General features: G+C 37.7%; 2 protein-coding genes and 1 pseudogene across 2 annotated transcripts; all 3 read right to left on the bottom strand.

Annotated features, from left to right (window-relative positions):
• Window positions 1–19,850: 19,850 nt before the first annotated feature.
• Window positions 19,851–20,954, bottom strand: LOC103935724 (transcription factor IBH1-like 1). The gene is made up of 2 exons (XM_009345532.3): window positions 20,762–20,954; window positions 19,851–20,683 (listed from the first exon to the last, which is right to left on the bottom strand). Exon 2 carries the CDS (start codon window positions 20,680–20,682, stop codon window positions 20,080–20,082), a length of 603 nt encoding a protein of 200 aa, XP_009343807.1. The 5' UTR covers window position 20,683; window positions 20,762–20,954; the 3' UTR covers window positions 19,851–20,079.
• Window positions 20,955–53,293: 32,339 nt separating this feature from the next.
• On the bottom strand, window positions 53,294–62,012 carry LOC103935726. Its single transcript, XM_018644619.2, has 4 exons — window positions 61,623–62,012; window positions 61,348–61,494; window positions 54,020–54,256; window positions 53,294–53,519 (listed from the first exon to the last, which is right to left on the bottom strand). Exons 1-4 carry the CDS (start codon window positions 61,825–61,827, stop codon window positions 53,476–53,478), a joined length of 633 nt encoding a protein of 210 aa, XP_018500135.2. The 5' UTR covers window positions 61,828–62,012; the 3' UTR covers window positions 53,294–53,475.
• Window positions 62,013–84,505: 22,493 nt separating this feature from the next.
• LOC103935723 lies at window positions 84,506–119,581 on the bottom strand (annotated as a pseudogene).
• Window positions 119,582–144,179: the final 24,598 nt, after the last annotated feature.

Raw genomic sequence — 144,179 nt, 5'->3', positions numbered from 1 at the left:
TAGGGTGAGAATTCATGGGGGGGGGGGGGGCCACGGGCAGCATGTTATTAGAAAAATAATGGGATTTGCGGCTGCTGGGTTTAGGGAAGTCACGGCTGAAAAATATATGGGATGTCAAGGTGGCTGCGTGAGATGGATGAAAAGGTGGAAGTCGGCTTGGTTGTAATTTAGGGTAAATGATGAATGGCATTTGCGGGATGGAATGTTTTTTTAGATGTATTAGGTTGAATGGATGCTACGGATGTGGGGGGAATTGAGGGAATAAAAGAAAATGGCTGAATTAGAATGGGGGAATAGAGAATAATGTGCGGCTAGGTTGTAAAAATGTGTAGGGTTTTAGAAAATAAACCCTAGCTTATTGATGCGAGATTTATACGCACACAAATTAAACCCTCTTTTTGTCAATTGTAGTATAAGTATAAGTAGGGATCGTTCTGGACCGGGGATTAGGAGGGATTGTTAACCACTTGGATTTTTGACTTAAAAACGTAAAAACAATATAAAACACTAAACTAAATTGATTTCTAACTAATTTGACAATAAAGTAAAGGGGGGATTGTGTTTGGACAATATTAAATTAAATGGAAAAATTGTAATTAAAGGCAAAACGTAAATATGAATGAGATGAAAATATGGATGATGGAATAGCCAAGGGGTTCATCTCCACACATGTTATACTTGCATACAAAATTGATTCTCAGTTGGTCTTTCGATAAATTATGGAACTCGACACTCCAAGTTAATTAGGTCCGCTTAAATTAACCTTCAAATTTCCCTAGAATCATTGAATTGGATGAATATGCATCGCAAACAAATTATTTCTAACAAGTTCTCTATATGAACAGCATGATAAAGATACAAGTTAGAATCATTACGTTCTTTGGAAATTATAAGCATCGACAAGGCATTTGTAACTATGAAAAGCATGATACTCTTGCCAGGAATTCAATTAACGCGATTGTTTATAAGCAACCTCCACTACTTGTGAATATAAGTTCATAACTATTAGGTGAAACTCACTTATATTCTAGCGTCAAATTTATGCATGAACATTAAGCGTGCACTCTCAATAAACATACACAAACAAGTTATCAATTAAACAGTTAAATGAATTGAATCCAACATTCATGAAATTCCAACCAAAAGTAATCAATTCATATTGCAAGTATAACCATGGTTTCGAATCACCCCCTAGCTAACTAGGGGGATTTAGCCTCTCATGTTCACAAAAAGAGAATTACAAATGAATTTAAACATAAAGCACAAAGGATTGATTACACCTAGAACGCCCAACGAATCCACGTGAATTGGTGCGCGTCGAAGCTCCTCTTTCCTCTTCTCCTTCTGCGGCAGATTGGTTAAATGGATGATTTGGATGTTATTTTGGGTTGGGGATGGATTTAGGGAGGATTGGTGGTATGGTATGGTGGCTGGAATAATGGAGAGAATATGGTGTGTGGAGATGTGTGGTGGTGTGGAATGGAAGAAAAAATGGAAAATGGGAAGCTACGGCCGAGAGATTTTTTTGGGAAATGGTTGATTAGTGTTAGGTATTTGGAATGCACGGTTGAAATGGATTAATAGGATAGAATATGGGAAGAATGGCTGAATAATAGGGTTAGTGGAATGGTTAAAAATGGGATATAGTGGACTAGTGCGGATGGTGGAATGGTGTGGGAAAAGGCACGGCTTAAGGACTAAAAAAAAATGGGAAAAGTGGCTGAAATTGTTTATGAATGGGAGTATTATAATGGAGTGAATGGCTTAATGGTTGAATAATGGGATAATTATGGAGTTATATGGGAAGTGACGGTTTGAATGGGAAGTGGATGGTTTGAATGGGATATAGTGGGAGATAATGGTAAGGTGGATGGAATATTAGGTTAGAAAAATGGCATGGTGGAGGTAATGCACGGATTGGAATAGGATAATGGGAAGTGGTGGTTAGGTGATAATGGGTGGAAGGTTTAAAGTGGATGTAGTTTAAATGGGAAATGGTTTGCACGGGTTTTGGGATTTAAATTAGGTTATGGTGGTGGTAAATGTATGAATGAATCAGAGGAATATATGTATGTAGGGCTACGGTTTGTGAATAAATAATTGGAGAGAAAGATCCACCAGTTTTAAGAATGAATGGGGAATAAAGAAAATGGTAGATGGTGACTGAAAAATAATGGAATGAATGGTGGGATGCACGGCTTAGGAGGAAGATTGTGTGATGCATTGTTTTGGACGTCCATTCCTCGTGCTCTATTTGCATACACCACATTCCAGCTCAGTTTTGCTCCAAAAGCTCCAAATTGCATCATTTTATGTAATATGTCCTTTAAACCTGAAAACACATGAAAGTAGCTTAAAATACTACTTTAACGAAGAAAACATAACAAAAAATGCATAAGAACTAGCTAACTAAGGCGCATAAATATGCTCCTATCAAATTCCCCCACACTTAGCTTTTGCTAGTCCTCGAGCAAAACAAACAAAAGAAAGAAAAACAAAACAAAACAAACTAATCAAAACCAAAAACTAAACCTTCCAATGTTCGCCTCAGGGATTTCCAATGCACATGACATGTCAAAGATCATTACTCACATAGCTTTTAGTCCTACTTCCCCTTAAGCACATACTTTAATCATAGTCACCATTCACTAGTTCGCATTTAATCAATTAAAACATATTTTGAATGTAGTAACATGCCTTAGAGAATTCCCTCAATTCCTCACTCGTTATGCACTCAATTTTCACTCAAATTTTCTGACTACACACCCTATACTAGTTATATGTGAGAAGATTGATGTAAACATGAAAGACTAGTACTCACATACGTTATACAAAGAAAGCAATTTCGGGAGTAATTAAACGTGTATGGATATGATCTCATGAATGGGATGCTACTACTTAGATGCGAGAACCAATGACACCATATGCTCATACCAAATTCAAACTCCACATTTGAAATGCACAACACTCAAGATAGAAGTCAAGGGTTGTAACGGGGCTTGGGGTATTGGCTAACAACGAAAAGTAGGGATAAACAAAAGTTCTTTAAGCAATAGCAAGCAAAGTATTGAAATTAAGTCCTAGAATTCCCTTAGAATGCAAAAATCAACTTTTAAACAAATAGGGAAGATTCAAACAACTCTTAGGGCCTAATTCATTGTTTTGGGCCCTTACTTCAACAACCAATACTTTGGAACTCTTTTTCATTTTTTTCTTTTCTTTTTTTTTTTTTTTTATTTTTTTATTTTTTTCCCGTGCCTATGGCACAAAAACTCACATCCATAATCCTTCCCCCACACTTATTTTCTGCAACACATTAATCAAAAGGAATTCATTGCTTACTATGCTTCAAGAACAAGGGTACGGAAGGTCCTAATCTAGGCTAGGTAAGGATAATGTGGGTTAACAAAGAACATGGGCTAACATGGCTCAATGGGGTTAAACGTAAACACAAAATGAGTTAAGGACACATGGCTATTTGGCTTTTGGTGGTGGTCACTACACAACTTCTTCTTGAATATGTGGTATGCAAATCAATGACATGCTTTGAATGAAATGGGCATGAGTTCTAGCATTTGGAACTAAGTGATAAAACGCCTTCTAAGTAGCAACCAAGCAAAGAATAATGAGATCATGCAAAGACTTTAGAAAACAAAGAATGCACAGATTTTAACTCTCCAAATAAACGTTTAAGCTCAAGTCTCACAGGGATGTAGTGTTAGTTTGAGCTCATTCCTTCAAGCATGTTACAAAAACTAATTTTTATCATTTGTGATTACATGTGAATTCGTAAACTATAACGACAACCAAGCATAAACCAAAGAGTATATCAAACGTCCATCCATGTTTGTAACTTTCTTTAACCGTCATGCAATTAAAAACCAAATCCTCATCATTGTGTTGGAAGGTAACCTACGACACAAACACACAAAAACAACTCTTTTTGGGTTTTTCAAAACAATTTTTCAAATTTTTATGGGATTTTCGAATTTTTAAGTCAAAACACATTAAAACAGTTTAAAAACATTTTAAAACAGCAAGGAACTACATTTGAAGTTATGGGTGATAAAATCCAACAAATTTGCATCAACATACTTAGTTACCCCCCCACACTTAAATCAAATATTGTCCTCAATGTTTTAAGCTTAAAACACACCAAACAAAAGAAAACATATAAAACAGCAACTAAACATACTAAACATGGCAGAATGTATCTATCAAAGAGAAGAGTTTTAGAGATGCAAATCTGGTTATGGAGTGTAAATTCCATCTTCTCCTTGGTGATTGCAGTGAGGCTTCATCTTTCTGCCATTTTTTTTTTTTTTTTTTTTTTTTTAAACACTCGGAAATTAATAAACAAGCTTTATTCACTGTATTGGGTTGCCTCCCAAGTAGCGCTTTCTTTTACGTCTTGCAGCCGGACGATGAACCTAATCACTCCAGGATATGTTCACGAATCGGATGAGAACTCCGAGTCATGAACTAGTACCTAAAACAAGAAACAAAACAAATTTAAGAATCTAGAAAAATAAAAACAAACGAAAATAAAACAATCCAAGGGATTAGCAAAGTTGCTAATCCCCGGCAACGGCGCCAAAATTTGATGCGAGATTTATACGCACACAAATTAAACCCTCTTTTTGTCAATTGTAGTATAAGTATAAGTAGGGATCGTTCTGGACCGGGGATTAGGAGGGATTGTTAACCACTTGGATTTTTGACTTAAAAACGTAAAAACAATATAAAACACTAAACTAAATTGATTTCTAACTAATTTGACAATAAAGTAAAGGGGGGATTGTGTTTGGACAATATTAAATTAAATGGAAAAATTGTAATTAAAGGCAAAACGTAAATATGAATGAGATGAAAATATGGATGATGGAATAGCCAAGGGGTTCATCTCCACACATGTTATACTTGCATACAAAATTGATTCTCAGTTGGTCTTTCGATAAATTATGGAACTCGACACTCCAAGTTAATTAGGTCCGCTTAAATTAACCTTCAAATTTCCCTAGAATCATTGAATTGGATGAATATGCATCGCAAACAAATTATTTCTAACAAGTTCTCTATATGAACAGCATGATAAAGATACAAGTTAGAATCATTACGTTCTTTGGAAATTATAAGCATCGACAAGGCATTTGTAACTATGAAAAGCATGATACTCTTGCCAGGAATTCAATTAACGCGATTGTTTATAAGCAACCTCCACTACTTGTGAATATAAGTTCATAACTATTAGGTGAAACTCACTTATATTCTAGCGTCAAATTTATGCATGAACATTAAGCGTGCACTCTCAATAAACATACACAAACAAGTTATCAATTAAACAGTTAAATGAATTGAATCCAACATTCATGAAATTCCAACCAAAAGTAATCAATTCATATTGCAAGTATAACCATGGTTTCGAATCACCCCCTAGCTAACTAGGGGGATTTAGCCTCTCATGTTCACAAAAAGAGAATTACAAATGAATTTAAACATAAAGCACAAAGGATTGATTACACCTAGAACGCCCAACGAATCCACGTGAATTGGTGCGCGTCGAAGCTCCTCTTTCCTCTTCTCCTTCTGCGGCAGATTGGTTAAATGGATGATTTGGATGTTATTTTGGGTTGGGGATGGATTTAGGGAGGATTGGTGGTATGGTATGGTGGCTGGAATAATGGAGAGAATATGGTGTGTGGAGATGTGTGGTGGTGTGGAATGGAAGAAAAAATGGAAAATGGGAAGCTACGGCCGAGAGATTTTTTTGGGAAATGGTTGATTAGTGTTAGGTATTTGGAATGCACGGTTGAAATGGATTAATAGGATAGAATATGGGAAGAATGGCTGAATAATAGGGTTAGTGGAATGGTTAAAAATGGGATATAGTGGACTAGTGCGGATGGTGGAATGGTGTGGGAAAAGGCACGGCTTAAGGACTAAAAAAAAATGGGAAAAGTGGCTGAAATTGTTTATGAATGGGAGTATTATAATGGAGTGAATGGCTTAATGGTTGAATAATGGGATAATTATGGAGTTATATGGGAAGTGACGGTTTGAATGGGAAGTGGATGGTTTGAATGGGATATAGTGGGAGATAATGGTAAGGTGGATGGAATATTAGGTTAGAAAAATGGCATGGTGGAGGTAATGCACGGATTGGAATAGGATAATGGGAAGTGGTGGTTAGGTGATAATGGGTGGAAGGTTTAAAGTGGATGTAGTTTAAATGGGAAATGGTTTGCACGGGTTTTGGGATTTAAATTAGGTTATGGTGGTGGTAAATGTATGAATGAATCAGAGGAATATATGTATGTAGGGCTACGGTTTGTGAATAAATAATTGGAGAGAAAGATCCACCAGTTTTAAGAATGAATGGGGAATAAAGAAAATGGTAGATGGTGACTGAAAAATAATGGAATGAATGGTGGGATGCACGGCTTAGGAGGAAGATTGTGTGATGCATTGTTTTGGACGTCCATTCCTCGTGCTCTATTTGCATACACCACATTCCAGCTCAGTTTTGCTCCAAAAGCTCCAAATTGCATCATTTTATGTAATATGTCCTTTAAACCTGAAAACACATGAAAGTAGCTTAAAATACTACTTTAACGAAGAAAACATAACAAAAAATGCATAAGAACTAGCTAACTAAGGCGCATAAATATGCTCCTATCACTTATTTAAAATTAAATCAAAGGCTTACGAAAATAGGAAATTAAAACATAAATATAAAGGTGCGGCTAGGAAGGGAAATAGGGCTAAGGCCTTGGTTTTGTGTCCTAAAGTGCATACGAGGCCTATAAAGTGGCTAGAAAATATGGACGTTTAGAATTAGGAAAGGTTACCAAAACGGGAAACTTAGGGTCAACTTTCCTAAAATAGGAAGCCTTGTTTGAGTAGGATTCTTCGTTTTGGTAAGAATTCATCGTTGGCGTAGGAATTCGTCATTTCTTCAAGTCTTCAACTCATTCATTCCTCTTTCGCTCCAAAAGACTCCAATTTGCATCTTCTTGCACACTTTGGCCTTATAATCTGAAAATACACAAAAGTGGCCTTAAACACTAAAACAACTAAGTAAACACAACATAAATGCACGAGAACAAGCTAATTAAGTCGCATGAATATGCTCCTATCACTGCAGTTTGATAAGTTCGTAGTAGAAGAATGGCCATGCCATGCGATTAGGGTATAACACATTTGTGCAATTTATAGGCAACGTTTGCTTGAAATTCAAGTAATCAATCAACCAAAGTTGCCCAATATGATGAAGGAAAATTAGCAAGTCAAACATCGTCCTATAACATATAGGAAATCCTAACCAAATCCTTCCAAATTGGGGAAAAAAAATCAAGGATGAAAGAGGTGTGATTTGGCTAAATCAAGAACGAAAAAGGAAAATTTGTTTAGACATTGATCAGGAAAAAATGGAAAGAAAAAAAAAACTAAAAAAGAAAATTGAAAAAAAAAACATAAATTTAATTTGCCGATTTGTTGTCCAAACTCCGTTTTGGACCCACAAATCTTTCCAAAAAGAGCACAATGCCCCTGTTCAAAATCACTGTTGTGGCGTGATATAAGATGGATTTCAGCCATCCGAGGTTGTTTAGACTCCCAAAACTGCATTTTAAAGTGTGCAAAAATTTTCTAACTTTTCGTTTTACGTCCGATTCATTTTCCTTACATTCCCTAAGGCTCTCCTACTGGGGTAGTGTTAAGCCATTACACAATCTATAACTCACCACATTCACGAGGGATGATCTAAGTCTACTAAAGCTTTATGGTGCCGAATGTGTAAAGTAAATGTGCATCTTGGCCAAAAGAAAAAGGGAGGCTTTGAATCAAATTATAAATCCATCTCAATTGGCCCTTCTATGCTTCCCCATTCATGTCATATTAATGGTGGTACCCAAAGTAACCACGAAATTGCTCGCTAAGATTGCTCAGGGGGTGGCTTCAAATCACAAGGTTGTGAATCATGTTTCAAGACTTATAAAGTCAAAGGACACTATGACAATACCCAAACACTTGTGCTCTTCATCAAACTCATCAAAAATCAACAAGCATAACAAACACGTGCCGATTCACCGCCATCAAAGTTGAAGACCACCCACCATGTGAAACTCCTAGTGGTCTCGTTCGTTCAAGATCAAGCCTCGATGGCCTTTGAAGAAACTTTTAGCTGATTCAAGATCAAGTGTTCATCACCCTCGAATCAAGTTCTATGTTGAAGGACTTCAAAACACACCTTCTACACGTAACAAGCACATATATACACCGTGCCTTGAAGTGGGGCATTTGTAGACATGTAAATTTTGAACAAATAAATATTCACCAACACATTAAAGTTTTGACATGCCAGGGCTTACTTGGCATGCACCATGTGTCTCACAAATCATACACATGACATGTGACTCGTTAAAACCGAACGGGTCACCAAAGGTGTCATGCGTCAACATTTGGCAAAGTGTAATTAAGGAATTATCATTATTAATTCTTTAATTAGTTTTAATTTAAATCAAACAAATTAATTGATTTAAATTAAAACAACGAAATGCTAAATCGTGGGAGGTTGGCCGAATTAAGAACAAAATGTGATTGATTATTTGATTATTTGATGAAGTCCAAATCAAGTCTTGGTTCTTTCGTCAATTAATCATGTCCATAGACCAAATGAAACCTCAATCAAGACTTGGAGAGTCTATAAATACATGGCTCCAAGACAAAGAAAGGGCCTTAGAAACACATGCTCACACCTAGATGCTCAAACTCCCAAACTCTCAAGCACTCAGAAGATTAAGGAAGCTCTCTGCATTCTTCGCGACACCCAAAAAGAACAAGCAAGCACCACTTCACGTGCTGGTTCCTCTATCACCACAAGCCAAATCTTTGCAGCATTCATAAGATCAAAGGATTCAAACTTATACAAAGATTGTAACCCTAAACCTTTACATTAATACAAACATTATTTTGTACACATGTTCTTCTATTCTTTGTCACATGAAATTCACGTTTACAGCAAGCATTCGTTACATATATAAGGAATAATACTTTTTTTCCCTACATTGGGGAATGCACATATCCCATATTTTGGGAATAATGTATCTTTCTTGTATAACTTCATAAATCAAAATTGTTCAATTTCTTAATCTTCATTTGAATAAATCAAAGTTCATTTAGTCATCAATCCAAATGTATCAAACAAATGGATAGTTTCATCATGAATATGTTACTTGGTAGTCACACCATCAATTTGTTCCATACATTTGGATAACTAAACGATCTCCGATTTGAGTGATTTTTTATAGGGATGATAATCAAATGAAGATTAAGAAGTTAAACGATTCTGATTATGAAATTTGTACCACAAACATCACTCCACGGTGGAACATAGGTATTATCTATACATAAGGATCATTTTTTTTTTAAGAAAGGAGGACAACTGGTGACAAGCCATGGTTATCCATCCCCTTCGGGCCAGGAGAGGCCATAAGGAATCTCACTCTACCCGTGGCCACAGTCAAGCAGACTTACCAACTCGAAACATCGAACCTAGGACCTCCCACACTTTCTTTGTCTTTTTGGGTAGCTACAGTTTGCGCTCTTACTGTTGGGCCACTTGTTGTGGCTCTATATATAAGGATCTAAAGAGCGCTTAAATTAGTGCATACGTATGCACTTTAACGGCTACACACACACACCCACATAAATAGGGGATGTTATTGACATTTTAAAAATTCATTTTACACTCCAAATATGTGTATTTTTGAGTCTAAATATTGAAAGTTTGAACTATCAAATGAATCTTTTGCAATGTCAATAACTGCACCTATATCTATACGTATAAATAAGAAGTTCTTCTCTTACCCAGAATTAAGTTTATAAATTTTATCGGTATATTTTTTAGCTTCTAAGAGAAAGTTAATTTGGATTTATTAGTATTGTCACTTCTAAACACACTTCCTGTAGTACTTTGGGTTATATAAAACATAAGCGAGAATCTTAGTCCAACCGATTGGAAACTTGTTATATAGAGTGAATAAAATTACACTGGTGCTCAACCGGTATTCATTTCGAGGATCCTAATTCGACCGATAGTTTTTTTTATGTTGTGGTTAACCCTATGTTTTAAAATTCTCGTGTCGATGCGTGCCTAGACGGCCTCAGAGGCTGGGTGGGTGGCTTGCCACCTCTGTTTTGTGGCAATGGGCTAAAAACTCGCCTAGGCTTGACGGGGAACATCTAGGCGACTAAAATCTTGCCTGAAATTTACTGGGGACCCGAAGTCGAAGGCTGGGCTCTGTTGCAACGCCAGCCCTCTGATTTTTCTTTAGTTGCAGTGGCAGCGTCTTCACGAAGAAGATGATTGCGTAGAAAAGAAAGGGATTTTCTATTTTTCTTAAGACTTCACTCAACAACGTCATTTTGACCAAGTCTAATTTTATTTAAAAAAAAAAATATTACAACCCCCAGCCCCCTTCTTCCCCATCCCAACACCCGATTCCCATCTTCTCATTCATAGTTCACTCAATCCCTCATTCCCAATTCCATAATTCCCCAATTCCTCAAACCCTAAATTCCCAATTCTTCAAGAGGTAACTTGAAATAGGACCAATTTTATAGCCTAACATTAAGATTAGTCCAATTTTTAGTTATTTTCTATTTAGGTCCAATGACTAGGACTCTATGTCGGCATTTTTTTCTTAATAAGTTGATTTGTTTGTGTTGTGATTACTATTTGACCCTCTTATTTTTCTATGTTCTTTATTTGTATCATCATTCAAATTCTATATATATTCATCTTTAATAATCCATAAAAAAAATTCATTCTTCAATTTCGATCATCTTCTACTGTAGGATACCTTGATAATAATTTTTGAATTTGGATTACTGATATCCTTTCTGTTTTATGTTCTTCAAGCTCATGTTGTCTTCTCTGATAATCAATGAGATACAAGGGGCTAATATTGCTTTTAATCACCAATGCACTACAACAAAAAATTGTAATTTTCTAGGCGCCTGAAATTTTCCTTTTTTATTTTCTGTTTTCATTCCACCCATGTAGGTTGACAACAACAAATCAGTTATAAAAACTCAATTCCTAGATCAAAGAAAAAACACAATAACTTTCCACCCAATCAGGTACGTAAATAGATACAAAAAATTCAATTCACACAGGTAGTTTACTTTCATTCCACCCTATAGGTAGACAACAACAACAACTAAGACACAACAAACAAAAGGTGCTATTAAGTTACCTGTTCTACAAAACCCACCAACCCAACTAACGTGTATTTAAAAACTCAAGGCTCAAACTTCTATTGATCCTGGTTTAAAAATCTTTGGCCCGAATCAGTATTATAAACCCAATTTCACCTAAAAAAATGTCTCAAATCAAGTGCAAATATAATCTATACCTCCACCCTAATAGGAAAATTATGGTTTCCTTCCACTCATATAGGTAGACAACAAAAGCAACCAACAACAAAAGATGAAAAGATAAAACAGGTGCATATTACCATAACAGTTCGCCAGGTATGAATATCCTTCAAAACCCAAACTCCTGCCTGCATTGATTGTTCGCAGGAATCATATTTATCCATCTCATAATTCGAATTTGAATTATACAAGCAGGAATCGGGAAGATTTTTTTTTCAAAATCATTGGAATCGACGAGATAAACTCAACGCCCCCAAAATCGTCGGAATCTGGCAAATTCATTTCAAAAAATACACAGTGGCAAGTGTTGTAATTCGTTTGAAAATTATGGACATCTAGATAACTGACGTGGAGGTATATTATACTTGCTATGCCCCACCTTGGACGATGTAATACTAGTGGACTCCTTTCAAAACAGCCTTATAAAATTGGACCCATATTAAAAGACCCCATTCTCCAAATCCTATATATATATACACACACCAAATGGGGCGGAACTGAACTATATTAGGCGGTAAAACCGTCCATAGAATCAAGAGTGCGGAAGTAGAATACATATAAAGAAGCTAACAATTCAATATATTGAATGATAAAGAAATGAGGCTGATTGAAGCGGAATATCCATGGATGGCAAATTATAACATGAAAACATAAAATTAAATTGAATATAGGTGATATTTCCATGAAAATAATGAATTAAAATTAATGATGCAGCTTAGTTATGAAAATAAGTTTTTATTAAAACTTACTGTAAGTTACAAACTGTTTTGCCTAATGGCAGATGAAGAATTTAAACAACATGGAGCTCGCAGGCATCCTTGATAATATAAATTATAAGTGTATGTTTTTCTACTGAGAATTTTTCTCTGTTCTTTCGAATACGCAGAGAATTTTCTTCGACTAAAAGTCCCCTTCTTCTGAGAGTAATCTCCTCTTTTATCCTACTGAGAGGAATGATTAAGGCTGAGAGAAAAGAGCCGGGAATCCCACTTGCATGTGATGCTAGCTGTTAAAGGCTGGCGAATGATGAAGTTCCACTGTGGATTCACGTTCAGCTTTTTCAGAAAAGTTGGATGAACAGTAAGCTGTCTGGAACTGTAGATGAATAGTATCTTGTTAGGAATCTGAAATGATGACTGCTACTGCTTATGGCTCTTTTCTGGATATGATCACATGGGAAATTATTACAATTTCGAAATTCAGAATTCAAATGGATCTTGGGCATCTGGTAGATCTGCCCACTTGGCGGGAAGCTGAGATGAAGCGTCCGAAGCATCTGAGTCTGAGTCTGAACTTCCTATTTTGTGGAGCATTGCTGCTTCTGCCATAAGCTGTTGGGCCAAATCCAGGAGTTGGGAAGATTTTGAGGATTTCTCTTTCTTCTTCGAACTGGAGGATTTGGAGGACTTAGGTTTTCCCTTAAGAGAGGATGAAGGACTGATATCTGAGAGTGATGGAACTTGTTCCTGAGCTTCTGGTAGTTCAAGAAATTGCTGGTTTTCTGACAAAGCCTGTGTTGACGGTGCAGAAATTAGTGGAGTTGGAACCTGAGGAAATTCTGATTTTACTAAATCGATAATTTTCTGATGGTTGAATTTGTCCCACCATTTCACCCATCGAGTCCTGTAAATGCCGCCATTGTCTGCTTCAAAATTCCATTTCAGTATCCATGGGATTTTGTACTTGGCCATGAACAATGAGAAGAGAGAAACCCTGCTGTCAAAACGGCTGCGATTGAATTTGTTCTGGAAGCCAGTGATGAGTGCTTGACGAAGGTCATCTGGGATGAGATTGACATTTGGGCCATGAGAAGCCCACCAATCTGGAAACCATGCTGGAAACTTTAACTTGAAATTTTTGTCAAAGGTTAGGAACCATAAGTGACTCAAATCAGCTGTCTGATGGAGAAAAATATTAGTCCATGCTTGGATGTAATCATAATAATTGTAATGATTATTTGGGATGAGAACATGTTGTGTATGAAGTGGTTTGGTATGATAGAGGGGAATTCCCCATTCTTGTTCAGTAAGAAATTTTCCGATGTGGAGGGAATGGTACAATATTTTATTTTCGTGGGTGGTGCTGAAAATGGGTTTGATAGCAATGCTTTCGGTCTTAGAGAGAATGGCTTGGTAATATTTAAGACTTTTGAAAGATTCGGTTGGAAGAAAATGGTAATTTGGGGGAAGGAGAATTTTCGCAATGCGTTCTGGTGGTTGATTTTTATCAATATGATGTGGGATGCTAAAAAGCCTTTCAGAATTTGGATTTTTAAGATAGGGTGATGTTTTAGCAAAGCTAGTTGTTTTTGGGATTGAAGAAGATGGAGATCATACTGAAGAATAAGGATTATAAGGGGTGGCTAATGCTGTTTGGTAGTTTGGACGGATATTTCCTAAGGGAGTAAATCTGTTTGTGATGGCTAAGGCCGATGAGGAATCGGGAATAGATTCCTATTTTACTGGTGCTGGGGTTGGGGTAAGAGTGGCTGGAAGCCTTCTTTGATTAGTACCCATTCTTCCCCTGCAAAAATTCTCTGGTTAGAAAATCAGGGATGCAATTCTGGCTGCCTTTAATGTATTCAATATCAAAATCAAAAATACTTAATATGGCTTGCCAGCGTGCAAAAATCTGTTTTGATGCAATGTTTTGAACATCTTTTTGTAAAACATGTTTTGCAGATTTGCAATCAACACGAACCAAAAATTTTTGATTTAATAAATCATCTTGAAATTTGGTAATGCATAATACAATAGATAATATCTCTTTCTTAATAGTACTATAATTATGTTGAGTAGGATTCCAAACTCCTGAATGGAAACAAACAATTTGTTCAGGAGCTTCGGAAGAAGTTTTCTGTTTGAGGATACCACCATAACCAATTTCAGATGCATCGGTTTCAACTATCTTAAATGAGTTGGGAGTTGGAATGCCAAGGCAAGGCAAAGTCTTGACATGATTTTTCATCTGTTTGATGATAGAAGTATGCATAGGAGACCATGATGGAGGATTATCTTTAAGACGGTCAAACAAAGGTTTGCATTGCTGTCGAAGATGAGGATAGAATTCAGAAATATAATTGAGTGAGCCAAGAAAACGCTGAAGTTGAGTTTTGTCAGTAATCTGGTCTGGAAATTTTTCAGCAAACTAGATGGCTTAATCTATTGGTTGGATGATAGACTTATGCATATGATATCCTAAAAATCTAACTTTGGTTTGAAATAACTTAATTTTAGCGGCTGAAACAACTAATCCATTGGCCTTAATGATTCTAGGAAACATATGCAAATGTTTCCAATGTTCATCTATTGATTTTGAGAAAATGAGATCATCAATATAAACGATTGAAAAATGACTATATAGATTAAAAATTTCATTCATAATATTTTGAAATTCACTTGGTGCATTTTTCAAGCCGAAAGGCATTACATTCCATTCATAATGTCCGAAAGGACTAACAAAAGCAGTTTTATACTTATCAGTTTCATGAATTTGGATTTGCCAAAAACCTGATTTCATATCAAATTTAGAAAAAATAGTTGCTTGAGAAAGTTTCTTGATCAAATCTCTTTTATTGGGAATTGGATACCGAATCCATTCCAAAACATCATTCAAAGGTTTATAGTTAATGACTAATCGTGGAGTGCCTCCTTCTAATTCGGCATTCTTCTGAACATAAAATGCTAGGCATGACCATGGAGATTTACTTTTTCGAATAATTCATTTTTCCAGAAGCTGGTTAATTTCTGTTTTACAAAACTCTAAGACTTCTTGATTCATTTGAATAGGTCGTGCTTTTGTTGGGATTTTTGACTCATTGAAATCCTTAACATAAGGGAGTCTAACAATATGTTGTTTTCTATGCCAAAAGGCATTGGGGATATCCGAACAGATTTCCTTAACAAGTTTATCAATAAACTGGCTAATGGATTCTAACAAAGACTTATTTGTTAGATGTTCTTCAATTCGTCTGTGTTTAATTTCTTCTTGCAAGAAATTAATTTGTTGAGATTTTATATTGATTTGATTAATGGATTTAGAGACACTGTCCTTCTGGAGTTGTTTTAATTTTTTGAGATCTGTTTCCATGCAGAACTCAAGGGTAATTTTTTGACCTAATATACTAGAAGTCATTTGATTATGATGAACCTTAAAAGGATAAATTAAAGCAATGAAAGGGAGTCATAATATAACCGGATCAGAAATATTTTTGATGAGAACAAATGGAGTTTTAAAACAAATATTGTTTTGGCAATCATGGGCTTTAGGAATTTCATATTTTAATTTCATCGGGGATTGATTTGCAGCACTAAGTATTTTAGTGGACTTATGATAATACTTAGTAGGAATTAATCCTTCTTGAATACAATTCAAGTCTGCACCTGAATCGATTAGAGCTATGGTTTCTAACTGAAAATCTTCGATTATTATCTTGATTTTAGAATACCATTTTCTGATTATGATTTTGTCTAAAAGACCTAAGACTAGATTTTTTTGAAGAAGCTTTGCTCGAGTGAGCATTAGAATTATGGTCTGAAGAAGAACTACCTTGTTCTTCGATGAAAGTTTGAGTACTGACTCTACTAAGATGTGAACGGATTTCTGTGTTTACGGACTTTAGAAAGCTAATTTCCGATTTGATTTGATTAACTTCTTTTTGCAAATCTTTAATGGTAATTTCTTTTTTAGGCTTATTGAACCTTTCTAACGTGGTGCTGAGTGAAATCTTTTGAGGTGGTGGTCGGCTAGTGCCTGGTTCTTCTTGTGAAATTAACTTCTTTAATTTCTTTAAATAAAAAGATTTCAATTCTGGGTCATTGACTTTACTTATTAATTCAACTAAAAACTCTTCTTGTTGTTCTTGCTTATTAAGCACTGATATTTTGTTACAACAAGTGTCGGTACATCGTAACTTGATGTTTGACGAAGAAACTTCACTGGAACTGCTATGATCAGAAGAGGATAATTCCAAATCTCCTTCTAACTGACTATAGTCGGTATCTTTAAGTTCTAAAACTTGGATAAGTTGTACTTTCTCTTCGTCAGAGATTTTCAACTGGTTAATGGTTTTCTTAACCTTGCATTCATTGGCATAATGGCCAAATTTGCCACACTTGTAGCATTTTCCCTTTTTATCTTGACAAATTTTTCCAGTTTTTCCAAAAGATTTCTTTTTAGATTTTTCATAAAATTTATTAAACTGAAAAGGTTTGGTGAACAACTTCGGCTTATACTTATGATATCTGGAATTTGGTTTAGAATACTTGCTCATGTGTTGAGCTTTCTTCTTCTTATGGGAAGGAGCTATAGGTGGTAAACCATATTGTTCACAGAACGTTCCAAGCTCATATTTGGCAATTGATTTTCCTTTATTGACTTGTTGAGAAATCTTCATATCGATACACATTTTCAATCTTTCCTTCTGGATAACATTAACTATGTTCCCATAAGTAAGGGTATGATAAGGTATGATACCTTCTTCATTTATTAAAACATTTCTTATTTTATGAGCAAAAAGGTTTGGTAATCCATTAATAAATTTTTCTTTCCAAAATTGTTGATAACTATCTTCTGGAAGCATGACTCTAGACATGAAAATATCTTTATACCATCTGAAATTACTTAAGGTAGGGCATCTTAAATTACTCAGTTGGTCATGAATTCTAGTAGTGACATTACTAGGTGTTCCTATAAAGTGTTCTATGATAGTGTAAAGTAAAGTATTTACTCCATCAGGTATTCCTTGTCCTATAGTTTCGTCAAAGATGGGGAGTCCTTCCTCATCTTTTTTTATGGCATGGCGTATTTCATCTCTGGATTGAGAGGTCAAGTGTTTTTCCCACCAGGAATGAAGCATTCCTGTAAAACCAATGACCAAGAGGTCGACAATTTGTGTTTGTGTGAGATTATGATTGGTAATATAACTATTAGTAACTATAGACATGTGTTGAAGTTTGTTAAGAAGTTCTTGTTCTGACAATCCATCTATATTCCATTCATAGAGTTTGTCAGCAGAAACTGAGAATTGATTTTGGATATTTCTTTCTTCAAATTGAAGATCTGGAGGTGTGGGTCTGGGATACCAGTTTTTTGTGAGACTAGTAGGGTTGACAGGAGTAGTGCGAATACGCTTAAGATCAAAAGTTGGTTGAATATCAATGTTTTGAAAAGCATGTTCAATCTTCTGAATAGAAGCATCAGTGTCTGTTTCTTGAGAAAAATCTGAAGTAAGTGCATTTTCTTCTTTGATAGAAATATAATGATTTTGTAAAACATTAACAACTTTCTCTTTTTTGAGCTCATTGAGCATTTGATCAATTTTTTGCATGGTAGTCATTGTTTTTAAAGTAGTAGAACATGAAGAAGTATCAGCAAAATTTACTAATGGTTTTTCCTTTTGAAAAGATTTTGGCTGAGACAATTTGTTTATTTTGGTTTCAATTTTATCCAACTGTTTTTCAATAGTATGAAGACTCTAGTTTGTAAAATTGTTCTGTTCAATGACAGATTTGAAACCTGCATCTTCTTTTGGAATTTTAAAAGGAGTGGCTAAAATCTGGGTATTGCCAGTGGAAATCAAAATAGTTTATTTAGAAGGATGACTAGAAGAAATCAAAGTTTTGTCTTCCTTAACCCAATTTTCTTTGGTAACAACCATAAGTTTGTTTTTTGTTTCATAATGTTTTTCAATGAAATCAAAGAAAGATATTTCAAATTGATACTGCTCTACAAAAGCTTTCCATTTACTATAAATAGTTAATTTTTCTTCATCAGAATACTTTTTTCTCAAAACATTTCTTCTAGGTATATTTTCAACAGATTCGATGTCAGCTTTGAGCTTCCTCCACCGTATTTTGTGTGGTTTGTTTAAAACAAGTAATTGGTGACTCACCGATGTTGCTTCAAAATCAGAGGCTGTAGGTGACGTTTGTTCTTCCTAGTTTTGAGATTGATAAACAGGATGTGTTACTTGTGATGAAGTGTCTACAGACTTTAGCTTAATCAAATCATTGATTAATTCTTGCTGGGCAGTGGCAGAATTAGTCTCCTGCTCTTTTAACTTTTTATTTACTAAAGATTTTATCAAATCTTGATCTCGACCCAATCTATCAGTTGATGTGGATCCAGAAAAAGAGTTTCTGCTAGAAGCAAATGATTTATGCGAATGTACTGATTTACAAGATCTCCTTGCTGGTAGATCGAAATTAATCTTTACTGTACCATCAAAATATTGTTCAACATTGTCAAGATTGGCAAGGCTGTTTTGGATAGCTACTGGCTTACTCTCATTGACTAAACACCAATCTGAAGGTAGACTAATGTCTGACCACCTAATGGTTCTAGGGACCTTTATGTTCGCATTTTCTTGGGCTGTTTGGATTAAAAGTGTATGGTCATGAGGACTTTTGGTTAAAGCTTGAAAATTCATATTTGTGCTAGTGACTTTGTAATAAACTCTGTAAATAAGTGCCAAGAGCTGTGTTCCTTCTAGGACTTGGTATCCTGAAGTTTTAATATTAAGCGTGAGTGCTTTCAGCATGTGTGGATCTGAAAGACTTATGGTGAGATCTGGGAAACAATCAAAATGGATAGGTCCATTATAAAGATTGGATTCAATCATTCCAAGTATACTATCACTGAAGTCAGTGAATCTAGCATCTCGGAGACACAAAAGAATAGAGGTATTAAGACCTTTTCTTGTTAATGGTTTAACGGCTATTTGAACTAAACCAATATGAATATAGTTATGACCATCTTTCCTATGGGATTTAATTTGTTCAGAAGAAAATAATTGACAAGTCTCATGTTCTTTACTAAGAGCATAAGCCTTTTCAACTGTTTTAACATGATGTTCAGATTTAAAAGAGGTCAAAGACCATTTTTTCTTGTAAATATTTTTGCTTGAAACTTTTGGAATATTCCAATCACCAAAATCAATACTTTCATCAGTTTGAAAATCAAGTTTTTGTTCTTCATTTATAATATCTGGTATAGTTCCTAAGTTGGATCTGGAGCTAGTGCTGGCCATTGAATTAGATCTAAACAATCTACTCATGATAAACACAAAGCAAATATTCTATATGCAAAACTTAAATGATTCACCTTCCTCGTGTATTGTCTAAACTCTTTTCCCGCTCATGCGCTCCACTCATGCCTCTCCTCGGGCCTTACTGTTTGGACCACGCCTTACTATTTGGTTGAGAGTGTCAACAAATGAGGACTGACAATATCGATATTGCAAACATACGGTTGTTAATATGTGAATAATGTGATTGATATAGTTTTCGATATCTTGGTCACACACTGCAAGCATAAAGCTCGATCAATTGAAAATTTAAACTGTAACCGAGTGTTATTTAGCTAGTAAAAAAAAAAAAAAATCTTGTGTATCAAGATAACTGACAAGTTAATTAAACATTAAAATTCCAAGCTTCGATTACTGATATGCATTCTTCGATCTGTACAATACTGGGCACCTTAAAGTTACAGCTACATATCGAAATAACTAGCTATCACTAAACTATTGAATAAAGTGACAAAAAGGAAAAAAAGGAAAATGAAGAGAAATTAAAAAAACGTAATATATAATTAATAAGATGGATCAAGTAATTAATTAATTTAGTACCATCGATATTATTCTTATGTACCATTTATTAACTCCGCGGTGGTGGCAAGACACCGCATTACCTCAACCTGAGTTCGCAGAGACACGATATAATCTAGGGTTTCCACAACCAAAGAGAGCTCATCCATGGATTCTCCTCCAGGAACAAGACTCTTGAGCACTTGTGTTTTTTTCCGGACCAATTTCTTTGCAATGGAATGGGTTTTTGCTAGGTTATGTTTCCTCCCCAGCACAGTTCTACTACATACCCTCCGGCTCTTCTTCAAGATCTTCTTGTGCATCACTGATGACACTGATCTCGAAGCTTTCGTTCTCCCACAGTGCTCGGGACAATGACGACCACCACCATCACCACCACCCAGTATACGCTCAAAGAAGATTCTGTTATTGTCACCGTTGCTGTGGGTAGCATTGGCTATGACGGCGTGGCTCCAACGTGTAGTACCATTTCTTGTAGAAGCCATGGCTATATCTGCTGATAACTTGATAGCCTTCTTTCTGTCTAAGTTGGTCATCTTCTTTTTTGAACAGGTGGTGCTGCTATTGCATACTTGGAGACCCTTTATCCATTTCTTCAGAAATTCTTGCTTGATACAACAAGAACTAAAATTGCGCATTCTGCAAAATGTACGGAATCATGAATTAGGTTTTTGTAAGAACAATATATGATGCGGTAATATTTAGAAACACAAATACCTTGGTTATGAAAAGGAAAAAAAAATGTATGCTAGATTTCTCTTCTATTGGACAGGGATAGGAGAGAAATTCATGGGAGGTCTATATGAATATGACAGACAAATTTTGCAGAGCGATGCAGTTCTTCTATAGATCCAAGAAAGTTTGAGAGAGAGTAAGAGAAAGAGAGAGAGAGAGAGAGGGAATGAGAAGGAGAAGAATGCGCAGAAACCCCTAATTTATGTGGTGAAAGGACGGGAGGTGTGGGACTTTGAGAGTAAGACACAGCACATGGAAGCACATGGTGGGAATGACCCACCACTCAAACCCTAGCTAGAGAATATGAAAGAAATTGGGTCTCGGAATAAATTTTATTAAAATATTAGTTATTTATCTACTCTACATCTATTAAGCATGCACTTGTTGAGCCTCAAAATAAATTTAAGATGAAAAGTAAAATTTCAAAAGTTTGTCAAAGAATGGGTTTGAGCGATAAATTTTTAGAGTTTGATGAGTTTGGTTATGATTATTTAGTATATTGAATGTATTTTGAAAAAATAAAAATAAAAATTGAGAATTTCTATATCTTGTCCAAGTTGAAGAAATGTAGTAAGACTAAGGAATGATTTGGGAATGTGATCCTTTTAAAAAAAGAGTAACTTATTAAAAAATCTGAAACATCAAATCTTCAAAAAATAGTAACGTATTACAATCTTTGCCCTACATTATTCTTGGCAATTATTATATCACATTAAATACCATATTCTTCTTAGTCATTTAACATATTCACAACAATTTATATAAAAGATTATATACCAAATACTCAGATACTGTTTTTTTTTTTTTTTTTTTTCTGTAAAAGCACTTTTACAAAAAAAAAAATTAAAAAAACACTCAACAATTTTATTTTATAGTTGTATAATCTCACAGCAATATTAAACTAGTCCTAAAGTTGAGATAACTGTTCTTCATTAGAAATCATCGACTTAGAAAAAATAAAGACACTGTCATTCAAGTCAGTTCTCTCTAACAAATGAGGAATTAAGGATTGCCGCATAAATTAGAACTGCCACTTTTAAAAATGAAATTTGCTAACTCGCTCATAGATCTGTAAGTATGTAAAATAAAGGTCGCTTATTAAGTGTAATGCAAGCCTAATTTTTCGTAACCTGTTGTGAATGCGGACATAAGCTCACTAAATGGTTCCTCATGAATGAGCTTGCGGTCCCCTTTGGAAGTTGATTTGAGGTAGTACTACTACTATGGTGGAAAATAAGAAAGAAAAAACAAATTGAAAAATCTGATTTTGTAAAACCCCACCACCCACACTGAAAGAAGAAGAAGAAAAGAAAAACAAGAGGGAATTGTCAAACGTTAAGTTATATGTCAACATATTAGCTTATGCTCACTTTAATTGGGAGGTGATTTGCACATTTTTTTTGATTTTTGGCTATCAAACTGAATAAATCAAACGAAAAATAAAACAAAAGTGTAAAAAAAAAAAAAAAAAATGTGTGTATCATTTATTTTAAGTTTTCATCCCAACATAACTTGCGAATTTGACAATACTTTTAAAAAATATAGAATTTTGACTAATGCAGCACCATGGTTTTCCCTTTTAGAAAATGATTTTCGCATTTTCTTTTCTTCACATGCACATTTCTTATAAGCACTCACTAGCAAGTTCTGTTACTTAAAATTAGACCTGGCACTCGTATTGGTTTTTTTGGTGTTTACGCTCCATTCTTCTTACTGAATTTCGTTTTTTTTAGATTTTATTTTTTGAAAACATGATCTTTCAGCCGATGTAGAAAGATGAACAGTTCGGATCGTTTATATATATCATATTCATAGTTTTACAAAGTCTTTAGAAACTATATTACATCAACTCATTGTAAGTGAGAGGTCTTAGTTTCAATACTTGCTAAAGGCAAATTTGAACCACATTATTGCTAGTCCATTGTGAGGCTAAGCCCACCCACCCTCTTTCCCCCTTAGTTAGGTAATATCATTTGTTACAAAAAAAAATATATAACATTGACTCATATTTAAGTTAACTCTAAACATCAGAATGTGATATCAATGATCTTAACTGTTCATTTGTTTGCATATGCTAAAAGATCATGTTTTTCAAAAACATAAAATTATGCGGTGAGAAGAATAGAGCGTAAACAACAATTGATTGTTAAATATAACTGTAAGGTTTATCGATTATGGTGGGAGTTGACCCATTCAAGAAAGTTGTAAAGTTGGTCATTACGAGTGATTGTATACTTTTTTTTACATTTTTCAGAATCATACATTAGCTATTATTAATTTTGCACTTAAAAAATCACTATCCATGAGCGTTTGGAGGGTTTTAAAAATCTAAAGGATGACATAACCATCGTTTAAGTGTAGAGGAAGCAATCAAAGCATTTGATACTGTTTCCATATTTTTTTGTGATAGCCCGTTCCGGAAATTTTAAAAACGTACGCGTGAAAAGACGATTTTGCCCCTAGTGCGATTTCTTTACATTGTGTGGTTGTTTTGAGTTGGTGTGGCTGGTTGTGGACCACACACACACTCCCATAATCTTCCTCAGCCTTTCCCCCTATCCCTGCACCTGTCCCGAGCTCCCTCTCCCTTCCCATTTTCCATACAACATACGGACACACACACAAACCCATCAAATCTTCACAGATCGAAGAAAAAAAATACATATCCATGCTCGTGAGGCTCGTAGGAGTCCAACCATACCCATTTCAAGTAAGGTTACCTTCGTTTTCACGTCGAACTCGAGATACCCGATTTTGGTACTGTTCATGCACACGTAATTTCTCATGTTTTTTGGAATTTCAAGCTTGTAGGAAGCTTGGTGAGGTCCCTAGGAGGCTTGGGGTGGTTCGTTTGAAGGTTTTGGACGTCGGGATCGTGAGTTTCGAGGTTGGCCGGAGTTGGGGGTATTTTTCAGGCGAGATTTTGTGGATTTTAGCACTTGAAAGTGGTATGATCTTGTTCCTCTCGTTGTAAGCTTCATTTTGGTACCAATTTTGTGAAATTTGGTTGAAAAACGAAGAAGATATCACGATTTGAAAATTTCACGATTTTCCGACGGCGACGGCGCCGGAGCCTCGCCGAAGAAGACGACAGAATATTCCGTCAAAACTGACAGAATATTCCTAACGCCGTTGACGAAAACCGTTAAAGATAACGGAATATTCCTGACGGTGTCAACTGACGCCGTCAGCGTGCCAAGCACGTGCCTGTGCGTGGCTGGCGCGTGTGGCCGTGCCTTGGCCGGCGCGTGGGGGCGCGTGCGGCGGTGGAAATTTTTTCTAAAAATATGGGGATGTTCCTGAGGTTGAGTAGATCACGTTGGTGTATTCATACACCCCATTTGAGCATTGTATGAGAAGTTATTTCTAAAAGTTGGCTATGTGTTTTAAAATTAACGTTTTTATAGTTGTTTCGCATATAGGTGAAACCTATCCCGAGGACGAGCGTGGTCACTCGAGGCAAGGGGGTTACGACCCTTCTACTTACCAGTGAGTGGGCTTTTGGTTTTCCGTATATACCTATATACTTATACGTTTCCCAGAAAATGAATTAAAATATTTTTACATTATTATGCCGTGTTTATTGGTTGTCGTACGTTTATGCATTCTTAGTTATATATATATATACATGTGTATTGGTGCCGTGGACGCACAGGTAAGTGCCAGGTGAGTATGATTTTACATTTACGTTCAGTAGTGTTTCTAGTTACATAGAGAGCTCATAACCTGCACCCCCGGTGTTAGTGCTCCCGCCCAGAGTAGGGCACAGTCCTTCACGTGATGTTCACCTCCCGCACAACACGCACATCTTGGATCCAAGTTAGGTGCACAGGCTTGTCGTACAGACCACTTTAGGTGGTTCCGACTCGTAGGTGACCCGCGATTATTCACCCAGCCTTCACGTGATCATAGCACTAGAGCGTACTTATATTACACCCAGGCCTGTCGTACAGACCACTTTAGGTGGTTCCGATTCGTGTGCAGGTATAGTTAGTGAGATGGAGATTCGAGCTCTACATTCAGCCGTACAAGTCACGTTAGGTGACTCCGGCTAACAGATTTTATGATATTGATATGACTTTACCTGAGCACTTGCATTTTACTTTGAGGTTTTGGCATAGCATATTCTTGAGCGTGACTTATATATATATATATATGTTCTATTTTCTGGGAAGTATACAGGTTTTACGGCCAAGGGTTAGAACTTATTTATAAAATCGTTTTCGAAAAGCTTTGTTTTTGCCCACTCACGCTTTTGTTTTGTGCCCCTCCAGGTTCTAGTTGGCTAGCAACGTTTGGTGGCTTCCCTGAGGATTTCCCCGACATATCTGACAGACCACCACCACCACTGTAGGACCACCTTCGGGTGTACTTTTGTTGTGTCGTTTCCTTTTGGACTGCATTAGGCTTTATACTCTGAACTTAGTGTCGCACTTTCGCTTGCACTTGTTTTTATTACTTGGTGTAGAGTTAATTTTTATTTATTCGTACCATTTATATTACTATTTTTTTTTAGCTTCCACACTGTGCACATGGTTACGTCACCTTCACGTGACAGCCAGCATGCCCTGATCTCGATCGGGGTGTGTCATTTTTCACACTTGTACAATAATTTTTATGAATTTTTAATTAATTTGCACTCCCCCTTAAAAATAGTGTTCATGAGGGTTTGTAGGATGATCAATACCATGGAACTATTCCACTGCTGAATGACGGAAAGCTCTAACTCCGTACGTTCTTGAAACCAAAGCTTTATTCAAGCCAAGCTAACTAAAGCTAAGAGGGTCTAAAAATCCAAATGACGATGTACCCATCATCAAACCGTAGAGGTTGCGATCACGAGTTTTTGCATATTTGTTCACTTTTTTCATACTTAAAAATTATTTATTATGAATTTTAAAATGCTTTGGTATTTTTAATGTGCTTGGAATTTTTTAATCTCACTTATGTGCTATCACATACTGCGGCTATTGTAGTAAGTTTTAACTTTTAGTTTAAAATTATGAAACCAACTTTTTCCTTATTGGGTTGAAATGGATTACCTGGTGATAAACTTGTTAAGAACTGTTAAGGATGTTAAGAACTTGATTAGTTAATGTATTGACTCGAAACTTGTATTTTCGTATCGTTCCAGATCTGGTTAACTAGTTGTGTAAAAAATTACCAGATGTGCTTAAAACTTTGATTGGAACCACTTATTTCAATTGGGGAGTCATTCTTGAATGAGTCACTAGACAGAATTGAGAAAAAAAGAAGGTTACCAATGCAGGATTGGCTGCACTTCTGACGCACTAAATAATAGTCTCATGTGAGCGATCGTATTGAGGAATTTTAAAATCCCATATTGAAAATTTAACGAATTAAATTGCTATTCACAAATGAATAATTCTACAACTAATAATACAAAGAGCTTTTATGATAAAGCCCTATGGCTACTGGACTTGCAAGTGGTGTAGTTGGAAATGAATCAAGATAGGACCAAGTAACAACTAAACCGCCTATTTGATACCTTGACAAAATATATGAAACACCAGGCCATTGTACAAACTCCGACAACCGAGCAGCCGAACTAACTCAACATCGATCGGATATTGTGAATATTTTGTACAAACTCCGACAACCGAGCAGCCGAACTAACTCAAAATCGATCGGATATTGTGAATATTTAGATCAGCTTGAGATATTAATCAAGTCCCTTGCCACCCTACCTTATATAAGTGGGTTGATTGGCATGGAGGAAAAGAAAGGTGGGAATTGGCAGGATCCGGTAAATATGGCGGGGTGGTGGTGCTGGAAAACAAATGGGTCCTATAACAAGACAAATTTGAGGCCATGGTCTTTGGCTTTGCCTAATAGAATGAAGAAAAGCTACTCCGCCTCATGGGGACTTTAAAGGTATGGCCATTTAAAGTCCCTCTCAAAATTCATCCGTGAATCTTGCTGATCTAGAGAGAGAGACTACACATTTCATCTTGAGTCTCTACATTCTTATGGTTATTTAAATAAAAAAAAATCTACAATACGATCTATATATGTTATACCTAATTGAATTTAACCCCAAAATATTTTCATTATTGCAACCAATGAGTTCTTACATAATATGTATGTTAGAAGATTCATAACTCTCTATTGATCGTTGTTCAGTGCACTCAACACCCTTTGGAGCACCTATATGTTTGCCTTAGTGTCTAGCACTAATGACTTTGTGACTAGTCATACTTCCGATTGAGTTGACATAACATTACAAGCCTTATCTTATGGTTAGGAATATTTTAGGAATGAACATAAGAGAAGGGTTTTGCTGATCTAACTTAGATCACTTATCTCTTAGGTAGATTACATTTCTTGGATTATGTTATTGATTAATCACATAATACATTAAATTGTGATCAACAATAAACAATGTCCTTCCATTAAACTAAATAAGAGCTTAACAAAATAAGTATTCCAAAAGCTATTACATCAAATGAGTGGATTTAAGGGCATACTTCTAACAATCTCTCACTTGCACTCAAAGTCATCTCCCAATGTATCTAATACCATTTTCCATGTGACGGCCAAGCTAGACTTGAGACATTGGCTTGGTTAGTGGATCTTCTATGTTCTGTGCTTAAGGATGTTGACTTTCCCCTGGGCAACATATTGTATAATGATATTGAAGTGTTTGTCGAAATGTTTGTTCTTTTGATGAGCCTTGGGTTCCCTAGCTTGAGCTATCACCTCACTGTTGTCACAGTTACTGCTGATTCGATGGTGGGAGTCACTCCAAGTACAGTAATGAACTTCTTCATCCAGAATACCTCTTTGCCGGCTTGTAGTGAAATATTCTGACTTAGTTGATGTGGTAGAAACTAACACACAAATTAAACCCTATAATTTAGACTATTGTAGTATGAGTAAGTAGGGATCGTTCTATTCCGGGGATTAGAAGGGATGCTAATCAACACAAATTAAACTTAAAAACTAAAACCTAAGCTAAACTAACAACAAAACAATGAGGGGGAAGATTTTGGACGAATTTAACTAAAAGAAAATTAAATGGCAGCAAGTAAATTAAGCTGTGAATGAAATATGGATGAAAGGATAGCTAGAGGATTCTTCTCCACACATGAAACATATGCATACAAATCGATTTCCAATTATTCTTCCTATAAACCATGAATGACAATACCCCAAATTAATTGTGAACAACACTAATTAACTCTCAGATTTTCCTAAGTTCATTGAATTGGACTCAGCGACACAACCAAATTATTCTTCTCAAGTTCCCTAACTATGAAAAACATAATAGAGATACATCTCAAAGATCATTAAGTTTTGTGAAAATCATAAGCATTGACAAAGTATTCGTAACTATGAAATACATGATACTCCTACCAAGAATTTACTTAACTCAATCATGACTAGTGACTTTTACTACTTGCAAATATAAGTTCATAACGATTAGGTGAAATTCCCTTATATTCTAGCATCAAATCCTTGCATGCAAACTAAGTGTGCACCCTTAATAAACATACAAGAATAATTTCTCTATAAAGCAGATAAGTAAATCGCATTCATGTTTTATGAAACAATAACTGGATGTAATCAATTTATATAAAACATATGATCATGGCTTCGAATTCACCTTTAGCTAAAAAGAAACTTAGTTACACATGTTCATCATAACTGAAAAGCAACCTAAATAAACATTGAAACTTAAAACAAAGATAGAATGAACTCTGAAAATTCCAGCAACTTCAATGGATGAATGGTAGGCATGGCACCCTCTAAATCACTGCAGGAATTTCATATATATAGGGGGAAATGGTTGAATCCAAGGAGGAAAGGGTTTTGGCGTTTTTGAGTTATTTTAGGACTCTAAAAATCCGGTAGAAAGTGTTGGAATATGATTAGGATTCCTCCTTGTTGCTAGACATAAGATAAAATAGGATAAGGTTTGGATAAGATAGGATAAGGATAAGATGAATCTGGATAAAATAAGGTAAGATTGGATAAGATAGGATAAGATAATGCTCCTCCCACTAGGATTCCTTTTTCTTGTGTAATTCCTTGTCTTCCAAGCCTCAACTTTAATTTCTCCAGAGTTTAGCACATGTCTAACACCATTTAAACACCAAAAACGTCCAACCCAAATGCTATCCACGCATGCTATCCAATCCAAGTCCAAAACTGCTCCAAATTGCTCCATTTGACTATTTATTGTCATCTTTACCAGCTAGACATACAATAATACGAAACTAACATAAATTACCACAAATAATGGAAATTAACGAAGTAAATGCAAAGAAATAAGATAACAAAGTCGCATAAATATGCGCCTATCAGTGTCATCAACAATGCATTATGTTTCTTGCTCTTCCAACTGACAGCTCCACCATTCAAAGCAAACACAAATTCGGAGTTGGAACTTCTACAATCAACGTCAAATTGGAAATTAGCATGTGTATAGGCTTCCACTCGCAAATCCAAATCACCTCCATAAACGAGGAATATATCCTTAGTTCTTTCAGATACTTTAGGACATTCTTGACAGTTGTCCAATGTTCTAATCGAGAGTTAGATTGATATCGACTAGTAATGCTCACAACATATGAGATATCTAGCCTTGTGCATATCATAGTGTATATGAAACTTCCTATTGCAGAAGCATAACAGCATAACGAATCTTATTCATTTGATGCACCTCTTTAGGATTCTTAGATCTCATGAACTTAGAAAGGTTAATTTCATTTCTCACATGAAGATAACATTTCTTAGATTTTTCCATTTTGAACCTACTTAACACCTTATCTATGTATATATATTGGAATAATCGATTAATTTTCTAGATCTATTATGATAAAGTTATATCCCAAGTACATAAGATGCGCATCCTAAATCTTTCATGTGGAAGGTTTTTGGACAACCACACTTCTACAGAAGAAAGCACTGTAGTATCTATCCCAAATAGTAGTATGTCATCTCAATACAATACAAGGAACATTACTGCACTCCTGTCAACCTTTTGATAAATACAATTGTCGTCTTCAATTTGTGTGAAACCAAACAATTTGATTATGTGTCAAAACAAATATTCTAGCTCCTAGAAGCCTGCTTGAGTCCACAAATTTTAAATTTACGCGAAAATGATTTTTCCCTGCCTTTTTTTCTGGTTGTTGTTCCTGCCAATTTTTTTTTTTCAATAAGATGAGGTTAATATGGTAATTACCGAACCACTTCTAAATCACCAACTTTCATCTTACCTAACCTTCTCCATCACGTATTTGAGAGAAAACCGTTATCTTTCTTCACATGAAAATCACGTAAGGAGAGAAATAAAATAAAAATAAAAAATGTCCTGGGCCTAAATATCAGAAATGTATCTGTAAGGCGACATATCTGAAACTAATTGCCATGGCCTAAATATCAGAAATGTATAGTTATATGTTATCAACATGGGTTAAAAACCCACAAGTATATATTGTGGAAAAAAAAAAAAAAAAAAACAAAAAGCAAGCGGCCTTCTGCCAGTGGTGGATTTGTGCTACGTAATTAAGGGGTTAGAAACGGATTCATTCATTGGTATTTCATTTTCTGTCCCTTTACATCCATTGCGGTAAATTATCATCTGCAAGAGTACTATTTGATAGGATGGAAGATAAACGTAAGTGTCTTGGAATGCAATGATCACCGGTTACACTCATACTGTACTTCCCGATGAAGCCCTTGATATACTGTCTGACAAAATCCTACCATGTGAAATTTCTACAAGGAGCATGTTTGGGGCTTGTTCGCAACTGTCAGCTTTGCGCTTAGGAAAAGAACTTCGTTGTTTTTCTCTGAAAGATATATCGCCTTACAGAAGGCTTGTTTGTTGGTTGTTCTCTCATAGATAGTATGCAAAAAGTGGCTGCATAAAACTATCTCATAGGGTTTTTGATCGGTTAAGTAAGAAGGATGTGCCTTCATGGAACGTGATAATTGCAGGATACGGAATTCATGGACATGGAAACAAGGCTTTAGAGCCCTTCGGAAAAATGCTAAGTTTTGGGCGGAAGCCTGATGGCTTTAGAGCTCTTCGGAAAAACGCTAATTTAAAATTAATAATTTTTGTTTTGGTTATTAATTTGAATATTAGTAATTTTAGGATTTAGTTAAAGTTTATTTATTTATTTATTTATTATTATTATTTTTTTTTTTTGAACAAATAATAATATCTACACTAAAGGGTGAGAGAGTAAGCCAAGCCTTACAATGAACTTGCCATAATAATCTAGTTCAACTTCTGCCCTTGGTAAAAATCGAACCTAAAACCTCTCACTTACAAGTGAAGAGGAATACCAATAGACCGTAGTACTAAATGGTTGGATTTAGTTAAAGTTTTAAATTAATGTTTAGACTTAAGATTTTGGTTGAAATTATACTAATTTTAGGATTTTTGATCTAATTACAATTGTTGTCAAAATTAATATTATAATTCATAGTTGAAAGTAGTAATTTTAGGATTTAGTTCTGTTTATATTTGGAATTATATCAAAGAACGGAGGAGAGTTGCAAGATCTTGAAATACGATCACGATCCATGGTGAGATTCCACTCAATACCAGTAGCTCCCAGAAATCATTATATATATATATATATATATATATATATATATCTAGAGCAAAGCTTTAATACCAATTGAAATTGGTACCAAGTGGAATAGCCTGCAATTTAAAAATGTAGCTGACTAAATATCCGAGCAGTTAACTACAATGTTCCGAGCAAACTAAATATCTGATATTTAGTTAACTACAATATTCCACCTGGTATCAGATATTCAGTATACTACAATGTTACGAGCAGTTAACTAAGATCCATTTTAGTGCACATTTTAACTCTGACAGTCTTAGTTCATGGACTTATCTCTTTGCAAATAATGATGAACATATATTACAAGCAAATGGTAAGATAAGTAAACTAGAAAAGCAATAAATTGCACGGGATGTTTTTGGTCTGAAAAATTTGCCTCTAGGTTAAAAAACCCGAGACTCTCCACCGAGTCCAATCCATTAGTGAAAACAAGATTCTTACAAAGTAACCACACAAGCTTAATTCTTAGATCCTAATATACGGAGCAACTTATACCTTTGTGCAACCTTGCCTTTCATGAGATGGACTCCTTTGATCTTCATGAAGTGGCAGCTCCTCCTGATCTCTTCAGTTTGTGGCACCAAAATCAAATCAACTTATGCAAATGATGATATGATGAAGTTGATGCAAATCAGGATTCGATGTCTAGTCAACTCCACCAGTCAAATACTTGAAAGATGAAACTGACGTGAATCCAAAAAGAGGTCAGTTCAAAGATTTGAAACTTAGAAATACTTGACTTGAAACAAAGATCAAAATCACAAAAGCAATGCTACCCAAATACACAATGATGTAGGTGTTTAGTGCATGCATGTGATTTTGTGGCTAGGGTTTTCAAGTAAGAACCTAGGGGTAGCTCACAGTTGAAAACAACCCTTATCAGAAAGTAAAAATCTCCTAGCCAAGTGAAAATGAAACCCTGGATGAAGCTTTTATAGTGGGCTTTGTTTCAGACAAGAAATGGGACAAGAAAAGACATGTGTCATGTGCAAACACAATCTAAAAAGATCTAGGTTTGAAAAACACTGTCGAAAAAAAGCTGTCAAAAAGCCAATGTGGGTTGTCTTAAAGTGTGTGCCCAGCTCGCTGGAAAGCAGCGAGAAGTTCTGACAAGACAGAACCACTAGACATAATGAACTTGAAATAATGGCATGAAATGCATATGAATGAAAAAATCTTTGATGTGAGAAGTTAAGCTCTTGATATAAATATTTCCAGCAGCATGATCCCACAAAAGCATTTAAACCCTAAATCTTACTAGAGTATGTGTGGTACAATTTACAACATTTGACAAGGGAAGCCAAACAATAAAACTAGACCTCATAGACAAAGAGATTTCAAATGACAGAATTTGAAATAATAAAATTCTATTTGTTAGAATTTTGTGGATTTTCTTCTTTGACTAACTTAAAAGATCAATAAAATTTAAATATAGAATATAATGTATATATAGTCATTAATATATAAATGAGAGATATTTGTTAAAAAATGTGTTAGTAGTAACGGTGGCAATGGAGGTGATGATGGTGCAACAGTGGCGACTGGGTTTATGGTATGTGGTGGTAGCCAGCAACGACAAAAGTATGTAGTCGTGGCAGTGGTCATGGTGATGATATTGTGTCGTGGTTGTGGTGATGATGATGATTTTGGTCGGTGGTGGATGCGACAGTGGTGGGTGTGACAATTGTATGTGGTGGTAACATGTGGTGACTATGGTCACTCATTGTTGAGTTTCTTGTATTTTTTGTTCTTAAACTCACTCCTAGAAATTGAAAGGTTTTTTATATTAGCAACAAAATGTTGAATGCTCCCTACATTAAATTTTAATACTAAATGATTTATGTATCCTACTATGCAATGACAATTTTCACCTTGTTAGTTTTAAAAAAATAAAAATTTTCTAAATACACCACAAATCACTTTTATTATTTATCTTCTTCTACTATCAAAACTCCTCCCACCCTCCATTTTTTTATGGTTATTTTCAACTAGGTTTATCTTGCAGAATAGAAAGTAGATAGCATCTAGGAAGCATGAATACTAAAAATTGGATGAACACAGATATCCGAAAGCTATAAAATTTGTTAGCAAACCATAATTTTTCATATGAAAAATGCCTACAAATTCGTAAGAGCTTTTGGATTCATTACACGGGTTAGATATTGCTTCTTAAGACACTACATCAAAGCACAACTTAAAAGTTCACATGTATCAAAATCACCATCGAAAATTAATAGACTACACAGGCAAGCCCTTGCCTGAACAACAGAGTAGAACAAATAAACAAAATAATAAGGTGTTTAATTTCCAAGATGTTAGAGCGCGATTCGGATGGTGAAGTTGTAAACTTGAGTCACAGTTCAATGAGCCAACTAAGCCGTTTAAAAATGAACAAAAAATAATAGAGTAGAACGAAAAACAAAATCCTAAGACGTTTAAAAATGACTGTTATAAGATTTGAAAAATGTGGGGTGTAAAGAAAAGGTGAGGTGTATGGAGAAAATGTGAGGTGTATGTTGAGAATGTGGGTGGGTTATGAGGGTATTATGGGAAAGTATGTGGGGTTTGTTAAGATAATTTTTAATTAAAAAAAATGTGGAATGTATTAAGTATGTGGGGTTTATTCAACAATATGTGGGTGTTAATATAATAATTGAAAATGACAATTAATTATATGGAACTTAATCTAGGGAATTGGAGATCCCACACAGAAATTTTAAATTCTAACTTTTTTCCAAATTCTAAATTTATTTTCCTTAATCAAATATAGTGGAATTTTTAAATGTGATATTTTTTATTTATTTAGAGAATCCGTCAATATGTTCTACTATCAAACCAGTTTTTTAGAGTGAAGATTTGTAGTAGAAAACTATGATTTCAAAAAGAATCATACTTTTCTAGTTCAATTTTTAAGAATACCAAACGGGTCAAGTAAGTAAGAATCATTAAGACTAATGTCTTAAAGCGAACAGGCTTAAATTTACTCATACTTCTTCTACAAATATATGCATGTAAGTTAAATAGAATACATGATGGTAAGTATTACACAGAATTGCATCTTTCTATCGTCTCTTTCACAAGCCTGTCCCTGACTCCGTTGCTCTTTGCAGAAAGAGGGGGTGACAACGATTTCTTCTTAGACACCAAATGAAGAGGCCAGAATTCTGAGAATATCCACTTTAGCTTCAAGGAGACAAATGTAATTAAAAATCTCTTGGAACATGATTTCTGGTTTCCTGTTAATAGCACTGCACCCGGGGATGATCGTTTGGAGCTCCAAAAGACTCCTTTCTACAGAAGATTTGGCGGCCTTGGAGCTTCTAACCAAGGAAAGCCTTAGCTTTCTCTTCTTAGACCCAACTCTCCATGTAATTCTTGAGCTCCTTGTTCTCATTTTTGAGAGAGAGAGAGAGAGAGAGAGAGAGAGAGAGAGAGAGAGGATGCGTTCGTGAGGGGTTAAAGTGGATGTTTATATAGGCCAATATCAGAGAGTCGAGACTTTACATCAGTCATCGTGCAAGTATCATTCTAAATCTTTCTTAAGTTGTGGTCATTTCAGCACCACAAGAAAAAGGAATAACAGCTACAGAGAAAACGCACTAGGAACTGTTTGTCATGCTTTTAACAGTAGCTACGCCAACAATAGTTAACTAAATAAAATTAAGAATGCATGTAATTTATTAGAGAAAGATGTACCAATCCGCATTTTCCTAAATTCCCTAACATCTTAACCTCCTAAATGTTTTTATAACTTGTTTTACCCTAGCTAGGATATCCCGAATTCGTATTGGTGATATGATCAACATATTGTTGCATGCATATATAGGTGGAAGAGCTCATCCTGATATCTTATATAAAAGTACTGGCCATTTCATACTTAATTCAGTAGCCCCTAACTTAATTATTTTGAAGACTACAAGACCAAATATTTTTCACACTGAAAGGGAACACGTATTTATTCATAACAAGACAATCTCAACAGTTGGGACAAATGTTGGAGAAAAACAACCGATCAAAGTATAATCCATCAACCATCCATTCAGTCAAAGCAAGACACAATGGAAATTATTGGGTAAAATGTAAAAAATCTGAATGATTGTCCGAGCATAAAACCAAACGCTACGTCAATGACTATTACATATATGTGAAATATCAGCCACATTGCGCACCGTGGACTCATGAAGACTATTTGGCAATAAAAAATTTCAACTTCATCACCACGAATAATGAGAAGTCAGCTTGTGGTAACAAAAAATAAATAAAAATAATACCTGATTAAGTACGTACACAAGAGAACCAGACGGACACGGGAAGCCCAGCTCACGTCTGCAAGAGACCGGTGCGGCCACGATAAATTTGCCGAGACGCCTCATTCAACAGGTTGGCCATTTAACTAATACCTAGCAAGGCTTGATGAAAGGGTAAGCTCAACAAGGGTAGATAAAAATTGATCATGTAGGATCAATGATGAGATAACAATTCCTATAATCAAATGGCTAATTGACTTGATGGAAGAGATAAGGGGTCTCAAACTAATCAATCATGGGACGCCACATGTTCCCTAATGATTCACCTTTAACCAGGTAACTGTTTCTTTACCAAAAAGCTCAAGTTGTTCACTCATTCTCTAGGCCTAACTTAGACAATAAAAAGTCCTTGGCTCGCAACACAACCATGTGACAAGGACTAATTAACCTTAAGTACATAGTTGTTTTTTCTACCGAATGATTTCTTAAGTTGGGAAGAAAGTTCAATTATTGGGTCTAATTATCCATATAACCAAGTGAGAAGTGACCAAGTTAAAACGCCTGATCAATCATTCATCCATGATGTTGTGGATGTATTATACACCATGGACACAATTCACTTGACTTTCTTGCTCTCTTATTAGAGTGTCAGCTTCCAAAGTGCCGTGCATATTTGTATATCGACATTAAGGGTCTTTTCCTAACGTGGGGATTCTTGATAGAAACCAACAAACCAGCCAAGCCCAGATAAGGATTGATGGCTTTATATAGCATTATTATTGTCATCCATATGCATGTGGGGAGAATGGTTCCAAGTTTAAACTGTTTAATGCCACACACGTGCAGAGTTGATAGGCGACTCTGGTGGGTACTCCCCTAATCTCCTTCGGCAAATATATGTTTTCATTTGGATTCATAGACTTCTCTTTGTCCTTGTTTGGAAATATGTGGTCACTATATTTCTCCCTTTTAGGTTCAATTGCTTCTCCTCCTTTACCCTTCAGTTAGCATTATTGTAGGTGCATGGTTGTGGAGCATGCAGTTTGATATATTCATGCCACAACTACCATCCACCCTCTTTCTACAATAATGCATACAGATAACGAGAGTTTAATCCTAGATAACCATTTTTTATTAGAACCAAGTATAAAATTAAATATTGAATGTCATCCTTTGATTTTATAAGCAACTTAGCAATTTTTTATATATTACACAAATCGGCTAATTTCAACCCTAATTTTGTTCAGTTCTAATTTCAAGCCTAGTTTTAATTTGAATTTCTAAAATCTAATTTTTAGTTGGAGTCATTTATGTACATAAAGAAAAGCATTTATTGCATGTGTACATACATACTCATGAATATGTTTAGGATCATGATGATGTAGTAAAGTTTTCAGATCTGTATAATTGCATTTTGTACCTGTGGCTTATACTTAATGTATAGATAACAACGTCTCTGCATGTTGATATGTCTAGAGAGCCAGATTTATGTACCTATACAATTACATATATATTTGTCTGCTTACAAACTTACGCACGTATGTATATATTTGTATAAAAGTACATTTGTCGCGTATCTTGGTTTGTTTGCGTGAGTTTTGGTTGTATGTGTATGATTACAAAACTTTTTCCTTTTGAAATTTATATTTAGTGTATACTCATACACGTGCTACGTTAACATTATGACCCTTGTGTATATCTTCTAACCCACATATTTGCATCAACTATGCGGAGCCAGTATGGGGTTATTAGTTGTCCTTGACCTCATGTATATTTGTTTATTTATTGTATTTGACTCCTATAAAATCTCCTCCTCTTACTTCTATTTTCTTTTATCATATTTGCTTGCCTTTTCTCTTTTCTTGTGTGCACCATGTACTCGATGAAATACCTTAGTTGAAGAGCCTTGGTAGTCTTCCACATTACTTCACAGTGTCCTGCATCCATCCGCAACAAGCCTCTACAAATAATAGTAGTTTTCGACATATGTTGGCATAAATTTTTGGCATATGTTGATAGATGCCTACTAGTTGTTCTACAAAATTGTCCAATGAAGCTTTTTTGGTTGATATTGTGACCTCATCATTTAAAAATTCTGACTATACCACTGGATAAATTGTTTTTTATTTATTTATTTTCTTTCTAACGTGTACATTTTGAAAATTAACATATTCTACTATTACTATGATATTCTACTATTACTATAATACTTTGTATCATAGAATTCCCATTAAGAGAAACTAAGTCAAAAAATAGTTTTTGTAACACACCTCTGAGTAGAGAGTACTGAGTAATAACCTTATCATAAGTCGACCATGGGATATGGCTATAGGGCTTATGAGATGGCTCCTGCCGATGGATGAAGATTCTCTTTCGATCTTCTTTGTAAGAATTTTAGAGCTCATTTTATCATGTTCATTTATCGTACATTTTGCTATTAGTTTTCTTAGATACTGTTTTTATTTAATTTTAAATAAAAATTCAAAATAATTTATAATCACAGAATATAGATAAACAAATACGATAAAATGATGCCCGAAAGTATCATGATGAAGATCAGGATATGGATCCTATTGCCCTGCGGAATCAACATCAGCATTAGCTGGTATTACATGTCAGATTAAACATCACACGTGAATGGTTGATGTGACACCACGTTAGTGTGGGAATGCTTAAGCCCATACTTCCACGCGGGGGAAGGTACTAGGTATCCATCTACAAACTAATGGGGAATTGGATCATCTATAACGCAAAGCCTTGGGATCCTTCTGATTGAATAATACGGATTATTAGATTTTGATCAAATAGTTATAATTATTATAATTTAAAAAAAAAATTTCTATTTGTAACCATTGGATCAAAATTCAATAGTCCATATTGTTCAATCAGAAGGATCTTGAAACTTTACCTCGAAGAGGATCCAATTCCAACTAATGGACATTAGTCTCTGCTGCCGTACTAAATTGACCAAAACATAATTGGGGAAAAACGTACATTCAGGGTCACCTACTGATTTGATTTGATAATACATTGTTTCAATTCAATAATTGTGACATCCCACATCGCCCAGGGGAGTGATCCTTAAATGTATATTCACATCTCTACCTAGCACTAGGCCTTTTGGGAGCTCACTGGCTTCGGGTTCCGTAGGAACTCCGAAGTTAAGCGAGAAGGAGGCTAGAGCAATCCTATGATGGGTGACCCACTGGGAAGTTGCTCGTGAGTTCCCAAAAACAAAACCGTGAGGGAATGGTAAGCCCAAAGCGGACAATATCGTGCTACGGTGGTGGAGCGGGCCCGTGAAGTGGTTCCCCCCGGGCGGGGATGTGACAATAATACATTATTTTTTAAATTTGTATATATGATAATATTATATGAGAAATAATATATCTAATTTTTAGCTTCTCACCAACTCTTATTTGATTCTTACAGTTGTTTTTGTTTAAGTTAATTAATTTGATGGCAAAAACAAAAGAATGTGTGAAAAACTAAAAATTGTGTCTTAAAATCATTACTTTCTTCGTGTAAATTGCTCTCTAATAAATTTTATAGGCTTAGTTTTAAGAATAATCTACCCTAAAATATTGTAAAATTCCAAGGTTCATACCTAAATTTTTTTTCGTCCCACTTTCATACTTAAAGTTTCAACTTGGCGACGCTTTCATAATTTTGTTAGCTTTTCTGTCAGGGACTCAGTTAACTAAAGACGTGGCACACTATTGGACGATGACTGTGCACAAATGTGACATTGTGGGCTCCACGTGGTCATATGAAACAATTAAAAAAATTAAATGGTTTTTTGCCCACTCCTTTCTCCAAACATTCTCTATCCAAAGTCGGGTTCTTCCTCTGTACTGGCGACTCCTGGATCCACGTCTTCCGGCAGCTCGAGAAGGGTAAATCTGTTGCACCCTCAATTAGAGGGCTAGTAGCCCTCGGAAATCCGATGCACCCTCAATTAGAGGGCTAGTAGCCCTTCGAAATCCATTGCGCCCTTCCGCCAATTTGTTTTCTTCTTCTTCGTCTTCTCGTTTAAAGGGTCGGTAGCTGTTCGAAATCTCCAATTTCTCACTTGATGTTTCGGGGCTTTTTTGAAATCAACAATGGTGGTGATGGAGAAGACTTGTGAAAGGACCCCATTATGCTTTCATTTTCGTACTAGGCTTAGCGCCTGTTCAAGGTTTTTCGTCAACATTGATGTCATTAATGTCAGGCGACGACAATGGAGTCAATTGTAGTGGCACGAAAGGAGAAGAAGGAATTATGAGTCTGCCAAAGCGTTAAACGAATATGAAAGGAGGGAAATATATGATAAGGATACCTGAAAAGCCGAATCAGCAATAAGTTGCGATGATTTGTCGGGGAGGGCATTGGCGGAGAGGAAGAGGGTGCGGAGGTGCTTAATTGGATTAGGAGGAAAGCGAGAAGCAAAGGCGAGGCGAGTTCGATGAACCTCACCATTGGTAGATGAAGAGAAAGTAGAGGAGGTTGCGATTCGAAGTGTTTGTTTCCCCCAAAAATGTTGATCTGATGGGAAAGTGAGAAGAGAAGAATTTGAGATTTTGGGAAGCTGTTTTGAAATGGCAAAGGAGAAATGAATTTGAAAGGAGGAGACTTCAGGAAAGGAAAAGAGATGATGGTCGAGAGTGAAGGGGAAGGGAAGAGGCGGATTCAAATCTAGACATGTAGGAGAAGTAAAGAAGCGGGGAGTGGAGCGATACACATAGGCGGAAGCCGTTGCGTGCCATCACACACCAGAAGCCGTCATGCCTCGACTAGACCAGTCGTGCACCCAAACGTTGACGAGAATTTCCGTTAAAGTTGGCAAAAAATTTAACATTGACAGAATATTCTGTCCCCTTCAACCTCTCGCTTGTCATTGCGCCTGGTTCACCGTAATTTGGGTAATTCGGCCAAAAATTTCCAAAAATGGTCAAGTGTTCTAAACTTAACCAAAATTCACAATCTAGCCTAACTTGGGGGCGTACAATTTGAAAATCACCTTGTTAGCCAAAAGATGGCTAGAAAGGATCGAACTTGGTCTGAAAAGTCTTGCCTCGAATTTTGAAACTTAGAAACAAAATGATTTCGAGCACTGGTTGCTTGAAACTGAGCTTTAGGAAGCTAAGGAGTTGAATGGTGGCTGCCAACTCCAAAACGCGAAAAATTCTTGTCGAAGCTATGCAAAATTCATCGAAAAATAGATCTGTAAAGGTTTTGTTCAAAACACTCGATTGTATAACCAATCGTCACAAACAAAGGGTCCAGGAGTTACCTACAGCTAAGCCTGGCAAATGGGTTGTGTCTATCGTGTTCGTGTAATTTTCATGTAATACTTGTTATCTTAACAGGTCGTGTCGTGTCATACCCGTTATCTTAACGAGTCCTTAACAGGTCGGGTCACTATACCCAATGGATAAAGTGACCTGACATGTTATGACCCATTAAGAAAAATATATTTTTTTTCTTAAATTTGCGCATACCACACATTGTCACATAAATATTACTTCAAAACATTAAAACACATTTGTCGTTGAAGTACTACATCTACAATCGAAAATAAGAGCCTAATAAAAAAAACATCCATACACTACTAGTCTATTACAAAATATTAAATGTGCAAGGATATGCAAAATGAAAGAGTTTTGTTTTCAAGGTTGTGAAGCCTTTATCAAAAGTTTAAACCTTGCCAATGGAACCCAAAGCTTGCATGTTATTTCTTTTACAAAATACTTAATTTTCATCGATCATCATGGGGAAATTGTATTGGAACTTTGGCTTGATCTATTGACATCAAGAGTTATGTTGATGATATTTTCAATAAGGTTTTCCACGTCAGAACTCTCTTCCGCATAAATTAAGTATAGAAAAACCAAACATTAAAAACCATTCAAATTATGAGAAGTTTACCAAAATAATTATGAAAAGAAATAAAATAATAGTTGTGACAACCCGTTCCAAATTTTACGTTTTTATTTTATTTTAAAAGCGTGAATTTACGAAATTGCCCTAGAGGCAAGGACTTTGACTTTTGTTGACCATCGTCTAGAGAGACGTATGACTTATTTTTTTAACATATTCTCGTAATACTCGTGGATGTGAACGCATAGGCGAAAGTCGTTTGCGAGTCCGGATTATAACGGTATAGTTACGGACGTTCGAAATTGGTTATTCAAGGTTTAGTGTTAATTAAATTAAATCCCCAATCAGAAATTGGTTATTTAAGGTGAAGCCCAATCAGAAAAAGGAAAGAAAGAAAAAAAAAAAAAAAAATCCCAGCTTTTCCTGTGGGTTTTCCCACTCGCGACCACCCATTTTCAAAGGCCGATTCCGGCCAACTCCGGTGGAGTTTTTCGATGCCAACACCACCATCTTGAAGCTCTCATTCCCCTCTACAAAACCCACCCAAGAACCACCTTGATTAACCATGGGATGTGGAGGTTTGAGGCCACGAAAGTTGACGAAAATCAATGGTGCTCCGGCCACCCTTTTCGATTTTCCGGCAAATCGGCAAAGCAATGGCCGATGCCACCACTTGGGCTTTGTAGCCCATCATCCCAGGAGCAAAACCCAACCAACCTTGACCCCGTTGGACCACCGTAGACGACGAATCGACGTCGGGAAGTTTTAGGCACCCGCCGGCTTCGGGGGCAAGATTGACCATCTTCCGTCCACTTTTGGACTTCGTAGCAGGTATGAAAGTTACTCCACTCACTGAGATCTTCATTTCTGTGAAGTTTGAGAATTTTTGGAAATAGTTGGATTTTTCGATAAGTCGGGGCGGCCGACCGCCACCCGCGGCGGCGCGTGGCCAGTGGGCCACCAATGCTATTTTTAGGCTATGTCGAATGTCTTGAATTCAGTTTTGTTATTTGAATGACATAGGTTGATCGTTGGAACCTAAATTCGTTACGATACATTGCTTGATGAAAATGTGAATCGACGATCCGACCGTTGGATCGTCACCAAACTTGGGTACATTATAATACGTAATATTTAAAGATCATAGGAATTTATGGATCGGGAATCCGATGTACGGATCTTCCCAAATTGGATTTGTAAGTTAGTAAAATAAATGTTCACGGCCACTTGTTTTAGGCAATTGGCGGAGATCTGACCGTTGGATCGTAATGAAATTTTAATATGTTATTCTAGAAACATATTGTGGATCGTTTGAAGTTGCGGATTGGAAATCTGATTTGCGGATCTTCCGGGTCAGGTTATACAGGGTTGTACACCCTACCGTCGATCTTTGATCGACGGTTGACTTGTGGTCAATGGGTCTCAAACTATTTTAGAATGTCGTTGAGGTTGTGTTTTATGTGAATTACATATTCTACAGATAAGAGTTCTGAGATGTGATTTGATAATTGGTCACAGGGACCAATCATTCAGGACGCCTCGATGCGTGCGCTAGAGAATCATAGCGTGGACTCCAGGTGAGTGCATCTTTTCCTTTTTATCGTACATATTATTGAGAGTTCTATCGACACCTTTAAATTGATTAGGCATATTACTTTCATATATAATTATTGTGAATGCTTGAAGTACTATGTGAACTACGAATGGCTTGATCCCTGTTTAGGGTACGTAGGCAGTCTAACGAGACGTTAGATGCAGCCATAAAATATTTGAGACAAAAGCCTTGCTTGGGAAATTGAGTAATGCGAAGGAAATTGGTTAAGGCAAGTTTTAGTTTTATGAATTAGTTAGTTAAATTAGTGTTAATTGGGTTGTCATGAATAATTATCCTTGAAAATAAGTAGTTTGGGAGTAGGGCGTTATTGATTGTACACTTCACACTATATTGTTTATAATTGAAAATGCTACGACATGGTTGAGTAGTAGATTGCATCATGATATATCCATATGTATATTACTTGCATATAATTATTGGGAATGCTTTCAAGTGCAAAGGTGAACTCAGGACACCTAAGTAAGTTCAAGTGAGTTTATGGTACTAGTTGAATCGATTGCGTTATAGCATGACTACAGTTATGAGTTAGGCAACTTCGATACGGTCGTACTGGTTGCCATGAGTTGCACATGTTATATTGAGATGTATTGAGAGCTCATAAACCTACACCTCGGTGTTAGTGCTCCCACCCATGGCCAGGGCACAGTCCTTCACGTGATGTTCACCTCCCGCACCTTACGCTCACCTTGGATCCAAGGTAGGTGCACAGTCCTGTCGTACAGAGCACTTTAGGTGGTTCCGACTCGTTGGTGACCCGCGATTATTCGCACAGCCTTCACGTGATCGTAGCACTAGAGCGTTTATATGTATTACACCCAGGCCTGTCGTACAGACCACTTTAGGTGGTTCCGACTCGTGTGCAGGTATACTTATTGAGCTATTGGCTAGCCAGGATTGACGAGATATGGATAAGTCGTACAGGTCACTATAGGTGACTCCGACTTATATGCTAGCCAGGATTGACGAGATATGGATAAGTCGTACAAGTCACTATAGGTGACTCCGACTTATATGCTAGCCATGATTGATGAGATACGGATAAGTTGTACATGTCATTTTAGCTGACTCTGACTGATATATCACTTTGTATTGATTTAGTTCATTTGGCCTACTTATTAATGTATGGTGGATGTGATGGCAAACCGTGGTTTTGGTCATTTCCGAGTATGGTTTGGATATATGTATATATGTTGTACTGTCTTATGGAAAACGATACGGGTTTTACATTTAGGGGCATTACTTTTTGAGAGGTAGTAACTTTGGGAAGCTTGGTTTTATTTCTTACTCACACCTTCTGTTTGGTGCCCTCCAGGTTTTAGCTGCTGAGTTTGTATCGACAAGAATCTATGGTGAATCTTAGTATTGATGGATATTTTTGAGGGTATGATTCTTACCCACATTACTGCACCTTACTTATGCTCTGACATCGCGTGTGAAATGGGTTCGCTCCCACTCGTAGCGCACTCTGGTACTTAGACACTTTTAGTTTCAAATTTATTCACTTTTTATGCACTATCACATTTTATGGCTTCGTCACCTTCCAGGTGTCGGCCAGCACAGCTCGATTCAGGGTCCAAGTGGACTTTATGGGTCGGGGTGTGTCAGTTTGGTATCAGAGCATATGTTGGGCAGTATTGTGTTCATCACACGTGTGATGTGAGCACTCTTGGTTTTTGTGTTTGACGTTCGAATGATGCCACCTCGTCGAATATGGAAAAATATGTTAACTTTTCTTCAGTTTTGGACAATTTTGTGGTTTTGACGACATTTTATAAAATCATTTTGGCGGTTGTCCTTAGAATTAAAATGAAGATTTTCCTTGTGGAGGAAAGGTATAAAAGTGAGGCGAGTTGATGGCCTAAGTAAATGTTTTGATAATCATGTATCGCCAGAGATATTACCAAATAATTCTATCATTGTCCTACCGCCGTTAGTATTGATTCTTTAAAGATTGGAAATCTTAGTTAGTCTTGATTTCTTAGTAACATTTCGCGGAAGATCATCTGAGGGATAATTATTGTTCGGTCCCTATTAGCACTAATATCTTCAAGCCTACTTGTGTTCATGTTGAATCTTTAGGAGGAAGATCGATTGTCGATGAAGTCTTTTTGAAAGTAGATCTTAAGCAAGGTCTTTTTCTAGCATTGGGATTTTTCAATCAACGCTATTCCCAGATTTTTGCTTTCGTAGTTGTACTTATTAAATGGGTGAGATTAGGCTTGCGAATGTAAGTTGTCATATCCTGGGAGTTGTAGGAATCCAAAAAGCAATCATCAAATCCTCCTAGGATCAATGAACTACTTCGCTTGAGCTGAATAAATTAGGATTGTGGAAGCTTAGGAATAAGCTTTGCAATAGGACGGTAAACTTATGATTGTTGTTTTTACCCTATCACTTATCTAGGTAAACGAAAACCCTTTGACTAACCACCTCTCGATCACTTCCATAGGTAGACATTAGAATCGAAATGCGGGATGATATCTCACTGTTAGATTGTTATGAGTGTCGAGGAAACTGTGAAGACCTTTTAGTTCGTGTCGTAGAGTTGGTTAGTAGTACTGTAAATTCGAGGACGTATACTTTTGGCGTCATATCCCAAAAATCTTACCGCGGATACCACCACATTGTTAAGTTGGTATGGCAACATGACGGAGTATTGCTTTTATTTTTCACGATTAGAATCGTTTGAAACGAACCATCTTATTCATTGACCTAAAGTCAATAGTCATCACCTTATTTCGAAGGCTAGATGACACTTCTCGGTGGAGATTTTGATGATGCATAGTGATTGTCGATTGATGTGACAAGTCAATTCGGATTCAGACTTTCTTAGTATGTTAACGCTTATGTTTCTCGGTGGTAGAACCGCTAAAGATGAACCATCATACTTATGACCTAGAATTAACAATTTCTAATTTCATTGGAATATTGATTGGGACTCTTATGTAAAAAAAAGTGTGTCCAAATCTTCATTGATCTTCGAACTTTTTATTACATTTACTTTTTGGAACAAGCTAAGTTTTGTCAGAGGCAATAATAGAATTAAATTGGCATCTATGAGTGCACTATGGTGTATCTACTCTCGCACACTTCCAGCCTGTCCTTTTCTATTTAATTGGGAAGTATGAGTATCGATATAGAGTTACCTTTAATCTACCCAGAAATGGTTCAAATGATTTTAATCATTTTGTATGAATGGAGTTAGGAAGTATCTTTTTATATGCTCAGTTCGAGATATGTTGTATATGTAAAGAATGTGAAATTCATTAATCGTGATGCTAAACCAATGATACGCTTATATGATGTTCCAATTGGTGGTTGTTTACTTAAGTAGAAAACAATATTCTTCTTGCTCTAAAAATTGAAGTATTGGCAATAGTTATTTCCTGAAAATGGGTGTTGAAATTTCAACAACAAGACACTAGTGAAGACCACTAAGATAGAATTGGGATGTAGTCAACCTCTTCGGGGGATGTGATCTAGAAATTCTCTTTGTGACGTGATCAAATGTGGAAGTAGGAAAGAGATAAAATCGAGGCTCCCGTTGATGTGTTCTAAATGAATCCTCACTCTAGATGCACCCTGCTTTTGATTAATGTTGTGGGGATATTGAGGATATAGAGTTCAAACTTCCTTGGGCAACTACAATTTTCTAATTGCGTCCAGAGGACGATGACTTTTTGAGAAAACTACTCCTAGACTTCTATACAAATTCAACAAATAGAAACCTGACAAGATTATCATCTTGGTGTATTTATATTTCATCGTGTTACATGTTTCACTTCCAAGCCTTTGGAAGTCGTTATGAAGGTTTTGAGTATTAGAAGTTGTTCATTATTGCATTTCTATCCCTAGATTAACGATTAGTTTGAAATGAGTTACTCAGACCTTTGTGGACGAGTTACATCTTGTTTGTCCCACCAGTAGCATGGTTGCAGTATATCCTTATCTCCATTCTAGTCACTTGTAACCACAGTTACAATTTCGGGTTAACTATGGTATCATTGGAGTTGATGTATGAAGATTTTACGCACAACGCATATTTAATGGACGCATACTTTTGTTAGAATTATGGGTAATTACGGTTACATTCCTGTTTAGGACTATGGTATCCTTCAAAATATAATACAAATATTGTATGTGCAGCTTGTGATTTACAGCAACTTATTGCGAACAAATATTTGATTGAGATTGTGATGTAGAAAATTTATGTTATTGACGATGTTGCCTCAGAAGGTAGTGAATGAGTACGATCGAGGCTGGTATGTGTATTTCCCATTAAGGGGCAAGATGGTAATATTGCACCCTCGGGAATTGTTACTTGCTTATCAAGACAACAGTGAATTGTCGGTTTTGTGGGGTGCAGACCGTAATATTAATAACTTATTCGTTGGATTGTTAAGCAAGTAAACAAGTAGATTATTCTATGTTAATATTTGTATTTACTTATTTAATTCGTTAATTGTTATTTGGGCTTGACCCAAAAATATTACTTGCTTAATTTCGAAGTGCATTACGCTTTGAACACGTTTATGAGAGGATAGTAGGAATTTGGAGGCATGAAAGAAGAGTCACTACACTCCGATCATGACGAAATGTCATCCTCTTTTATGTAGTCGCTATCACTTTGTGTCTTCCTCGTGTATGTATTTACATACATATATCTCTTTAATTTTGAGTATTCTACTTTGGACTTATGATTTTAAATTTCGAGGATGAAATTTTCTTAAGGTGGGTAGATTGTGACAACCCGTTCCAAATTTTACGTTTTTATTTTATTTTAAAAGCGTGAATTTACGAAATTGCCCTAGAGGCAAGGACTTTGACTTCTGTTGACCATCGTCTAGAGAGACGTATGACTTATTCTTTTAACATATTCTCGTAATACTCGTGGATGTGAACGCATAGGTGAAAGTCGTTTGTGAGTCCGGATTATAACGGTATAGTTACGGACGTTCGAAATTGGTTATTCAAGGTTTAGTGTTAATTAAATTAAATCCCCAATCAGAAATTGGTTATTTAAGGTGAAGCTCAATCAGAAAAAGGAAAGAAAGAAAGAAAGAAAAAAAAAAAAAAAAAAAAATCCCAGCTTTTCCCGTGGGTTTTCCCATTCGCGACCACCCATTTTCAAAGGCCGATTCCGGCCAACTCCGGTGGAGTTTTTCGATGCCACCACCACCATCTTGAAGCTCTCATTCCCCTCTACAAAACCCACCCAAGAACCACCTTGATTAACCATGGGATGTGGAGGTTTGAGGCCACGAAAGTTGACGAAAATCAATGGTGCTCCGGCCACCCTTTTCGATTTTCCGGCAAATCGGCAAAGCAATGGCCGATGCCACCACTTGGGCTTTGTAGCCCATCATCCCAGGAGCAAAACCCAACCAACCTTGACCCCGTTGGACCACCGTAGGCGACGAATCGACGTCGGGAAGTTTTAGGCACCCGCCGGCTTCGGGGGCCAAATTGACCATCTTCCGTCCACTTTTGGACTTCGTGGCAGGTATGAAAGTTGCTCCACTCACGGAGATCTTCATTTCTGTGAAGTTTGAGAATTTTTGGAAATAGTTGGATTTTCCGACGAGTCGGGGCGGCCGACCGCCACCCGCGGCGGCGCGTGCGGCGGCGCGTGGCCAGTGGGCCGCCAATGATATTTTTAGGCTATGTCGAATGTCTTGAATTCAGTTTTGTTATTTGAATGACATAGGTTGATCGTTGGAACCTAAATTCGTTACGATACATTGCTTGATGAAAATGTGAATCGACGATCCGACCGTTGGATCGTCACCAAACTTGGGTACATTATAATACGTAATATTTAAAGATCATAGGAATTTATGGATCGGGAATCCGATGTACGGATCTTTCCGAATTGGATTTGTAAGTTAGTAAAATAAATGTTCACGGCCACTTGTTTTAGGCAATTGGCGGAGATTTGACCGTTGGATCGTAATGAAATTTTAATATGTTATTCTAGAAACATATTGTGGATCGTTGGAAGTTGCAGATTGGAAATCTAATATGCGGATCTTCCGGGTTAGGTTATACAAGGTTGTACACCCTACCGTTGATCTTTGATCGACGGTTGACTTGTGGTCAATGGGTCTCAAACTATTTTAGAATGTCATTGAGGTTGTGTTTTATGTGAATTACATATTCTACGGATAAGAGTTCTGAGATGTGATTTGATAATTGGTCACAGGGACCAATCATTCAGGACGCCTCGATGCGTGCGCTAGAGAATCATAGCGTGGACTCCAGGTGAGTGCATCTTTTCCTTTTTATCGTACATATTATTGGGAGTTCTATCGACACCTTTAAATTGATTAGGCATATTACTTTCATATATAATTATTGTGAATGCTTGAAGTACTATGTGAACTACGAATGGCTTGATCCCTGTTTAGGGTACGTAGGCAGTCTAACGAGACGTTAGATGCAGCCATAAAATATTTGAGACAAAAGCCTTGCTTGGGAAATTGAGTAATGCGAAGGAAATTGGTTAAGGCAAGTTTTAGTTTTATGAATTAGTTAGTTAAATTAGTGTTAATTGGGTTGTCATGAATAATTATCCTTGAAAATAAGTAGTTTGGGAGTAGGGCGTTATTGATTGTACACTTCACACTATATTGTTTATAATTGAAAATGCTACGACATGGTTGAGTAGTAGATTGCATCATGATATATCCATATGTATATTACTTGCATATAATTATTGGGAATGCTTTCAAGTGCAAAGGTGAACTCAGGACACCCAGGTAAGTTCAGGTGAGTTTATGGTACTAGTTGAATCGATTGCGTTATAACATGACTACAGTTATGAGTTAGGCAACTTCGATACGGTCGTACTGGTTGCCATGAGTTGCACATGTTATATTGAGATGTATTGAGAGCTCATAAACCTGCACCTCGGTGTTAGTGCTCCCGCCCGTGGCCAGGGCACAGTCCTTCACGTGATGTTCACCTCCCGCACCTTACGCTCACCTTGGATCCAAGGTAGGTGCACAGTCCTGTCGTACAGACCACTTTAGGTGGTTCCGACTCGTTGGTGACCCGCGATTATTCGCACAGCCTTCACGTGATCGTAGCACTAGAGCGTTTATATGTATTACACCCAGGCCTGTCGTACAGACCACTTTAGGTGGTTCCGACTCGTGTGCAGGTATACTTATTGAGCTATTGGCTAGCCAGGATTGACGAGATATGGATAAGTCGTACAGGTCACTATAGGTGACTCCGACTTATATGCTAGCCTAGCCAGGATTGACGAGATATGGATAAGTCGTACAGGTCACTATAGGTGACTCCAACTTATATGCTAGCCAGGATTGACGAGATATGGATAAGTCGTACAGATCACTATAGGTGACTCCGACTTATATGCTAGCCATGATTGATGAGATACGGATAAGTTGTACATGTCATTTTAGTTGACTCTGACTGATATATCACTTTGTATTGATTTAGTTCATTTGGCCTACTTATTAATGTATGGTGGATGTGATGGCAAACCGTGGTTTTGGTCATTTCCAAGTATGGTTTGGATATATGTATATATGTTGTACTGTCTTATGGAAAACGATACGGGTTTTACATTTAGGGGCATTACTTTTTGAGAGGTAGTAACTTTGGGAAGCTTGGTTTTATTGCTTACTCACACCTTCTGTTTGGTGCCCTCCAGGTTTTAGCTGCTGAGTTTGTATCGACAAGAATCTATGGCGAATCTTAGTATTGATGGATATTTTTGAGGGTATGATTCTTACCCACATTACTGCACCTTACTTATGCTCTGACATCGCGTGTGAAATGGGTTCGCTCCCACTCGTAGCGCACTCTGGTACTTAGACACTTTTAGTTTCAAATTTATTCACTTTTTATGCACTATCACATTTTATGGCTTCGTCACCTTCTAGGTGTCGGCCAGCACAGCTCGATTCAGGGTCCAAGTGGACTTTATGGGTCGGGGTGTGTCAATAGTACTATACCATATAAAAATATATTACCTCCTTTTTCCAAATAGCCAATCTCGTGTGCACAATAAAGCTTGAATTGTTTCTGGTAACAATGAATTACGATACTGATCTAGTACTCTACCCCCAATACTAAATGTTAACACATCTCGTGCTAACTGAGAAAGAACGTCTATGTCTACTTTTCTATCTATTCTTTTGTCCTCCAAATACTTCTGCAATTCATTTTTTTCAATCGAACTTGAACCATCGTAATTATTATCAAAATCCTACATCATAAAAAATTAAAACGAAAACGTAATAAGAATCATGCATCATGTCAATATCAAATATAATACCAACAATTTTTATAGTACTACTACTACAAATATATAAAGTAAATAAAAACAAACTTAGGTTACCTCAAAGAGAACATCTCCAGATTCTGTTTGATGATTAGGCACTGAATTCACTGGAGTATTTGAATTATCAAGATGCAAAAGTTTTTCCAAGTACACACCAAAAAGAACATTCAATTTGTCATTAACCTTTGTAAATTCGACCGAATTCACACCATGAAGCTTTGTGTAAGCCCAATCCACAAAATGCAATTTATAACGAGGGTCTAAGATGGTTGCAATTGCCAAAATCAAACTGTACTCTGACCAATACTTCTCAAACTTCGTGTACATGTAAGTCCCCATCTTATTCATGAAACTTTCAGAGTCATCTATGACTGCCTTAATTTGAAGTTGGATTACGAATACCTTAGGGAAGAAATTTGATGTGGGGTACTTTGTCCCAGAGAATAAGCACGTAACCTCATAAAAGGACTCCAAAAACTTGGAAATCTTCATTATTTTATCCCACTCTTCAAAAGAAGGACAACTACTAAAATTGGAATCACTCAACCCTAAATGAATCAAAGCATATCGATAGAAAATTGCACTATCTAGCATAATATATGTTGAGTTCCATCTAGTAGGGACATCTTGTCTCAAACCTCTCCTACTATCCAATATCCCTACTTGTCTAACACATTCATAAAACTTTAGTTTCCTAGCCTCAAAGCCCAGATACTTGATATATTCACGAATCTTTATCACTGAAGAATCAAATTATTTAAGTCCATCTTGGACTATCAAATTCAAAACATGAGCACAGCAACACACATGAAAGAAGTCACTATTCATCACGAGAAGAGAATGATAGCCTCCAACCTAGTGCACAATGGATGGCTGAGATTAAATCTTAGCCGATCCAATGGTCACCAATTTTTTAAAATTTAATTTAATATATTAATATATAATTATTATAGTTTTTAGGGGTATAAAATTGTTTAATTAATATATATAATTATTATAGTATTTTTTTTTAGCGTTATAAAATTATAAAATTAATATTTTGCTTATTGTGTATCGTGTTACCCACGTGTACACCCGAACCAATCTGTTATCTTAACAAGTGCTTATCGGGTTACCCGATAACGACCCGATTCGTTATCGTGTCAACCCGAATACCTGTTAATTTCGTGTCGTGTCGTGTCAGGAATTGCTAGGCCTGCCTACAGTGGCGGAGAGTTGACTAGTGTCATTCCAGAGGATAGTTGTTGTTGTGATCGTCAAGACGCTCATTGGGAAAGTCAAACCCAACTGGGTTTGTGTGTTCTTCAATTTTGGATTTGAATCGGAACACGGAGATTGAAAAGGGTATGTAAGAAGTAAAGGCTTTAAGGATAGCACTACCCTTTTCTAAAAGGAAAATTTCTTTAAATAGAAATACACCCGGACAAAAAAAAAATGCTATCTTTCTGATAGGAAACAGTGATTTTCCAAAATAGGCCCGTGGAAAAAACTACCATTTTGTCCCTGACATTCCGTCTCTTTGTAAAATCTTCGTTTAGTTCTCAATGGAAAAGAGAGAGTATAAATTGAGCTCAAATGTCCACGTAAAATCTTCGTTTAGCTCTCGATGGAAAAGAGAATATAAATTGAGCTCAAATGTCCACATAGAATTTCCACTTAGACCAACAAAGACATTTTTGTTAATTTACAATTTCTGAAAAGTAAAATACACAAAACCAATGTCTTAAACATCTTCCCAAATTCGCGCTTTGGATAAGAAAACCATTGAGAGTGTAACCCATTGAAAAAAGGAGCATGCACACAGAATTATCCTCGGGAAAGTAAAGACCCCAGGCAAGGTGACCCATGGCGAACATGGCCCAGTTCGATAAAAGGCATTCAAATACTAACACTCATAATACTACATTGCTACTGGTGCCAACAGGCTTATATCTCATTCCAACATTCACAAGAAAACATAATAGTGTCTAATAAAAGGCACAACATATGTCGATTACGATTGTACATTCCTGTTCCTGTAACTAGTCAGGGACGCCTCGTCCTTTTCAGTCGACAAGCTTCCTAATCTGCGAGCCAATAATTCCTTTCTCTGCATCACAATACAAAACCAAAACCTCAAAGAAAATACGTCGTCACTTTAATGAAAGTAATTAAGAATGATTCTGGGCTGCTCAAACTATACAGATATAATAAACCGTAAAATATTCAACGAACAGTAACATTCCTAAAATAAAACTAATCAACCTAACAAGTACAAAGTATAGAAAGACTCAGCAACCATGTCCACACTGCTCCGCGTGGGATCACATCACATGTTTATTGGTATTATTCACTGTTTCCAACAGTTTGCTATGTTCAAGAGATCCATGTACAGACTACAAGAATGCCAGATATACATACATGACCCCTGGCACAAACAAACAAACAGACATGCACGTCAAATACAGGTAACCCGTACGCTAGCTCCTTGCAAATCGATTGCAGTAGGGTTAAGCTGTGAATGGAGGTATAAAGGAAATGCATGCAACTACAACTGCGTATATATGTACATAACTAAATATCAACGTATCATGCGCTAAAAAAGGTGACCTGACATCAACGATGAGCGACAACTACTGGGAACCACGTGCTTTACTGTTTCCTTGTGCACTACAGACTGCTTCTCTGAAATGACTTTTCCAGGACGGTGGCCCTTGGAGGCTTCATTCCGTGCTATCGCTTTTGCACACGGCTGATAATTTGGTTCATTTGATTTGTTGTCTTTGAAAATTAATTTCTTATTCGAAACTGCCATGGTTACAACCCTCTCAAGGTACTCAGACGACCCTGCAATTCAGAAACAATATAAGTCTAAGATATAAAAGATCATCTATACCGATGGAGGTTAGAAATGAAATTCAGTCAACATGACAGTAATTACGAGTTACAAAATCAATAACACAGGGAAACCAATAATGCCTACAAAACTAAATGAGCAAAGGTGGAAAGAACATAATAGAATACCATATTGAAAACTTACACTGACTGATGAATACCACAAAATCAACTCCGCAACAATGCACACTTGAATTTTTTATCTTCGTTAATTACTTGGTATGTGTTATCTGCAACTAAACTGAATTCTTTTTTAATAGCATTTCTCTGGTACCTGAATCAGTTTGTATTCAAAGATTACTCCAAAACTAAATAAAACACAACTACCATGTAGGGAAGTTGCATCTGTTCTCTTGCGATGAATGCATCTAAGAAACCTAATCACCTGTGTTTTTTAATAAAATCATGCAATGCAGAATAGTTGGGAATTTCAAAACTGCAAAAATATGAATAATTCAAGTAGATGGTTCCCGAGTGCATATTACAGAACAAAGAAAAGGCCTAAATACTTACCCAAGATTCAGCTAATTAGAGCAATAAAAAATAAATTCCTTCAAAGTTTTCATCCATTTTTAAACTCAGTTACACACATATAAAGTTTCATCCATTTTTACACTCAGTTACACACACATGCACATGTCTTGCAAAAGGTGTTCTTTCCCAATTCATTTTCAAAATTCAATTTCAAAATTCAATAATAAAAGCGAGAGATTGAGATTGCTAGCAATTTTTTATATTGTTAATTAAACAGCTGTAACACGCATGCAAAGACACATATATAATAGTGACAAGATCCCATCCATGTGTACTGGAGTTTAAACTATGCCTAGTTGGTGGTTAATGTTAGTGTTTTGTATGAATGGCAGAAGAAGAAAAGAAGGCATTGAGAATGTAAAATGATTGCTATCCTCTCTGCAAGTCACAGAGGAAGCTTTCTTCTTTTCTGTAAAAGTATATTTTTCTCTCTGCACTCACAATCGTGCAAAAGGAATAATTCTGTTAACAATGCTTAGCTGGATCTTTTCCTTCTAGATAAAACGATCACAGCCACTCATCTAGCAATAGCTAGGATCATCACACATGGCACTCATGGCCTTACATATTTAGATCTTACACTTGGCAATTTCTAAGCACAAGTGAATACACAATTAAAAACAGGATTATTCTCAAATACTAATCAGCTCATGGCTTATAGTTCAACACTCCCCTTTAAGCTTTGAGCTGATTTGACTCCAAGCAAACCTCTGAGATAGCTGAATCGATCCTTTGCCAGTGGTTTTGTGAAGATATCGGCTAACTGCTCTTTTGTAGGACAGTAAACTAGATCAATGATTCCTTCTTGCAGAGCATCTTTGATAAAATGATATCTTCGATCAATATGTTTAGTCTTCTGGTGAAACACTGGATTCTTTGTGATAGCAATTGCAGATGTGTTGTCACACTGTAATGGAGTGGCTTCAGTTTGAAGTTCCCCAAAGTCTTCCAGTACGAACCTCAGCTGGATTGCTTGTGCAGTTGCCTCTGAAGCACTGATGTATTCTGCCTCAGCAGTTGAAAGTGCTACACATGTTTGTTTAACTGATGCCCAAGAGAAAATCCCACTGCCAAAAGAGAAGGCATATCCTGAAGTGCTCTTGCTATCATCCACTGATCCTCCCCAGTCACTGTCACAGAAGCCAATCACCATAGAGTTTGTACCTTTCACATACTCCAGACCATAGTCTAATGTGCCCTTAATGTATCTGAGCACCCTTTTGGCAGTTCCATAGTGTTTGTTTGTGGGAGAATGCATAAACCTGGCAAGTAAACTTGCTGCATACATTATGTCAGGTCTTGTAGCTGTAAGATACAGTAAGCTCCCCACAATCTTTCTGTACTGTTCTTCATTTGCTGGACCACTTCCATCATTCTTACTGAGTTTTTCAGCTGAAATCAGTGGTGTAGACACAGGCTTGCATTCATTCAACCCAAATTTATTCAACAAAGAAGAGGCATACTTCTTTTGATGAATAAAAATGCTGGAATTAGTTTGAATGACACCCATTCCCAGAAAATGATGGAGTAGACCCAGATCAGTCATCTCATATTTCATCATCATATCCTCTTTGAATTCGTCCAACATTTCATTGCTGCTACCTGTGTAGACAATATCATCTACATAGATAGACACAATTATAATATCCTTTTCTCCCCTTGACTTGATATATAGTGTTGGTTCACTAAGACTTCTTTGAAAACCACACTGGGAGAAATATGCATCAATTTCTCCATACCAGGCTCGAGGTGCCTGTTTCAGTCCATAGAGAGCTTTATGAAGCCTATACACTTTATCTTCCTTGCCTTGCACTGTGAATCCTTCTGGTTGGTCTACATATACTTCTTCCTGCAGTACACCATTCAGGAAAGCCGATTTAACATCGAGTTGGTACAATCTCCAGCTCTTTTGGGCAGCTAATGCAATGAGAGTTCTGATAGTGTCCAGTCTAGCCACTGGAGCATAGGTTTCGTTATAGTCAAAACCAGGTTTCTGAGCATAACCTTTGGCAACCAACCTTGCCTTATTTTTCAAGACTGTGCCATCCAGATTCAATTTAGTTTTATAGACCCATTTAACCCCAATGACAGGCTGCATTGTTGGTCTATCTACTAATTCCCATGTACCATTCTTCTCAATCATAGTCAACTCATCCTGCATTGCTTTTAACCATGATTCATCTTGAGCTGCATCTGCATATCTTTCAGGCTCCATAACAAACAGATTACATTGAGCAAAAATATCATCAAGATTTCTCCATTTCAGAGGTGTGTGGTCATAAGTTTCTGACAGCTTTCCAATTTCAGGAGTGCAACTTACTTGTTCTTGTGTATGAGAAGAAGAACTAGAACTGTGAGAACTTCCTTCAATCACACTCATCTCATATGAATTCACACCAACTACATTCTCAGGTTGATCCTGAATGTAAGTTGCAGCAGCTGAACTTTGTGAACTTTCTTTCCAATTCCAGGTCATAGATTCATCAAAAACCACATCTCTTGACAAGATTAACTTGTTAGTACATGGATCAAATATTCTATATCCCTTCTCACATGTAGCATAACCCACAAATACGCCTTTAACACTTTTAGCATCTAGCTTCTGTCTTGTCTCAGTAGGTATATGAACATAGCACAGGGAACTAAAAATCTTGAGATGTGCAAGACCTGGTTTTCTGCCACTATAGGCTTCAAAAGGAGTTGTATTTCCAAGTGCCTTCGTAGGACACCTATTTAGAATATATACAGCTGTGTGTACAGCTTCAGCCCAAAGAACATATGGCATACCTCTATCATGAAGCATAGTCTTTGCCATTTCAACCACAGTTCGATTTTTTCTCTCCACCACTCCATTCTGTTGAGGAGTATAAGCCATGGTGAGTTGCCTTTGAATGCCTTCAGTTTCACAGAATTTAGTAAACTCAGAAGATAGGAATTCCCCACCCCTGTCACTCCTTAGACTTTTAATTTTGAAACCACTTTGCAGCTCCACCATTGACTTGAATTTTTTGAAATAATTGAATGCATCAGATTTGTATCTGAGAAAGTACACCCAGATCATCCTTGTACAATCATCAATGAATAGCATGAAATATTTGTTTCCAGCCAGGGATGGATTCTGCATAGGACCACACAGATCAACATGGATAAGTTCCAGGGGACAGTTTGCCCTCCAGGATTGTTTCTTTGGAAACCAGTCTCTATGTTGCTTTCCAAACTGACATCCTTGACATACATCTTTGATTTCTTCTAGATATGGAAGACCATGCACCATATTTTTCTCACTGAGTTGTTGCAACCCTCTGAAGTTCAAATGACCTAGTCTTCTGTGCCAAGTCCGAGTAGAGTGTTCTATGCTTGCTTTCAGAACCAACTGATTGTCAGGCAACAGGGAAAGAGGATAGCAACGATTTTCTTTCTTCTTGACCTTGATGACAAGATTGTCAAGTGAAGGTCCATCAAATACACTACACAAACCTCCTCTAAACACTAGATAGTATCCATGCTCATCCATTTGACCTACACTCAACAAATTCTCCTTCAATCCTGGCAAGTGCATAACCTCTCTGATGTACTTCTTCCCTTTGTTAGTATCAATTTCCAATGAACCCATTCCAGCAACATCTACTAACACCCCAGTAGGCATTTGCACCTTTCCAGCAACATTTGTTCTTATATCGACAAGGAGATCAGCATTCCCTGTCATGTGGTTACTACAACCACTGTCAATGTACCAATTTCCATTGACATTTTTCTCTGAGATTGCACTATTAGCATAAAACAGATTCCCTGTCACTTCCACCTGATTTGCAGAATTTGCCTTTTGTACACTCTTCCCTACAGTGCATTCTCTAGCCCAATGACCAAACCTATCACAATTATAACACTTAGGCTTCCCCTTATATCGACATTCACCAAAATGATACTTAGAACACACTCTACACAGTGGTTTGACAGTCTCTTGACTCATTGACTGTGACTGATATGAATTTGGTGCAGGACTAGTGAAAGGTTTCTGTTGGAATCGAGATTTCGAATCCCATTTCTTTCCCTTAGCATTCCAATTCTTTTGGAATTTTGATGAGCCAGATTGGACTCCACTTCTATTTTGCCCCTTTGGACTCACTGAGAATGATGCAAAAGCCTTCTCAGTGGTATCAACATTATGCAAGTCAAATCGTTGCTCTTGACTCTTCAGAATGGCAACCACTTCTTGCAGCTCAACAGACTCTAGACACTTGGTGTTTTCTATAACTAAACAGATGGAATCATAAGGTTTACTTAGACTAATCAGAACCTTCTGCACAAGTCTCTCATTAGAAAGAGATTCACCAAATGTTCTCATCTGATTAATTAAATCATTCAATCTTGTAAGATAACTAGATAGGGATTCATCATCTCGCATTCTAGCATACTCAAATTCTCTTCTAAGATTCTGAAGTTTTACAGATCTAACCTGATCACCTCCATGATATTCTCCATACAGTAGATCCCATGCCATCTTGGCTGAGTCTGCGTTTGCAATCCGAGGAAAAATCTGATCAGAGACTGCGTTTTGTATGATTCCCAGAGCCTTTGCATCTCTCATTAGCACGGTCATCATTTCATCATCGCGATCGACTTCCGATGACCCTTCAGCTTCCTTCTTCTTCGTCTTCGAGTCAGGTGTTGACACTCCCTTTTCTACCAGGTTCCATAACCCGAGAGATTTGAAGATTGTAACCATTTTGATTCTCCAGAACTCGTAGTTCTCACCGGAGAAGATTGGAGTCCTCACTTCCGAGCCTCCAGATCCAGACATGATTTTGATCTGAATCGACAACCTTCACAGAATTTCAGGGGAGCTCCGATTGAGCTCGATAGCTTCACAGATTTACGCCCAGATTGTTAAATCGAACTAGGCTCTGAGGCCATGTTAGTGTTTTGTATGAATGGCAGAAGAAGAAAAGAAGGCACTGAGAATGTAAAATGATTGCTATCCTCTCTGCAATTCACAGAGGAAGCTTTCTTCTTTTCTGTAAAAGTATATTTTTCTCTCTGCACTCACAATCGTGCAAAAGGAATAATTCTGTTAACAATGCTTAGCTGGATCTTTTCCTTCTAGATAAAACGATCACAGCCACTCATCTAGCAATAGCTAGGATCATCACACATGGCACTCATGGCCTTACATATTTAGATCTTACACTTGGCAATTTCTAAGCACAAGTGAATACACAATTAAAAACAGGATTATTCTCAAATACTAATCAGCTCATGGCTTATAGTTCAACAGTTAAGAGTTGTTTTATAACCATTTCATTTTTGTTTTTATTTCTTTTGGAAACTAAAAACTTGTTTGGTAAGTACTAATTTCAAAAAATTAGGAGTTTTCAAACAAGTTAAGTTTTTAGGTTTCAAAAATGGTAATCAAATAGGTCCAAGTTTTCACTTTATTTTTCGGTTTCAAAAATAATTATCAAATAGGTCCTAGTTTTCACTTTATTCACAACATGGTGGTAAGATATGTCACCAAACTTTACAATGAAACCTTATGGCTACAACCACTCATCCAATAGATAGAATTAATATCATGAGACCAACATGAGTACTATAAGGTTACCACTTACGATAATCAAAGTCTCACATAATTGATGAAGAAAAATTAGTAAGGGATGGATAAAAAGATGTTAGAAATGAGGGATTAGAAATGCACCATATAAGTATTACACAAGCATGCATGTAAGAGAGATTTGTAAATGATTCATTCCATCTATGGATTTGAAAATCCCTTTGTAATGCTCATATGGTGCATTTCTAATCTTCGTCGGTTACAAACTTAACCTCAATCCCCCAGGACTTGAAAACCCCTCACCAAAACACATCCTAATTCACAATATCAATGTACCCATCTACAATTTGATAACTGTATAGGTACATTGCATCTCAAATAGATGTGCATATTCCAAGAACCACCGAATTGCATATATGTAATGCCCATTCATATTTTCCGAAAGACAAATCAATTACAATTCATGACTTGACCAAGTTGGATTGTAGGATCGCTTACTAGATTATGCAGGGGTATTTTCCGTTTTGTACATTTCTATTGGCCTCTGTTCTACACCGGTAAGGGTTCGCCACAAATTAAACAATTATAACCGTCATTGCATGTACTCAAATAAGACAGGAATTTGCAGATCTACCGTCCCGCTCAATTGTTTAATTGACTTTAAATGTTGTAATAGATTTTGAATTTTAGTGCTAAAGTGATCACAGCTAGTTTATAATTGGTATGCAACTGAGAATTATCGTTTACATCAATGGAATTTGCTTGCATGATAAGCAGAGTGCAAATGTCCAACGGTAAAAACTTCTGCCGACATAATACATATTGTTCAGTGATTCAAAATTCCACTACTCCTTGATGTAATCAAAACCAATTCAAACGTATGTAAACTTAAGGTTCCCCCCAGAAAGGGGGAGAGCACCAACAAAAGTTAGGAGCAAGGTTGACACCAAAAATATACCTTTTGGAGGGCTTGTAGTACTAGTACTGGTTTGCGGTGGTGGAGCTAGCAGGGGAGCATACATGTAAGAGTCAGACTTCAGATAGTCCCCAACATTGTTGAGCAACCTCTTGCTGTTTCCTTCGATGGGTTGCCTTGCTTCCAATCCTGAGGACATAAATACCACTGATTCAGTCAAATCTTCACAAACCCACTAACAGAAGTACTCTACCTACACTACAAACGCCATTAAAAGAAATTACAAATAAATAAATAAAAAGTAGAAAAATATAGACCAGAAGAAGAAGAAGAAGAAGAAGAAGTCGGTGTCTTTATGAGGGAGCGAAAGGAGTGAGGTGGATGGGAGATTAGAGGCGCAAACATGTAAGTGTCAGAAGTGAGATAGTGTATCACTTTGTTGATCATTTTCTTCCTCTTATTACGCTTAATGGTTCTTTTCTTCTGGACTCCTAACCCTACCAACACTTTGCTCTGCGTCATTCTTTTCTCTGGTTTTTGTTGTTTCTTCGTTGGCTTTGGGAACAAAAACGTATTGAAAATTCTTTGGTTCTTGGGATGAACTGAAGAGGAGATCGAAATGAATTCTGTGGCGGTAGGGATCGTTAGCAGATGTCAGCCAAAGAGAGCGTTTGCGTGTCGCATCGGGCCAATGTTGGAAATATACTACGACATGTGGCACGGCTGAGAAAGCACCTTAAATGTGTGTCAATCCAATATCAGTCACGCTATCTTAAGGTTCTCAATTTGAAGGCATATGAGGTTGAAATTCATATTAGTTATAAGATTTTATTAATTTTGATATATTTTGATCCGAAATATCCATTAGGATTCTGAATCGAGCTATGCTAGCCAACACTTGAAAGGTGATGAAGCTATAAATTATAGTGATATGGAAAATGTGAATAAATTTAAACCTAAAAGTGCCTAAATACAAGAGTGCATGGTAAGCGGGAATAAACCTATTTCACACGTGACGACTGAGCATAAGTACAATACAGTAAAGTGGGTAAGAATTATATCCTCAGAGGTAGCCACCTATAGTGAGATTCGCCAAGAATCCTTGTCGATACAAACATTTAGCAGCTAAAACCTGGAGGGGTGAAGAATAAGGGTGAGTGGGCCTCAAAATAAAGTTTTAAAAAAAACTTTTCAAAACCGTTATAACCCCTCGTTGTAAAACTCGTATAGTTTCCAGAAAATAATACTACATACGTATGGAAAACCAATGCACAACGCCAGTGAAAACTGAAGTATGCCATGTCATAACGTTTCCGCATTAAAAGGTGTAAGCCAGGTGAAATCAATATAAAGTAATATGCCAGTTGGAGTCATCTAATGCGACCTGTACGACTGGACCTATAACTCATCAATATATGTCAATACACGAGTCGGAACCACCTATTGTGGAATGTACGATAGGGCTGGGTGTAATATGTATGCTCAAGTGCTACAATCATGTGAAGGCTGTGCAAATAATCGCGGGTCACCTACGATTTGGAACCACCTATTGTGGTCTGTACGACAGGGCTGGGTGTAATATGTACGCTCAAGTGCTACGATCAAGTGAAGGCTGCGAATAATCGCGGGTCACCTACGAGTTGGAACCACATATTGTGATTTGTACAATAGGGCTGGCACCAAACTTGGATCCAAGGTGAGCGTGTGGTGCAAGAGGTGAACATCACGTGAAGGACTGTGCCCTAACCTCGAGCGGGAGCACTAACACCGGGGTGCAGCCATGATGAGCTCTAAATGCATCTATGCATAACAATGTGCAATGCAACCAATACCATCATAATATACTCACCTGAAGTTTACCTAGGCCTCCGCAATATCAAATGATATAATTCACGATTTATAATAATGCTATACTTAAAATATCACACATTTTAGACATGGCATGAAGTGCATGAATCAATTCAAAAGCATTTGTGGAAACTATCATTCATATATATATGTATATATACACACACACACACTATAAAAAGGAAAAGACCCACTCACCTGGAGTTCGCACTACAATTCCCTAGCACAAATATCGAGACATCACGAACGATCGTCGCCTAGAACAAATATTCAATCACATCTCAGAATTCTTATCGATAGAACTCATAACTTACATAAAACACATCCCCAAGGACGTTCTAGAATGATTTGTGACCCATTGACCAAAAGTCAACCATCAGTCAAAGGTCGACGGTAGGGTCCATAATCCTACGTAAGTCGTTTCGGAAGATCCGCATCTCGAATTTCCGATAAAGATCCACATTATGCTTCTAGAATAACATACTAAAATCTTACCATGATCCGACGGTCAGATCTCCACCACTCACAAATTCATGTGGCGGTCAATTAGCCGACCAACTATGAAACTACATTAAAACATTAGAATTTCACTAAACGAATGTTAAAAATGGATTCAAAACATCGAATTACCCTAAGTTAGATTCTGAGTCAAAACCCGAAAAGAATCAACAAAAGTCAACAGTCCGTGCAGGGAATATTCCAAAGAATATTCCTCTTCTTCAACCTCTCCAGTAGACGGATTTTGCAGATTTTGCAGATTTTTTGGCAATCTTTAGAACTCCATATCTCACTCGTTTCTCAACCAAATTCAACCTATAATATACCAAAACGAAGTTAGAGAAGTGTAGAACAAGATTATACTTGCTTGAAGTCCAAACGGTGGCCGGAGGTGGCCGGAAAATGGTCTGAAAGATGACAAGAATCGATTTATACCTGTTTTGAGTTCAAAAGATGGCTGAAAATTGTCTTAATCACGCCTAGAAGTCTCGGCCCAAAATCTTGTTCTTCAAACTCATGTTTCGGGTTCGTTTTCAATGAAATAAAATCACAACAGAGTTTATGGTGGTGAGGGCATGTAGATAATGGGTTTTGATGTTCAACAAGCCAAAATTTTGGTGGTAGTGGTGATTTGTTTCACGGGAAGAAAAGGAGAGCTGAGAGGGAGTGAGAGAACTCTCGAGAGAAAGAGAGAATGGGAGAGAAAAGGGAGGAGAGAGAGTTCCATAATTTTTGGGTGCCCACGTGGCAGTCACCTAATAGTTAGACAAAAATATCACAAGTCCAATTAATTATCAATTTACCAAAATATCCTCGACGTTCAAAACCTCATGAAATCTTTGTTATAATTCCGAATCACATTCTGTTTGCGCTCATGCATTCGTAGAAACGAATACTACGACAATACCCTAAGAAAATAGATCTTACATGACACGACAAGGTGGTCAAACAAAGTCAACGCATTTGCCTCGAATGGCATTTTCGTAAATTCACTTATTAAAATTATAAAAACTGTAAAATTGGGAACGGACCGTTACAAATTTAAATTTAAAGACTTAAAATATTCGACATTTAATAAAGCAAAACCAACTTAAAATCTATGAATCATTAGAAAACTCATGTTCTTGTTTTGCTTTATTAAGTTGTCAAATATTTTAAGCTTTTAGATCTGAACTAATATAATTTTATAGTTAGTATGCTTTTGGTCCTCACAAGATAACTTCATTAAAGATAACTTCATGCTACCCTGAAAAATAGGTAAATTTGGTGAAATATCACAAATAATATTATACACTAAATTTGTGCACTAATATTGTGCGCTAAATATTGTGACATTCAAGTCATAATTTGATTAATAGTTATAATAAAAATTTATATGATGTAAAATGTGCATTCCTTCATGCACGAATTTAAAATATGTAATACCACCCAAATATTAAAATAATATTTCGTAGTTAGGAAACTGGCCACTTTTATACATGTTATGCATGGAAGTTATATAAAAAAGAAATTACAAAAAGAAAATAGAAAAGAAAATAGGAGTGGGTGTAGAAATGGGTCGCGGGAATACTAAATTAATTAATACAAAAGAGGACATATTAGTCTTACTATTTGTGGAGCAAAAAATAATTCAGAAAATTTTGGAGCTGACATGTGGATTTTTATTCACAATTGACAAGAAAACCCTTTATTAAATTGGCGAGGCACATATCCATTTCATGCGCAGTTCAACCACTAAGAAGACTTGAGCTACTGATTACAATTCCTCCAACTCCATTGCCTATGGAAAGGAGATAGGGCAAGGGAATTAAGGTTAGTATTAATAACTAATTCTTACCTTTAAGCTTTCCTCATTGAAGACATATTCCTTTATTCAAGAAAACACAATCACATCCAATCAAGCATTCTCCATAGATAATTCTTAGATATTATTTTATTAGAGTAATTCTCACATTACAACTCTCACGTATCGTGAAATTCCAACTTTTACAGCTAAAGTTTTATTCATCCCACTTTCATACCTAAATTTGTAACACTTTCAAACTTCTGTTAGCCTGTCTGTTAGGGGTTCGATTAATTGATGGTGTGGCATGCGACTAGAAGATGACTGTGCAGAAACATGGAACTGTGCGCCCCCCGTGAACGTATAAATAATTAAAATATTTTTTTATTTTTTTTACAAAATTAAAATAAAAAACCTAATTACCCCTTTCTAGAAAATGAACCAGAAATTCAAGGAACAAGAAGAAAGGAAAGGGCAGAGTGGAGTTGATGAGTAAATTGGGAATTGCAGTGGATTGACGTCAGGTGCTTCATCAAGGAGATTGACAACCCTACCTGTTGAATCCAGTCATGGTCCTCCGTGGAATAATGGCGGACAGTGTTACTGCCATCAAGGAAGGTCACGGACTTGAGCTCTTTTACGTCAACGGAAGTGGCTCAAGCATACTAGCATGTTCGAGTTTCCCTCAGGTCTGGGTTTTTTCTTCACTTCTCTACTAGTCACTTTCCTTTACTTTCCCATCACTTTGTCCTTCTCCTCAAATCCTACCCACAACCCCTCCAATTTCCATTATTTCAACTCCTCATCCCTTTTTTCTCCAATCTATTTCCACTATTTCCACTCTTTCCCCTCCAATCAAGCTCCCACCGAGCTATACTTGGATACGTTTCAGTGCCATACAACATACATAAAAGACTCCGATTCCATGATTGTCTTGCTTGATGTGCCAAATTCTCACAACTAATTTATGACAAGATTGTGATTAGACCTGAAGAACAACAAAACCCTGATCCTCTAGTTCGGCTCCCATCCCAAAACCCATAAGACTCCACCTCTTTTGGTGTCTTTGTACATGGCTTTCCCGTCACCGAAAACCATGGCTCTGACCCATGACCGCTACCATATGTCAGTGCCTTCATTTCCATGGTCCTCCTAAAGGAAAACTTTTGAATACGCTAAGTTTATAGAGTAACATATATGCATGTGTTTAACAAAGAAAAGGCCAAGGCATGCTTGTATGCACTCACAAAACCTAGACCAAGAATTTCAAAGTGTAGTAGTTTGGTGAACCAATGACTTAACTCACATTACAAAAAGAGTTGAGACTTCCTTAACCTTTGAAGTTCCCCTTTGCCAATGCAAATGTTAATCACTCAAAGTGAATGGCATCATCCTCTCTTTGATTGAATTCTATTACTTTGGAGGATTAGGTTGCATCTAGTCCAAATAGATTGCCTACATAGCTTGTGCAAAGCACAAGTATCAAACCTTTGTAGTTCCTCATGAATGAAGAATAAGATGAGTAACTGGGAGAAGAAGAATGCTAGCCACTCATCCCACTTTGCTTGCCTCCTAGAGTGAGAAGAGACAAATTTTTGTCAAATTTCTTTCCTCCAAGAAACCCCTTAGTGAAGGAAAATGTGAGAAGATCTTTTTATAGCCACTTGCATGCAAGTGGCACAAAAAACTCCTTTCTGCCTTGTATGGCCGACCTCCTCTAAATCCTTTGGGCTTTTTTAGGCTTCTTAAGTTTTATTTGTTAAGTTGTCATAGAACTTAAATTAACGGGCTTGACAATTCGAAGCCCATTGGGCCTTGAGGTCTGATGTGTTTTAAGTTGTCATACAACTTATGCTAATGGGCTTGAATAATCAATTCCCATTGCACTTTGAGGCCTAACACAAACTTAAGGTCTAAGACGAATTTATTCATCTGATTAATTAACATATTAATTATCCTATAATTGTCCTTACTCAACTCTGTTATATTGTTCAATCAATTCATTGATGGTGTGCGATCTATTAGGCTCCTTTTAGCGAAGCAGCGGATGATTAGAACTCTTACTAATCGACTGTGAATTGAAACTTACATTCAATTCTTCCTTAGTGATTGTTAATCACCAGGGCTTCCACAAATAATGAGTGACACCTAGCAGTATGTCATTGCTACTTATGCTAATAAAAAGAGGTTAGAGAACCTATTCAGTTTAGGATTATAATGCAATACAGCCCTTTTCTAATTCAATACTCTTTATCACATTGTTTGGTTAATAATTTATTCATGTCTACAATCCAATCTGATTCTCTTGTCTAAATGATTACCTTGAACGTGATTTGAAACAACTTCATAAATCTTATTCCTACTATGCCCAGAGATTCTTAATCATATCATAGAGTATTCTACCTCAACGGTTTGAAGGTTAGACATCCCTTGTTGTACACTTGCTTCCATGACTAGGTAGCTTAACCCCAACAATGTTGTGGACACCTTTCTAATTGGATACCGTTAACATAATCAAAGATTAAGGACCTAAGCATAAAACGATGGTGGTGTCTCAGGTTAAAATACTACTTTGCATTATCCCATCTAGTGATTTCTCACGCACGAGTATGAAACTCTTGGTTAATCACATTCAATAGACTCACTCTCCTACATACTTGTCTTGGTGTCATTCATACCAATGACTCAAGACTAGTTATTCCCTAAGTATAAGACATAGTATATACTGATCTATTCAGATCATCAATGCCCAATTGGAAATCCTATGACAGGACAATTTAGAATATGTAAATGAAAGAGAAAGGTCTCATGAATCTAACTTTTTTAGATCAAATTCTCTTAATTACATATTTCTTGGACCTATCCTTAAGTGTATAACATTTAATGAGACGGCTTTAACCAATAATCTTTGCACTTAGGATTAAAGTGAAATAGTTTAATATGCGAAATGTTCGTAAATCATCATCTCATGATTGGCTTTAGGACACATTCACTACTAAAATTTTTTACATACATGACGCAGTTTATGGGTCATGTTAAAAGTTTAATGACACAAGGGTTTAGTGTCATCTTTGTGGGTGTCATTAAAGATATTTTTATGACATTGAAAGAGTGTTATGTATTACTTTTAAGGACGCCTAACAAGCATCATTGAATTAAGAACTTGTGTTATCTATTACCATTTAAGACGGGGAATGAGTGTCATAAATAGAGGAATGAGTGTCATGGTATACTAATTATGACATACGCACAATGTCATGTATAGCTTTTAGAGACACCTAACAAGTGTCATTGAATTAAAAAAGCATGTCATCTATTTCAATTTGAGATGCAGAATATGTGTCATAAACAGAGGAATGACCGTCATGATATACTAAACATGACATATGTATAGTGTCATGTCTATAGCACTACAACATCATTGCATATTAGCAATGACACACAAAGCTTGTCATAAACCATTCAATGCATGTCCTAAAATATGTTTGACGACATATGTAATGTATTTTTAATTTGAAAACAAGACTTACATAATTCATCCAAGAAGTAAGATATTTACCTCAAATAAAATAATATTGCTTCATAAATTTGTAATTCACCCACCACCAAAGTATTACAAAAGACAATATAATGTGTAGAGCTTTCCTACTAAAATAAAACTATAAGTTCACTTAATTTAAAATTTCACAAACTAGCTAATCTAGTGTTTCATCTATTGGGATGAATTCATCAACATACTCAGCCCACTTTATTCTTAATGCATCAATTTCCTATTGAGTGTATGTAGCTTTTATCTTTCAAACTGCTCCTGCAAAAAAATATATAAATTGAATGAAAGGATCCTAACCATAAGACAACAGAAAAACAAAAAGGAAAACTCTTTGTTGATCACCGTGGATCTTCTAGTCTCCCTTGTCCTCGTTCTTCTTGATTTGTGCACAACTAAATATAAACCGTAAATTAGTGGTTCAATTTGCATTTTAAATTAGCGGTTAAATAAAAATAGAATAAACACATATTTATCCAAGACTTGAAAGCAAAGCCTAAACCTAATGCAATTTTTAAGAGGTCTGGGTGGAGGGCAAGTCTGTAGCATACTAGTTGAGATTGAACTTATGGTGCCACAACTTATCATCTGAATAATTGAACTAAAAAAAATAAACATAAAATTTATAAGATTATAGATTGAATGAGCAGGATACGAAATTATTCCTATGACCAAAATGAAGACGAGTGACAGAAGAAAGCAACACACATGGAGAGAGAGGGAGGGAGAGTGTACCTTTGGAGTGATGTTTGTCATCATCACTGAACAAAATTTTGATTCTTAAAAACCTGTCATGATTCATATAAAAAAAATCTGAGAACAATTTTCAAAAGCATATAAAAATCCTCTAGACAAACCTACCCTCTCAAATACCAATCCATAAGATTGCCTCTGCTTGCTTTACGAATCCTGCAAATATCAGTCTATTAAATATGAATCATGAAGACAAACCGTCACCACCGCCTGTCCAGAACCCAATTCTGGGAGCGGACACTAGGGAATGAAGACATCAGACTGAAATTGAAACAACTACAAACTAAACTGATTAAACCACTTAAAACCACACAACTAAGATAAAAGTTTGTATCATAAAAGCATAAGTTTGCGTGAGTGAAAATTTGAGTACTGGCAATGGTTCACTTCTTCTTGGCAACAGACTTGGTAACCTTGGCGCCGCTAGGATCCTTCTTCTCAACACTCTAGATAACACCAATAGCAACAGTCTAGTGCATGCCACGAACAACAAAGCTACCTAATGGAGAGTACTCAGAAAAGGTTTCCACAACCATGGGCTTGGTAGGAAGCATCTTCACCATAATTGCATCTCTGTTCTTCAAGAACTTTGTCTCCTTCTCAATCTCCTTGCTAGACCTCCTGTCAATCTTGGTAAGGATCTCACCGAACTTCCCAACCTTGCGCAGTTGATAAACAACGTGCTTCTCAAATGTAGTGGAGTTAAAAAGAAATAATCTGTAACTGCTTGAGAGATTTAAGGGATAAATCTTCCGCTTTTCCTTTTAAAATCTTCTGCATATTTTATTGAACAAAAAAAAAAAAAAAAAAAATCTTCCGCACATTTTTTTTAGTTGCGTCATAATATTACTTTATTAACATTTTTAATAAAAGAATGTCATTAAAAATTTTACTAAGTGTCATGAAAGCCCTATTTTGTAGTAGTGATTTCCAACATCTCTCTCATCAAAAGCGTCGTCAATATTGTTACTGGCTACAGATTTTGTAGTCATCTGGGGTTTTGTCAAATATTTGAAAGGGAGAAGACAAAAGGATGAGAGAGAACCCACATCTAATGTCTTTTTTTAAGATTTTTATTTTTTATTTTTTGCCAAAAAGAAAAACCTTTTCACGTGGGGCCCACAGTCCCATGTTTCTGCACAGTCAATATCTGATGGTGTGTCACGTCATCAGTTAACCGAGCTCCTAACAGAAAGGTTAACAAACGTAGTGAAATTAACACATAATTGTATGAAAATGGGACGAAAAAAACTTTAGGTATGAAAGTTAGAATTTTACGATACTTGATGATAGAAAAGTGAAAATTACCCTATTATTTATTAAAGAATATCCTTAAAGATTATTCTTAAGCATCTTTAAAAGATTCCAACATCTTAAAGATACGTGTGGGACCATAATTTTTCATGGTCGGAGTAAGGTGGATCGGAATACGAATACCTTAAAAGTCCAATCATGGACTCAACAACCTTTGTTGTAAAGCTGAATAAATGGAGCAGCGATGCCACCATCATCCTGTTCCAAAATCATCGGGCGAAATTCGATGAATTCATTGAGATTGATCACGCAGGTTCCATAAGATACAGAAACCTACTCCAGTAAGGAATTAGCAAGGAGCATCATGAATGCCCTTAGTAAGTTTAATCTCCTTTAGTGTTTAGAATTCTATTTTGATTTTTGTAGATGATTGTTTAGTTTTTAAAAGAGCTTATAGTAAAGCAGCAAAGACCATCATGAATGCCCTAAGTAAGTTTTCTTCTGCCTCTAGCCAAAAGTTTAATTTTCATAAATCATCTCTCTATTTCGCTAGTAATATTACTAATAGTTTGAGAAGTGATATTGTTATTATCTTGCAAATTCAGCATAAAACAACTATTGGAAAGTACTTAGGAATTCATAATATAATTTTTGGAAAGATCATGTCAATTCTAAAGAGCTTATTTTCATAATTAAAAAGAAACTTGCAAGTTGGAAAGAAAATACCATTTCTAGGGCTGGTAAATTAAATTTAATTAAATCCAACTTATTTGGTAATTCCTAATCACGTCATGGCTTGTTTTATTAATACCTTAACAAAATTACTAATGTGTAAAATAGAGAGTATAAAACTTTTCTTTGGGTTAAAGAAACAAGAATAGCCCATATGGCCTGGAAGGATGTTTGTGCTCCAAAGTCTATGGGTGACCTTGGTATAAGAAGAGCTGAACATTTTAATAATTCCTCCTTAACAAAACTTGTTTGGAAGGTTATTTCTGATAAAGATAAGTGGTGGTACAAATTGTTAGCAAAAATACTTAAGAAATGAGGGTTTGTTTACTACTAAAGTAAAGTAAAATCATTCCTTGGCTTCGAGGCGTGTCTTGAATTCTAGGGATATTATTCAGTTCTTGACTCATAGTTGAGTTTTTCCTTTCCCTCTATTCCATCTCTTACTTGAATCCCAAAGAGTGAATGTTGATTGAAATTTGAGAGTATTTGGTTGTATTGATAACAATAATTAGAACAAGACCTCGTTGATGAGTTTTTCGGATAGCGACACTAAAGGAAAGATTCCTAGTATCCTTTTCCTTCATAGGAAAGACAAGATGAATATATTTAGGGTCTGTCTACCAATGGGCAATTTACCGTTAAGTCAGCAACTTGGTTCAAACTGAGCATCAAAGAGTACACCCATCAGCTATGTTGTTGAACAAAATGTGGAAACTTTTAATTCCGCAAAAGTTTAAGATGTTTTGTTGGCTCTGCTTCCGTTGAATGCTCCAAACGCAATTGCGATTGCATAGATTATTTCCTAATACTAATCTTGTTTATTCTTTTCTAATGTTGAGGAAGAAGATCAACATCATCTTTTTGTTGGATGCAGCTTTGCTCAAGAAGTTTGGAGGATATCCAGTGGTCTTTCTCCTGTTGGGGCTGGGATGGATTAATTGATTGGTTAACTCAATTGAATGCTAATGATGAGATGGAGTTGTTTGATCTTAGTAAGGCTATCCTCATTTCTTGGCAAATATAGAATGTTAGAAACAACTTCATTTTTCTAAATTATAAAGTCCACCTTGCCATTGTTCCAATGGTGGTAATTGCAGTTGGTAGAGACTACTACAACATCAAAATAAGCTCAAGATTAGTTCATAAATTCAATGGTGTTCGTACATGTTCCCGAATTATTAAGTGGAATGCACCTCGTGCTCCTTAGCTGAAGATTAACCTTGATGGATCAGTGGTGGGTTCTCAAGCGGGTGTAGGTTTTGCTACCAAAGATCATAATGGGACTTCAATTGTTGCTAGGACGCGCAATGTTGGGGAGAACACTATTGCTATTATTGAAACTCTTGCCTTACGTGATGCGCTGAAGTTTTCAAAAGTCAAAGGCTTTGGGATAGATCTTTGCCCTCTACTGCTAGAAATAATTTTCTGTTGATAATAACAATGAAATGTTGCAGAAAAGGTAATGAATGTAGAAGAACAATTTTAGAGAGAAGAAAAAACTAAAATAGAGAGCTTTCAAGATTGTATTTGATTGACTTTGAATGAATTACACTCTAGCTTTTACAATGTTATATATGAAGATAAAATCTTGATGCCAAAGTTAGCTACACTAACAGACTCAACATTTTCCAACCATTTCTAACTAACAACATCTCCAACTAACTCTTACTGACATTGCTAACTAACTTTGCTGACTTGGGTTAACTGATGTGGCAACATTATCCAACATCCCCCCTCAATCTCTACTGGGGCTTCCAAGTTTAAGATTGAAAGAATGCTTAACAAATGTAAGATTGTGTAAACCCTTCGTCTAAATACGTCAATTGTTTTTTCATCAGTAGGAACATACTTCACTTCCAAGTCTCCTTATTGTACTCTTTCCCTTACAAAATGATAGTCAGTATGAAGGTGCTTAATCCAAGAATGAAACACAGGATTAGCAGTTAAAGCTATGGCTGACATATTATCACAATATATCACAGGGGGATTAGGCCATCTCCAACCAAAAGGGGCTCAAAGGGCCATATTTAGCCATATAACCCTGCAAGAAATTATTTTTTAGTGAACAATGCTAGAACATATTTTATACCATCTTCAACAGAGGGGCCCAAAGGGCCATAGGCCAAAACATAGCTCGTTTAACAAAAAGCACATCACCAACCAAACGGGGTTATTTTTTAGCCCCTTCAATAATTTATTATTTTAATTGAATTAAACTAACATATTAAAATAAGGTTTTTGGACATATTTTGAGTGTTACTTGTCGCTAAATGAATAAACCTCTAGATTTCTTATTTTTATATAATGAAAAGGATGTGAAAAATTGGTGAAGAATTGAAATAAAATGAGGTAAGATAGTATGTAATGGTGAAAAGGAGGTGAGAAATTGTGTAAAAATGGTTTAGGTATTTATGGGAAAAAAATATATTTTTTTTTATTAAAAAACTTCGTCAAAAAAAACATTCTAATCCAACAGTAACATGACGTCAGCTAGCTATGGGTTTGGGCTGGTGCAAATAGGATGGCTGGTGGATGAATTATGGCTCGATGGGGCCCACAAGCCTTTTGGCCTAGCCCCAGTTGAAGACAGTTTTTGTGTCAAAACGGGCTATATTTTGGTCTATGGCTCTTTGGCCAGGTCGGTTGGAGATGACCTTAGGCAAAAACAACTACAAATCTTTGAGAATATATCTGATCCAAGCTACATCCATAGTAGTGTGAACTAAAGCTTTGTATTCTACTTGAGTAGAACTCCTCGAGTTAGAACTTTGCTTCTTTGATTGCCATGAAATGGGATTGTTATCAAGGAACACTATATAACCTGTCACTGACCTCTTTGTATTGAGATCAGCATCCCAATCAGAATCTAAAAATGCACTCAGAGTTGGTTCTACAATAGCTTAATATACAATACCAACTTGAGATGTTCCTTGAAGATGTCTAATTATTCTTTTGACTGCCCCTAGATGTATATCAGTTGGATTGGTCATGAATTGACAAACAAAATTCACTGCAAAGGTAATTTTCGACCTTATGAAAGTCAAGTACTACAATGATCCCACTATACTTCAATAAAATTTAGATTTGTTAAAGGAACTCATTCAATTATCAACATTGAACTGTGAGGTTTGCATGGTGTAGAAGCAAGCTTACATGAATCCATTCCTGCTTTGTGAATGAGATTTTTTGACATACTTAACTTGATTAACAAAGATATCTCCATTTGACTGATATTGAATCTGCAAACCTAGGAAGTATGTAAGTTTTCCTAAATCCTTTAAATCAAACACTGTAGAAAGCTCAGTGATCACTTGTTGCACTTTGATAGAATTTGATCCAGTGAGGATAATGCCATCAACATACAATAATAGAATGACAATATCAAATAGATCTTTCTTCATAAACAAACTTGTATCAGATCCTGAACCAGTGAATCCCATAGACAAGAGATAGCTTGTAAACTTAGATTTTTGGGCCATTCGAGCCTGTTTTAAGACATATAAAGACTTTATCAGTTTGCACGCAGGTGTGGGATATTGTGGATCAACAAAACCTTGAGGCTGTTTCAGGTATATCTTATCCTGCAAATCACCATGTAAGAAGGCATTCTTAATGTCCAATTGTTTTAACTCCCATTAATTCATAGCAGCCAAAGCCAAAATTATTCTAACAATTGTATGCCTTATAACAGGACTAAAAGTTTTAGAGTAGTCCACTTCATGCTCATGAGAAAAACCTTATGCAACTAACCTAGCTTTATATCTTGAAACACTGCCATTTGGATTCTTTTTCACTTTGTACACCCACTTGCTTCCAACAATTACCCTATCTGTAGGTATAGACATTAAACTCCATGTACCCTGAGCCCTGAGAGAATCATATTTCTCTTTCTTAGCTTTCTGCCATTGAGGTAAGGAAGAAGCTTTTCTAAATGAACTTGGTTTTGCATAATTTGTGACTTTAGCGACAAATGAAAAACCACTAGAAAATTGCTTATCTTTTGTGAGTTGTAAAAGTTTAGCTCAAGAAATGTAGCAAGAAATGCTGCATAATTATTCTTCTCAATAGCACCACTTTTCATCCTTGTCATCATTGAATGCTGAGAATTTGAATTTGACACATGGGAGAGTGATTATAATCTTCATTAGAATTTGATGACATAGGAAGAACTACCTCAAGTTGTGAACTGTGGTGGACATGCATCAAAGGTGATTTATTTGTTGATGTAGAGTGATGGTGATGGGGAGTTGCAGTTGATGTAGAACTAAAGTCATATGTAGCTGAAACACCAGAACTGAATTCATTTGCTGCAAACATATCAGATCCTATAGTAGTTATCTGCAACTCATTTTTTGGTATAATTGTAGAATTTACTCATGATTATGATTTTGATTCATTACTGTTTCAGATGAATTCACTGTAGGAATTGGCATTTGAATCAAAACTGAACATGTCTTGCTGACATTGAAACATTCCTAAACTTAGACTTACTAGCTTCTTTGAATGGAAATATACCTTCATCATGTATAACATGTCTTGACACAACCATCTTCCCAGTTACTTTATCATAACACACTATTCCCTTATAACCAATTGAAAAGCCAATAAACATATACTGAGTTGATCTTGGTTGTAACTTATTACTATTATATAGTCTGAGTAAAGGTTAGACTATACTACCAAAATTTTGAACTGCTTTACCTCTGGAGTATGACCAAGCAAGCATTGATAAGGTGATTTCATACTTAACACCTTGGATGACATTCTATTTATCAACATTACAACATAAGAACATGCATGATACCAAAACTGAGGAGACAAGTTTGCTTTTGGCATCAGTGTGGATGCAGTCTCAACTACATGCCTATGTTTCCTTTCTGCAAGCCCATTCTGCTGTGGAGTACAAGGGCATGAAACCATGTAAATTATTCCTTTTGTTACCAGAAAATAAACAAACAATTTACTCATATACTCTCCTCCACCATCAAATTGTAAAAACTTATTGAAACATTAAACTGATTTGAAATAAAGGGCTTGGAATTTGACAAAAATCGAAAAGGTTTTTGACTTATTAATCATGGGAAATATTCACATGAATCTGGACTATTCATCTACAAAGTTTATGTAATATCTATATCCTTGAACAGATGGACTTGGAGAAGGACCCCATACATCAGTGTGTACTTTTTCAAACATATAGCTAGCCTTACTTTGCTTTACAAGAAAAGACTGCTTACTCAATTTACCCTCAATACAAGAAGAACATAAAAGGATTACTATCTGTACTAACTGATAAATCTGAAGCTTTCAACGTAGCCTGCAAAACCTCTTTGAAGAATGCCCAAATCTCTAATGCCAAATGGAAACACCAACTTTCTTACCAAAGAATGCTGCACAATTGTTCAATTTTGTAGCAAAGGAATTTGAGAATGTATTGACTAGTATTCGAAATAGATCATAACCATTACTCTTTCCTTGATATAGAATCATCCTTGTGGCCTTGTCTTGTATAAAAAAAAACATCTTCACACATGAACCAACAACCATTATCTTTGCAGAGTTTTGTAATAGATAATAGATTGAAAGTTATCATAGGTACATGTAAAACATTATGCAGGAGTAAAGAATGATGTGATAAAGTTTTAATCGTTGAAGAACCAATATATTTCATTGGCAAACCTTCACTATTGCCAACAATGATCTTCTCATCTCTAGTGTAGGGTGTAGCTTGTTGCAGATTGTGTCTATTTGCAGTCATATACTGTGTTGCACCAATATCTAGAATTCATGTTTCAACAACATTGAATCTAATTTCATTAACCACAGATGTATCTTGTTGTCCCATATTGGTGTGTAGATAATGCAGTAAGAGATGGTGCTGGTGGAGTACCTTGGTATGAAAAGTTATTTTTGTGGTAGCATTCAAGAGCAATGTGGTCTCTCTTGCCACAAATTTAGCAAAACACAGTACCAGATGACTTTCCAATATTGTTATCAGCCTTGTAGTAACAATTTGGTGCCATGTGGCCTCTTCTTGAACAAATTTAACACTTTAGTGAAGTAGCATTCTTGTAGTTTGTGTTACCATTCCAAGAATCTCCCTTTGTAGAGTTGCTACCGCTACAAGAATTCCCTTTTCCATTTGTAGAAAAAATTGCCATTCCTATTACCAGAAAAATTTACAGTGTTATTTCCAGAGAAATTACCATTGCCACTCGAACTTCCATTCCCTGGCCTATTTGCAAAATTACCTGAGAAAGATCTTGAATTATTATTTTCCCACCATTGAACTTCATGTTGTTTCCAGAAAAATTGCCTCTTTGCTGAAATGGCCTATTTCCATTGCTGACATTGATAGCACCAAAGACTCAGCAACCCTTTCTCAACCTGCAAGTTACCAGATAGCAATGGAGGAAGAGAAGGGAAGAGACAGAGACAGAGAGAGAAATGTTTTTGTAATTTTGTATTGAATGTTCCAAAATATCTTCTTTTTTTACTCAACCCCACCAAATTGATTACACATATGATTCCACTAACACCAAATGCCTGCTGGCCATACGACTACCACAACTTGATTACTACTTATTACAGTACTATTAAGCTACTAATTGCAAATAGATAACCACAATCGTAACATTGCCCACTCTTTCAGATAAACCTTGTCCACAAGGTTGTAATCACAGAGGAAAATATGGGAATTTCTCAGCCAACTCATCATAATCTTCCCATGTAGCATCTTCTTCCTTGCTGCCCTTCCAGTGAACAAGCAGTTGCACTCCCGCCCCTTTACCTGTTTTGTAAACTCACCTTTGCAGAATTGACATTGGTTCTAGAGACTTCAACCCATCTTCTGTCACCACCGATAGAATTGTTAAAGGACTAACCCCTGGGCCCACATGCTTCTTCAAACAGCTAACATGGAAGACATGATGTATCTTGGAATCTGTAGGAAGCTTGAGTTTGTAAGCTACACTCCCAATCCTCTCCAAAACTTCATAAGGGCCATAAAACCTGGGATGTAACTTATGATAAGCATGTGTAGCCAAGGATTGCAATTGATAGGGTACCAATTTCAAATAAACCAAGTCTCCAACTTCAAACACTTTTTCCCTTCTGTGCTTATCAGCTTGAGCTTTCATTCTGTTTTGAGCCACCAATAGATTAGTCTTGAGCATAGCTAATAGATTATCCCTAGCCAACAATCCTTGCTCAAGTATATCTAGCTTGGCAGTGCCCTTTTCATAATAAGCAATATGTGGAGGGGAAATCCATAAACAACTTCAAAAGGAGAGAACTTGGATGAACTGTGAACTGAAGAATTATCACTTTATTCAGCCCATGGGAGCCAATAGAGCCACTTTTTGGGTTGGCAACTTGTGAAGCACCTAAGATAGGTTTCCAAGCACCGGTTAACCACCTTAGTCTGTCCATCACTCTAAGGATGGTATCCCAAACTCATACACAACTTAGACCCACTCAGTTTGAAAAATTCTTTCCAAAAGGTACTGAGGAATACAGTGTCTTTATCACTCACTATAGTTGCTGGCATGCCATGCAGCTTGAACACATGTTCTACAAACTCCTGAGCTACCATAGTTGCAGTGTAAGGGTTACCAATAGCAATGAAGTGAGCATATTTTGATAACCTATCCACAACCACCAGAATAACAGACTTGCCTTTGCAGTTGGGTAAGCCACTAATAAAATCCATACTAATGTCCCTCCACACATGTTCAAGTATTGGTAGTGGCTGGAGTAAACCTGGTGGTGACAAGGTCTCATACTTATTCTGTTGGCACACCCTGCATTTAGCTACCCAAGACTTAATGTCTTTTTTCATTCCCACCCAATAAAAACATCTTTTCAATCTGTGGTAGGTTTTTTGAACACCTTCATGCCCGGCCATAGGAGTGCAATGATGCTCTTCAAAAATCTTGTGTCTCCAAGTTGAATCAGGACCAATCACAATCCTATTTTTATATTTTAAGAACCCATTATCGATGTGGAACTTTGATAAATGGGTAGTGATAGTGTTGCCATGGGTGGCAACCCTCAGTTCTTCCTTCTTTTGCTTTACCCACTCATCTTTTTCCAATTGTCTTCTCAAATCATCCAACCACCCAAAGTAAAGGTATGTGATAGTCACACATTCCACTAACTCTTCACTGTGGGTTGTAGGCAATGTAGGGGCACTAGGTACACCTTGTTTATATTGGATCTCATAATCATATCCCAATAGCTTTAAACCCCACTTTTGTTGAAATGGAGTAGTAGCTCTTTGATTTAAAAAATATTTCAGACTATTGTGATCTGTTTTGATGATGAAATGTTGCCCCTGGAAGTAATTTTGCCATTTCTTGATGGCATGCACCACAACTATGAGTTCTCTTTCATAAGTGGACAGAGCCTGGTTCTTGGGGCCCAAGGCTTTGCTGGAGAAAGCAATGGGTTTTCCTTGTTGTTGTAAGACTGCTCATATCCCATTTGTAGAAGCATCACATTCTATAACAAATGGAATCGAGAAATCAGGAAGAGCTAACACCTTGGGAGATGTCATGACCTTTTTTAATTCTTGAAAAGCTGACTCTGCTGCCTCAGACCATATGAACCCATCTTTTTTAGTGAGTTGGTACAGAGGCTGACAAATCTTGCCATAGTTTTGTACAAACTTTCTATAATAACCCGTCAACCCTAAAAAACCCCTCAGCTCCGTCACATTCCTAGGGACTGGCCAATTTAAAATGGCTTGGATCTTAGTGGGATCAGCTGCCACTCCATCACTTGAAACTATGTGACCCAATTATTCAACTTGTGGCTGACCAAAAAAGCATTTAGACTTCTTGACATATAATTGGTGCTGCAACAACAACTCCAAAGTCTGGTGCAGATGAGATAGGTGTTCCTCCCATGTTTTACTATAGACTAATATGTCATCAAAAAATACCAATATAAATTTCCTAAGATAGGGTTTAAAAATGTCATTCATCAAGCGTTGAAAACTTGTTGGGGCATTGGTAAGGCCAAATGGCATCATCAAAAATTCATAGTGTCCCTCATGGGTCCTGAAGGCAGTTTTTTCCACATCCTCTGCATGCATTCTAATCTGATGATGACCCGATCTTAAATCCAGTTTGGAGAAGTACCTAGACCTAAATAGCTCATCCAATAGGTCATCTATGAGTGGGATAAGATATTTATCTTTGATGGTGATGCCATTCAACTCCCTGTAATCCATACATAATCTCCAAGTGTCTTCCTTCTTCTTAACCAGTAAAACGGGAAAGGAAAAGGGACTACGACTAGGTCTGATAAAACCCGAGTGTAGCAATTCTTGGACTGCTTTTTCGATTTCAGCTTTTTGTAGAGGTCCATAATGATAAGGTCGGATATTGGGGGGTTTTGCTCCTGGAAGCAATGGAATCCTATGGTCGTGGGTCCGTGAGGGAGGTAATGTGGAAGGAATAATAAAAACCACCTCAAATTTGTTCAAAACCGTGTGCAGTTCATTGTATTGGGAAGGAGTGAGCTCAGATGTGTCACTTGTTTCAACCTCCAAATAATATAATAATAATCCCAAGTTTGAAGTGGAGCACCCTTTACTGATGTGATGCACCGAAATATCTTGTATGGGAGAATGTGAAGGTGCACAATGAGTCAATTTAAATTGCTTGGATCCCACTTGAAACTCCATAGTCAGATTTTGGAAATCCCACAAGACTGAACTTACTGTGGCTAGCCACTGGACCCCTAGGACAACATCATAACCCCCAAGAGGTAAAACAAACAAATCACTGTAGCAATTATATTGTCCCATTGTCAACTGCACTTGTCTACAGCAACCCTAACTTTTCACTCTACCTCCATTAGCAATCATCACCTCGAAGGGCCTTATTGGATGAACTGGACACCCCAATTGCTTGACTAATCTAGAGTCGATGAAATTATGGGTGCTTCCAAAATCTAACAGTATTTTAACAGTATAATTTTTAACCAACCCTTCCACCTTCATAGTTTGAACCGAAGGTTTGGCACCAGTGCCATAAAAAGCACACTCACTCAATGCTATGCTCTGTAACTCCACAGGAAGATCAATTGGTTCATCATCGCCATACTCATCATCAGAAACGATATCCAACATAAGAAGTTGCTTATGAGCACATTTGTGTCCCTTATCCCACTTGTCCTCACAAAACCAACACTCACCCCTTTTTTTTTTTTGCGCTGAACCTCCGCAGGTGTTAATTTCTTATAAGGCAAAGAAGGGACACGTTGCCTTCCCGGGATAGAAGTAGGGAGAGGGTTTGGTTCGGCTAGAGGAAACTGTTTATGGGGCACTGTTTTAAGATCCATGAATTTAGCATCAATTTGCACCGCGAGAGCAATGGCCTTATGCACCGAAGTAGGTTTCAGCAACTTAACATCATACTTCAATTCACATTTTAATCCACCAATAAAACAACTCTTCAACAGAACCGGGCCGACATCAGTAATTCGATTACCGAGTCGCCTAAATTTGACTATGTAATCTTTGAGAGTACCTATTTGTTTGAGCTTGAACAAGGATTCGGTGCAATCCTCGAATTCACAAGGGCCAAATTCCTGGCACAATGCGGTGGTAAACTCGGTCCAAGTTGGTGTGGAATGGATGCACTCACGCCATCTGAACCATTGCAGTGGCTCATTCTCAAAGTGAAAAGAGGCAGTCAGGACCTTCTGATGATTAGGGGTGTGATAATAAGCAAAGTATTGCTCAGCCTTGTAGATCCAAGCGAAGGGATCGTCGCTGTCGGTGAATCGTGGAAAATCCAAACGGTGTGGCCACTGAGGGCGCGGAGTGAAACCGCCACCGTCGAAAGAGTCTCGACGTGGGAAACGTGGAGTCTCTAAATATTGGAATTCGACATCGGCAGGAGAAGGATGCGGTTGCTCAGGACCCGGAGGAGGTGGAACAGTAGAAGATCCAACGCCGCCTGAAACACCAGGGTCACGATGGAGATGCTCCAAGAGAAGGCCAAATTTCGTCTTTAAGGAAGTGAATCTGGCGTCCGAAGTTGCCTGGAGCTGCTGAGGAAGAGCTTCCAGAACAGTTTTCACGGCGGAGAGGCGAGCTTCCAGTGTAGACATGCGAGAATTGTTGGTGTGGCGGGGCATACGAAAGGGAGGCCAAGGATCGAGAGGATGATACCAATGATAGCACCAAAGACTCAGCAACCCTTTCTCAACCTGCAAGTTACTAGATAGCAATGGAGGAAAAGAAGGGAAGAGACAGAGACAAAGAGAGAAATGTTTTTGTAATTTTGTATTGAATGTTCCAAAATATCTTATTTTTTTGCCCAACCCCACCAAATTGATTACATATATGATTCCACTAACACCAAATGCCAGCTGGCCATACGACTACCACAACTTGATTGCAACTTATTACAATACTATTAAGCTACTAATTGCAAACAGATAACCACAATCGTAATAGACATACCTTAAACCACCTTGAAATCCAACTTGATTACCATCGTATTCACCTTGATACCTCTGTGTGATTGAACTTTCTCCATGTCCAAAATTCTGAAAACCTCATTGAAATCTGTTTGAACCTAATTGATCTCCTTGTACATACATAGCTGCCATAGAATTATACAAAGAATGCATTCTTGATTCAATGCTACCTTCTGCTCCAAGTATTTATGCCCTGAAATCCTTCTGTGGCATAGTAGTATCTCTTGCAAGAATCATTGTCTTGATCATCTCATATTTAGTAGGTAAACCAGACAAGGCTGCAATCATGTAATCGTTATCCGAGACTTTTTCCCTGCAGACACCAACTGATCTTTGATTCCTTTTAGTTTAAGCATGAATTTATAAACAGATTCACTACCCTTTTGTGCAGTGTGGAATTCTGTTTTCAACTGATTAATACGAACCACAGACACTAAGGCAGATCGTTCTTGCAAACAACTCCATGCTTCTTGTGAAGTTTTGCAACCAATGATATGCTCTATAGCATCATCGGACAATATGGCAATGAGTAAACTCAACAAAGCAAGATCCTTTTTCACCCAATCCTTGTATGCAGCTGTGAGTTCTTCTGTGATTCCAATTTCTATATTAATCACAAATTTGGATGGACATGGCGATTCCCCAATAAAGAACTCAAACAAATCGTAACCTCTAAGCACAGACTGAAATTGATAACTCCACTTATTAAAGTTATCATCTTGAAGTTTCAAAGTGTGCATTCCCAACAATCCTTCGATTTTCAGACTCAGCCATGGTGATATATGAAGAAATAGACTTCTAATGAAATGAAAACAAGTAATCACAGAAGAAACTTTGCACTTGATATCAAACAAACAAACCTAACTAAATTCAAGAACTGGACTTCGGCTTTGGCCGTTGAAGATTGCAGATTTTCAACAACAAATTATCAAACTTCTTAGAGGAATGGCATTGATCTTCTTTTACTCAATTCTCAACACATATAACTTGGCATCGGCCTTGGTTATGTCAAATTACACAAACTTTTCACAAACACATTAAAGCAAACAGAAACTATGCACCAGTAAAACCCAGAAACTGTAGAATCTGATGAAAGTGGTGAATGCAACCCAATGAACAGAAGATCACCAATCGAACTTCTAGAGAGCACAGCGGTAAAAACAGGCACCGAGAATCGTCCGGTAAGTGATACCATAATAACAACAATGAAATGTTGCAGAAAAAGTAATGAATGCTGAAGAACAATTTTAGAGAATAGAAGAAACTAAGAGAGAGAGAGAGAGAGAGAGAGAGCTTTCAAGATTGTATTTGATTAACTTGAATGAATTACACTAGCTTTTACAATGTTTTATATGAAGACTAAAGCTTGGCGCCTAAATTAGCTAAGCTAACAGACTCAACATTACCAACCATTTCAAACTAACAACAGCTCCAACTAACTCTTGCTGACATGGCTAACTAACTTTGCTGACTTGGCTTAACTGATGTGGCAACATTATCCAACATCTCCTTGATTGAACTTGAAACGGTTGTGCTCAAGGTTTCTTTCTTCGAATAATTTATTTTTCCATAAAAATAAAAAAAAAAAAAGGACGAGAACTTAATTAAATATCCACTGGTACTTATAACACACAACCAAAAGCTTTAGTAATTCACTCCGGTATATGTAATAGTGAATTAACTTGGCTTCGATGAAACTGGCTTTAATCCATGATTCAGAGCAACATTCCATACAAGGTCAATTCTGTCGACATCAAGTGCCCTGACTTCGTGGTGAGTCCAACCTTCCAGGTAATGAACAACGCCTCCCGCATGGCATGCATGGACTACTCCTCTGTCCATCGTGTACTGCACGCATGCATGTCGCATATCACAAACCATTAAATCAACAATTTCCAGGATATATAACTAATCCCTATACTTTTATTAATATTGCCATGTTTACAAGAGATAATTAAGTAATTATGTAAGAATTAAAAGAGGTGAATTTTGTTACCTCACAGTTGCCAAGGCCATCAACGTCCGCAGGTAACCTCATGGCTGCAAGATTACCATAAGTGCAGTCTCTTCTAAACTGCAAGATGGGTGGAACCACGAATTGATGGAAATGAGTTCCACTTGGGGCTCAAAGTTGTTCTTTTGGTGTGATCCATTTCCTGATAGGATGCTGTTATGATGCTGTTATGTTGTTAGTATTGTTGGATGTTAGTGCTAAGTATCCTATCTGTTAGTAATTGTTGATTGTTAGTGCTAATAATAATTAGGTGGTTAGAGATAAGATTTGGGAAATATCTTGTAACTGCCTTAGCTTGCAGTTCGGTATAAATACTGAACACTTGTGCAAATGCAGGGTATGATTTGTAGAAGATGTTGTTGAAGTAATACAAGAGAAATACTAGCATACAGGTGCAAGGTTAGAACAAGGGTTTTATTATTGGTATCAGCCAGTAACAATCCTCCATGTTTCCCTTCTTATATGACGCGAGCAACGACGCGTGCCAAAACCATGGATACACGAGTAGCAGCTCTTGAAGGTTCGATTCAGGAAATCTAATCTTCCGTCGCGACGATCGGGTTGACAATGCAGAACTTGTCCACTGTAATCGCATCCATGGAGTCGCGATTCGCAGCCTTGGAATTTCATTTGGCGGGTACTGATCGTCCTCTTCGTGGCCCTGTGGACCATGGCAATTCTTCAAATCCCATGGGTAGTTCTGAAGAAACCTTATCGGATCCAATTGATCATATGGATCAGTGTTTTTCCCGTCAAGATTCGTCATTTCAACCACGGCCGCCATTGATCAAGCTTGAGTTTCCTTGCTTCTCGGACGGCGATGATCCCTTGGCATGGGTTTACCAGGCAGAGCACTATTTCGATTACTTCACTGTTGACGATAAACAAAAGGTACGAATGGCTTCCTTCCATATGGACAATGAAGCTTTACAATGGTTTCAATGGCGGAACTGCATCAAGAATTATCCAAATTGGAAAGATTTTGTTCATGTCTTCTGTAAAGAATTTGGGCCCTCTGAATTCGAGGACTTTACCGAAGCCCTAGTTCAATTGAAGCAGTTAGGTTCTCTTAAGGAGTACGTCTCTGAGTTTCGTCGGTTAGCGAATCGGACTACGGAGATTGGTCCAGTAATGCTACGCAGTTGTTTCATTGGAGGGCTGATACCGGAGTTGTGGCACGATGTCAAATTGCTTCGCCCATCTGATGTACATGAAGCAATTGCTCTGGCTTTCCAATTGGACATCAAACTCTCAGATACCAAGGTTCGGAATTTCTCCAGAAATTCTGCGTCTTCTTTCAATAATGTTACAACCTCAAAATCTGTGCCTCTGTTCTCTGGTAATAATTCTTCTTCTAGCACATCTAGGGCTAGTAATGTGAGGAAAATGTCCTTTGAAGAACTTTAAGATCGTAGGAAAAAGGGGTTGTGTTATTCTTGTCCAGAGAAATGGGTTCGGGGTCATGTTTGTGCTACTCAGCAATTACTACTATTAGATCTTTCTGCTGATAGGATTGAGGATATAGGTGGTGAGGGTCAAAATGATCAACAAATTGAAATTACAGCTTGTGCAGTTTTTGGTTCATCAGCTCCTCAACATATTCAAACTATGAAGGTTTCTGGTTTCATAAAAAATTGTCCAGTTGTTGTGTTGTTGGATTCGGGTAGCTCACATAACTTCATTAGCTTGTCTACTGCCAAACAATTGGGTTGGAAGGTTGACTCTAATAATTCTTTTGAGGTAATGATTGCAAATGGGGGAACCATTTCCAGTAGGGGTTGTTGTTCTCAGATTAAGTTGCAGATTCAACAATATGAGTATATTTCTGATTTCTATGTCCTACAATTGGGTGGTTGTGATGTGGTTTTAGGAGCTCAATGGTTAAGAACTTTGGGTCCTATTCTTTGGGATTTTGACAAACTAAAAATGGAATTTACATTGGGTAGGAAGCACTATTGTCTTTGTAGTTCTCCTCCCCCTTCACCACTGCCCATTTCAACCTGTCAAGTGGAGAAATTGCTGTCTCAAGGTCCTTTTGGTGTAGTTCTTTTCTTCATTGAGCCCGAGACTCAGATTGCTATTGTTGGGGATCTCACTGTTCTTCAAACAACCGAGTTGGATAGTTTATTATCTCAGTTTGCTTCTGTATTCCAAGCACCAACCACACTGCCTCCTTCCCGTTCTCATGACCATCGAATCCCTCTTTTGGAAGGCAGCAAGCCTCCAAGTGCAAGGCCTTATAGGTATGGTCCTTTACAAAAATCTGAGATTGAGAAATGTGTCCAGGAATTATTAGACTCGAGTTTTATTCGAGCTAGCAACAACCCATTTTCTTCACCTGTTTTGCTAGTTAAAAAGAAAGATAATAGCTGGAGGATGTGCATGGATTATAGAGCTCTTAATTTGTTAACAATCAAGGACAAGTATCCAATACCATTAATTGATGAATTGTTGGATGAGTTATTTGGTGCTCAATTTTTTTCGAAGTTGGATTTGCGAGCTGGTTATCATCAGATCAGAGTACATCCTAGTGACATTGAGAAGACAGCATTTCGCACCCATGATGGTCATTATGAATTTTTAGTAATGCCATTTGGGCTTACAAATGCCCCAGCTACTTTCCAAAGTTTGATGAATGAGATTTTCAGACCCTATTTGAGGAAGTTTGTTTTGGTTTTCTTCAACGATATTTTAGTGTACAGTGCCTCTTGGGAATCCCATCTTCACCATTTGTCTCTGGTCTTCAATGTCCTCCAAGACCATCAGTTATTTGTCAAGAAAACCAAGTGTGATTTTGGTAAGTCCCAAATTGAATACTTAGGCCATGTGGTGTCCAGGCAAGGGGTGGCTGCAGACCCCTCTAAACTGAAATCTATCCAGGATTGGCCTCTTCCTCACTCTGTTAAGGCTTTACGGGGATTTCTTGGCCTTACGGGATATTATCGCAAGTTTATTCCGAACTATGGGCAGATTTGTGGACCCCTGACAGTTCTTACAAAAAAGGATGCCTTCCAGTGGACTGATGAAGCTACTATGGCTTTCAAAGCTCTCAAGGATATTATGGTGTCTCCCCAAGTTCTTGCTTTACCAGATTTCTCCAAAGAATTTACAATAGAAACTGATGCTTCCAATACTGGAATCGGTGCTATTTTACATCAGGGTGGTAAACCAATTGCTTTTACAAGCAAAGCATTAGGTCCCAGAGCTCAAGCAATGTCCACTTATGAATGAGAAATGTTGGCAATTGTGCATGCAATCAAGAAGTGGCAGTCATACATTCAAGGCAGACACTTTATTATTAAAACTGATCATCACAGTTTGAAGTTCTTTTTACAAAGTAGAGCTCACACCCCTTTTCAACAAAAGTGGATTTCTAAACTTCTTGGGTTCGATTACGAGATACAATACAAACGAGGATGTGATAATATTGCTGCTGATGCCCTTTCTCGAATGAATTCTGATGTTGAGTTGTCTGCCATTTCGTATCCGTACATGGGTTGGTTGGATGATATAAGGCGGCATGGAGAACAAGACCCTTGGATTCTTGCCAAGATTAAAGACTTATCCTTGTCTTTTGATGGTGCTTCCACTTCCGCAACTAAGTACCATTTTGATAATGGATTTCTGAAGTATAAAGGCAGGGTTGTATTGAGTCCATCGAGTTCTTGGCGGGCAAAAATTTTCTATGAGCATCATTGCACTCCAATGGCCGGACATTCTGGTTTCCTTAAGACTTATAAGTGGATCTCCAGGTCCTTCTATTGGCAAGGTATGAAATTGGATGTGATGCAGTGGGTGGCAGCTTGTCAGGTCTGTCAGCAAAACAAGACTGAGACTCTTGCTTCCCCTGGCTTACTTAATCCACTTCCCATTCCCTCTACTGTGTGGACGGATATAGCAATGGACTTCATCGTGGGTCTTCCCCCTTGCAAGGGAAAAACCATTATTTTTGTGGTCGTCGATCGCCTTTCTAAATATGCTCATTTCCTGCCGTTGTCTCATCCATATACTGCACATTCAGTTGCACAGATGTTTGTTGATAATATCTTCAAACTTCATGGTATGCCGTTCACAATAGTAAGTGACCGAGACCCTGTTTTCTTGAGTTCTTTTTGGAAGGAATTTTTTGCACTGCAAGGTTCCAAATTGTGTCTCAGTTCTGGTTACCATCCCCAAACCGACGGTCAAACAGAGGTTACCAATCGGGGTTTGGAAACATACTTGAGATGTTTTTGCAGTCATCAACCAAAAAAGTGGCTTCAGTGGCTTCCTTGGGTAGAATGGCACTACAATACTACTTTTCATACTTCATCAAAGCTGACACCTTATGAGGTTGTATATGGTCAACCACCTCCTGCTGTGCCTACTTACGAATCGGGAACAACTAAAGTTGATTTGGTTGACAGAAGCTTGCAAGAACGGGCACGAATTTTGTCTCAGCTCAAGACTAATCTTGTCTCGGCTCAGGTACGGATGAAACAGCATGCTGATAAACATCGCAGTGAACGATCTTTCGAGGTTGGCGATATGGTTTTTCTACGATTGGTACCATATCAACACCAATCTCTCGCTAAACATCCCTTTCATAAGCTTCAGCCACGGTTTTATGGTCCCTTTAAGGTGCTGCAGAAGATTGGTCCAGTGGCTTATAAAATTGACTTACCTGCCACATCAAAACTTCACCTAGTTTTCCATGTTTCTTGCTTGAAGAAACAATTGGGTTCTGCTATCATTCCTGCAATCCCATTACCTGTAGCTACAGAGGACGGACTCTTGGAGGATTATCCATTGGCAATATTACGGAGGAGGTTAACAGGTCAGGGCAGTTCATCCACGACAGAGGTTTTGGTGCAATGGAAGCATCATCCTAAGGAGGAGGCGACATGGGAAAACTATGCAGAATTTGTAAACAGGTTTCCTGCATTCCAACCTTGAGGACAAGGTTCATTTTTAGGGTGGGGTAATGATAGGATGCTGTTATGATGCTGTTATGCTGTTAGTATTGTTGGATGTTAGTGCTAAGTATCCTATCTGTTAGTAATTGTTGATTGTTAGTGCTAATAATAATTGGGTGGTTAGACATAAGATTTGGGAAATATCTTGTAACTGCCTTAGCTTGCAGTTCGGTATAAATACTGAACACTTGTGCAAATGCAGGGTATGATTTGTAAAAGATGTTGTTGAAGTAATACAAGAGAAATACTAGCATACAGGTGCAAGGTTAGAACAAGGGTTTTATTATTTCCCCACAATCCATGTCTGCTATAATTCATATTAGGTTTAGATTCACAAAGAAAGTCACTTTGCTTGCTGGTTTCTTGATAGCAAAACATTCCAAGTGCATAACAGTATTAATAGACCAAAAAGTTTAGGGTTTAGGGTATAGACCAAAAAATTGTAGAAACGTAATCTGTAGGTACGATTGTCTAAAGGTGCCATAAGTTTAATTACGGACAATTTGTAAACTATTCGCTGAATTACCTTGCAATTTTGGGCGGCTTGGTACTTTGTTACTTGGACAAGTATTGTTGGCAATCTGCCGGCGCTTCCTTCTGAATTTTTTGAAATCTTTCCATTGATAGAATCAGCATCTGCACCATGCATGTATGTATATATATCAATTTAATGAATTAACTCAACATGAAGACTATATGTATAGATATACATGTAGATTCAATCAATTTATATATGCAACTTCACTTTCAGTAAGCTGGCTAGCTTGCTCTTGAGAAGAAATTGTTCCTTACACAAGAACTCCAAAACCTAACATTACCACACAATCATCGTCGTCTTCATAAATAAACATCGAGAACTGCAAATGGAAAACATATACTAACCAGAACGCTTACTCTCCTACGGCAAAGGTAGAGGGCAATGGCTCTTCCAAGCTTGGAGGTAGCACCACTAAGGAAAACTTCCTTGACATACTTTGGAATCTCGTTGAGAATAACAGCAGCAGTTAATGTGTTGCCATGGACCACTCGAACTCTAAGGTCTGGATGCTTGTTCACGAAGAGTGTTCCACCCCCATTCAGTCCTTCGTTCTGCATGCCCACCACATCGATTAGGAAATCAACAAATAAATATCGATAAATATATTCACGCACACATTGCATGGAGTTGTTACTGTAGTCTTTGAGTAAATATACAATACAATCCCAAATTAAATTTGATGGCACAACAAACATGATTAAACCCCAAATTTGGATTGTTACCAAAACAAAAAATGGGAAATTTTAGTTTGATAGAGTTAGATAATTAACTTTGGCCCTGGACAACCCTCCACTCATGTCATTCATCTTCCAAGCAATTGTGGGAGGATGTTACCTTTCCACCTAGACTTCTTCATAAACGTGAATGAACATAGGTTTGAGAATTATAATAAAACAATTAAATAAGTTAACCACAACAATAAGCATGTTTTTTCACATTTTATGCCTATTTTATATAATTTTAAGGGGTACATGTTTTTATATACTTTATAACATCATAAATAATATTTATTATGCGGCTATTCATCTTCTAGGTCAATATGTAATATCTCAATAGTTAACCACTTTTCTATATAAATTATACTTGGATTTATCCTCCTAATCTCTATATTGTCTCTCTTTTCTCTATACTTTAATTCCAACGCGTTATTGGCACGTTCTTTTTCAAAACTTCATTTTTTTAATCTTTTGAACTAGAGTCACCAGCATGGTACAGAGCTTTCTTGCGCTCACCCGATCAGACTTCATGATACTCGAAATAATCTCATCTAATTTGCTTGTGCATCAAATTTTAAATTACTCTTAGTTTTGAAATTATACGTCATTTCGGCAAAGCTAAAAATTCGTATATCAAAATAGAAAAGTTTTCTCACAATTAAAGTTTATGGAGATTCGATCCACCATCCAATTTCTTTCTTTGTCTCAGTCTTTTATCAGTTTTTATTTTTTTTGTTTTTTTATTTATTTTTTGTTTTTTTATTTTTTATTTTTTATTTTATTTTTTGCCAAGAATAACGACAATATCCTCAAGGCTATATTGTTTTTCGTTTATACATAACCGATTTAGCTTTATTGATTAGGATTAGGATTTCTACTGATTATTGTTGACTTATATTGGGATTCCTATGATTGAGCGATTCCTATTTTCTTGGGTTTCCTAGTTTGGGATGTATTTTTTTTAATTAATTGTATTTATTCTTTCCTTATTATATTAGGATTGTATATGATTGTATATCACTAGTAGGAAAAACTATTTGCGCGACAAAGCAAAATCCGTCGTGCAAGGACGTTTTGCGCAAAGAAAAAAATATCTTTGTTGTGCAAGGGTGGTGCACTTTGCACGACACAGAACTTTGTCGTGCAAAAAAATTTGTACGATGAAAAAAAGATGTTTGTCGCTCAAAGTCAGTAAGAAAACTGCGGGTAATTTTTTAATGGCGCAAAAATAAATGCGCAATGAAGATTTTCTCAGGGAACCTTTAGGCCACAAAGACTTTGTCGCGCAAAGCTCGTTCAGTTTTTTGGTCAGAGCATTCAACGCATGAGAATCAAAGGAACACTTGCGCGACAAAGTCTTCGTCGTGCAAGTTACAGTCAGCTTTAAGTCAGAGCATTCTAAGTTTGTGCGACAAAGCCTTCGTCGCGCAAAATCCCTAACCTTCCTATAAATATGCTCTGCTTATTCTTCATAATTCTGTTGGTGCTGGGATGGAGGATAAAAACCGGGATCAGAGCATGGCTGCCAACCCGTATGATATGAGGCAATATGTGGAGTTCACGCATTCGATTGGTGTAGCCATGTGAAATAATTGTCCTACTTCTAAGTGGCGTTCTTGGAAATATGTGCCCGAGAATGTGAAGAAGGCGGTGATGGATCAATTATTAGTAAGTATATTGTTGATGGATCAATAATTAATTTTGTGAAATTTTTTGTTATATGTTGGAATTAATTATTTGCATATATGTGTGTATCAGTGTAACTATACTCTTGATGATACAAGCAAAGAGTTGATGAAGTTGATGGAGGAGGCACTGAAGGGAGGTTACAAGCGGTGGCGTTATGACACGGAGCAGAATGGAGGACCATCGAAACAATAGTTTTAAATTTATGTATTTTAGGACAATATTTAAATTTAAGGTTTTTATAGGTTATGCATTTGGACTTAATTAGGCTTTAATTCCTGTTTTGTTTTTTAAATAATTGAATGGATTAATTCAATTTATTTAAGGTTTTAATTATTTTTTGAATAAATATTATAATTGAATATTTGTTTGTAATTATAAAGTTTATGTAAACATAGATATCTATGTTTATGTAAACTTCATAATTGCAATCAATCACGTTCCTCGCTAAAAAGTTTGTGCAACGAACATGTCGAATCTAAACATTTTGCGCGACGAAAATCCATTGCTGTTGTGCAAAACCTTGCTCGATAAAGGTTTTGTCATGCAAAGGGTGTTCATTTTTAGGTCAGAGTATTTAGTGCATCTGAATCAGAGGAATCACCGTAATTAGTGCAGAAATTTGCACGACAAAGGGTTCGTCGTGCAAAGTCCCGAACCTTCCTATAAATATGCGCTTCTGTTCTCCTTGTTCTTCACAATTCATTTTGGAAATGGTTAACAATTCTATAGATTATAATTAGTTCGTTCTTTGATTATTGGTATGATGGCCGACATTGGTGCGAGTTCGTCAAAGACAACGGATGGCGAAGGTTCCGGAAAAGGTTTGCGTTGTGAAAATATATTTTGTTGATAAACAAGAAGAAAAGAGCTGCGATACTGGTTCAACACACTTGTGGTGGCAGCCGTTACTGAATCACTGCTGACGAAATAATAAGGGTGTGGAGTCAAAAAAGCGAGCCAGCTTTTGGTCCAACGTTGGAGCATTGGTGCGTACCAAATGTGATGCAGATTAGGAGTCGTGGAGAGCCATCCCCGAGGAGCTGAAGATGCACATGATTGATGAGTTAGCTGTATGTGTTAATTTTATTAGTTAAATAATAATAATGTTTGTTAAATATAATATAAAAGTGAGATTTTAATTTTTGCATGACAGCCCAATTGGGACATTGATAAAAGTAACCCAAGTCTGATGGAGGCTATCGACAACATGTTCAAGTCTCGTTTCTAGGAGTGGACATTTGGTAATCAACGTGCAACAGAACTACAGCAAGAACCAATACTACTGGCGAAGGAATAGAATAGTGTTTTTTATTTTAATTTTATTGCTTATTTAATAATTAGATCTGAATTTTAAGTTTTTTTAGCATGAACGGTTTAATTAAATATGTACTTAATATTTATTATGAATAAAATTAATGCATTTTAATAAATATGTATATTAATTAATTATGCACAAATGGTATAATGAAATAAGTTATTGATTTATTAAGTATTTATGTGGTTTGAAAAAATTTGAAGAGTGAATGAAAAAATTTGGAAAGTGAATGAATAAATTTAGTTTTCTTTTCAAAAGAACAAACTTTAAAAAAAACAAAAAAGGTAATGTTCGTCACACAATGTGTTATAAAAATGCGGTAAAGCATAGTTGGATGGCGCCAAAAATTCGAAGCACCATGTTTTGCACGACGGTGCTTTCGTCATGCAAAGTCTTTCACTTTACTGAACTTAACCAGAATGTAGGAAGGCAGAAGCTGCAAAACAATTGCAGCAACTGCCTTTTCCTGTTGGAATTTCCAACTGTCGGGATTCTCGTTAGTCTCGGAGGTATATTTTTTCTTAACGAACTTATTTAATTTCCATTCATTTAAATTGTGTTGTATATAGTTTATAGGTGTTGTGAGTTTATGTATTTGTATGCAAACATTTTTGTATAGATGTACAAAAAATGGTTCGCAATGTTCATATGAGCTTAGTTTCTCGTTTGAGAATTAGTTGGATTTCGTGAATGGATGCGAAAGCATGATTGTGATCCAATTTGTTCTTGAATTGTCCTAAAATTTTGGACAGTTTGAGAATGCACATTTAGATGTTGTATTTTGCGGTTCATGCATTAGAGTTTGAACGTGAGAAATGTGGTAGCATCTCTTTGCATTCTTCGGGTGCATCGTAGTTTTTTGTATCTATGTCGTGCACTTGAAGAACTACAGGGAGATGTTGCCGAAATTTTTCCACGATGAAACTCTAATGTGTTGGAACCGTAAATTACAGCACGTAACTGTGCATTCTCGAATGAGATAGGACCCATACCGGAGGCATAAGGTGGCATGTCATAATGGAAGTTGTTGTAACCCTTGTAATTTATTTTAATTTATTTTTTCAGGTGAAATGAACAAACAGTGGATACATAATTCTAACAAATGTGCTGATGATTATTTGGATGGAATAAATCAATTCATTAATTTTGCAGTTGCTAGCAACCGGGGTTCAACTCAAATTCAATGTCCTTGTAGAAAGTGTAACTCAATGATTGAATATTTTGAAACAGTTCGACACCATTTAATCAAAAAGGGGATGATAGAGACTTACATTAAGTGGAATCATCATGGAAAACAAATGCAACATGCTTCATCCTTACACAGTACTAGAGCAGTGGAGACAGTTGAATCTGTTGTGTACCCAAATGAACAAATTATGGACATTATCAATTATGCTTTTCCAAACGCTAGTTCGAATACGAATGAGGAAGTAGAAGATGATGTGCCTCCCACCATGGGCAGTGAAGCATTTGAAAAATATGAAAAATTGTTACAAAGTGTCGAGAAAGAATTATACCCCGGTTGCGAAGGATTTTTTAGTGCTCTCGGCCATTGTTTAGTTGATGCATGGCAAAATAAAGTTTCGTATATCAAACCAGTGCTTTGATTACTTTTTGGGGGGTTTTCAAGAGGATGCTTCCAAAGGATAATTGCTTGCCTGCAGATCATAAAAATGCAAAGAAGGTGCTGAGTGATCTTGGATTGGGATATGAAAAAAATTTACGCGTGTAAAAATAATTGCATTTTATTCTATAAAGAGAATAAAGCGTTGGATAAATGTCCTGTATGTAGTGAGTCGTGGTTTAAATGCCTTCTCAGAATAGAAAAACAAAGATTCCACAAAAAGTAATGTGTTATCTACCATTAAAGCTCAGGTTGTAGCGATTGTATATGTTGACGCACACTGCAAGCGATATGAGATGGCATAAGGACAAACGAGTGGATGATTATGTTATGAGACATCCTGCAAATGGAGAAGCCTGGAAAGAGTTTGATATGTTGTACCTCTATTTTGCACGTGAGCTCCGGAACATTAGGCTGGGACTTGCCACAAACGAGTTTAATCCATTCAGGGTTCTAAATCCAAATCACAACACTTGACCAATTTTTGCAATTCCATATAATTTGTCGTCTTGGAAGTGCATGAAAAAAGAATATATGATGACGGCATTCTTGATAACAGAAGATCCGAGCATGTCTATTGATGTTTATTTACAATCGTTGGTTGATGAACTAAAAGAATTATGGGAAAATGATGTTCCCACGTACGATAAATATACCAGGAAGATGTTCACTTTGAAAGCAGCAATGATGTGGACTATAAATGATTTTTCTACATACGCTATGATGTTTGGGTAAAGCACTAGACGTTATTATGCATGCCTAGTTTGCAAAGAGAACACAACGTCTAGCTGGCATGTGTAAAAAGTTTGTCACTTAGGGTATCGTAGTGGTTGTCGTGGGACCACGAGAGGCGATAGAACAAGACAACCTTCTCCAATGGCACAGAGCTTTGGCCAAGACCTAGATAATGGTCCGAAGATAAAATTTTGGCTTAGGTGAATCGTTTGGGTTTTACTCCGTTGGGCAAATCCGTATATAGGACAAAACTAGACACACATCTGAATTGGACACATAATACGAGGTTGTTCGAGCTCTTGTATTAGTCCAAATTAAAATTGAGACACAATATTGATGTAATGCATGTTGAGAAAAATGTATTTGATACATTGGTCAGAACTATACTAGACATCGAGGGAAAAACAAATGACATAATAAAAGCTCAGATTGATCTGGAAAAAATGAGCATTAGGCCAGCTTTATGGATGACGAGGGATGGAGACATAGCCAGAAAGAAGCTTGCATCATTTTTGATGAAACCGGATAAGAGGAAAGAGTTTTTGGAGTTTCTATCTTCTGTACAGTTTCCGAATAGGTATGCTTCAAACATCGGCAGTTACGAAAATGTGATTGTCATGTGATACTTCAACGCCTTCTTCTAGTATGAATTCAACACCTCTTGCTCGAAAATGTGGTGAAGTCAATTATGTTGTTGGCGAGATATTTTTCTTAATTAACTACAAGATCTTTGCGCAAGTCCGATGTTAAACAGTTGTGCGACGATATTATTGAAGCGCTATGTAAGTTTGAACAAATATTTCCTCCAGCTTTCTTCACAAGCATGATCCATGTCATGATTCACTTGCCGAATGAGGCACTTCTAGCCGGACCCGTCAACTATCGATGGATGTATCCAATAGAAAGGTATTTAATTGCCATAATTCCTTTCATTCGTGATGTATGTACGATTTGACAAATTTAACACGTTATTTTGTTTATTGATGCAGACTACTGGGTGAATTAAAAAAGTGTACAGAAAAGGGCAAAGCCCAAAGGATCAATCATGAAGGCATGGGTTGCTAACATTTTGTGCAATGTACGTACAAGATGTTAAGACTATGTCCAATCGACAACAATGCAATAATGTCGGTGGTGTGAGAAGTGAAAAACTTTTTGTTTTTGCCCAAATTGCATGACCCTTTGGCGACCCAATCATTGGGGAGTTGTTTAACAAAATGGACATGGAGGTAGCACATTGGTTTGTACTTAACAATTGTGACGAGACAATTACCTACCTAGATGAGCATGAAGAGTTGATGAAGCGGGAACATCGTGCACATTTATATGCCAAGAAGCACCGTGAATTGTTTCCTCGTTGGTTTTGTGAAAATGTAAGTTGTTCGTGTTTTGGGATATTTGCATAATTTTAAATGGTAAACTAACATGTCAACTTTTTATCATTAATTTAGGTGAAGAAATTGAAGGACATGAATTCGCCCGCTTACACTGAAGAATTGTACAACTTGGCTACTGGGCCCCTAAACGTTGAATTGTACTTCGGTTGTCATGTAAATGGCATCAAGTTTTTGGCAGCGGATCACGATGACAAATTGTGTACACAAAATAGTGAGGTACATGTCTCGGGTACGAGCGACATTGCAGACATTGATTTTTATAGAAAACTGACAAGTGTTGTACAATAGCTTTACAAAGACCGTTGTCAAGTTATCCTGTTTAAGTGTCGCTAGTTAGATACAAACCCACGGAGGGTTGGAGGTGTGAAGCAAGACAATGGTTTGCTATCGGTCAACACTAATAGATGTTGGTATACCAACAACTCCTACATTTTGGCAACGATGGCCAAACAAATTTTCTATATAGATGACCTTAAGGGCAGGAAGGGATGGAAAATAGTTCAGAAGATTGAGCACATAGGGATGTATGATATTCTGGAGCAAGATCTTGTTGCCGATGACAATTAGAGTGACGTTGCTGACCAACAACTTCAGACTTCAACGGAACATGGTGTAGATACACTGGAGATATGACTATTGTACAAGAACAGTATCAGGTAGCCGGAGGTCCTGAAATCGAAATACTGATCGACTCCCTTATGATTGACCTTGGGGTCCTACCGCGATACAATGCACACCCGAGCGCGTGAACGACGATGTTGATGTGCCTACAGACGAAGAGGAATAGGAGTTTGAATCTCACGAAAATGATGATATTTATTCTAGTTCTGACGAGGATTAATGAAAACTTGTGATGTAAATGTAATGATATGTATTGAATGGTATTTATTTTGTATACAAACAAAAGCTTCCTTTAACAAATTTTTATTTATTTATTTATTTAACCAAAAATATAAATTAAATGTATAAATATGCGAGACGACGTTTTGGAAATGTTTGTCGTGCAAATATTTAAATTTTTTTATTTAAAAATTGATCGCGCGACGAAAATTAGAACAATGTTGTCGCGTAAACATGTAAAAATTTGATTTTTTTTGCCAAAATTGGGTGCGTTTGGAGTTTGGCACATTAACTTATCTCTGTCTCTCTCATTCTCTGCATGTAAACCTCAAACTTAACTCTCCTCTCTCTCTTGATTCTGTCTGAACTAATTCTCTCTCTCTCTCTCTCTCGATTCTCTCTAGCTTTCATCACTCACTATCTCACACTCTCTCTCTTCCTCTCTCGCCCTCTCTCTCGCCCTCTCTCTGTCTCACACTCTCTCTCTTCCTCTCTCGCCCTCTCTTTGTCATTCTCCTTGTCTCAGCCGCCGCACCCCAATGCCACACCATCTCATCGTTGCCGCAGCAAGACTAGGTTAGTACCCATTATCCATTAATTCACTCTCCCTTAATTCAATTATTTCTTAGTCCAATTTTTCATTTTTCCAGTTGAATTGTTTTAATTAGAACATTTAGGGATTTAGGGTTCGAATTGGGAATCCTGGGTTAATGCTTTAGATTCGAATTGGGAATCTAGCGTTAGGGTTTTCGAATTGAGAATATTGGGTGGTGGTCTTCGAATGCTTATAGTTTCTTCTAATCTCTAGCAACCTTCACAAACACATACACAAACACATTCTTTTTTTGTATTTCAATTGCTTATAATGCAAAGTGTTTTTACTGCTGAAAGACATTTTATTTATATTTCATGTTGTTGTTTCTGTTTGTTATCTTAGACCATCTTCTAATTGCACATTAGGGTTTTCGAATTGAGAATATTGAGTGGTGGTTTTCGATTGCTTATAGTTTCTTCTAATCTCTAGCTACCTTCACAAACACATACGCAAACACATTCTTTGTTTGTTTTTCAATTGCTTATAATGCAAAGTGTTTTTACTGCTTAAAGACATTTTATTTATATTTCATGTTGTTGTTTCTGTTTGCATATCTTAGACCATCTTCTAATTGCACATCTTAGACATTTTCTTTATATTTCATGTTGTTGGTTCTCTGGATGGATATATTTTTGTTTACCTTGGATATATTTTGGTTTACTTTGGTTCTCTGCTTGATTTCCAGTTCAGAAAGATTGGTATTGTTTTGTTACTTTCTAGATTTTCTACATGCATACTACTTATGTCGAGGACCTAATTTTATCGACGATGAAGTAAGACTAAGTTCATGACCTTATTACAAGTTGATAGGATCCCCTTTTGTACACCCCCCATGTCGATTAGTATGAATTTATCACAAATGCAATTTGTTCAGTTAGTATAGCTTCTTTTGCATCCTTATATCATCTTTTTTTTTTTATATAAAACTGTTTATTCATCTTTCCAAAATTTGAATTTATTTAATTCATTGGTTAACATCATTCCTAATAAAATTCAAATTTTGGGGGTGGAAGTCTTACTTTAGAAGTTGATATGAATTCGGCACATTTGGGTTCAAATATAGTTTTCTGGTGGTTTTTTCGTAGTTGGGTTCTTGGAAAAATTTTAAATTTTTGTTGTCATTTGGATTTGAATGTGATTTTTTAGGATGTTTTTGTTCTTGTTTCTTGCATAAGTAATGGTAATATAATTTATTTTTTTTTACTTGCTTTTAGGTTAATAAAACTTGTGCATTAAGAATGAATTTGAAATCAATAAAAGACTTTACTAAACCTAGCATATTCTTAGACTTCTTCAAGCTGTTTACAGTAGAGAGAGACATAATAATCATATCCAAATGCATGCTAGCAGATTTAATTGAACAAAAGGCATTTTTTCTAGGATTACATTTTAAGATTTTGGCAAATAGGACCTGTTTGACTAAGAGATTTGCAGCGGTAGTGTTTTCCTTTATCAAAAAGTGTTTTCTGCAATCAAGATATGATGTTGTAGATTAATGGGTTCATTAATTTTGTACTGTTTTGTCTTATATCTTGCATATTAATCTGTACAGTACGCGCTTATGTCGTAAGGATCCTTTTGCTTTGTTTAAAGGATGCATGCAATAAAGAATACTTGTGGCTAATCAGTTAGAATAATTGGCTAATTCTACACCTATAAGAAAGTCTTTTAGACATTAAGTTGTTGATATGCTAAATTAGTGAGAGTGTTGTTCGCACTATGTTATTTCTGTTTAAGACTACTGTGCATGAATGTATATTTTGTGCGTATATAGGTAAGTTGATAATTTGATTCCTTCTTTAATGGTATTAATGAAATTAAAGATATATCTTATTTTGCTTCAAGGTTAGGATATTTTTTAGTATATCCAAACCAAATTAAAGTAGTGGAATATAACTTTTTTATTAATTGTTTTTTGCAGATGTCGAACTTTATATCAAACCGGCGGCCAGCTAGTAGAGGCAGTCAGACACCTTCTCCAGGAGGTAGTGCTGCTACCACCTCCACACTTGATATGGGCACGACGGGTGTCCCCCTGGTCACGCCTTTGGGGCCAACAATGACTACGGCACTTGTGTCATCGACTTCTTCAGAGACGCATCCTATACTAAGCGCCTGGTGGACTCATCGACGGCCCCGGAGTTCTGAGGAGGCTCAGTAGTCTGGTGAGGCTTCCTCTGTCCATGGAGAGGGGTCCCAGATAGGTAAGCTTGCTTTGTCCATTGATAAGCTTGCTTCTGGTTTCATGATGGTCAAAGCAACATTGACATGAGTCTTTAGTCATGCTTGAACCTTCAAAATTGTCACTTTCCCATTAATTAGAACGAACCTACTAAGAACTTCGCTTTGAGTGCTTTGCCTCTATTATTGTGAGTTTGTGTAGTCCTACAAACAAATGCTCTCTATATTAGTAGAACCACTACTGTAAACGATTTAAGTTGGCAAACCTGGCCTTGGAAGCCAAAAGTTGTTGCAGACTCGCAATGTAAAGTCATATCAACAAGTTGTAAATTTTGTTTTAACATCCCCAATTGGTATAAATTGTTTGAATTGTTGGGTGGATGTGTTGTTTTTGTTATTATATTGTTTGGAGGTTCTACCAAATTTTCGGTAGAAAATAGAATTCATCTAATGTTTACTTAAAAACAAGGGCCCTTGCAGACTGCTGAAGACTTCACAAACCACTTGCACCACAACCGAGAAGATCACCATTATGTGGGATCCTCGACATCGCGTGGCTGCAACAAAGGAGCAGCACAATGTGTTGGCCAGCGACATTGGGTCGATGATCAGGAATCATTGCCCACTCCTATGGGAGTCATGGAAAGCTGTCCCACATGAAGTCAAGGAAGCTGTTCTTCATGAATTATCGGTAAGTATTTTCAACCTCAAATACTAAATTTATTAAAGTATACGAATATTATAAATTTTAACTACTATATATTTGTTGAGTTTTGTAGCATTACTATGACCTCAAGGACCTCCATGCCTATCAAACCCAGTACATCAACGACCTTTGCGCTTGTAGGTTCACCCAATGGAAGAATGACCTCCACAAGCATTATGAGCTATATGACGGTCCGGAGGTCACTCTAGCAGTTGGGTGCCCTATAAAGTGGGTGGACTGCCGAGATGAATGGGAGTAGCTCTATGGCCATTTTCAAGATGAGAAATACCTCGTAAGTATAATATATATTTCAACAATATTTAATCAAAATATTTATATTTTTAAACAATATGTTAATTTTTTGATTAATTTGTTATAAATATCTAAACTAACACGTTTTTTAAATTCAACAGAAAAAAGTGAAGGCAAACTCGATCAATCGATCGAAGAAGAAACTTTTTCATTGCTCTGGCTCACGACACTTCTCTTATAGGTTGGAATAGCGACGTAAGGTAATTGTATATTTATTTTAAGTTTCATTGTTTTTACTCTCTATTACACAATTGGTAATCTATGCTAATAATTTTTAAATTTTTTCAGGGGGGTCAAAGTTTCCTAAGATTGACATGTTCAATGAGGTGTACGTTCTGCCCAGGGATGAGCTGATGGTGCAGCTTCATGTAAGTTATTTCAATTTTTTAATATTTAATTAGTATTAATATTAATTACATGTATATTCAAATTAATTTGTTTATTTCATTTTTCTAGTCCACCATGGTGGAGAAGGCCGATCGAAGAGGTGTTTCCCTCTGAGGAAGTCAATTTTCAGATCATCACAAGCACACTCGATCAGACCCTCAGTCGTAGGCATGGGAATGTTCACCAAGGGCTTGGGAAAACCTGCCTTCGGGATCCGTCTACCTCATCATCCAGGAGGAGAACAGAAGATGTCGAAACGTTGACATCTAAAGTGGCTGACCTGAAGGAGCGGATTACCACCCAGCAATCTCAGATTGCGGCCCAAACGAATTTGATGAACCAAATTCGTCGCACACTTCAAATCTCCGGCATTTAGTTCCCTAACATTGAACCACCTCTAGAAAAAACCTCCCAGCCCCAGGCCACAGCAGCAACACCACCAACAGGCGATTATGACATGGACTACTACCAATTTTAGTTTTGTTCTAAATTGTTTTCAAATTTAAAAATACTTTTTTCCATTGTATGTACATTAGCAACATTTAAAAGGAAAAAAATAATAAAAAAATAATGAATAAATAAAAATTATTTAAAAAACTAATTTTAAAATCTTATTGCAACGGTCTTTGTGCTCGTCACACAAGAGTTTAGGGGTCGAACCCTTATGTCTATAGCGCAATAGTCTGGGGGTTGAACCCCAGTTTCGCCGCTTGATCACGCGCAACGACCACCAATTCTGATGCGCAACCTTCATTTGGTGTGATGCTTTCCTCCATCGCACAACGTCTGACGTCACATGCTTTGCATGATAGAATTTGCACGACGTTTTCTTTGCCGCCCAATGTTTCCAACGATGGTTTTGGCCTTTGCCCGACTCTTGCCCCTTCGTCTCCCAAGCAGTTATTCTTAGTAGTGTATATACTTCTAAATGAGAAGAATACAAATCAAATTGGAAATCATTCTTTCTTCTTGGCACTAGAGTTAAGTTAGAGAAAAAAATCGAGCCCTAATTGGTTTGGTATTGCCATGCTCAGCATACTTTCGTTGTGCCTCTGTTTGGACATAAATAGCAAGAAACTTAAAGTCGTTGTTGTTCGAGTTGTTACATGTCCCTGATTTATTGGAGCAAGCGACTTAGAGTCATTGCTGCCCAGTTTTCTGTCAGTCTGTTCCGTTGTTCCAGATTCCCATCACAACGTTGCAAGTTCTGAGTTATACCGACATCAAGATATATGACTGAGGAAAAGACGACTGGTTCTGCGATTGTTCCAATTGCAGCTCCAATTATGGTGTAGTCGGATAATTCTAGTTTCAACCTTAGTATGGTATTTGATGAGAAGAACTATGATTTATGGGCTCTTCTCATTTAAATCCATATAGCTGGAAGGAAGAAGATGGGGTACCTTTGTGGGTCTATCAAGACACCTAACGAAGACAATCCTCAATACGATGATTGTTCTCTGAGAATTAAAGAATTAAGAGTTGGCTATTGTCTTCAATGAAGCCAGAGATTATGAAACGGTACATTGAGTTATTTACTTCGAATGAGATTTGGGACACTCTTAAGGCAACCTACTTTGATGAGAACGACGAGGCACAAATTTGTTCTTTGAATCAGAAGGCATCATGTCTTTGTCAGAATGGTCGACCTTAGCTACTTATTTCGGGGAACTAACTAAGATTTTCCAGGAATGGATCACTTTAATAAGGTGACCATGGAGTGTGAGAATGACATTCAAACGTTTCACAAATCCATTGAAAAACAACGAGTCTATGTGTTTCTTAGTGAACTCGATGATGTGTTTGATTAGGTTCGTAGAGAAGTGTTATGGAAGGATCCCGCATTTGGGCTTCAAGCCTCTTATGCCTATGTTCATCGTGAAGCCAATCGAAAGGAAGCAATGAAGACGGAAGTTAACAAGAATGAACCTGCTGCCATGGCAGCAAAGACGTGTGGATCTTCTTCTTGGTCGAACTAAGCTGGCTCACAAAACTGGCAAGGACAAACTTGCCTTAGCCAAACAAGCCGAGACCATCCCCACGGTAAGTGCCCACACTGTGGCATGATAGGACACTCCAAGAGTCACTGTTTTGAGCTGATTGGATAGCTTGAGAATTAGGATAAGAACTGTGATCCTTGCTGCAACAAATCCCGAGCCTCCATTACAGAAACCAAGAATGATGCAGATCAAATAGCGGACAATGCCTCTGCCATGATTGCTACGATAAGTAGTAGTGATGGTAAATCACTAAATATTTCCACTCCTATTTCGAATAAGATAATTGATTTTGGAGCTATTAAACATATGACTTGTGATTCTAGACAAGTTCCATCCCTTAAAAGCACCATACAAACCGTGGTCAATGTTACTAATAGGATGCCGCCTTGGTTATTGGGGAAGGCACGGTTGCTCTTTTTGATACCCTGAAACTTGACACTATTCTTATGGTTCCCTCTTTAAATTATAATTTGTTATCCGTTGCCCAAATAACCATTGCTTTACATTGGTTTTTTTTTTTTTTTTTTTGCCCTATTTTTGTGTTTTTAAGGACATCCGGATGCGGAAGACGATTGGTTATGGTATTAGACGAGGGAAGCTTTATTACTTAGAGTTGACTACAAGTAGTTCTGGCCTATTGACTCAAGCTTTTTCCGTGGAGGATTCTCAAGGGGATACTAACAAAGTGTCGGACATCTGGATGTGGCACCAACACCTTAGGCATGATTCTTTTGGTTATCTGCATAAGTTATTTTCTAGTTTGTTTGTTAAGAACGATGTTTCTCATTTTAAGTGTGATGTTTGTGATATGGCTAAAAGCCATCGAACTTCTTTTCCTCCAAGTTTAAATAAAAGTTCCATTCCGTTTATGATTGTGCATTCTGATGTGTGCGATCCCTCGAAAATAGCTACTCTTGGTGGTGTTCACTAGTTTGTCACTTTTATTGATGATTGTACAAGAATGACTTTGGGTTAGTTTGTTAAAGTCGAAAAATGAAGTTAGTTCCAAAAGATCCATAAAATGGTTGGTGTGCAGTACAACATTACTATCCAGGTTTTCTTAGGTGACAATAGCGAAGAGTATGTTAATATGAAACTTCGTTCCTTCCTTTGTATGCATGGTATTATTCATCAGACCACGCGCCTGTATACTCCTCAACAGAATGGGGTTGCCGAATGGAAAAATAGACACTTGTTAGAAGTGGTTTGTGCCTCGCTTATTGAGGCACATTGTCCTCTAAATTATTAGGGTGAAGCACTCACATCCGCAACGTATCGTATTAATCGTCTTCCTTCTCGCACTCTTGACTTCTAGACACCATTTCAGGCCCTCATGGCTCAGACTAGTTGCCAGCCAATTTTGAATTTTCCTCCGTGGGTCTTAGAGCGTGTTGCTTTTGTTCACCTTTACTCTCCCCAACAGAAAAGTAAACTTGAGCCTCGGGCCCTCCATTGCGTGTAGGGCTAGGCAGGGGTCGGACCGGGCCCAAATTTAGAGGAACCTAACCCTACCATTTTAAAATGTAACGGGGTTGGTCGGGCCAGGTAAAGGGATTTTGAGTTTAGGAACTAGACCTAACTTGGCCTGTTTGGTTCGAGACGGGTCCACGTGTCCAATTACTGCTTTTTTTTTTTTTTTTTTTTTTTTTTCAATTTTGGGCATATTGAGATTGAAGCAGAATGAGGAGCAATTCTGGTACCGATCGTGACAAAGACTCCGTCGCCTGCCGAGATTTCATCGAAGCGATTTTGTGAGCTAATCACCGGGCTGAACAACGAGTGGCAAGTTCGCAAGGCAGTGGAGAATTCGAAGTTGGATTTGCAGGTTCAATTGAACCTGCATACTCACCACTGCCTTACTCATCGTCGAACTAGCGCCACTGCTCGTCCTTCTTACCACGGTCCCACTGACCGACTCTCTCACCCGACGACCTCACCACAAAGGTCGAGAACCCACTGACGTCTTTGTCATCGTTGAACGACGCCTCCTTAAAGTCGCGTGACCTCCTCGTGGTTTGGTTTTGATCGGGCTTGATGATCATTGTGCCGAAATCGCCACTGTTTTCATCTTCATTTTTGTTGTTGAAGTAATCAATTGAGGCTCTGTCGCTGATGTCCTTGGGGATGCGTTTAAAGATCGCAGGGAGAGAGGTGTCATTGTCTTCTTCTTTGTCGGCATTACCCTTATAGACCATAGTGGTGTAGAGGTCGAGTTTCGAGTCAAAGCTCTTATGCTTGGTATGTCAATCGAACTCGGAGTCATCGTCCTTGTGGATGACTACCGTTGAGTAATTAGGTTTGGGTGGGATTTTTCGGGTCTGGCGAGTGGTGAGGATCATATCCATTTTCGATTGGGAGTAAGAGATAGGGAGATAGAGAGAGAAAAAGTGTGTTAGCTAAAGTCTGAAAGATAGACTCTAGACTTGTAGAGTAAGAGGGCAAGAGAGTGAGTTGCAAAGGTGATGTCGTCGAGGACTTAAGGTTGTTGGGCCATCCATTGCAATTACAAATGGGCATGTTCGAGGTCCCGTTTTCCTATATATCTGGAACTAGCCAGCCCTTAAAATTTCAAAGCCCCGCCCTCCCCACCCGCTTGCCCCATTTCTCTTATTAAAAAATTAGAACTGGGCTATACCCACCCCGACATGCTTTTCCTATACCCATTTACCCGCCCATAGTTGCGTGTTTTTGGGTCATGCAACTACCCAAAAGGGATATCGTTGTTATCATCCTTCAACTAAGAAGATGTTTATCACTCTGAATATGATTTTCCATGAGAAGGAAATGTTCTTTAGTTCCCTTGCGTCCTCACTTCAGCAGGAGTATTGAGGTGATGAAGTTCAATTTTTTTATTATTTCCCTACGGCCAAAAATGAGCTGCATGAAAAACAGCTACCACATTTGGAGCCTACAGCCTTTGGTGATCAGCAGCCCACTGACCAACAACTGATTGAATAGCGGCCCACTGATCGAACCACTGAACAGCAGCCAGCAAACCAGGAACTAGCCCCTTAACCTCGGGAGGAAGACATGCCCACAAGTTCTGTGCTTGAGGAGTTTCAGCCCATGGTTTTAAATGGAACTGAGCAACAACAACTAGCTAGTGATTCTTCCCTAAAAGTTGTCTCGAGTTAGAATATGAACTCATCTCCTGTTAATATGCATAACCAATCGTCTTCTACACTGGATGCACCTCCACTTCGTCCTCTTTTCAAGCGTATTAACCGAGGTATTCCTAAACCCACTTATGAGGCGGATCCTAAGTGTGAACACAAGTATTATGTGAGTGAACCAAGTTCTGATTCAAGAGTAAGATACCCATTAAATAATTATGTGTCTACCCATCACATGTCTCAATCAAATAAGTCATTTGTATATCAATTGTCTACTGTAGCTATTCCTAACAGTGTGCAAGAAGCCTTAGCGGATTCCTGCTGAAAGATGTAATGAACGAGGAATTGAGATCCTTGAAGAAGATTGCTACTTGGGAAATAACAGACTTGCTAACCGGAAAGAAACTTGTGGGATGTAAATGGGTCTATACACTGAAATACAAAACGGATGGAATGGTGGATCGCTTTAAAAGGAGATTGGTGGCGAAGGGGTATACACAGAAATATGGCATCTACTACATGGATACATTCGCACCAGTGGCTAAGATCAATACAATTAGTGTCCTACTGTCCTTAGCGGCGAACCTAGATTGGCCATTGCAACAATTCGATGTAAAAAATGTGTTCCTCCACAGAGATCTAACCGAGGAGATTTACATGGACGTTCCACCAGGGTGATGATTCAGGCATGCGAAAGCACAAGATATGTAGGCTCAGGAAGTCATTGTAGGGATTGAAGTAGTCTCCGAGAGCTTGGTTTGGTAGGTTCACTAAGTCCATGAGAGCATTCGGTTATAGGCAGAGTAATTGGGATCACACATTATTCTTGAAATGGCAGAACAAAAATATTATATCTCTCATTGTATATGTGGATGATATGGTGGTTGCCTGTAACGATCCTGTTGAGCAAGCGGCCTTGCAAAAATATTTGTCCACGAAATTCGAAATGAAAGATCTCCGTTCGTTAAAATATTTCCTTGGGATTGAAGTGTCAAGATGCAAGTCTGGGATATTTCTACTAGAAAGGAAGTACATTCTTGACTTGTTGGAAGAAACCCGTATGTCAACATGCAAACTAGTTATTATTCCATTGGTAGAAGGGATGAAGATATGTGTTGATCAAAACTAGGTACCGGTTGATAAAGGGAGCTACCAAAAGTTAGTGGGAAGATTAATGTATTTGGCTCAGACTAGCCCGGATCTTGCTCATATAAGTGTAGTTAGTCAATATATGCACAATCCAGGAGAACAACATATGAGTGCTGTTATGAGAATATTGAGTTACTTGAAAGAAAGTCCAGGTAAAGGAATTCTGTTTCGGAAAAATGGGCATTTCAGAGTTAAAGGTTATATGGACATTGACTGGGCAAGATCGACGGATGACAGGCGCTCAACATCCGACTATTTCAACTTTTTTGGGGGAAATCTAGTAATGTGCAAAAGCAAGAAGCAAAATGTAATAGCAACGTCAAGCGCAAAAGTTGAATATAGAGGTATGGCACTTGGTATTTGTGATATCTTGTGGCTTAAGTTTCTGTTACAAGATTTGGGGATCAAACATACTCAGGCGATGAAGTTATTCTGTGACAATAAAGCGGCTCATGATATAGCTCGTAATCCAGTGCAACATGATTGGACCAAGCATGTGGAGGTTGATAGGTTCTTTATTAAGGAAAAGTTGGACAGTAAGGTAATTGAGGTTCCTTCCATAAGAACTGAAGACCAAGTAGTGGACATTCTCACTAAGGGGGTTTCTAGCAACAAGTTCTCGAGGTTTCTAGATAAGTTGGGCATGCGCGACATATATTCTTGTAATCAATTGTATTTACTCTTTCCTTATTATGTTAGGATTGTATATGATTGTATATATAACTCTAAATGAGAAGAATACAAATCATAATGGAAAGCATTCTTTCTTCTATTATTATCAAACTCTTGATATGCTGTTTCATTTATATGCCATACGTTCGAAATCCTATTGCCTTGATTTCATGTCACCACTATGCTACTCATGCTGATTATCTATTAACAAATTAATTATTAGTTGATTACATATTTCAACTGTGACAACCCGTCCCAGAAATATCAAAAACGTACGCGTGAAAAGACAGTTTTGCCCCTAGTTCGATTTCGTTACGTTTATTGGTTGTTTTTGCGTGTGTTGGCATGTTTTGGGCCACACACTCACACTCCCACACTGCACTCCCTTCTTTCCCTTTCCCTATCTCTGTCCCGAGCCCCTCTCCCTTCCCATTCACCATATACGTACGAACACACACCCAAAACCATCTAAACTTCCACAGATCGAGGGAACCAAGACCATATTCGAGCTCGTGAGGCTCGTAGGAGTCCAGCCATACCATTTCCAGGTAAGAACTCCATCGTTTTCACGTCGATTCAACGATGTTCGATTTGAGGTACTATTCATGCACACGTGATTTCTCACGTTTTCGGAAATTCCAAGCTTGTAGGTAGCTTGGTGAGGTCCTAAGGAGGCTCGGAGTAGTTCGTTTGAAGGAATTGGACGTCGGGATCATTGGTTTCGAAGTTGGCCGAAGTTGGTTCGATTTTTCAGGTGAGATTTCGTGGTTTTTAACCCTTGAAAGTTGTATGGTTGTGTTCCCCTAGTTCTAGGCTTCATTTTGGTACCAAAATTGTGAAATTTGGTTGAAAAACGAAGAAGATATTGAAGTTTAAAGTTTTCGCGATTTTCCGGCGCCGGAGGCTTGCCGGGGAAGAAGACGGAATATTCCGTCAAATCTGACGGAATATTCCTGACGCCGTTGACGGAATCTGTCAAAACTGACGGAATATTCCCTACGGCGTCAGTTGACGCCGTCAGCGTGCCAGGCACGTGCCTGCGCGTGGCTGGCGCGTGTGGCCGTGCCTTGGCCGGCGCGTGCGGCGGTGAAAAATTATTTTAAAAATTTGGGGATGTTCGTGAGGTTGAGTAGATCACGTTGGTGTATTCATACACCCCATTTGAGCTTTGTATGAGAAGTTATTTCTAAAGTTTGGTTATGTGCTTTAAAATTAACGTTTTTATAGTTATTTCGCATATAGGTGAGACGTATCCCAAGGACGAGCGTGGTCACTCGACGCAGGGGGTTACGACCCTTCCACTTATCAGTGAGTGGGCTTTTGGTTTTCTGTATATACCTATATACTTATATTTTCCCAGAAATTGATTTAAATGTTTATTAGTTATATGTCATGCATTATATTATCGTCATTTATGCATTATTAGTTGCATTATTGGGCGTATATATTTATACACATATGCATATTTGGTGCTGTGGACGCACAGGTAAGTGCCAGGTAAGTGTCATTCATGTTACTTTTAATGGTGATTCGAGATGCTTAGAGAGCTCATAACCTGCACCCCCGGTGTTAGTGCTCCCGCCCAGAGTAGGGCACAGTCCTTCACGTGTTGTTCACCTCCCGCACCACACGCTCAGCTTGGATCCAAGTTAGGTGCATAGTCCTGTCGTACAGACCACTTTAGGTGGTTCCGACTCGTAGGTGACCCGCGATTATTCGCACAGCCTTCACGTGATCGTAGCACTAGACCGTTTATATGTATTACACCCAGGCCTGTCGTACAGACCACTTTAGGTGGTTCCGACTCGTGGGCAGGTTTAGTTATTGTGATTGAGATCTGAGCTCTAGATGTAGCCGTACAGGTCACATTAGGTGACTCTGGCTGCCAGATATATGCTATTGATGTGATTTATACCTGAGCACTTGCATTTCATTGTGAGATTTGGCATGGTATATTCTTAAGCATGATTGGCATATCTATATTTATACACATATGTTTATTTTCTGGGAAGTATACAGGTTTTACGGCGAGGGGTTAGAATCTTGTTTTTGAAATGGTTTTCGAAAAGCTTTGTTTTTGCCCACTCACGCTTTTGTTTTGCACCCCTCCAGGTTCTAGCTACCTAGCAGGTTCGGTGGTTTCCCAGAGGGCTTTCCCGGCATTTCTGACAGACGATCACCAGCGTAGGTCCACCTTCGGGTGTACTGTTGTCGCGTCATTTTAGTTTAGACTGCTTTAGGCTTTCTGCTCTGAATTTGTGTCTCACTTTCGCTAGCACTTATTACTTTCACCTTATGTATGCTAGTTTTTATTTATTCGTACTTTTACGTTACTATTTTATTAGCTTCCGCACTGTGCACATGGTTACGTCACCTCCGCGTGACGGCCAGCACTCCCTGACCTCGGTCGGGGTATGTCATCAACGGACCATGACTTTTGGCTTTCCACCATGCCAAATATTGTGCAGGTCTTTTTTTTATTTTTCTTTTTGTTCTTTTCTTGGAATGATACTATTAAAGCAAGAGAGTAGTTTTCAATTCAAGATATGTGACGTTTAAGAACATCTCTAAATGAGATATCAAATCTTAGTTGCAGATGCCATTGTGAATATTTGACATCATAAATCCTTCCAAACGAAGTGCTATTTACCGACTAGATTTGAAGCTTTTGTGATTAAAAGTCAAATTTGTGATCAACGTCAAATTTATTTTTAATTAGTTTTAATGGTGGATCCCTTATTCTACTAACATTTCAAACAATAAAAATTTTGTTTCAACATTTTTTAATAAGTAGAACCATTTAAAGTGTTATATTAATAAGATAACAACATTTGACAATTCGGCTGTGGAAGTACAAAATTAGACATAAAATTTTAGATTGTCACATCAGTCATCAATTATAATTCAATTGATTGTTATAATTTAACACTTCCTTTGGAAATGGTCTAAATAGATTTTCAACTAGTATGAACTGATCACGAAGGCTTATGTACGAGTCAACATATCTCGTATCTCTTATGCATATGGTATAAAGATGCCTCTTTTACATCACAATTTCTTATGTTTTTACACGGCTTTAATCTCCACGAAAGGCCACATATATATATTTTTATGATGTTTTCTATCAAAATATTGGTTAAAAGATCAAGACCTGTAGTCCCTCTAACTCTCATCTTTTAATAAGAATCGAATTTCAGTTTGTTGATTTTTGATTCTCATCCAATGATGTGTGGGAGGCTTACAGTTCCGTATCATGAATTTAAAAGTTTATATTCACGCAGTTGGGAGCCTATAGCTCATTGCATCTATAACTCAAATGAGAATACGAATGTCGGACTCGGTGGAACAACCCACCTTGAGGATGTATTTTTCCAACAATGATAAGAAACTGTTTTGTCTCGTGACTAGGAATGTAATTAGACATCCTAAATGATAAATAATTAAATCAGAACCAAACTTTCTTAATCGAATAGGAACCTGGAGTTCTTTTCTCATGAATAATTGAGAGCTTGAAGTCTCGATTTTTGCATAAACAACAAAAACTAATTTTTGGTGGATTAATTTTTCTATATGCATGGCATTGAGTATAGTTTTGCGACACACCAACATATTTGGTGGATTTTTTTAACAAAGTCTTGAATTATAAAGGCAATAGAAAAGTGGTTGAGACAATTTTACATTCTCCTATAATTTCGCACTCGATAGGTACAAACCACTTTGGTATTTCGGACTTGTTTCCCGATACAGATGGAAAATCATTATGTTCTATTATTAGTGGTTGAGTTTTATCTCTTGCCCTTGAGTTTGGGTGCATTTTTGCTCACCCATATTAATTTTGGTGTATGCTCACCACACACTTTATTAGCTGCCATGTGTCCTATTTTTAACCCTACTAAAGTTGTTAATTAAATATATCTATTACAAATTTTGAAACTAATTTTAAGCCTTTAAAATAAAAATAAAAATCCAAACCCCTCCAGCGTTTCAACTTCTCCACCCAGCAACCCATGAACACCCACCCACCCACGGCGAAAGATTCGATGATGACGATGGGAACATTGTTTTTACCTTTTCTTCCACTGTGACTATATGATCGTCGACTCAATAATCGAAGACCATACAACAACAGCTGGAGACAACTACGACGACTGCACCATTGCAGCCATGAAATTCGATAGCAGCCTCACCTAAAGAACCAGCCCTTTCTCTTTCTTGGTGAGGACATTTCTGTGCACACACAAATTTGAAATGTTTTGCGAGTTGGGATATATTTTCTTGGCGAGGACATTTGTTGAGTTTTCTTTATAAAATAAATTAGAGTTACAGTGGAATAAGAGGGATGGCGGAGGCCAGAGGGCGGACGACAGAGATGGCTGATCCGCCATGGCTTCTGAACAAGAAGATTGAAAGGGTGGCGTGGGTGGGTGGGGGTTGGCTGGTTGGGGAAGTTGAAAAGTTTATGGGATTGAGTTTATTTATTTAATCATGTTTAATTTAGTTTTAAAAATTTTAAAAAATATATTAATTAACAAGTTTACTAGGGTTAGAAGATGGGACACATAGCAACTAATAAGGTATATGATGAGTATACACTAAAGTTAATGTGTGTGAGCAAAAATGCACCTATTGAGTTTAGTAAACAAGTAACGGTAGAGTTCTCTCTCAATTGCTTGCCACTTTATTTTATTCTATTAATTTTTCAACATTTTTCATGATGTTGATCATTTTGTTTTATTCAATTTTCTTATGTTAATATGAATCCGTTAATTGTCTTTATTTTTATGTCGAATTGTATTTTAGTTCCGTTCAATTTATATTTTCAAAGAAGTTCCTACTTTCTTTATGAGTTTATCGCATAATCATAAAAGTAGTGTATGCTTATCATGATCCAAAGTTTATTGACCAAATTATAGAATGACTATCTTTGCTATTCAACATCCACAAATGATGTGTAGAATTTTTACAAATTTCTACGGACATATTTTGAGGTCTCAACATAATGCATTGTGTAGGTCCTTGCAAGGATTGCTCACATCGAAAATTGGTCCCCAGACCATTTAGTTAAAATTGAACTTGGATACCCGTATTGCTTATTGAGAAAAGCGTTTTTGTGAGTTTGTTCAACATTTTATTGTGAATTATTTGATTAATGACCTAGATGTATAACATGGTCATTATATTATTCACTAGCAATTACATGCGAAATTCCCATATAATGAATCATATGTCTATAGATAGCATTCTAATAAGAAGGAAGATATTTAGATAGATACTTAGATTTCTCCACCCAATATCTATATTGTCTCTCTTTTTTGTATACTTTAATTCCAACATAACAAGAATTTTAGGCATATAATCCCCCTTAATTAATCATGCCCACAGGAACCATTTTTACTTTGATAATGGCTATTCGAACGAGATTTTCTTCAACATTTAAACAAGAAAAGTACTAATAGACCGATAACTAGTTCATCTTGTGCACAAATGCTAGATCAGTACGGTAGTGCCATATGGTGGCACTTAGTTGGTGGATTACCTAAGTGTAGTTCTAGTTTTTAGGGAATTTTCTATGATACCCCGAAATATGGCATACTTAAGAGTGTTTTAAATGTAGAGAAAAAAATTCAAAATTTGACCCAGAAAATCTCAAATTTCAAAGCATTATAGAATTTTGAGTTTTCAGATTCAGTGCACTTGGTTGATCGAGTCTTAAATACGAATGCTATGTGCATGACCCAAAACGCTGCAGAAAACATGTGCATGCAGTAGGTGTGGGGTGTTTGAGTTTTAATATAGCATGATATTGATTCCATGCCATAGTTTAACATCCCTGATGGTTAAAACTCTCTCTAATTCAACTGAAATTTTACCTACCTATCGTTTCTTTCAAAATTAATATTGGTACGGCTAACAACCATAATCAGAAACGGATTGAATTTGTCACTTCCAAAAAAAAAAAAGAAAGAGTTAATAAATAGGAAAGGAATGAGATACCAACCTCACTCAGTGCTGCAAGGCTGATGACCTTGACCCCCATCCTGTCAGCTATAAGGATTGCTTGCTCTATTTGATTATTGATGCCTTCTAGAGCAAATGGTAAAAGGTACTGTAAAGTAAACCACAAATTCATCCAAGTTAAAGTATGTAAATAAACTTATGCAGTAGTTATAGACTAGCTTGGCTAATGTTTATATAAACAACGCGTTCAAGTAAGATTCAAGCTTATAAATAGTTCAGATTCAGAGTATGCACAATTGACAAGAAAGCACATTGGATTATAACAAAAAGTTTTATATGTATATATATAGGAGGGCAAACCTGAAAGCCGTATCGAGGCACAACCCATGTCTGGTGCAAGGGCCTCTGAGGTTGTAAAATGAAACTAGGAAAGTTTTAGCCCATGCCCACATTGCTAGCATGGTTACCATGCTTGAAGGCCAAGCAAACACTAGGAAGAATCTCATTGAGAATGGTACCGACGAGAATGATCGTAAGACAAACGGCACGTGCAAAGACGACGACAAATCAACCACATGTGCGAGGAAAACGAAATACGGTGCCTTGCCATTTTTACCTGCATTCACCACTATTATTTACTGAAAATCTTACCCTAACTACTAATCATATGAATAACTTTAAATTTGGGATATTGAAGTTAGCTGTTAAATAATTCCCCGTACCCACCTGCATTTAAGCTAATCTCTTTGTGTAGTCCCTGTGATTTTGCGTTTAGTGTCTTCCCCAGTGCATCAAAGAGAGGCATGAAAAGGCAGAAGTTGGTGTCCATTTCAGTATCGTGCAGGCTGTGGTATCTGCATGTCCATATACCATCAAGAGGAAAACATAACAAATCAACCATGAGTTTTGTTAAACACAATTACTACTTGAAAATACTGTATATATTTTTGTATTCATATCACAATAATTAGAAATCAAACTCATTTATTACGTAGTAAAGTTATTCATTTTCTTTCCTCTAGTGGCAATAGTACATAAGTACGAACGCAGTGTGATTAGGCTTCTTCTTTGGGTAAAAGTTGGAGTACAAAACCATATAAACCTGATTTGGTACTGAGGTGATTCTGAAAAAAGCTGCTATAAAAAAATGCTGGGAGCTATTTTTGTGTTTGGTAAACACTCAGCTTCATTTTTTTTTTCACAGTTTTGGATGAAAAAAAGCCAAAAACAAGAAGCTGCAAAACCCAGCTTTGAAAAATCGGTTTTTTTTTCACATCTGTTTTACATAAAAGTTTACCAAACACTCTAATACTGTTTTTTTTTTTTCAAAAGCACTTTTACAAACAATTTTACCAAACACTCTGCTACTTTATTTCACAGCTGCTTATTCTCACAGCACAGCAGAAGCAGCTTTTTTTCAAAGCACAGCAATACCAAACCAGCTCTTAGCTTATTGATATTTTACTACGGTTTGGTAATATTCTTTTTCATTGTAAGTGAAAGATCTTATGTTCGATTCTCGGCAAAAGAGAATTTGAACCACATTAATGTTATCCCATTGTGAAGTTAAGCCCATCCCTCTTCTCCTTTAGTGTTGATTAATATCGTTTGTTAAAAAAAAAATGTTATTTATGGATTAATTATTTGTTTTTGGCAGAGTACACACATTCTTATCCCCTTAATATATGTGTGTATCAATCTATTAATCTCACAGAGAGAGAGAGAGAGATGTAGTAGGTAATTTCTCAAAGAGTTGATGAGGAATGACCTCAACATTGGAATGCCCCAAACATCTCAGAAAATCAAAAACCAAAACGTAGCCATAGATGGTGCACACTGATCCACAACCCATCAGACTCGTACCACAAACTGGAACTCCAATAATTATGCTCAATATCAGATGCTCCAATAGGGTTGCATTTCCAGCTGCACACAAAAAATATTATGATAAAAAAATTATTGATACAACTCCAAATGAAATAAATTAATAAAGCACTTGGGAGCCAAAAAAATAAAGTAATACTTTTCACATCATTTTTTATGTCTCCCAAGTCCTTGTTAACTTTTATCTATTTATATTATTCCATTCATTTAATCTGATTACTAAAAATTAAAAGAAATGTGCAAGAAATAAAAAAATGTACATTAATAGCACAATCCAAAAAAACTAAGCTGCTCTCGTACCCTGAATGTTTTAATTATTATATTATATTTTTTGTATTTTTAAACAAAAATTAAACGGTTAAAACATCCGAGATTAAATCTCGAGGTAGAGTAGACATTTGGGAAAAATGAATGAAGACGGTATGGTAACGGGACACGTTGATCAGAATGATAGAAAGGTTTGGTAGTAAGTAGTTAATATTATTAATGATGTTACCAACAACCTGTACTGGGCCGTGGTACGGGAGATGTATGGTGAAGTGAATGGTAATTGTCAAAAAAAGTAGCTGCTGCTGTGAAAATGTCTGTGAAGCCAATAATATAAAGGCTCTGAAACTCCCACGTGCAGTATCAGAGTGGCAATAAATCCTATTGTACTCCACAAGGGAAGCTTCTGCACAAGCGACGGAAGCAAACAGCAGGCAATGAACGCAATTATCCCTTGAAGAATTATGAAATTATCCCTACAAAACAAACATAAAAAATAACAGATCAAAATCTAATTAATTATTAAACTTTTGACAAAAAAAAAAAAAGAAAAAAAAAAAGAAAAAAGAAAAAGTAGTTATTAAACTTAAAATATGACTTTTATCCCTATTGAACCCTTAATCAAAAGGATCAAATTTTATAAATTATAATAAGTAATTAAGGCAAAAGATGGTATGGATGAATGAATTACCAGTGCCATTCTTTGTCAATCTGCTTGAAATCAACGCCCTGTTGGATGATCCGGCGATTTCTTGTGAGGAAAAGCATGCTGGTGTAACTAGTCCATAGCTGGTGAGTTAGGGCTCGAAGCGCGCATAATATGAGAACATGAAGACACCAGCTACTGGTGAGGACTGTGAGCGGATCCACTTTCTCATGGATTTTGGAATACAAGACTTCTCAGATCAAAGGTCCGAACAGCACACACTGTAATTATTTCAACCAAATCCCATATATACTATATGAATAAGTACCGATTAATTAATCTGAATCCAATATGGAATAAAATGACAAAAACTAAAGGAAAAAATAAGTAGTACATACCTTGAAGGAGCCTAGGTATTCCCAAGGCCAAGCAGACAAAGGAGCACCCATATGTATGTATGTGAACGCTTCTGATCGATCTTCAGAAAATCTTTAGGAGGACTGGATGGTTGTTGATGAGAAAGAAAGGGTTTTCCAAAAAATCTCCTAACATCAGACTAGGGGCTGGTTTGGTATTGCTGTGCTTTGAAAAAAAACTGCTTCTGTTGTGATGTGAGAATAAGCAGCTGTGAAATAAAGTATTTGGTAAACTTTTTTGTAAAAGTGCTTTTGAAAAAAAAAAAAGCAGTATTATAGTGTTTGGTAAACTTTTATGTAAAACAGATGTGAAAAAAAACCAATTTTTCAAAGCTGGGTTTTGGAGCTTCTTGTTTTTGGCTTTTTTTCATCCAAAACTGTGAAAAAAAGCTGAAGCTAAATGTTTACCAAACACAAAAACAGCTCCCAGTTTTTTTTGATACTAGCTTTTTTCAGAATCATCTTATTATCAAATCAGATCTAGGTAACTAGCAAGATGATCACTAGAAAGATGTAGAGAGAGAGAGAGAGAGAGAGAGAGAGAGAGAGAGAGAGAGAGAGGAGTGAGGTAATATTCACCACTTAATTTGCGTTTTGAAATTTTCTAGCGACCTGACAGCAATAGTACATGTGTGGTGGTTGCCTTTTCAAGTACTATTTAAATGAATTTGAGCAATCTCTCCCGATCGAAGATATGTATCCATAGGGCTGGATATTTTTTTTGAAAATTCCAAAGCAAACAAAAAAAGTTCCAATTTCATACTGAAAAATTTTAAATTCATAATACTGAAATTTTTGAGACTCCATAGCCAACCGATTCGGAATCTTTCGATACAGGAATCGATGGTACATATTCAATGTGTGAATGTTGAAAATATATATATATATGTAATTTTTTTTATTACATGCATGTTGAATGTTGAATTTAAATAATTTGATAGTAAACTATATTATAAATCGAAGTATGAAATCAAGTAATTTCGAACTTTGAAACGTCAACTTGACTTGGTGTGAATGAATTGGTATGAGGTAAAAACCTAAATTTCAATTGATATGAAATTGGACAACAAAATTTCATGTCAAAAGCTCAAATTTTCACACAGCCCAAAAGTCTAAAATTTCAACCCAAAAATCCAAAACACAAAATCCAATCCCGATCCATATACCAAATTTGCGCTACGGGATTGGAATTAAAATTCCTGTCCCGAAAATTTTAGGTTTGGAATTGGTATCTCATTTTCAGTTTAAAATTCCATACCTTCCCACCCCTATGTAGAAGAAAGAATAGGGAGAGAGTTTCACATCCCATACAGTTAGAGATCTTTATCAGTATCTCTCTCTTCGTTGATCTCTCTGATAAATCCTGCGATGCTTATAATATTTTGCGGTTGTTATAGGTCAGGCAGACAGGCAGTAAGCCTGGACGGTCGTCAGTCACCACCTCGGCGGTTCAAGGCCTATATATTTTTCTTTCTTTTCTTCAAGGGCGAGTGAATTTCTACGCGTTTGGATCGCAGTTTCAGACCACACCACACAATGTATATTTATCAAAGTGACACAGCCGTAGGCTGTCTAGTCATGGCCTAATTATCTCATCACCAAATTTAATGTCTCATATGGCTGGGAAACTTGGCCTTGCCCAACCAGTTTCCCCTTGTCGGCATTCCTTCATAATTTCCTAATCTACTCTTGTGACGCATGCTTTCCTCATCATTCATCACATTAACATGCACTAGTTAGCCTTCACTCTCGATTTAATCCAGTAATCCCCAATCCCCAGTCCTAAATGAATTTCACATCAATGAAAGAAATGACTTCACATGTGTCTATAAGGACTTAGGTTACTCTTCAAATTACCAATAGATTTTATGGTAAAAACTTTTTGTAGGATCAATCTCTATTGTTGTTAGACTATTAATTACTATACAGTAGTTCCAAGGGAGAAATATCACACCAAAGGAAAAGAAGAGAGAAATAGTCGTCATATATCCTCGTATAGATTGGATTATTTGTTTAGAGGAATGAATCATCTTTTTATAAACTTCTTCACACCCTTTTTAGATAGTTGTGAGACTTCTTATAAGGGTGTTATCCTTTCATGATAAGACACGTCACTTATAGAGGGTATAACCCTTATGATATGTCATCCCTCTTATCACACCCTTTGGTTAAGTGTATATTAATTCACCAATCTTATGGTGCACCTCAATACATCAAATACACACATAGTAAAGCCAACATCATCATGACCATATTCCAACATTTCCCACTTGATCTTGATGGTGTAAGGTCTCGTTGGTGTTTGGACCCAAAATTACACCATCGGCCTGAGTAATCAAGGTCGTTGGGTAAGCATACTTCCAACCGTCGGATGAAAAGTGAAGGTAATTTTGCTATTATTGAAAGATATATTGTGGTTTTAATCATGGCATTATCTTTTAATATGTTTTAGCCCTTCTCTGCATGGGATAATATTAAGTAGAAGAATTGCAATTCATTTGCAATTCTTTAAGTCATCACATGTATATACGTGGAAGGTTGGGAGACTATTTCCTAGGTAATTATACACCACAAGTTTGTGATGGTTATCTCCAAAAAGCAACCAACCACATCGGTGTACATGGATTGGTGGTTATTTTGATGGGCATTATTTGATCAAATCCAAGCATGCAGGCTATCTTGGGATTTGATGTGATAGGGCTGCATAAGGATTGAATTAGGTTGCAATTTTGACTAAATTCAGAGTTTTGGAAATAGGAAGGCTTATCTGACGCAATCAGTGGAAGAGTTCTAATGCATGGCGGAAGCCTATATCAGCTTATCAACCAACATGCATATGTCCCTATAAATACAGAGGTAGTGGCAATGTAAAAAGGACCTTCAACTCAGCACACAATTGCCCAGCGCAAAACCTCTCAAACACCTTGAGATTTTTCCTTTTCTTTTCCTGCCGACACACCTTCAGTTTGGATAAACAGCACTGTGGAAGCACCCTGCGAGCACCTTCAGTTTGGATAAACAGCACTGCTGCCGCAGAATCAGCCGACCGAGAAACACCTTCAGTTTGGATAAACAGCACTGTGTCGAGGTCGACCGATTATCTATCTAAGTCTCGGCCAAGAAGGGTTTTCGGACCTTTGTTGGTAGAAGTCATCTCATTAGCCTTTCCGGCCTAGTGAGGTGTTACGAATTGCATTGCTCGACGCGTTGGACGCCGAGTGATTTTATGATTGGATACTCGCAAGTAAGTTTCAGGGTTCGGCATTCCGACGGCCGAACTACGTTTACCATCAAGACATATATCACATTTGAGTACCTGTGCCCATATAGTTTGGTCTCGATTCGGCTTGCTTATACTCTTACGAATATAATCACAGTGACCGAATCAGGCTCCGACGATTTGTGAACTCCGTAGAATTAGTAGCCTTGTCTTCAGGCTATAGAACCCAGAGACCGAGAGCGTTCCTTCCTCGGTCGCAATCGCAAGATATAGAAGTCAACAGCGCGCCCAACGCGACATCATCAAATTTTACTCCTCGGCCGAGCTCGGCCGACGAGTTGGCACGCCCCGCATTCAACCGAAGGACGTAGTTAGCTCATTAGTTACTCGCCCTGCGCGCCACGTAGGTTTTGTAATTTTTATAGTCAACATTTTGGCACGCCCAGTGGGACCCAGTGCTAAAACTACGAAGTTCATATGATATATCAAGATTCCAATCTGGCTCAACGTAGCCGATTGTACGAGCGTCTAGAGGAATTGAAAAAACGCAATGAGGAACGAAAAAGATCTTTGGAAGTGGAAAAAATTCTTCGTGGCCATACAGAGATGCAAAAGTCATTCGCTTACATGTTGAGAATAAAAGCTCCTGTTACCCTGCAAGAGCAATGGGTAAATGAAGACAGGGCTCGGTTTAATACCTGGCTAGATGGAAAATATTTTCCTTACGTTTTCGACTACAAATCGATTCCATTTGAGGAATGGTTGGTTGAAAAGACCAGGGGGCAATTTTCCGCTCCGGCCGTAATCAAATATCGGCCTAAGAAAATTGTTACTTTGGCCGAAGATCAAAGGCCACATATTTTTTCGATCGCCGCTGAAAGTGTGGTAGGCCTAGAAGAAAATGTTCAAGTTTCTGAGCCAAAAATTGACTCAGAAAATAATTCGTCAGAAAAGTGTTCCAATGACGAACAAGACCAATTCATGGTTTCAGTTGAACAAACTGCGCCAATCGATATGATTATTGGTAATAAAGCCGACATGGAGCAATCCAATTCGGCCAAGTTGCTCGAGTTAAAAGCCGAAGTTAACGAAATAATTATGTCTGGGGGACATAATAATTGTTTAACACATTCGACGGCCGAAAATGAAAAATATATCACCAAGTCAAAAATATTTGGAGAAAGTTCTTCATTCAGCCTAGAGCGAAATCAATTTGAGAATTTTGATATTAAAAGATCTCGGCTTGGAATAAAGCATTGTTGGCCTCCTCCTATTTATGGTTCGGCCACTTTTATTTCCATTTGCTAAATTACTTTCTTAACCATTCGGCCTCTTGGCCGATACTTAAGAAAATACGGGGGGACAACGAGCATTGAGCCCTCGGACACAAAAAAAAAAAAAAAAAAAAAAAGAAAAAAAAGTATTTTCTTAACCATTCGGCCTTTCGGCCGATACTTTAAGAAATGGGGGGGGCAGACAAAGCAATGTGCCTGCATGAAGGAAGAGAAATGTGGGAGCATGCTGACTTGTTTGCCAGGAACATGTGTTTGCTCAACCACATGGAAAATATATGGTAATTAAATTTATATCATTACCGATGCATCCTCAATGAAGACACCCAGGCAACTCTTGGATAATTTTTAGGGATCGGTCGAAGAACTTCCAAATGACTTCGGCCTGCTTCCACCAAGCCTTGGTCGAGATATATATATATATATATATATATAAGAGGTGAAGAATAATGGTGACTCAGTCAAAGAATGTGGTAGTGGCTATAGGAGTTCAGTTTTTCCAGTCGGCTAGGTTATTCGGCCATTAGGACTTTTGACCATTTAAAAAGTCATGAGAATTGTAGTACTGGTGCTTGGCTATAGCAGTTTAGTAGTTCCATTCGGCCTATACACACATTTGGGACATTTAGTCACTTGATTGAGACAAGAGGAGGAAAAGTGTCAGGCAGTCCACTCATTAATGAAGACCAGGTTGGGACCCCATAATGAGGTTCGAGATATAGAAAATGACCCACTTTTGGTGGCCATTCGGTGTATGCAAGCTACATCCTTTCTTGGTAGTAGAATGTGATAGAAATGCATGGCCGACAATTCATTTCAAACCTTGGTTTTAACGTCATTGGAAAAAACAAAAGTTTTTTTTTAGGCCGAGCTCGGCCAAACTCGTCGAGGCTACACCACGCGGGGTAAATTTGAGACAACATTCTACCGAGTGAATTTTTATTCGGTGATGAATGCTTATTTTTTCTCAGCGGTCAGGGAATGTACATTGGAGAGTTCTTTACTTAACCGAATCACTTCGTTTTCGGCAATACGAGGGGTTCTTTGACTGCGCTAATTTCCTTAACCATTCGGCTTAAAGGCCGAAGCTCAAGGAAACTGGGGGGCAATGTTTGGACCCAAAATTACACCATCGGCCCGAGTAATCAAGGTCGTTGGGTAAGCATACTTCCAACCGTCGGATGAAAAGTGAAGGTAATTTTGCTATTATTGAAAGATATATTGTGGTTTTAATCATGGCATTATCTTTTAATATGTTTTAGCCCTTCTCTGCATGGGATAATATTAAGTAGAGGAATTGCAATTCATTTGCAATTCTTTAAGTCAGCACATGCATATACGTGGAAGGTTGGGAGACTATTTCCTAGGTAATTATACACCACAAGTTTGTGATGGTTATCTCCAAAAAGCAACCAACCACATCGGTGTACATGGATTGGTGGTTATTTTGATGGGCATTATTTGATCAAATCCAAGCATGCAGGCTATCTTGGGATTTGATGTGATAGGGCTGCATAAGGATTGAATTAGGTTGCAATTTTGACTAAATTCAGAGTTTTGGGAATAGGAAGGCTTATCTGACGCAATCAGTGGAAGAGTTCTAATGCATGGCGGAAGCCTATATCAACTTATCAACCAACACGCATATGTCCCTATAAATACAGAGGTAGTGGCAATGTAAAAAGGACTTTTAACTCAGCACACAATTGCCCAGCGCAAAACCTCTCAAACACCTTGAGATTTTTCCTTTTCTTTTCCTGCCGACACACCTTCAGTTTGGATAAACAGCACTGTGGAAGCACCCGGCGAGCACCTTCAGTTTGGATAAACAGCACTGCTGCCGCAGAATCAGCCGACCGAGAAACACCTTCAGTTTGGATAAACAGCACTGTGTCGAGGTCGACCGATTATCTATCTAAGTCTCGGCCAAGAAGGGTTTTCGGACCTTTGTTGGTAGAGGTCATCTCATTAGCCTTTCCGGCCTAGTGAGGTGTTACGAATTGCATTGCTCGGCGCGTTGGACGCCGAGTGATTTTATGATTGGATACTCGCAAGTAAGTTTCAGGGTTCGGCATTCCGACGGCCGAACTACGTTTACCATCAAGACATATATCACATTTGAGTACCTGTGCCCATATAGTTTGGTCTTGATTCGGCGTGCTTATACTCTGACGAATATAATCACAGTGACCGAATCAGGCTCCGACGATTTGTGAACTCCGTAGAATTAGTAGCCTTGTCTTCAGGCTATAGAACCCAGAGACCGAGAGTGTTCCTTCCTCGGTCGCAATTGCAAGATATAGAAGTCAACAGCGCGCCCAACGCGACATCATCAAATTTTACTCCTCGGCCGACGAGTTGGCACGCCCCGCATTCAATCGAAGGACGTAGTTAGCTCATTAGTTACTCGGCCTGCGCGCCACGTAGGTTTTGTAATTTTTATAGTCAACAGTTGGCTACACAGATTGGATATCATTATTAAGTATCAACTCCTAATTACTCTTGACTTTCCAACTGTAGTGTACAAACATTCGTAAACTGTCGTCAGTCTGTGGTTCGGCTTATACGTGCGCACGCTTTGATTATTATTGACTGCGCTTGTACTAGTGACTCCATTTTACTATCTTTTAAGTAAAATATCACCATTACTGTTTACTAGGAAAATACCATTTGTACCTAGTATTAATGGCAACTTCAACCAAGTCTAACTTGGCCTACACTGAAATTTCGATCAAGTACTTCCTCTTATGCCAATCCAGAGGCGTTCCTCGATACACCTTATCAATGACTTTACACACTATGCACCAAGATGTTATACAAATTCAAACTTGATGCCTATAAATAGATTTTACATATGAGAAGATCTATTATAACTCTGTTACCTCACTAGTGCCCCTTTATCTTTTATCCAACCAATCAACTAGATAGAGTCACATTGAATTGTTCACTTCACGCGTCCTCAAAATCCCATCAATGATGCCCATACTACAATGCCCTGACTACAACATCTAGATGATTCCAACTTGTATTCACATACTCCTTTGAATTACCTTTGAGAGCAATTCTTTAGTCATAGGATTGGCCATCATCTTACCCGAGGGTGTATGGTCAACTCTCACTTCATCCCTCCCCACTATAATTTCATATAGTGATACTTTATATCAATGTATCCTCCTTAGGAACTAATAATTCCTAAAAGATGGTCGACTTATTATCATAAAACACAACAACATAATTCCTAGGAAAACAATCGATATATGTCAATAAATATTTACTCTATATTGCAATACTTATTGGCCTATATTATAACACAACTTTGTTTCTCAATTAATTAAGAAGCAACCATTGTGGTTTTAATCAAAATTTCCTGCAAAAATGCACTACAATAGGAAACAAATATAATTATTACTTAATTTAATAAATTTCAAACCTTGGGTTCTTGCTAACCCTCTTGACTTCTTGTCAACAATGTGCTTGATTAAAAGCATAATCCTCAATTTTTTTTTATTAAAAACATAAATCAAAACAAAATTTGCTTGGTCCCCAAGAGAAATCTGAAACAAGGTTTCCTTTGGTCTCCCACTAATTGAATAATTAATCTCTTCAAGATTGAAAACATTAATTACCTTCAAATCTTGTGAACAATTTTCTTTTCTTTTTCTCCCACTATTCTAATTATTTCTATTAGAACCTAGTAGCTCATCACTAACCATTGTTGACTTGTATAAGGATTCCTATAATCTTGAGCTTCCTAGTTTAGGATTATCCCTTGTAATTATTCTTTCACTATTATGGTAGGATTTTATATGATTGTATATGTGAAGTTTAGTTTCATTGTTTGGCTTCCCTTGTCAAATGTTGTAAATTGTGCCACACATGCTCTAGTTAGATTTAGGGTTAAATTGCTACTTTGGGATCATGCTGTTGGAAATATTGTAAACACAAAAATTATGTATCGAATGAAACAAGAACACGTGTACAAAGTAGATTTGTATTGATTTGAATTTGTAGGTTACAATCTCTGTTTACAACTTTTCCTCTAATTCAGTCTTCAAATTTGATATAGATGCATGATTGTTGATCCAAAGGTCGCGATGACTTGATCTCGGACGAACGGTTGAACGATTGCTTCGAGTTTTGAGCTTGAAAACAATGTGTGGATGATCTTCACCTCAAGGGTGCCGCGAAGGTAGTGTTTGATGCGGGAGTTTGTTGCTTCAAGGGCCTTGACGACTTGATCTTGAAACGAACATTGCTACAAGTTTATAAGCTTGCAACAAAGTCTTGAAGGAATCAGCACGAGCGCTTCTTGATTCTTCAAGGAAGTGCCTCGGCTTTGGTCAAGAGAAAGCTTCGGCTTTGGTTGAATGTTCTTCGAAGAGAGCTTTGGCAGCATATTAGTCTTCAAAGGTTTGGCAAAGGTTCTTTTGTGTAGAGATTTTTCAACCTTTATGCTCGTGGGAGGACCTTGTATTTATAGTCTTCTCAAGGCTTTCCTTTGGGATGATTTTAGGCATGTTTTGTGTCTTAATTTCAACCACTTTACTCCCTTGGCCGAATTTAAGGATCTTGTTGCCTATTTTGTGAGCAATCTTCAATTCTTACTTGTTTTATTAAGATGCTGTAGCTTTCTTTCCAATTTTAGGATCAATTTGGATTCCCTAGCCGAATTTAAGGGGAATTCTCCCTTATTGCCGATTTTTGGAGAAGTTTTATACTTCCTTTGCTTGATTTGTGCCACATGTCATTCATGACTTGTCCATTTGTGATCATATGCCAGGTGGAGCTTCGCGATGCATCATTTGTATGCAATGAAATTTACATGTCTACAAATGCCCTCACTTCAAGGCGCGTTGTAAGCATGTGCTTGTCACATGTAGGAAACATGTTTTCAAGTCCTGCAATGTGAATGCTCTAACTCAAGGGTCGTCGAGACTTGATCTTGAATTAGTTTGCTTCTTAAAGGGTCATAGAGGCGTATTTCTTTAAGGGCCATTGAGGCTTGGTCTTCAATAGGGGTGATGAATTTCGTCAAGGGTCGTTGAGGCGTATTTCTTGAACGAAACATTCCTTCAAGGGTTGTGGAGGCTTGGTCTTGAATGAAATTAAACTTTTCTTCAAGGGCTATAGAGGCTTGATCGTGAAAGAAATGAAATTTGTATTTGTTTCTTCAAGGGTCATAGAGGCTTGATCTTGAAAGAAATTTTGAAAATGGATAAATCGGCACATACTTGTTGTGCGTATTTGATTTCCCATAATCTTTGACAACATACGTTTGGTGCATTTTGAATTTTTCCTTGTGGTTGTAGGAAAAAAAAAATGTTTTTCTTTCTTCGATAGGAATCCTCTTCAATTTTGGTAACGAAGGTGACTTCCTTCAAAGTGTTGGAATGCTTTTGTGATTTCCTTCAAGGTTTTGGAAATATGTAATGCTTATCCTTGGGTGAGTAGGATGTGCATTTTTTTCACTTTACCCTTTTTCTTTTCTTCCCTACAGCAAGGAGGACAATTTTTTTCTTTTCTTTCCCCACGGCAAGGGGATTTTGTTTCTTGTTTTGATTTCCCATGGCATGAAGGAGGGATTTTTTTCCCTTTTTTGTTTTGATTCCACGGCAAGGAAGGAGTTTTCCTTCCTTGTTTTGATTTTCCAATGGCAAGGAGGTTTTTTTACTTTCCTTTTTTCGGTTTTGGGAAACATGTCCTCTGACTTGCACGCACAATTTGAGATCGATTTCTTTCTTGGAAAATTCTGAAAAAATATGAAAAACGTAGATTTATCCCTTATCTTTTCAGGCATATATCACACATAACTAGGAAAAATCGGGAAACCCTTCAGCTTTTCATTTTCCTATAGCTGCGCAATTCCTGACGGGAAAGCAATTTCTGCGTGAATGACTTTGAAAACTGGAATGTTTGGCTTTAGGGAAAATTATAAAATTTGGATACAATGATCCTTACCCACTTAGATCCCTTCTCCAATTGGCCTTGCATCAATACCCTTCTGGAAACTTAAGTTATCACCAAAAACGTCCTACCTGCGCAGATTGGCTGAAACTTGCCATTTTTTGCTTCGTTCTTTTGGTGGGAATGTGCTTTCTTGTTTTGATTTTCATTTTGTTATTTGGGTATGTATTTCCCTTATAGCATTAGGAAGCAATTGACCCATATATATAGGAAAATTGGGTGTATATTTTTTTCACAACACAAGTCCTCTTGCCGTGCACTTTGTAGCTGCTTGGAGTCGTGGGTTTTCTTTGCTGATGTGCTTGCCGTGCCTGTTGTTGCTTGGAGCTTGTTTCTATGCATCACTTTTACCATGTGGGGTAGTGCCAAAGATTGTAGCATTTTTACGCTGTGTAGTGCCTTTTGGTCACAACTTTCCTCGGTGGTGACGTAGTTGTGCCTCTTGCTGCTGCTGCCGCTGCAGTGCCCTGCAATTGCCGCTTGGAGCTTATTGCCATGCGTCACTTTTACCATGTAGGGTAGTGCAAAAGAATGCAGCGTTTTACGCTATGTAGTGCCTTTTGGTCACAACTTTCCTCGGTGGTGACATTGGCCTGCCCTTTGCTGCTGCTTGGAGCTGCTCACTTTGCTGTGCTCGATCAAGCTTTGTGGCTGATTTCTTTTTTCATCACTGTGACTTCATCAACATCATCCTTTGACACTCATGAGGTCAGTCTCGCATGTCTTTTGTTTTGGCGAAAAAAGAAGTTCTTTTTTTCTTTTCTTTTCTTGGCGTGCCCTACTCTTGCTTATGTTGCTTTGTTTGTTTTGTTGTAGCCATGGTATTTTTCAAGTGCTTTAGGAGCAATACCATCACCATTCTTGCGAAGGAAAGCGATTCAAAAGAAAGGGGAATGACATCGAAGCTTTGTGCACTGTTGACTGGCCTTGAGGCGCCTGTTCTTCCTACAAAAGACAACTTGATGCATATCAAGTCGTGGTCTTCTAAAGTGTCTTGGGAGGTGACAGATTTTGGTCGATCAACCATGAAGGAAAAGGCATGTATGTCGAAGATTCTAGTCTTGAATCCTTTGCATCATGTTCACGACAATTCACCAGCTTCGTTTGAGCTTCTTGATGATCGCGTCTGTAGCAAAGCTGTGACTTGGAATTGCACTTTGTTGACTACTAGAGAAGCCCTCTTTATTGAGTTTTACTAGGAGTAGCTTGAAGATGTCTTTATGGATCTAATTTTGGTATTGGGGTTCCATGAAGTACAAGAGACCTTCGAAGAAAAATGGCCGCAACAAGACGATGAAGCCGAAAGGAGACTTGGATTCATCAAGTGTTATTGGTTCAGCTGAGCGCTGTGCTTCTGCTGATTTGAAAGTGTTTGATAAACTTGGCATAGCGTCAGAGCACATGGAAGAATTACTTAGCCGTTTGCTTAGCTTGTTGGTTTTGTAAGTTTGTTCTCCCGAAAGACGATGCCAACTTTATCTGTCCTTCAAGATTTTCTTGTAGTAGGAAGCTAGACTTTCTCAACATCAAGAGGAGATTTCAAGCCTAGAGCAAGGTAAAGGTGCGGCCATGGAAGTGCCCACCTTGTCTCCTATCGATGTAGAGACTTTGAAGACTTTAGAAAGCTTGCTTGAAGATCGTCACCGTGGTTTTAGGGACATAGCTTTCAAGTAGTGTCTTCCATCTTTTGTATTTTGGGTCTTCTTTGCTTTTGCTCTTTTTGTAATGAGGCTTTGTAGCCAAATTCTTCCTTTAAAGAAATAAAGTATTCTTCAAAGTGTTGGTGTTTTTGTTAATGATGTGATTGTACTTGAAGTTTTTGAAGTTTCAAGTTGCCTATGTACCCTCGGTTGAGGAGGGATCAAGTCATGATGTAGTCAAGTCATGACGTAGTTCAGGGGAGTGACGGGTTTTGGCAATCTTGATGGGGAGTTTTTGTTTTTGTTTTGCCATACACATTTTATGCTCTTGTGGGCCAGGAGCTTTATATTGTGCGCAGTTTAGGCTCATGCAGGCGAGGAGCATTGTGCCGTGTGTAGTTTAGGCTTGTGTAGGTGAGGAGCATTGTGCCGTGTACAGTTTAGGCTCATGCAGTCGAGGAGTGTTGTGTCGTGTGCAGTTTAGGCTCGTGCAGGCGAGGAGCATTGAGTGTCACCTTTTAAGTTCGTGCAACAAGAAGCGTTGTGCCATGTGCAATTTAGGCTCGTGCAGGCGAGGAGTATTGGGTGTCACCTTTTAAGCTCGTACGAACAAGGAGCTTTGTGTGTCATTTGGTGTCGTTTGTAGTTTAGACTTATGCAAGCGAGGAGTGTTGTGCAGTTTATACTTTAGGCTCATGCAGGCGAGGAGCATTGTGCCTTTTGTAGTTTAGGCTCGTGCAGGTGAGGAGCATTGTGCCTTTTGCAGTTTAGGCTCATGGAGGTGAGAAGCATTGTGCTGTTTACAGTTTAGGCTTGTGCAGGCAAGGAGCGTTGTGCCATTTGCAGTTTAGGCTCGTGCAGGTGATGAGCATTGAGTGTTTGCCTTAGGGGAAGTAACGCTTCAAGAATTTACCATTAATGAGGCCGATCTTCAAGCCATCTTTCGCCATGATTAAGTAAGCACCGTTGGTGTAAACCTCTTGTATTACGTAAAGTCCATCCCACTTTATGTGAACTTGCTTTTTGTTTTGTGAGTCGCGATGATGGGCATTCGTAATGCCAAGAAAATATCTCCAGTTTGGAAATACCTTGGGCAGACCTTCTTGTTGAACGCCTTGGATAGCCGTGCTTGGTAGCAGTCCAAGTGTTGTTGAGCTTCAAGCCTCTTTTCGTCGAGTGCTTCCAACTCTTGAAGTCGCAGCTTTGCATTTTCCTTTTCAGTCAAGCCTTCTTGTATGGCCATCCTTAGTGAGGGGATTTGACTTTCGAGTGGTAGAATAGCTTCCACGCCATATACGATTAAATAAGGCATAGCTTGTATGGCCATTCTATGTGTTGTCCTATATGCCCAAAGTGCTTCGCTTATTCTTTCATGCCAATCTCTCTTTGTTCGGCCAATGGTATGGCCATCCTATGTGTTGCACAGAGTTTTGTTAAATGCTTTTGCAAGACCATTGGCCGGAGTATGATACATGGAAGACTTATGCTGCTTGAACTTGTATTTCTTGCAGAGCTCTTCCATGAGTCGGCTGGAGAACTATTTTTCGTTGTCGGTGATGATGTAGCGAGGCACACCATATTAATAGATGATATGCTCTTTGATGAAACGGACGACAGTTTCCTTCTTAACTTCCCTTAGGGGTACGACTTCAACCCACTTGGAAAAGTAGTCTGTTGCAGCTAAGATGTAGGCTTCTTCAACAGACGACTTTGGTGTGATTGGTTCTACAATATCTAATCCCTACTTATCAAATGGCCATGAAGCAATCGTAGGGTGTAATGGCTCAAGTGGTTAATGTATGAAGTTGGCGTGGAATTTGCAGGCTTGGCATCTTTTAGCATGCTCCAGGCAATCATTCACCATGCTTGGCCAGTAATCGCCCATTCTTTTAAGCTGGAAGTACAGCTTTGGTCCAGAATGATGCGCTCCGTATACGCCTGAGTATGCTTCTTCCATGGCTTGATTAACTTCTTCCTTACCTAGGCATCTTAAAAGTACTTATTCAAAAGAGCATAGGTAGAGTGTTCCTTTGTAGTAGAGTAAGTGAGGTGCTCATTGACATATTTTAGAGCAGTGTTTAAGATCGTCCAAAAGCTTTCCATGCTCAAAGTAGTCGATCAGCAGTTGTCTCCACTCTTCAATGTCGACTAGAAGTACTGAGATAACGTTTGTATCATCTAATAGCATTTCAGTGATGGGTGGGATCACTCATCTTTGGCAAACTGGCACATCTGTATCTTCGTCTTCTCTTAGTGCCATACTTGAGGCTAAGTTAGCAAGAGCATCTGTTATTTGATTTTCTTTTCTTAGCATATGTTCTAGCGTCACGGTCTCGAACTTTCAGAGTAGTTGAGTTACTAGCCGGAATTATAGGATGAAATCATCATTCTTCACTTCATATTCAGTCAAGAGTTGAGTAATTATGAGCTTGGAGTCGCCATATACTTCTAGCATTATGATTTCCATGTTGACCGCTATTTGGAGTCTGATACTTAGTGCTTGGTATTCAATGACGTTGTTGGAGCATAGCTTGTTTACCCAGAAGGAATAGGGTAGTATTTGTCTTTGTGGCGGCATGAATACTACTCCTGCCCCCGCCTCATCTGCTGGTGCGAATCTGTCGACGAACATTGTCCATGTCAAGAAGATGTCGACGTAGAACACCTCCTTGTCAGGCAAATCATCTAAGATTTTCCAATCGGTTAGGATTGGATGATTGTTAAGGAAGTCTCCTAGCGCTTGTCCCTTTATGGCTTTAGCTGGAATGTAGATGATCTCATATTGATTGAGAAGCAATGCCCATTTTACTAGTCGCCCCGTCAAAACTGGCTTTGACATGACGTATTTAACTAGGTCAGCTTTAACAACCAAGTGGATGGTGTAAGCATGCATGTAGTGTCTAAGCTTTTGGACAGCAAAGACTAAGAAAAGGAACATCTTCTCGATTGGGGTGTAGTTGAGCTCAACCCTAGTGAGGGTTCTACTTAGGTAGTAGAGTGCTCTTTCCCTTTGGTTTTTATTTTCTTGCGCTAAGAGTGCTCCAATGGAACCTTCTTGTGCATCAATGTACAGGATGAGCGACTTTCCAGGCATGGGAGCTCCTAAAACAAGTGGGCTTGCGAGGTACCGTTTTATGCCCTTGAAGGCATTGCGGCAGGTGTCATCCCATATGAATGGAGCGTCATTCTTCATGAGTTGACTGAAGGGTTGGCAGCTTCCAGCGAGGTTGGAGGTGAAGTGACTAATGATGGCAAGCCACCTTTGTAGACTTTTCAACTCGTGTAGGTTCCTTGGCTTAGGCATGCTTTGAATGGCCTTGATCTTTGATTGGCCCACTTCAATGCCACGGTGCTTGACAATGAAGCCAAGGAATTTCCCAGAAGTAATGCTAAATGCACACTTCAACAGATTCATTTTAAGGTTGTAGTGTTGTAGTTTATCGAATACCATTCGTAAATCCTTCAAGTGATCGGATCTCTTCTTGGTCTTGACAACTACATTGTCAATGTAACATTCTACGTTTTTGTGTAGCATGTTGTTTAAGATCTTTTGCATTGTGTGTTGATATGTAGCTCTAGTATTCTTCAAGCCAAAGGGTATTACCTTGTAGCAGTAGATACCTTTTGGAGTGTAAAAGGCTGTTACTTCCTTATCTTCGGAAGCCATGTAGATTTGATTGTATCCATAAGAGTCATCCATGAATGACAGTGCTTCGTGGCCAGTTTTTGCATCCACCATGATTTCAATATTGGCAAGGGAAAGTCATCATTTGGGCAAGTGTCGTTGAGGTCTCAGAAATCTACACAAACACGTATTTGTTATATTTTTTAAGGACAATGACGATGTTAGAGATCCACTTAGGGTATTGCACCACTCGAATGAAGCTTGCTTCGATTAGCTTGTCAATCTAGGCCTTAATTTGTGGGATGAGTTCGGAGCTATAGTGTCTTTGAGTTTGCTTTATCGATCACGTACCAGACTTGACTGCCAGATGATGCACCACAATGGTAGGGTCCAAGCTGGGCATTTCCTTATAGTTCCAAGCAAAGACACCTTTGTACTCCAAGAGCAGTTGGTAGTGCTCCTCGATCTCATATGCATTTAATAGTGCACTTAAGAAGATAGGCTTTGGCTCATCACTTATGCCTAGGTTGAGCTCCTTCTGATTATCAACCGTGGCTTGCCCCCCATTTTTGAGTTGTGGTGGCGTAGCAATGTCATCCTTCTCGGGAACTTCGTCTTCCTCATCCTCTTGGATCGTGATGTGGAAGACGTCTTGGACCTCCTCTTCAATGTTGTCCACTTGGGCTTGTTGGTGTGAAGATTGGCCAATGTGGATGATGGTGTGTTTCTTTGCCTTCAATTGTCTTTTTGTGTCCACTTGTAAGATTGCTTTGCGCTCTATCCTTGAAGGAATCGAGTTGCAAACGTCGTCTTTTTCTGCTAGACCATCGAGCTTTTCTTCCTTTGCCATTGTCTTCCTCTTCCTAGAAGTCTTCTTGGTCTCTACAAGTCATTTCAAGGTAGACTGCAGCGGAGGGGAGCTAGCCGTGTTGCTTTGTTTCTTAGGTTTTGAAAACCGTTTGAGGACAGAGCTTTGGGGTGTTAGCATGTTAAGCCGTTTGAAGACGAAAGTTCGTTCTTGACCTCCAATGTGATCAAGTGTCGAAATTTTGGGTTTTGAACGAATTCAACCTATCGAAGACTAATGTTTGAGGGGTGGATTTAGGCTCCTCTTGATTTTGTTTAACGCTTACGCTGATGTGTTGAGCGCTAGCGTTTTTCACTTTTCTTGAAATCTTCACGGATGTATTTAGTGTGAAGCCAAGTCTAGCTTTGTTGTTGTCAACTCTATAACCATGCTCCTTCAACCTCTTTTAAGTCTCGGTGAGGTCACGTTTTTTGTCGTTGACGGTGTTTGCATTCTTCTTTCCAAGATTTGAAAAAGAAGTGAAATTATACCTAGCCTTTGACATGAGTTTATAGGCGTTTTGGTCGAAGCCTTCTTCGATCCTCTTGGTTGGAAGAGAGCTTGGTTCCGTCCCTTTTGGTAGGGGTTGTACGAAGCCATGCAGTGGTTTTAAGATTTTAGCATCGCCTAACTGTGTTAGAGGTAAAACTGCATTTGCCTTGAGCAGCTTTATGTCGTCCTTGTGCAGTTGTGTGTTGGCTTTGCTTGTTTCGAACGAGGATTGCCCACTTTTTCTTCTTGACATCGACATGTATCGGAAGACGGGTGTGTTTGATCATTTTGAGGGCATCAGATTCCCTTTGGTTGTTGCGGGCTTAGCATGCTCAACATCGTTTTTGCTTGAAGATGGCACGGCTTCCTCTTCTTGCTTTTTGGGCATGGCTTGCCACTCCTTCTTTTTGGGTCTGACTTTGCTGTGGACTTGATCTATTTTGGAAGAGCTTCAGGCATCATATCTTCATCCATGTAGAACTTGGCATCCGAGAAGTGTTATTTAGCTTCGGTGAATGGCTTGGTGTCGTCTTGTATCACCTTCACTCATTCTCAGTAGTATTTTAAGCATTAGTGCAAGGTGGACGACACCATTCCATTCTCATAGATCTAAGGCCTTCCCAGGAGCAACCTGTAGGAAGTTCTTGCGTCAATCACATGGAATATCATGCTTGACTTGAGTTCGCCAATGGTCAATTCGACGCGGACCATACCTATTACTCTTTGTCCTCCTTGGTTGAAACCTTAGATTAGTAGGCAGCTTCAGGTTAGTTCACCCACCTTGATGTCGATTGTAGTCATTGTTGAAGATGATTGCATCATAGGCAGCACAGCATGTGGCGTATTTATGTGGCCAAAGCTCCAGGCTTTTTTCCTTTCTTTGTTGCATTTCTTGGTATTCGGGACTCGCCAAGATCACTATTAGTGTTCTTCACATCTCTTTGGGCAATTGCAGAGCCTCCTTGATGCTAAAGTAAGACACCAGGCTTACTTCTGGTGTAGGAGTTTTTTCTTCCTCAACGATGACAGTTTTTCCTTTTGAGGGCTCTTCTATCTCTACTTCAACCATGTGACGGGCAGCGGTAGTGAACTGCTGGAAAAAATCCTTTGGGAAGTACTTGTGCAAGGAGACGGGAATGTGTGGCTCTTGCTTTATAGGTTCCCCAATGTACGTCGACGTAGCAGCTCTTACGTTTCTCTTGGGCTTCCTATTGTTGTGGCAATGGTGCTTTCTAGCTTGTTCCACCTTTGGCTTTGCGGCTTGTGGTTTTGGCTTCCTTGTCCTTTTGTAGGTCACCAATGTCCACCCTTCTTCATCGTCGATAAGTGCATTTTGGTCACTTGCCCTTAGTAATGGTTATGTAGGAGGTGCCGTGTTGCTTAAGCATATACGGGAATGAGCATGCGTTACTTGGAGAGGCACGAGATCAAATGATCCAAACATAATTGCAGTAGTGTGTGTTGTGGCTGAATCTTGAAGGTCGAGTTCAATTTGCCCTTGTTGTGCTAGCTTCATGATAAGCTCCTTGAGGACGAAGCACTTGCCCACCGGATGGCTCACGATACGATGATATTTGCAATACCTAGGATTGTTAACGCGATTCATCTCTTCGAGGCATTTGTACCCAGGTAGCTCGATCACCTTTTTCTCTAGCAGGTTGTCTAGTATTGCAGCCACGTTAGAATCCGAAAAAGGGTTCGTCTTTTGCTCAAGCTTCTCTAAGGTGTTTTGTACCTATCTTAGGTGCGAAAAGGCTCACCTCTTTTTATCTCATTCGCTTTGTTCTTGGAGGAGATCTTGATGGGCGTAGGGGAGGTCTTGATGGTGGTAGTATTGATGGTAAAAGCTTCATTGGCAGGCTTCTTCCCAGTTTTGTCTACCTTCGAAGCGAACACCTTGTCCTTCTTGAAGTCGGTGATTAGCTTTTTTTTCCTATGGTTGGTGATACTCAGCTCCATGTCGTGGGAACGAGTCACTAATTCCTCAAATATCCTTGGCTTTATACCTTAGAGGATGTAGTGTAACCCCCAGTACATGGCTTGAATGCACATCTCAATGACGGAGGTTTCAATAAGGTGATCCTTGCAATCTAGACTTAATGAATGCCATCTGTTGATGTAGTCGACGATCGGTTCATCCTTCCATTGCTTCATACTCATCATCTCCAGCATGTTTACGATGTGGCGAGCGCTATTGAAGCGGTTGAGGAATTCCCTTTCAAGTTGGTCCCAGCTGTTGATGGATTCAGGCACGAGGTCGGTGTACTAGTCAATACATTACCTTTTAGCAAGCACATGAACTGCTTAATGAGGTAGTCTGTCTCTGTCCTAGCGTTGTTGCAATTTTCAATGAAATGGGCAATATGTTGTTTAGGATTGCCCTTTCCATCGAATTACATGAACTTTGGCGGCTGATAACCCCTTGGCATCCTCAAGGCATCAATATTCTTGGAGTAGGGCTTTGAGTACAGCGCGGAGTCATGCGATCTTCTTTGGTACCCTACCTTAATGGTGCTAGTGATTATCTCCTGCAGTTGTTGGATAGAGAGAGAGAGATCTCATGAGTGTTGTTGCTTCGTCCAGTTTCTCATTCGCTTTCTCCACCCAGGGTTCTTCTTTTTTGTTGGTTTCCTTCTTTGGTAGATCAACCTTTAGGTCTGTTTTGTCATTATACTACATCTCCAGACGGTTGATGAGCGTAGCAATTTGCAAGTCCTTCTCTTCCACGGTCCTTCTCAGTCTAGCAATTGCTTCACTCATTTAAGCTAGTTGCTCCTCGACGGAAGTCGCGCCAGTAGTCATGACTTGCATGGTTATGGGACACGAGCTGCTTGAATCGACGTCAGAAGTCAAAGACTCAGAGTCCTTCCTTCTCTTTAGGCCCTTGGCGAGGCCAAGGTGATCACATGTTCGTGCCTCAGATGCTCTTACTCCTTCGGCAGGGTTGATGGAGGGGTGGAAAGCACGACAGAGAAAGTTCTTGCCTTGCTTTGGGGTTGTGATTCCTAAAGTGCCACCATTTGCGGCAAAGATACCCTTGTTCTTCGCGTTGGTAGCGAGAACAGCTTGATCCTCCCTTGATGCAATTTGTGCTTTTTGCGGGTTTGAGGACAGAGATAAGAGGCAAAAAGGTCTCACTGGGCATGCCAAATTTGTAAACGCGAAAATTCTGTATCAAATAAAACGAGAACACGTGTACAAAGTAGACTTGTATTGATTTTGAATTTGTAGGTTATAATCTCTGTTTACAACTTTTCCTCTGATTCAGTCTTCAAATTTGTCACATCCCGGCCCGGGGCAGATCACTTCCCAGGCCCGCTCCATCACCGTAGCACGATATTGTCCGTTTTGGGCTTACCATTCCCTCACGGTTTTGTTTCTGGGAACTCACGAGCAACTTCCCAGTGGGTCACCTATCATGGGATTGCTCTAGCCCCCTTCTTGCTTATCTTCGGAGTTCCTACGGAACCCGAAGCCAGTGAGCTCCCAAAAGGCCTCGTGCTAGGTAGGGATGGGAATCTACATATAAGGATCACTCCCCTGGGCGATGTGGGATGTCACAATCCACCCCCCTTAGGGGCTCGACGTCCTCGTCAACATACACACGGCCAGGGTTAGGCTCTGATACCAATTTGTCACATCCTGGCCCAGGGTAGATCACTTCCCAGGCCCACTCCACCACCATAGCATGATATTGTCCGCTTTGGGCTTACCGTTCTCTCATGGTTTTGTTTCTAGGAACTCACGAGCAACTTCCCAGTGGGTCACCCATCATGGGATTGCTTTAGCCCCCTTCTCGCTTAACTTCAGAGTTTCTACAGAACACAAAGCCAGTGAGTTCCCAAAAGGCCTCGTGCTAGGTAGGGATGGGAATATACATATAAGGATCACTCCCCTGGGCGGTGTGGGATGTCACAAAATTTGATGTAGATGCGTGATTGTTGATCTAAGGGTAACGATGACTTGATCTCGGACAAACGGTCCAAGGGTAGCGATGACTTGATCTCAAACAAACGGTTGAACGATTGCTTCAAGTTTTGAGCTTGAAAACAACACGTGGATGATCTTCACCTCAAGGGTGCAGCAAAGGTAGTATTTGATGCAGAAGTTTGCTGCTTCAAGGGTCTTGGCAACTTGATCTTGAAACAAACGTTGCTACAAGTTTATAAGCTTATAACAAAGTCTTGAAGGAATCAGCATGAGCGCTTCTTGATTCTTCAAGGAAGTGCTTCGGCTTTGGTCGAGAGAAAGCTTTGGTAGCATATTAGTCTTCAAAGGTTTGGCAGAGGTTCTTCTGTGTAGAGATTTTTCGACCTTTATGCTTGTGGGATGACCTTGTATTTATAGGCTTGCTTCTCAAGGCTTGCCTTTGGGATGATTTTAGGCATGTTTTGTGTCTTAATTTTAGCCACTTTACTCCATTGGCCGAATTTAAGGATCTTGTTGCCTATTTGGTGAGCAATCTTCAATTCTTACTTGTTTTATGAAGATGCTTTAGTTTTCTTTCCAGTTTTAGGATCAATTTGATTCCCTAGCTGAATTTAAGGGGGATTCTCCCTTATTGCCGAATTTTGGAGAAGTTTTATACTTCCTTCGCTTGATTTGTGCCACATTTCATTGATGACTTGTCCATTTGTGATGAGTCATTTGCCACGTAGAGCTTTGTGATGCATCATTTGTATGCAACAAAAATTTACATGTTTACAAATATCATTTGAAGTGCTTAACTTCTCTCATCAAAGGTTTGTTCATTCACATGCATTTCATGCCATTATTTCCAGTGCATTCTGTTTAGTGGTTTTGTCTCGTCAAAACTTCTTGATGCTTACACACGTGCTGGGCACATACTTTAAGACAATCCATATGGGCTATTTGACAGCTTTTTCCAGAAAATGGATTTCAAGCCTAGAACTTTCCCGATTGCTTTTGCACATGACACGTGGCTTTTCTTGTCATAAACAAGCCCTCTATTTATTTTTAGAAGAGTTGTTTTCATCTTGTGCTATCTCTTTGTTCTTACTCGAAAACCCTAGCCACAAAATCACACTCATGCACCAAATACGCACACCATTACATATTAGGGTAACATTGTTTTTTTGTGATTTTGATCATTGTTTTAGTTCAAGCTTTTCTAGTTTCAAATCTTTGAGCTGACCTTTTTTTGGATTCACATCAGTTTCATCTTTCAAATGCTTGACTGGTGAAATTGACTAGACATCGAATTCTGATTTGCATCAACTTCATCATAACATCATTTGCATGAGTTGATTTGATTTCGATACCACAAGGTGAAGAGCTCAAGAGGAGTTGCCACTTCATAAAGACGCAAGGAATCTACCTTGTGAATGGCAAGGTTGCAAAAGGTATAAGCTTCTCCATAGATTAAGATCTAGGAATTGAGCTAGTGTGGTTACTTTGTAAGAATCTTGATTTTACTAGTGGATTGGATTTAGTGGAGAGTCCTCAGTTTTTTAACCCAGATGTGGTTTTTCCAGCCAAAAGCATCCCATTCAATATATTGCTTTTCTCTTATACTTATCATACCCTTTACTTGTGATTTATGTTCATCATTATTTGCAAAGAGATAAGTCCATACAACTAAGCTTGTCAAAGTAAAAACGTGCACTAAACTTGATCTTGGTTAACTTGGAACATTTTAATAAACTGAGCTATAATTTTTCTACTTCCGCTGTGAGTAAATTAACATATCTGATCTTAGTTGATGACTGTTGTTGACTAGTCAGACAAATACATGTATTGATTTGAAATTGCAAGTTATTCCACATGGTACCAATTTCAGTATATATACCTCTGAGTAAGAAGAATACAATAAACATTGAAAAGCATTATTTCTCCTTGGCACCAGAGCCGAGTTAGAAAAAAGAAAAAACATCGAACCCTAACTGGGTTGGTACTATCGTGCCCAGTGCACTACTACTACGCATCTGTCCCGACATCAACAACAAGCAACTTACATCGTTGTTGCCCAAGTTCTTTATCTAGTCCTTTATCAACTACAGCGAGCGACTCAACGTTGTTACTACCTATGTTTTATCAATTTTCCTTATACCCGATTCCCACTACAGCCCTACCAAGTTCCAATTCTATGCTGACATCAAGATTAATGGCTGAAGAGAAGAATGTTGGTTTCGTGGTTATCCTGGCTACTATTCTAGTGTAGGTGCAGTCGGATAACTCAAGTTTCAACATTGATATGGTATTGGGTGAGAAGAAGTATGATTTGTGGGCACCTCGCATTCAAATATATATTGCTGGAAAGAAGAATACATGACATCTTCATGGGTCTATCAAGGCACCCAACAAGGATGATCCTAAATATGATGATTGGTTCTCTGAGTATCAGAAAATCAAGAGTTGGTAATTGTCTTCAATGAAGCTGAAGATTATGAAGCGATATATTTGATTGTCTGCTTCAAAAGAAATTTGGGACTCATTTAAGACAACTTACTTTGATGAGAATGACGAGGTTAGAATCTATTCTTTGAATTATAAGGCATCACGTCTTCGTCAGAATGGCCGACCTTTGTCTACCTATTTTAGAGAGCTGACTAAGGTTTTTCCGGAATTGGACCACTTTAATAAAGTGACCATGGAGTGTGAGAATGACATCAAAATGCTTCACAAATCGATTGAGAAACAATGAGTCTGCTTGTTTCTTAGTAGTCTTGACGATGTTTTTTATCAAGTGCATGAAGAAGTGTTGCAGAAGGATCCCCGCTTGGGTTTCAAGCTTCTTATGCATATGTTCAGCATGAAGCAGATCGAAATGAGGCAATCAAGACAAAGGTTGACAAAGATGAACCTTCTCCTATGGCAGGTAAGACTCGTGGGCCTTTCTAACGGTCTGACCGAGGTGGTCAGAAGGCCAGGCAGGACAAACTCGCACTAGCTTGACAAGCCGGGACCGTCATTGTGGAATGATGGGACATCCAAAAGTCGTTGTTTTGAACAAATTGGGTATCTCAAGAATTGGGATAATACCCATGATCCTCATTGCAATAAATCTTGAGCCTCCATTGCAGAAACCAAGAATGATTCATATCATATAGTGGACAAGGCATCATCTATGATTGATGCGGTAAGGCACTCAATATCTCCAGTCTTGTTACAAATGATATGTGGATAATTGATTCGAGGGCTACGTACTGAACATATGACTTGTGATTCTAAACAGGTTCCATCACTAAAAACCTTAACCCAAACCATAGTCAACGTTGCTAATGGTAAAGCTGCCCCAGTTATAAGGGAAGGCACTGTTTCCTTTTCTGATACCGTGAAACTTGATACTGTTCTTGTTATCTCCTCCTTAAACTATAATTTGCTGTCCATTGCCCAAATAACCCTTACCTTCACTGTTTGATTGTTTTATTTATTTTTATTTTTTTAATAATTTTTTTTGCCATATTTATCCAACCAATTAATCAGATAGAGTCGCACATCGTGTAAGGTAATGAATGAAGGAGATAAAGAACATAAGTAAGGAAAGTTAAACAGTTTAATTGTATATAGTCAAGATTAATTAATTAATTAATTATTTAATCATACAAAAGGTTCGTATTGGGCTTTAGTTAGTTTTGGATTTCAGAGCTCTAATGAGTTTTGGTCCACAAGGACCATTGAGTTTCCATATCTAAGAACACTAGCTAGTTTAACATATTCTGAATCCGAAGTACTTATTAGCAAAACCCTATTTGTCAACCAATAGATGGTGAAAAGACAATTTGGTCTTTGGTCTTATATCACTGAATAAAAT

This window comes from the organism of the source record quoted next, unplaced genomic scaffold, assembly GCF_019419815.1.
Source record: "Pyrus x bretschneideri cultivar Hongxiangsu unplaced genomic scaffold, Pyrus_bretschneideri_v1 Contig54, whole genome shotgun sequence".
NCBI lineage: Eukaryota > Viridiplantae > Streptophyta > Magnoliopsida > Rosales > Rosaceae > Pyrus > Pyrus x bretschneideri.
This window is presented reverse-complemented; position numbering and strand designations above follow the sequence as displayed.

Excerpts from the sequence above, each read along its gene's own strand:
- LOC103935726 (XM_018644619.2), bottom strand. The coding sequence starts at position 61,827 with ATGACGCAGAGCAAAGTGTTGGTAGGGTTAGGAGTCCAGAAGAAAAGA. Across the intron at positions 61,495-61,622 it reads TTCTTCTTCTTCTTCTTCTG|GATTGGAAGCAAGGCAACCC; the intron begins GTCTATATTTTT and ends TTATGTCCTCAG. Across the intron at positions 53,520-54,019 it reads TCGCTCATCGTTGATGTCAG|AGAAAGGAATTATTGGCTCG; the intron begins GTCACCTTTTTT and ends ATTGTGATGCAG.
- LOC103935724 (XM_009345532.3), bottom strand. The coding sequence starts at position 20,682 with ATGCGCAATTTTAGTTCTTGTTGTATCAAGCAAGAATTTCTGAAGAAA.